This window comes from Dipodomys spectabilis, unplaced genomic scaffold, assembly GCF_019054845.1.
Source record: "Dipodomys spectabilis isolate Male_0828 unplaced genomic scaffold, ASM1905484v1 ptg000229l, whole genome shotgun sequence".
Lineage (NCBI taxonomy): Eukaryota > Metazoa > Chordata > Mammalia > Rodentia > Heteromyidae > Dipodomys > Dipodomys spectabilis.
The window spans coordinates 924,506-1,057,807 of record NW_024870906.1 but is presented as its reverse complement, the minus strand read 5'-3'; the positions used below and the strand labels follow the sequence as shown (position 1 = coordinate 1,057,807).

The following is a 133,302-nucleotide window of genomic DNA, read 5'->3' as shown; positions in this document are numbered from 1 at the left end:
TCACTTCTGGTTTTCTGGTCGTTTATTGGAGATCAGAGTTTCACAGACTTTCCTGCCTGGGCTGGCTTTGAACCATGATCCTCAGATCTCAGCCTCCTGAGTAGCTAGGATTGCAGGCGTGAGCCACTGGCGCCCAGCCAGTGTTGTATTTTTATGGGAAAAATCTTCATGTAACTGAGCACCATCTTGAATCATTAATAGTTTTCCAAGTTAGGTTTTACTCTGGTAATTTTTGCTACTAAAATGGGTGGATGTAAGTCCCTGTTTGGGAGTACTATTGAACTTCAAAAATCCCAAGGGAAATTTTTAATGACTTAAATTTGACTACTGAAAAAGTGAACCTGGTGTAGGAAAAAAAAATCAGATGGTACATTGGAAAAAGGCATGTCAACATGGATGACGGGAAGGTCACCTCCTCTGCCCAGCCAGCTGCCAGAAGCTACTGCGTTCAATACAATTCAGCTCACAAAATCCCTGCCAGAGCCTGCCTTTCAGACCCCAAGTCCCCAGGGGAGTGCCTGGCATCTCACTGCACCTGCAGTGAGAGGGAAGAGTTCTGCGTGCTGGTGCTTTGCTGCGGATTCTTGATCACCGCTCTTGCAGCTAATGGGACCTGCACTTGCGTAGTGACAGCTCTCTCAGAGTTTGCAAGTCTGGACTGCATTCGGGATTCCAGCTTGAATGGCCTCATCATAGCAGGGTCCTGCTGCCCTGTCCAGGCCCAGGGCCCGCACAGCAGGGGCCGAGACCGGAGGCCTGCTAGAAGCTTGACCTGGCTGACTCACCCAAGGGAGGGGCGTGCGCTAGAAAGCCACTCTCGTGATTCAGTTTTTCCACATGGAAATTGGGAGTGTGGACAGGGACTAGGTTAACTTTTCCTCAGGGTAGGTGCTGTCATAAATAGCCCATCTCACGTGGAGGCAGTCAGCTGTGGGTGGCACTGCCCTTTCTGGGGGCGTGGAGGAAGTCACAGAGATGAGCCAGGAAGCAACCTGGCTGGAAGGACAGCATTCCCAAAATCCAGGGAAGGAGGAAGTCTGGGCAGGTGTGACCAGCCCTTCCTGGAGAGACTCAGTGACCCCAGAGTTGCCTAGGAATACAGTGAGGGTCTGACCGTGGGCTGGCTGGAGAGGGTGATGCTTCTCTTTGGGCTGAATGTGGAGCTGTGATTTAGCCAGGTGTCTTCTGGGTAGGATGACAGCAGTCTTCTCACAAGCCAGGGTCAGCCCAGCCGGGGCCCACCTTGCTTCCTGTTCCGGTGACAGGTGCACGCTCCAAGCTTTGCATCTACATAGATGTGGAGCTGTGCCCCCGGGCCTCTGCTGCCCCTTCCTTAAGAGAATGAACACACTTATTTTTCTAGGCAAGCTATATGGGGGAAGCATTTTAACATGTTTCCATGGTGGTTGTCTCTTTTGGTGGGATGATTTGACTTTAAAAATTATGTGATTAAAAAATTTTAAATACATGCCAGTGGTGCATACCTATAATCCTAGCTAGTCAGGAGGCTGAGCTTAAGGATGCAGGTTCAAAGACAGCCCGGGCAGGAAAGTCAATGAGATGCTTTTTTCTCTAATTAACAAAGCAACAAAAAGCCAAAAGTGGAACTGTGACTCAAGCTCCAGGGCAGCACCCAGGCCAGGTCTTGAGTTCTAGCCCAAGGGTGGACACACACATACACACACACACACACACACACACACACACACACACACACACACAAGCAACAACAGTTGAGTGTGATGCTGTTGATAAGCCACCGGGCACAATCCATGGAGCAGAAATGCCAGTGTAGGGCATCACTACAGCCTGGCAGGGCTGGCATGTAGTGAGTGGGCCTCACGAGTCTCCCAGGAAGGAATTCCTTCTCTGAGCAGCCCCTGCGCTGCCTGCCGGGTACTGTCTGTCTGGTTACTCATGCAGGGTGGCAGCAGCTGTCCTCCCCAGGGACAGCTCAGAGGCCAGGATGACAGAACTAGGCAGGGCAGTATCTGTTGCACCAGGCCTGGACAGAGCCAGTCCCTCCTTGACTGGCTGCCAGCTGCCCTGAGGAGCCAGCCTGGCACCCAGGGATGGTCCCAGCTGTCTGGGAGTGATGTCCAATTCAGGATTTGCTCTTTCAGCAAATTTCATTCATTCATATGTCACCTGCCTGGTAATTTCACATACTTTTATTAAATACCTCTCCTATTTCTGGCACAGCGGTATATACACTTCAAGTGCAGTTAATGAAAAATTAATTAGGGGTGTGTCCCTCTGAGCCCCAGACACTGAGGAATATGAAGTGGGGGAGAAAGGAGTAGGAGAGGAAGGTACGGGAGATTGCAGGAAGCGTGGTGCTGGCACCAGCGTGCTGCTGAGGTGTGGAGTGGGGGGGGGGCGAGCGCGAGGGTGAACTCCATTGATTTGATGATGGATCTTGCCTGCCTAGTGTGGTTGTCATAGAAACATCAGACTACAACTCCAGAAGCACCAGGTCCAGCCCTTCTAATTAAAGCTGAAGAGACTCAAGGACAGATGGAAGAGAGGGCTGTTCTTTTTTTAAATTTAAATTGTAAAATACACATAACAAAAAATTTACCATTTACATTTTAACCTTTTGTTTTTGAATCAGAGTCTTGCTATGAAGCTCAGGCTGGTCTTGACCTCCAAATCCTCCTATCAAGTCTCCTAGATGCTAGGACTACAGATGTGCGTTACCACACACCACCACTTTATTTATTTTTTGTCAGACATGGGGCTTGAACTCTGGGCCTGGGCGCTGTCCCTCAGCTCTTCAGCTCAAGGCTAGCGCTCTACCACTTGAGTCACAGTGCCACTTCCGGTTTTCTGGTGGTTAATTGGAGATAAGAGTTTCACAGACTTTCCTGCCTGAGCTGGCTTTGAACCGAGATCCTCAGATGTCAGCCTCCTGAGTAGCTAGGATTACAGGCGTGAGCCACCGGTGCCTGGCCACCACTTTACTTTTTATATTTTATTTTTTATTTTCTTGGTTGGTCATGGGTCCTGAACTCGGCCTGGGCGCTGTCCCTCAGCTCTAGCTCAAGGCTAGTGCTCTACAGACACTTGAGCCAGAGTGCCACTTCCAGCTTTTTCTGCTTATGTGGTGCTGAGGAATCGAACCCAGGGCCTCATGCATGCAAGACAAGCACTCTACCAATGAGCCACCTTCCCAGGCCTATTTTTTATTTTTATTTATTTATCTTTTGTCTGTGGTGCGGCTTGAACTCAGAGCCTGGGTTCTGTTCTTGAGCTTTCACTGGAGGCTAGTGCTCTACCACTTTGAGCTACAGCAACACTTCTAGGTTTCTGGTGGTTAATTGGAGATAACAGTCTCATGGAGCCAGGCGCTGGCGGCTCATGCCTGTAATCCTAGCTACCACATTATTTCTTTTTTTTTTTTTTTTGTCGGTCATGGGGCTTGAACTCTGGGCCTGGGCGCTGTCCCTCAGCTCTTCAGCTCAAGGCGAGCGCTCTACCACTTGAGCTACAGCGCCACTTCCGGTTTTCTGGTGGTTTATTGGAGATAGGAGTCTCACGGTCTCTCCTGCCCGGGCTGGCTTTGAACCGCGATCCTCAGATCTCAGCCTCCTGAGTAGCTAGGATTACAGGCGTGAGCCACCAATGCCCGGCCACATTATTTCCTAAGTGGACAGTTGCGTGGCCTTACATATATTCACATGGTTGTGCGGTCATCACTGCTGTCTCCATAATGCTTTGCATCATTCACAAATAACCTCTAGACCAGTACTATTCATCCCCCAGCCCTTCTAACCCCACGGTAGGTACCTTTCATAAATAGAATCATAAAGGACTTGTTCTTTTGTGCCTGGCTTCTTTGATTTAACAAAATGATTCAAAGGTGCATCCATGTTTTAGCATGGGTGTCAGAATTTTCTTCCTTTTTGGCCAGGCATGGTGGCTTATGTCTGTAATCACAATATGCAAGAGGCTGAGGGGAGGATCACACTTTTTTTTTTCTTTTTGCTTATGTGGTGCTGAGGAATCGAACCCAGGGCCTCATGCATGCAAGGCAAGCGCTCTACCACTGCGCCATCTTCCCAGCCCCAGGAGGATCACACTTTTAAGGCTAGCCTGGGTTATGTAGTGTGACCCTATCTAAAAAACAAAGTCCTTTCTTTTTCCGGCTGCTCCACCTGTGGATGTTTGCTTAGCTAATCTCTGAGTGGACATTTGGGGTGTGTCTACCTTTTGGGGGTTGTGAGTGTGCTCCGTACTTAGCCAAGAACCCAGCTGTTTGACTTCAGGTGCCCTGAATCCCGCTTTTGCTGCAGAGCACTGGCTCCTTTCTTGGGCCCACAAATGAAGTGACAGCAGGAGGAAAATCTGACATCTCTGCCTCCATTTCCAATCTGTCTTAGCTCTGAGCCACTTTCCTGCAAGCCACCTTGGAAGGACAGGACTGATGGATGACATTGTTACCTTAAGGGATGAGAAGGAGGAAGCTGACCACTCCACAGGCAGGCATCTGCTTAGTCTGACCAGATTGCACCCCTCAAATGATAACTGCAAGGTAACCCTGAAAATATCAACCGGCCTTAACAGAACTGTGGAATCATTTCACATCTGCCTCTGGTCCTTTCTGTGTCTAAACATGGAACTCGAGTCTGTGGCCAAAGATGAGCTAAAAACGCCTTTTCCCTCCGTGTGCCCGTGGCTGTAACGAACTCCCGTCTCAGCCCTCCACCAGGATCATTCTTTCTTGTGGGTTGGGTGGGCGCCTGGGCCTGACACGTGGCAGTTCTGTAGCTGGGCCTGTGAATAGAACGCCAGTCTCGACATAGTTTGCATAAGAGGCCAGCTCATGCCTGTGATCCTAAGCTATTTAAGTGGTTGAGATTTGAGGGTTGTCATTCCAGGCCATCCAGTGAAGATACATTTGAGAGAGACTTATCTCTGCTGAGCCAGCAAAAAGCTGGAAATGGAGGCGTGTGGTTTTATGTGGTAGAGTGCCAGCTTTGAGTGGAAAAAATGCAGAAAGAGCTCAGAGCCCGAGTTCAAGCCTCATCATCACATGCATACACACACACACACACACACACACACACACACAAGTTGTGAACAGAGGAAAAGAGAATCAAGAGAAAAGAGTGCCAGAAGCAACCCGTGTGCTTTCCGCAGGATGCGTGCTTCTCCTGGGGGCCTCTCTGGGCCTCTGCCCCAAAGCTGGCTGCGGCCCTACCAGGTCTAGGAACCTTGGCTCCAGATGGCTGGAGTTGGCCTCTTTTATTAATTAGCCAGCATGCCCAGCTTGTCACCATAGAGGAGCTTGAGGTCTTGGCATTGACTGGACCCTGGTGTGGTCCAGGGGAAGAGGCGGGGCACATCACATGACTTTGGCTTGTCATTTGTCTTCCCTGTTTGCTGGTGGCTCAGGGGTGGCAATAGATGACATGTCCTGGAGCTGACCTCACCGATGGAGCCTCACATAATGAGCACGTGTCGCCGCAGCCCTGAGCCTGACCTCCATCTGTGACTAACCTACCCGTGCGTACCTGTCAGAGCAAGCAGGAAGTCCTACTTCCCACTGCCCAGGAGGCCCGAGATGGGCTTGTTCCTCCTTCTTCCTGCCCCTTTCCTGCCCTGTCTCCCTGCTTCCCTCCTGTGTGACCCTCATTTCCTCTGGCACAGCTACCATCTCGTGTGACAGTGCCAAACATTTGACTAGCTCTTGCTTCTGGACTTTTCTGCCCCATCTCACCAAGGCTACAGAAGACTCCCTAAAGTACAGCTGTGATACCCTCAAGCCCCAACTCAATAATGACTGATGGATGAGTGTCACGCGCCCCACACTGGTCTCTCCCACCTGGTACTGCCCGCTGCGCTCCTTCCCGCTGCCCACTGCTTACTAGCCAGCCAGAGTGTACACTGACCACATCTCTTGTCTCCTGCCTGCTGCTCCCTCTGCCTTTGACTTTTTACACACACACACACACACCCTTCTTCTGCCTTAAAACCCAGCTCTGAGCTACTTCTGTACTCAACAGGGCTCTTACTAGGAGCACCCAGGCTGGCTGAACTGAGGGGGAGGGGTATCTCTTGGCAGCAGGGGGCAGTTGCTGGTTGGGGTAGGGGGAACTTCTTGCTCCCCTATGAGGCCATCTCTGAGTCTCCTCCCACCTGGCACAGGTTGTACTCTCTGACCTGGCCAAAGAGCAGAATCTGGGGCTTATTTATCTATCTATCTGCACTAGGGATTGAACTGAGCTGCCCAGGGCAGGCCCTTGACCAGCTGAGCCACGCCCCTAGCCTTTTGGCTTCAGGTTCCTTTTCTTCATATAAGATTGTGAGCTAACTTTGCCTGGGGCTTGACTTAAGCTACCCTCCTCCTACCTCTGCCTCCTGCGTAGCTGAGCTTACAGGGGTGTACCACAGAGCCCATCCTGCTGCACTGTTGCCCAGTGCTAGACCTGGGGTAGGTCCATGCAGTGTTTGACGGTTACAAATGGTCGAGAACCCTGTTGCCTCTTTCTTGATCTGGGGGTGAGAGGACCTGACAACCCCCCCTTCTTCCCCTCCCACCCTCTGTGAATCACGGAGTCGGGGTAACAGCCGTGCTTCCTGTCCGAGATTCTTGGCTGCAGCTTGTTCCGTTGCTCAGACCTCAGAGGACGCCAAGGCAGAGCCCCTTCCCCCTCGGAGGCTGGCACTTGGTGCTTCTGAGGACACCAGCCAAGGCGTTTTCAGTTAGGAGACACACAGGCTCTGGGCTGCCTTGGCTTCCTGTTTAACAGCTCAGCTGTCTTGGCCGAGCTGGAGGTTGCGGCCGTCCCTGCTCATGGCTCTTTGTGGGTTGCTTCTATGGTTTCTGCCTGCTGTTCTGGAAACTGGTCAGCAGGGGGCGCTGCCCCACCCGCTTCGTGATGGAAAGCTGACATCTGCCAGGCCCACGGGCACCAGGCGCTCCCGGGACCGGCTCAGGCTTCTGGGATGTTGCTCACTGGACAGCTACGCGGTGTAAGGGTTGAATGTGACTTCAGAGCTGAAGGTTTGCCTTTAAAAAACCGTTCACAGACAGTTGTCCTTGTGTGTTTGGCCCGGGCGACTTGGGGAAAACCAGGAAGCAGGCAGGATGTGCTTGCTGGGAATATAATTTCCTGTTTCCCAGCAACGTCACGCAGTGGCTGCCACACCTCACCTGCTGTCACGAGTGCATGCGTGCGTGTGTGCGTGTGCGTGTGTGCGTGTGTGTGTGTGTGTGTGTGTCTTGCCTCACCGGGGTAAAGCAAATCCTGGGTACAGTTCACAACTTCGGCCTCCCTTCAGATCAAAGCGGGGTGATTCCTGGGGCCCTGTGATGGACGTGGCTGGTGGCTCTGAGTCTTTGTGCACAAGGTAAAGGTGTCATCTGTCTCCTCGGCTGTCTTCTTCATTTCTCTCTGGCCAAGTGTCAAGCCAGACACAGGCAGAGCTGATGGGCGCTGGGAGCAGAAGTGCAATCGAGTCACCCTAGAAAAGCCCTGAGGCCCCCGTAAACAGCACTCGGGGCGCTTTGCAACAGCCTTTCCTCATCTCTTTGTTTAGAAATGAGCTTTCTCCATTTCTTTCCCTCATATGGAATAGTGGAAGGACAGAGGTTGGATCCCGTAGCCTAGTGTGTTTTCCGGGAATCCTTCCTGCAAGAGGGGCCTCTCCTTCTCACGTCTCTGTCACAGTTCCCCCACACCGGGGGACCCTGACCTTCCTCCCTGAACCGGGGGTGGGCATGGGGACACTTCAGTGTGTGTTGGACTTACAAGTCCTGAGGCCACATGGGATCAGGGTAGGCAGCTGCCCGGCAGGGAGAAACAGATGTAAGGGCAAGAAGAGACCCCGGGGTCCGGCAAGGCGGGGTCCCTGGAAGGTGGGCAGGTGACCTTAGGAACCCAGGACCTAATACCATCTTCCAAGCTGCAATACCCTCCAGCAGCAGGTTGTCAGAGGACACAGGCAGTGCCCCAGGACGGAGAGATGGCATTGGCCACTGCAATAGTTCCTGCGTGGGGGACTGATGGGAATGCGGGGGTGGGGCGGCCAGGTCAGCCACGCACGTGTCCCACCCCGTTGTGCCGTCGTCACTGTCCACGCTGTAGGATGCCCCGATGTCCTGAGGAAACCCCCTCCTCGGCCCTGGCTCCATCCCATTTCCTTCTCTGACATGACAGATGCTTAACGCTCCAGCCTTTGTGGGCGGAGACCTATCAGACCCGTCTCCCGGGCCACAGGAGGTCTGTATTCTACATCCTGGGGAGGGGGTGGGGGGGGAAGCGGGTGGGCAGTGGGGACAGGACGTGAGGAGAAGGGAGGTGGATTTTCCGGCGTGAGGGCAGATGCTCTGCGTGCCCCTCATCTGCGGGCTCGCTCTTCAGGCGGCGTTGTCCCAGGAGCCCTGCTGGCTGCCTTCTGCATGCGCAGAACATGCGTCGTTTCCATGGGAACGCCTCAGAAGCAGGATGCCACACTCCAGGCTCTTGGTGGCCTTGGATAAACAATGGATGGGTTGCTTCTGAGAAGTCCAGAACCTTCTCTTTGCCTTCTCTAGCACAGTATATAAGCATTCCCTTGTACATACAAACAACAACAACAACAACAAAACAACAGCTGAAATGAAAAATTAGATCTATCCAGCTTTTAATATGTTAAAAAATCCTCTCATGTTTAATTAATAAGCTGTGTGTGTGTGTGTGTGTGTGTGTGTGTGTGTGTGTGTGTGTGTGTGTTTAAAAGTCCCATCTGGCAAACACAATTGATCATTTATGCTTCTTTAATTCTCTCTACATTTTCAATATTCTCCTTCCCTTTGGTCCTGCCCAGCACGAATTCAAGGCCCCAAGCCAGGCAAGGCCGGGGTGGGAAGGGAGGCTGCATGGAGCAAGAGATGTGGAGGAGCAAACAGCACTACCAGGGTGTGGTAAAGGGATGCTCTTCCCAGGGGCATGCTTGGGAGCTGGGCTCTGACATCCACCTCCCACACTCCCCCACGGCTTCGATGCGTGGCTTTATGAGCCCTTGGCTACAACAAAAATACACACTGTCTTAGATGCTGCCTCAAAGCCCCAAGTGCCTTGGATTTTCCTGAGTGACAGGTACATCTTTTGGCTCATGCTGAGTACCCCCCCCCCTTTTTTTTTTGGTCAGTTTGAACTCTGGGCCTGGTGTTATCTGTCCCTCAGCTCTTCAGCTCAAGGCTAGCGCTCTACCACTTGAGCCACAGAGCCACTTCCAGTTTTCTAGTGGTTTATTGGAGATATGAGTCTCATGGGCTTTCCTGCACGGGCTGGTTTTGAACCTCAATCCTTGATCTCAGCCTCCTGAGTAGCTAGGATGAAAGGTGTGACCCTACCTGAGCTTATGCTAACAAAGTGACTCAGGAGCCTTAGATGGTCTCTGGATGGGAACTAGGCACCAAAAAGCATCCGTGCGATGCGGCCGCACTGCCTGGGCTCCCTGGAAGGACGGGAGACGGGAGGCTGTGTTCAGTCACACGGCAATGGCTTCATCCATCAGGGTGGCCCAAGGAAACCTGGGTAAAGTCTTGAACAAGGGCTGGGACTGGAGCTCGCTCGGCGGCAGAGGCCATGCTTAGCAGGTACAAGGCCCCACATTCCAGCACTGCGGAAAAAATAAAAAATCACATTCCCGAAGAAACTGAATGAGAACGCTCCTACCAGGCCTAGGCCTTGGTCCTGGTATGCCTGGAGGGTGGGTTGGCCTACATTTGCCCACCAGAGGGGCCAAGCGAGGCTTTCTGGGGAAGTTTGGGGTTGGGGCGCAGAGGCATCGGAGAAGCCCAGAGGAGGGGTGGGGAGAGATGAGCTCAGTGGCTGATAACCCTCTTCCATACAGGCCTGCCTCTCTAGCTACCCTTTCCAGGTTTGGTTTGGTTTTAGCAGTACTGGGGTTTGAACTTGAGGCCTTGTGTTTGCTGTGCCTGGTGCTCTGCCACCTGAACCATACCTCTAGCCTAGCTTTTGGTTGGTTGTTGTTGTTTTTCCTCTGGTCTTGAAATCAGGGCCTGGGTATTATCCCTGAGCTCTTTTGCTCAAGGGTAGCTCTCCACCATTTGGAACCACAGTTTCACGTCTGGTTACCTGGTGGTTCATTGGAGATAAGAGTCTCATAGACTTCCCTGCCCAGGCTGGCTGAGAACTGTGATCCTCTGATCCCAGCCTTCTGAGTAGCTAGGATTACAGGTGTGAGTCATGGTGCCCGGCTTGCTGGTTATTTTAGTGATGGGATCTAGTAGACTTTTCTGCCCAGGTTGTCTTTAAATTGTGATACAACATACATACCTTGGCCTTCTGAGTAGCTGGGATTATAGGCATGAGCTACCAGCATTCGGCTTCGACTGTATTTGAATTGCAACATCTGGAACCCATGCCTTCCTTGGGGCAGTGATTTTTGTGTTTGAGGGCAGATGGTGTTAAAAACACTGTTTAGCGCTTGGTTGATGTATGAGCAAATGTCTAATCTGACATTATTACGCTGTCCTGGAGCTTGAACTCAGGGCCTTGTACTAGCTAGGCGGCCTTGCTGCCACGTGGGCCCTGCCCCCACACCAGGGCTTCTTCAAGCCTGAGCGCCTGTCCATGCCGCAGGCTGGCTTGTGCATTTCTCTCCTTCCCCTGTGTATTGGTCCCCATTCCCCACCGAGGTCGTTAGCACTCCGAGCTACAGTCGATGTGTACGGGAGCATGTCCTGGTATAGATGCTGTGACTTCCCATGGGCCCCTGCAGGTGCGAGGCCTGGTTAGGAGAGCCCTAGCTGGAGGGCTCTCTCTCGGGGACTGGGGGGGGGGAGGGGGGGGGGAGGGGGGAGGGTTGTGATAGATGAGCACTGGCTGTTCTCCCTGCCCCCATCTCCCGTCATTCATTGTTCATGTCACAAACTGAAGACAAAAGCAAGGCAGTGCCTGGCCAATCCTGGGATCCATTCCTGCCCCCTCGGGTGCAGACGGGCGTCTGACAGCGGGTTACCGTGGCAACGGCTTTCCTTTGCAGTAATATCTTGTTGGGTGGGCCAGACCCCCGCCTTCCCCTTCTTGGGTGTAACCTAATGTAACCGCCAGCATGGACAGTTAGACAAGGAGAGGGGAGTCACACAGCCAAGCCCGCGGGCCGCCCACCCGCTTCACCCGCTCAGGGGCAGAGCTCCAGGCTTGTCTCCTCAAGGCTACATGGTGCCCACCAAAGGGTTAAAATACACCCAGAGGAAGACTGCAAATGCTGGCAGCAGCACCCAGCAGGCGCTATTTCCAGACGCACGCTCTAATTTTGGAAAAGAGCCATGTTCGCACATTCTGAGCAACAGTGCGTGCCCTGGATGCGGCCGGCTTCCTTTTCCTCTTCTTTATCAGCCGGGACATGGGGCGAGTTTTTCCCCTGGGGGTGGGGGTCGCCCTGCCTTTTCTTGCTCCGCGGTGGGCAGCAGGTGGGTGGATTTCTGCCGTGGGCCACGCTGGGCTGTGGACACACAGTGACACCAGGGCTGAATCAGCACGAGGAAGCGCTGGTGCAGACAGAGGGAGAAGGTGGCTCTTAGTAAATTAGCTGGATTATAGACAACACACATTTCTTTCTTGACATCTAGAGGCTCCAAAGTCCAAGTGACTTTGCAGCCCAGTGCCAACAGACTGTTCACAAGGACGGGATTTCTGGCTCGTAGCTGATGGTTGTGGCTGTGTCTCAGATGGCAGTCGGGCTCAGGGAGCTCTCTGTGCTTTTATATTATTATTGTTATTATTGGGACTAATTCATGCAAGGGAGATCCACCTTTATGACCTCATGGCTTCCCCAAACGCCCACCTCCAGACCCCATTTCAGCAGGGATGAGCTTTCCGCCCATGTAGAGGGGTGCTGAGTCTGCAAGCAGGAGTGGAGACTGGCCTGAGGAGAAGCCAACCCTGCCGCCACCTGCTTCACGCTGTCCTGGGCTCTGGAATGGTGAGAGGTAAATCGCAGCAAGAGTCCTCCAGTCTTGGTAGATGCTGAACAGTGGGTCTGAAAATCATATGGGACTTTAGAAAACAACTTTTAAACAGAAGAACCATGATCATGGTTTATTCTATTACGGTGGCCATTCGTGGTATTGTAGGCAAAAAGATCCATGAGACAGAATACGGAACATGTGTGTGTGCATGCACACACACGTGCACGCACAAACATCCGTGCACGCACACGCACATGCGTGCAGGCACACAAACATGCATGCACACACACCCAGATGTGTAGTCAACCATAGTTAGTTTTTGAGAAAGATGAGAATCAGTGGAGAAATGATAGTGTCAACAAGTCATGCTGGAACACGGACATCTGTACCCAAAAGGAAACGAGAAAAACCCTTGCGCTGCGATCCTCAGCATCATGGACACACCTGCCCTCTGGGAACCTTTCCTTTAAGGAGGGGTGGGGGTGGGGCAGATATGGAACTGCCTCAGCTGCTGCTTAAAGCAGCCATAACAAGTGGGCGGGTCTAGCTGGCATGCCGAAGGAGGGGCTGAAATCCTACACCATTTTCCTTATGAGAAAATTGATCTTGGCCAACATGTCTTGAGTGTCATCTTAAGAAACTGTCCATCTGAGATGCTGAGGAGCAGGTGGGCATGCGGGGGGTGGGGGGGAAAGTGCCAAGCAGGGCTGAGCCAGGGCAACTCCCTGCCCTGGTCAGGTAGGAAGTCCTGCTTCTCACAAATCCACCATGCTTTTCTCTAAGGAAGCATCTCCAAGAGCCTACCGCTTCCCTGTGCAGACTCACTGTCAGACCAGCTGGGCCCTGCCCTGGAGCCCCAGTCATTAGATTGCCTTCAGATTCTGCAGATGATTGTGTATCTTCTATTTGTCCTGGATTCTCTCTCTTCACCTCTGTTTCATTTCAGGCTCTGTCAAACCCCCAGCTTCTAAACTCCTGTGTTCTCCCAGGCTGGCTGACTACCCTAGGATGTAGCTGATGTCCATTGTCTCTTCCTTTTGCTCTTCGGTGCTTTACATAACATCCAGTCTGGCCTAAGTGCTGGTTCTCTGCGTGAGCCTGCTTTGTCATTGCTCGGGGTGCTGTTCTTGTCCAGGCTTGGTAAGACCCCCTCCCCCCCAGTAAGAGGTGGAGCTAGCTGGGCAGTATCTGCATGCCAGCAAAGAACAAGTGCATTTGCACATGGAAACAGAATGGTGAGCCTCGTAAGCCAGGCACCAGGGGCTCATGCCTGTAATCCTGGCTACTCAGGAGTAATAAGGATCATGGTTTAAAGCCAGTCCAGGCACAAAAGTCTATGAGATGTTTATTTCCAATTAACCAGCAAAATGCTGAAAGGGGAGGTGTGGAAGAGCACTAGCCTTGAGCAAAATAACCAAGCAAGAACACAAGGCCCTGAGTTCAAGTCCCGGTACCAACACACACACACACACGAAATGCTTCTTCCTTCCTTTCTAAAGTGGAAGAGACAGAGTAGTGTCCTATGAAGAGGTTCCAAGGGCTGCACGACACCTGGAGTTCAGTGGAGGAGGAGGGGACCAGGCGCTCAGTCAAGACAGATAGTCCTGGCTGCTTTGCGAGCCTAGGAGATAGGCAACATCCCAAACTCCCTCTACCAGCCCAGCACTCCTCTGGAATGAGCTTCGGCAGAGGACCACCGACCATCTTACCTGGGCTGGAAGCCAACAGGATCAAGGGGGGAATGACCAGTGCAAGTGTGGATGTTGGTAACACAGAGGGCCTGCAGAGGCGGGAGGCTGATGGCCTGGCCTACCGTTTGCCCCAGAGCCTCCTAGAGGAAAGTCGTTGCCAGCAGTGGTTTGCACCTCTTGAAGAGCTGAGTCTCTGGGGGTCAGGAGACCCACAAAGTATACTTTCTGGGAGGGTTTTGCTCACAGGGCTGAGGGATGGGCCTGTGTATCCTCCAGGACGTTCAGCTCTAGCAGGCTGGTCTGCAGTACTGCCTGGCCCAGCGGGAAACACTCTCCACTGCTCTTTAAACAAGAGAAGAAGCACTTTCATGATGCAAGGGGAATTTCAAAAGGCCAGGGGAACTTTCTCCCTCCATATCTGTAGGAGAAAGTGTGGATCTTGTGAATATCTTGCAAGCGTGGCAGAATAGAGGCTGGGCAATACATGCAGTCGGCTACTTCTCTGAGAGAGTGAGCTGGTGGTCTCAGAGGGGCTGGCCTCCATCTGTCCCTGCAAAGGGAGGTCAGCCATGGGCGGAACAAGCTGCCATCCCGGGAGACATGACCCAGGACTTCTATGCTAGCTCCTGGCTCTCAAGTTTTCCAGCCTAGACCTTTTAGCTTTAGCTCGATTCCTACAAGGATCTCTCTCTCTGTCTCTCTTTTAATTTAGTGAAGCTTCTTCCAGCAACACCATCGTACAGAAAAACAAACCCAAAATAGTTCATTAGCATGGATTTATTTTATCACTTCACATCAGTAACATTTTATCTTGTAGATTTTAAATAAATGACAGCAATGGGGCCATGTCCACAAATACAAAAACCACACAGAATCACTGCAAAATATGTATGTAAATCTTGGTGAGTCACACCAGTCAAATATTGTTGAGTAATATTGAGAAACACACTTGAAGAGGATAAATGATCACAAATACCTTTTCTTTAAAAAACAAGTGCCTTTCTTACACTCTTGGGATAGTCTTCAGTTCAGTGAATCCACCATTGGAAAGAATAATTTACCAATTTCAAGTCAAGTCTCGAACAACTATCCACACTTGCTGGAATAGTTATCACAAATATAAAAGATGACAAACACATTTCTTTTCACGATGAGCGGAAGTGGCTGCGGTGCGAAGCTGTTCACCCTGCTTGTTTCTGTACAACTCCAAGAATAACAATGGCAGCATGCGCTAATCTGAAAATCAGCATCACAAAATTTGCAAGAGGCTCAGGGTAGGAAGGGTTTTCTAAATTCCACACATCACTTGAAGCGCTTAAAAGGCATTGTGTTATTTGATCCTAAGATAACCTATTTTCAGACGAGGAAACGGATATTTAAAGAAATGAAGCAACTTGTACGTGTGCCTATGCACACATCTACCAGAGGCTGGCTGCCAAGTGTATCAGCTGTTTGCCTAGCAGGAAACCAAATGATGTTCACTTGTGCTGTCCTCGTGCACTGACCTGGTGTACACAGGCCTATTTAGACACTCAAGATGCTCTACAGCTGTGCAGGTCTACACGCAGTGACAGCACATTTGGATATGAGCACAGACCCCAGCTGTGCTCCTACATGTGCCCCAAATGGGTCAATCTGCAAATACAAGAAAACCGTGGGTGAATGTCACCATGCTGAAATGTGTCATCAACACACCTGGTCCACTTGGTAGTTATTTATTACATAGAAGATGGAAAAGTTTGAAATACATTCTGAAGACGAGACTGTGGGAAAAGTTTCCACAAAATGGGGAACACAATCTGAAAGCCAAGATGGTAGAGCATGCATTCGGCTGGGTCGGAATTCCGGGCTTTGGGCTAGGATGTACCAACCACTTCGTTGTACTTTGATGTCTGAAGTTGTTTCTCTTTATGAAGCACAAAATGGAGTCCTCCGTAGTCGCACTGAGGGGATGTCTCTGAATGCCCTGTCTGACACAAGTATACCGTGAAGTGCTTTCCTCTTCTCTTCATGCTTGGTTGCCATGAAAAGCCTTTCTTTGGAACGAGTTCAGCCTATCTGGAACTCACGCATGCCTGTTCCTAGGCAGCATCTTTGAAAGTCCACCTTTTCTTTGAGCTTGTGGATCTCCAGAAAACAGGCTTTGAATGAGTCATGTGTGTCTTCAGGGCCCAACATGGCAGATGGTTCTGGAACCATCTACTAGGCGTCTAGCGGAAAAGTAGAAGGAGTACCCACTTCCTATTCCAGAGAAGAAAGAACCCTAACGGCAGAGATGGCTGATCAGTGTGCCCTCCTACTGGGGTATGAATTCATCTACATCCGGATATTCAGCTGACTTCTGTCCAGGCTGGCTGGAAACTCTCAGATGACACGGCTCATTTGTTGTAAGATGCTTAACTGGAGATGGGGGGCAGCTGGGGACCCAAGGCCCCTCCCACATCCCCGCCATGCACAGGACTCATCGGATGTCCATTTGAGACAGGACCCCCTCCCCTCAATACACACAAGCTGAGCCATGTCATCTTCCAACCTAATCCCAAATGCTGGCGTTCCCCCCCACCCAACCCCCAAGTCAATTCTTCCCCTAGGTCCAGGTAAACTTAGTTGAATTGGGGAAATTAAAAGAAACTGGAGGTACGGTTGTTTTGTATGTCTTTGGGCTCATACTTCCTATCTGGGATTTAATCTTTTATTTATTAACAATCTATTAGGATCTTTCTCCCACAACTGGGGATGCACGGAGTATGTCGGCGTCGCGCCCTAGGACCTACACCCTGGCATCTGTTTGTATTTTGTTCCTTGGTATTCACAATCCTCCCGATTCTGCCTCTCGAGTAGCTGGGATTACAGGCGTGTAGCCTGTACTGGCTTTTGTGATGATGCCTACACAGAATCTCAGCACTCAGGAGACCGAGGCGGGAGGATTGTGGAGTTGGAGGCTGGCCTGGGCTCTGGGGTGAGACCTTGTTTCACCTTGTTTAAAAATAAAAAAGAAGACTAGCTCTAACGCCTTGCTTTCAACCCTTCGTATGGTCGAGGCCTGGTCAAGTCCGCCTGACCCGCTGCTGCCTGGTCAGGATTCTCAGTGGTCCACCTTGTTCTCCCAGCGGCCGCGTCCATCCCTCTCCTCCCGCTCCGGCGGAGGCGCGTTCTCACTCTCAAAGGTGGCCTCCTCCTCCTCCTCCTCCCGGATCACCTTCACCAGCTGCAGGAAGCTGGGCGGGGGCCCCTGCTCCTGCAGCTCCCGGAGCCGGCACCACAGGGCCCCGCTCAGGCTGGCGCCGGCCATCACCTGCTCCAGGCGCACCTGGTCCACGATGCTCCGGGAGATGGCCCGCTTCTCCACCGCCCTCCGGAGCAGGGTCTCCAGCCGGAGCACGTAGGCCGAGACCTTCTCCCCTTCCTCCTGATAGGTCTTCAGGTACCTCACCTGCGAGGTGCGGCGGCTCTCCAGGCTGCCGAACACCTGCTTGAAGGCCTCCAGGCACTCCTCCACGCCACCGGCCGGGCTGTCGGCCTGCAGGATGCGCATGAGGTCCAGCGCCGGCCCGCGCAGGCTCTCCATCAACCACCTCTTCTTCTCCGCCTCGGCCACCGGCCACTCCTTGACGATCTCCGTGGCCTGCTCCAGCCACACCTCGAAGGGCTCCTCCTCCGGCGCGGGCGCCGGGCTGCCCGAGAACACCCGCAGCTTGCGGTACCTCATGGGCAGCAGGGGCTGCGGGGCGTGGGCCACCGCCTGCCCCACCAGATGCGCCAGCAGCTCGGGCGAGATGCAGGGCACGGTGGCCGGCGACAGCCCTTCCTGTCCCAGGGCCCGGAACATGCCGGACACCGTCTGTCCCTCCTTCTCCAGAAACAGGTTCAGTCTCTCCAGAAACTCCGTGTCCTGGTTGGGGGTCTTGAAGATCACCTTCCAGACACCCCCCTTGGCCTGCACCTCGGTGGGGATGGCGGACACATCGGTGGGCTCCAGCAGCTCCAACAGGACGGCGTTGGCGTTCTCCTGCTTGCGGAAGATCTTGCCCAGCAGTCGGTACCCGCCCAGTGCCTTGAAGGCCTCCTGCAGCACGCCCTGGACCTCGGCCTCCTCACAGTCCACGGGCACGCCCGTCACCATCAGCGCCTTCTGGTCATCCACGTTCATGATCCTGCACCAGCCCTCCAGCAGCGCCACGGCCATCGCCCCCGAATCCCGGCTCCCCTGCACGCTACAAGGATCACGGGTGTCAGTGGTTCAATCCCTGCGAAACATAGAGGAACCCAGCCCCAGCATCTCCTAGACCTTCCCCAAGGCAGGGTGTCAGGGCCGGAGCCCTGCAGTCCGCTTGTTCTGGGGCTGGTTTGTCCACTCCACTTGACAGACTGGCCTTGTTTGCTTACTATGACCCGTTTTCTCCCACGAACCCCACTGCCACGTAGTTTCCATACCACAGGCTCATCAGACACTTGACTAATGTCTTTAATCCCCAGTTGCGGGAAAGAAGAAATCAGAGCCAAATACCTCTTTATATGTTCCAGAATGCTCTGTGAGAGCCAAGGAGCTTCCGTTCAGCTTCTAGCTCAGGAAGAGGTCCCCCACCTCCACACAGGGGGTGTGTGTGGTCTAAACTCAGCCACGCCACGCAGTCCTGCTGTGTATAAATAAGAAAACACATTTTCATGCTCAACTATCACCCAGCATTGCAAACCGACTTATTCAAAAGTATGTCTAACCTGGGTACTGGTGGCTTATGCCTGTAATCCTATCTACTCAAGGCTGAGATCTGAGGATTGTGGTCTGAAGCCAGCCGGGGCAGGAAAGTCCATGAGACTCATTATGTCCAGTAAACTACTCAGAAAAGGCTGGGAGTGTCACTGTGGCTCAGGTGGTAGAGCACTAAGCCTTGAGCACAAAGAAGCTTAGGAACAGGGCCCAGGCCCACAATTCAAGCCCCAGAACTGGCAAAAAACAAAAATAAAAGACATCTGGAATCTGGCTCACATCTATAATCTTAGCTACTCAGGAGGTTGAGGTCTGTGGATCATGGCTCAAAGCCTGCTCAGGCAGGAAAGTCTGTGAGACTCTTACCTCCAATTAACCACAAAAAAAAGTCAGGAGTGAACTGGTGGCTCAAGTAATAGAGTGGCTAGCCTTGAGCTAAAAAGCTCAGGGACAGTGCCCAGGCCTTGAGTTCAAGTCCCAGGACCAACACATATTAAAAAGACAAAAAACTGAGCCAGGTCCAGCCCTTGGGAGGCTGAAGCAGGAAGACTGAGCTCAATGGAAGCCTAGCCTACAAAGGGAGACCCTGTCTCACACAAAAATATAATCAAAGACAAAGATTCAACTGAGAATCACTCAAACATTTAATATAGGCAAGAGGAAAAATAAAATCACTAGTGCTGATGGCTCACACCTGTAATCCTAACTATTCAGGAACTGAGATCTGGGATTGTGTTTCAAAGCCAGCATGGGCAGGAAAGTCTGTGAGTCTCTTATCTCCAATTAATCACCAGAAAACCAGAATTGGTGCTGTGGCTCAAAGTGGTAGAGCACTAGCCTTGAGCAAAGAGCTCAGGGACAGTGCCCAGGTCCTGAGTTCAAGCCCTACAACCAACACACACAAAAATAATGAAAGTAAAAAAAAATCTTGGGACTAGATGAGTTAAATTTGGTGTTTTAAGTCCAGTCTCTTCTGTTTAGTGAGATTTTTGTAAGTGGCATGTTTCTTTGGTGAAGAAGGAAAGGTACTTTTTCCCTGGCACCTGACTGAGCAGAGGTCATGGGAGGAGGAAAAAGGCAGAACTCCTGGTTCTGGAGTGGTTGGGAGACGGGAGGATGTAGATGCAGATCCCCGGTAGAGCATGGTCTGCCCCAGGTGACTTCCTCATCCTGAAACATCACTGTGCGGGACAGGAAGCTCGGATGGCTAGGACTGACAGAACCACACTAGGTCCTCCTGGGGGACCCATGTGGAATGCAGGCCATGCTGTTGACTGGAATGTCATGGGTCGGTGTGATCATCCCTCCCAGTGACTTTTGTGCTGGGTGTGTTAGGAGACTACAATGATCTTCTCCTTGGTCTGACCATCTCCATCCATGTGAAAGAACCTAATGCCACAGATGCCACCCTGTGGCCACCACAACAGTTGCTCCTGCTGTGGGTGCAGCTCCAAAGTCTTTCTGGGAGTCACTGACAGCCACAGCCCTCTGTGAAAGCAAGTAGAGGAAAATGCTGCCCGACCCCCCATCCCTGCCACTTCTCTAGTTCTCCTTCCACCATATGGGGGTGACTTCCCCCTCCATTAGGGTACTTAGATAGATTGAATGTCCAGGAAGAGCGAGGTGCAGAGGCTGCTCTTCTGCAGCGAGGCTGGCTTTCCAGGGCTCTTTCCCAAAGGCAATCTTACCTGTTAACGCCACTCTCACACACAGAGTCACAGAGGAAAAGCACCTTGATGTACTACAGGGCCGCCTTGGAAATATTTGGATATGGAGAAATAGAAGGACTTTTTTCACACAGAGGATAGTCTGGCCGTGAAGCTGAAGACGGCGCTGGGACGGCTGGAGGCATCAGCCTTGGGCACAGGGTCCCCATTCTCTCTAACCCATATCCCATCCAAGAAGGCACTTGGCTCTCTGTCTAGGAGCTGCTGTGATTCACAAGGAAGCACTTTATTCACAGAGAACACACCGGTGCTAGGTCCCCAAAGCCCTACTCAGGTTCTCTTCCCAGCGCAGGTGTCCCCTCTGGCGCCTTCTCCTCCTGGGCTCCGTCCTGTGCGCACCCCGGGCGCACCCCGGAGCGGAGGGGGCCCGTGCCACCTCCCTGCGGCTGAGGGCCTCTCCAGCCCACGCCCACCCCGACTTACTGAGCATGCCCAGTAAGCAGCCGGAAGATGGACACCATTTCTGCCGGTTTCTGCCACTGTGGGAAGACAGGCGGGGCAGAAAGCGACCCGATGCAGCAGAGGACGCGACGTGGAACAGGCCAGGAGCCTGGAATCAGCAGGGAAGGGCCCCCGCAGAGGGTTTTACGCCCGCCCAGATTGCCACTAACCCAGGCCCTGGCCAGACGATCCCTGCGTACGCCCCAAATCTTCACACAATTCGGGGTCCTCTCCCCACCCCTCGCCCCCAATCTCGACCTACCTCCTGCCTCGCTCGCCCGGGGGCTGCCCGCTCCCTCTGCGCGCCAGGCCGGCACCGCAGTGCGCAATGCGGGCGGGGGGCCTGGGCGGGGCGCCGCGGGGCCGGGCGGGCTGGAGGCTTCGGGAGGGGGCTTCGGCCGGGTTCTTCCAATGTGCGTGCGTGTGCGTGTGCGTGTACGTGTGCGTGCGGTGCAGAAAGATACCAGCTTGCGGCCTTGCTTGGCGCAGTGGCGCAGCTGCGGGGCGTGGAGTCCGCAGGCAGCCCGGCGGGTCTGCGCCTGAACGGTCGTAGGGGCCTGGAATCCGCACTCCGTGCTGCACCCCCGTCGTCCAGAGGGGCTCCCCGCCCTCCCCTCTCTCCCACCCGCCGCGCCCCTCCGCATCTCTCCCCGCCATGCTGTGCGTCCCCCCCCCCCCACGGTGATGCACGAACCTCGACGGCCCTCCGAGGCGCTCCCCAGGGCCCCGCGGACCCCCGCAGCACGCCGCGCCCTCCCCCGCCCTCCGCCGGGGGTCCGCGGGGCCCGGGACTCGATCCCCTGTGCCGCCGTCGGCTGACACCCGAGCTGAGCGACCCGGCGCCCCTCGCACGGGGCGACCTCACCCCGGGGCCGCAATGCGGCGGGAGAGGCGCCGGGGCGCAGAGTCAGGGGCCGGTGCCCCGGGCTCCTCGCGCCCCGCGCCGGCCCCACACTCACCCTGGCCCCGAGGTCGGTCCGCAGACCCGCGGCGCGCATCCGTGAGCAGGGGGTCCGGCCGCTTCACTTCCGGAGCGCGGGCTCCGGGCACGCGGCGCTCGGCTCGCTCCCCTCCGCCCGCCGCGCCCCTCCCCCGCCCGCCGCGCCGCGCCCCGCCCCGCCGCGCCCCGCCCCGCGCTGCCGGGAACCGCCGTCCTCCGCTCGCTCGCGCTGCCGCAGCGGCCGTGCGCCCGGACCCAACTTTGCCGCTCGCCGCCGGAGCTCGCGCGGGGCGGCGCGGGGGGCGTGGGCAGGGCGGGCGGGCGCGGGTCAGGGGGAGGGACCGGGCGGGTCGCCGGCTCGCCTGCTCGCCTTCTTCTCTGCACACCTTGCGCCAGGCAGGGAGCGGCGAGGGGCTGGTGCGCGCCGCGGACGGACGGACGGACGGACGAGAGGACCCTCCCCGAGCCCCCCGCGCACCATGGCCGAGCGGAAGCCGTCCGGGAAGGCGGCCGAGGACGAGGAGGTCCCTGCCTTTTTTAAGAACCTGGGCTCGGGCAGCCCCAAGCCCCGGCAGAAATTCTGCGGCATGTTCTGCCCGGTGGAGGGGTCCTCGGAGAACAAGACCATCGACTTCGACTCGCTGTCGGTGGGCCGGGGCTCGGGGCAGGTGGTGGCCCAGCAGCGGGACGTCGCCCACTTGGGCCCCGACCCGCAGACGCCGTTCTCCCGGCAGGGCCGGCGCGCCGGCGGGGAGCCATCTGTTGAATCCGGCCGGAAGGTGGAGATCCGGCGGGCCTCGGGCAAGGAAGCCCTGCAGAACGTCTACGACCAGGTTGGTGCGGGGCGGGGGGGGGGGAGGGCGTGGGGAGGTGGGATGCAGCGCGGGGCCGGGCGCGGGGGGCCGCCCCTCCCCGGGTCCCCTTCGTTCCGGGTCGGCGGAGCCCCGAGCCCCTCCCCGGCGCACCGGCCCGCACGCCCCGCCTCGCGCGCGCCCCCTCCACGCATCTGCACGCGCGCCCCGCCCTGCGCCCCTTCCCCGCGCGGGGTGCGGCGGGCGGCGGCGGCGGGGCGCCCACAAAGACGGCCCCGGGGCGCGGGGCGCGGGCGGGCCGGAGCCGCGGAGCCCGCACCGCAGGCGTGGCGTGGCGCGGCGCGTGCGGGGCGCACGGCGGCTCCATTCTTCTTCCCTCGCAGCTGCGGCCGGCTGCCCCACCCTTTTTTTCTTGGAGGCGGCGTGGCGGCCTCCGGGGGTCGGGAGGGGCCGCGGGGGTCGCACCCCTCCCTCCCACCTTCCTTCGCCGGGCGGGCGCTTTCCTGGCGCCGGGTCCTGAGCGCCCGGGTCAGGACCACGGCCAGCGCCTCCCCGGGCGCTCACCGCCCTCCACCCTGCTTCACTCCGCCCAGCGCCGGGCTGTGGAGTCACCCCGGGGAGACCCAGGCTCCTAAACGACCCGGGTAGGGGGCAGAGTTCCACTAAGTGTCTCAGCCGGGGCGTCCCCAAGCGCCCCCCTCTGCCCTGTGGGGGTGCCCTGGGGAGCCGGGTCTGAGTGGATTCCGTCCAAAGAGTAAAAAAAAAAAAAAAGGAAAGAAAGGGGGAAAACGGCTCACATCTGAAACCCAGGCTCCTCACGCTGTGGCGGTGGGAGACAAAGAAAGCCGGTTTGATTAACCTTGATGTGGAAGCCGCTGAACGCTGGTGGATGGGGGCCCCTGTGCCCAAGAAGCACCTCCTGTTTCCACACACACTTGGGTCTTTATTGGGGTGACCTTTAGGCCTGTGAGATGTTTTCCCCACAGCTTTAATTTCTCAACTGATCATTGGCAGTACAAAAATGTTTTAATGCCTTCCCCCCCCCCCTTTTTTGCTGTTTCTCTCCCATGCCTTCGGTGAAGATGAGAAATAAATCAATGAGTGATTCTTTATTGAGTGTCTGGAGAAAGGATGGAGAGTCATAGGGAACTCGAGAGGCTTGCTTTCAGAGGGCTTCTGGAGGAGTTGGGGAGGGATGCACATGCTCATTGAAGGATCCACCAGCCTTCCCTGCACACTGGGTGTGGGCTTAGGGGCAGCGTTGGAGGAAGCTGCTGACCCTACTGTCTCCTGATATGACAGAGAGGTCTGAAGCTTTGGACTTACATTGGATCAATCCTAGCAGCAGTAGACTGTTGGCTGTCTTTTCCTGAAGGTGAGGTGACTACTCACTTAACCCATCTCCACTCCCCACCCATCTTCTGATTTATTCACATAGAGCAGTGTATCTCCTGTCCATGGTCCCTCGGACACCCAGAACATTCTTAAGTCCAACCAGCCTTATGTTGCAAGGGATCAATCAGACAATTACAGAGTCTCAAGCTGACTGGGTGGGAAAGACTTCTTTCTCTGGAGAAGCCCTGTGAGGGTCAAGGCCATGTGTGTCTATGGCTATGTGAACAGTCTCAAGCAAGACAAGCTGTGCTGGTAATTACAGAAAAGTGAACCTGAGAATAAAGAAATTGTTTAGGAATCTCAGAGCATAGCAGGCACCAGTGGGTCAGACCTGTAGGCCTAGCTGCTGTAGGGGCTGAGATCTGATGCTGGTTGTTCGAAGCCAGCCTAGGCAGGAAAGTCCATGAGACTTATCTCCAATTAACCACCCAAATCCAGAAGTGAAGCTATAGCTCAAAGTGGTGGAGTGCTAGCCTTGAGCAAAAAAAGCTCAGGAATGGTACTCAGGCCCTGAGTTCCAGCCCCATAACCAAAAACACAAACAAACAAAAACCCAAACAAACCCCAAAGTCCCCAAAACAAAAAGCAGATCAGTTGACAGGGTTTGATAGTGTCCACCTATAAGGATGGCAGCAGAGAATTAAAACATGAGTTTGAGTAGGATGCAGGTACCTTATACCTATAGTCCTAGCTATTCAGGAGGCTGAGATCTGAGAATTAAGGATCAAAGTTAGCTCAGGCAGAAAAGCCTGAGAAACTCTTTATTTCCAATTAGCCAGAAAAAAAAATCTGGAAGTAGAGATGTGGTTCAAGCGATAGAGCACCAGCTTTGAACAAAAAAAGCCAAGTAAAAAGCCCTGGGTTCAAGTCCCCGAACTGGTATGCACATACACACATGCATACACACACAAACGAACTAAACAACAGCCATGAAACACTTGAATATGAAAGACATAGTTCTACTGGGTTGAATAACACAGCCACTTTCCTGTTCTTTTTTTTTTTTTTTTGGGTCCGGTTGTGGGGCCTGAACTCAGGGCCTGGGCGCTGTCCCTCAGCTCTTCAGCTCAAAGCTAGCACTCTACCACTTGAGCCACAGCGCCACTTCCGGCTTATTGCTTATGTGGTGCTGAGGAATCGAACCCAGGGCCTCATGCATGCAAGGCAAGCACTCTACCACTGAGCCACCTTCCCAGCCCCACTTTCCTGTTCATATAGGTAAGTTTACACGTTTGATCACCAGGACCACTTGTTATAACACTCTACATTTAATAGAAAGTCTAAATCGTAAACCCCGGGCACATGGAGCAAAGGAGCTGATGCAAAACCGAAGCCATTTTAGTCTGTGCGACACGCCCCCGGCCTTGCTTCAGTGGCCTGGGTTTTAGTAGCAGGGTATCCTGGCTCGCCCTCTGCAGCCCTAGCCCAGCCCAGCACTGGGTCATAATGGAGGTTTCTGAGGGATGGTGTCATTCAGGTCTAGGAACCTCCATCTTGCCTGGTACCTTACAAAGGTTTGGAGTTTTCATTTCTACATAAAAGGTATTAGGTGTGCATGTGAGCACATGAGTGTATATTCACATGTGTGTGTGTGTTACATGAATAGCAACGGTGATTTCTGAAGGCCCCATTGGCCCGCCATCTTGGCTGCATTGGGTGGTCATTCCTTGGTTTTCATCTGCGAGCAGGCTGGATGCTGGCTTCTCAGTATTCCTCCCGGATGCCCTGGCCGTGGGGGAGGTAGACTGAGTGGATCTGGGGCTCCTGCCCTCTCTCACCCTGGGGAAGCTGTATTTGGGGGCACTAAGTGTGGACGGAAGGGGCTTTGCTCACCTGCCACACAGTGGACCTGCCATCCCTTCCCAAGCCACAGGCATCATTAGCTTCAGTAGAGACGCTGAGTGAGTACATCTGGAGAGAGCATGTGAAGTAAGCGGCACAGTGTAGCAGCTCAGCCCCAGAAAGGATGGGTAGAGTTTCCCACACCCACCAGTCAGGTATTGGTGAAAGGAAGGAGCCATTAGAGGTACGTGAAGGAGAAAAATTATCCATCTACCTATCATCTATCAATTATCTACCATCCAATCAATTATCTATAACTTATCAGTCATTCATCAATTAACTGTCTATCTACTTAGCTCCCTGTGGCCAGCAGTGAGGTCACACTGGTTACCATCTTGGAAGGATTGAGGCTCTGGGAGAAGATCGCAGAGGGCAGTTTGGTTGGTGTGGATTTTTTTCCCCCCTTGAATCACTGTAACAAAATACCCAAGGCAGGTGACTTCTGAAGTGACCAGAGGTTTGTTTTGGCTCATGGCTCTGGCCCAAGGTTGTCCAGGATGGGATGGCTCCTTGGGTTTGGTCAGAGCTGGAGATACAGCTGAGCACATCCTATCCAGGAAGGAGAGAGGTACGGCAGGGCGTGGTGGGGGAAGCAGGGGAGACACATCCGTCTTGAGTGCCCACAATGCCCTAGGAGCCTTGTATGAGGCCCACACCACCTTCTGGTCCTGCCGCCCAGGAGACCACGCCTTAGCAATATGAAACTTCCATCATCCAGACCATGGCTTCTCCCTCAGCAGTGCCCAGAGCCCTGAGCACCGCCCTTCCTCCAGGAGTCCGCTCCTTCCCACTGCAGGAACGGTGTGTCCAGGACAGCGGCACATCCAGGGAGCCGGCATAGGGGGCTTCCGGTCCTGTTCTTAGCTGGGCATCCCATGGCAGGCTGGAGTGGCAGGAGCTCATTCTCGTCTTGTTCAGGGCAAGTGCCAGATGAGTGGACTAAGCAGAGTTCTACTGAACTCAGCCGCATTGCTGCTGTGGTTTGACTTTGTCCCCAACATGTTGGAGCATTAGCACCCTGGGCCGCGGTGCTGGGAGGTTGGGCCTCATGAGAGGGCTCCACCCACCTGCCACAGGCTGTGGGTTCCAGCTCCGTCCTCACTGGTGTGATGCCTTCTGCCATGTTCTGGTGCAGCAAGAAGGCCCTCAAACGTGCGGCCCTTCGATAGGGAGGCTCCTCAGCCTCCAGAGCCATGAACCAGACTTCTCTTTGTTATAAATCACCCAGACTCAGGCATACTGTTACACAGTCAGCAAGTCTGTGCTGTGCCCTTCCATTGTGTGCCCTTCACCCCCAGAGCCCTGTCCTGGGTTCTGCTGCTCCTGCACGAGTCTCAGCGGGGAAATCCTCTTTTGTGAATGGGAATACTCCAGTTGTCTCCAGAGACTTATTTGATCATGCACAAACCTGTGAACTGGTAGATGTCTCCTTAGGTGAGTGTGTGGTAGAGATTTGGCTGGGTGCCTACAACAATGGCAGTAATTTGATACTCGGCAGGCTCCATTGGTTCAAAAGGAGAGGTACAGGTATGAACCAACTCCTGAAATGCACCTGGGGAGGTATCAGAGGACAAAGGCACTGGGTTAGAATCATAATTACTAGTTGTCTTGATTCCTTACTCATCATCTACCAATTATTACTACTTGCATTGATTATTAATTACTATGATCATTCCTTGACTTACATTGACATTTGTGATAAAGTAACATGGCATGATTGCCATCGTAACCATTCCGTGCTGAGTCTTTGGTTCAGCAAAGCTCCTGATGTCCACTCTGTAGGAAGTTGATCTGCAGAACTTTTCCATCTTGCCACACTGTAACTCTGTCCCCGCCGGCCATTCCCCCGTGCCCCTCTGTCAGTCCTCTGACTGTCCTGGGGGTTGGTGTTCTGGTACCTCCTGAGTGTTTGTCTCTTGTGACTCACTGGCTTATTTTACTTAGCATGCTGTCTATGGTTATCCACGCTGTAGCGTGTGATGGAATTTCTTCCTTTTTCTTTTAAGGCTGACTGATACTCCTATAATGATTTAAAGCATAATGAGTCACTGATGACTTGAAAACACTATTGCTCCATGAACAGGTTTGCAGTTAACTAATGGTAGGAAGAACTAGGAAGGACAAAGGGTGGGCAGATGCAGATACTACATTGAAAATGAACTCTACAAACTGTGTTTGGGGTGAGAGGGAAAGACTAGGAGAGAGCGAGGGAAGGGGTGACATTGTCCAAAAAGAAATGCACTTACTACCTGACGTGTGTAACCGTAACTCTCTGTATATCACCTTTATAATAATGTAAAAAATTAGGTACCAGCTTAAAAAAATATATATAAATAAGAAATAGGAAGGATAGTTTGGGATGGTGCGTAAGGCCTGAGTGGAGGGAAATTCTCCCATCTGTCTATTTCTTCCCCCTTCAAGAGGAGGAGCATTGTCACTGATAGCCTCTGACCCTGACTTTGTATGTATGTCCATGCTGGTCCTGGGTCTTGAACTCAGGGCCTAGGCACTGCCATTCAGATTTTTTGCTGGAGCTCTACCGCTTAAGCCACAGCTCCACATCTGGCTTTTTCTTTTGTTTTGTTGATTGTGGTGCTTGAATTCTGGGCCTGAGTACTGTCCAAGGCAAGTGCTCTACCACTTGAGCCACAGTGCCATTTCTGGTTTGCTGGTGGTTATTGGAGATAAGAGTCTCACGGATGGGCTGGGAAGGTGGCTCAGTGGTAGAGCGCTTGCCTTGCATGCATCAGGCCCCAGGTTCGATTCCTCAGCACCACAAAAGCAAAAAGAAAAAAAGCCGGAAGTGGCGCTGTGGCTCAAGTGGTAGAGCGCTAGCCTTGAGCTGAAGAGCTGAGGAAAGCGCCCCGGCCCAGAGTTCAGGCCCCACGACAGGACCAAAAAAAAAAAAAAAAAAAGAGTCTCACGGACTTTCCTGCCCAGGCTGGCTTTGAATCTCAGTCCTTAGCTCTCAGCCTCCTGATTAGCGAGGATTGGAGGCATGAGTCACAGGTGCCAGGCCCTTTTCTTTTCTTTCTTTCTTTCTTCTTTTTTCCTGTGGCTAATTGGAGATAGGAGTCTTTGGATTTTTCTGCTTGGGCTGGCTTCGAACTGTGAACCTCAGATCTTAGCCTCCTGAGTAGCTAGGATGACAGGCATGAGCCACCTTCCCCAGTGGCCCTGACTTTTTTTTTTTTTGTCGGTCATGGGCCTGAACTCTGGGCCTGGGTGCTGTCCCTCAGCTCTTCAGCTCAAGGCTAGCACTCTACCACTTGAGCCACAGCACCACTTCTGGCTTTTTCTGCTTATGTGGTGCTGAGGAATTGAACCCAGGACCTCATTCATGCAAGGCAAGCGCTCTACCACTGAGCCACCTTCCCAGCCTGACCCTGACTTTTGAACATTGTATCCTTCAGAAACTCATGACCTCACACTGTGGTAATCAGGCCTGGGATGGGCCTATTTTTCAGTAAAGGTTTTTTTCCCTTTTTAGCAGAACTTGGGTTTGAACTCAAGGCCTTACACTTGCTAGGGGAGGGTTCCACTACCTGAGCCACTCACTCCCCCAGACCTTTTCACTTTGGTTTATATTTTAGATTGGGTCTCCTGCTTTTGCCCAGGCTGCCTCTCAGTGTAATCCTCCTATCTTCAGGTAGCCGAAGATAACAGGCATGAACATCATGCACAGCCCTAGACCGGCCTGGTCTGTTGGTATGCATGTCCCTCTCTACTTCCTGGAGAAAGGAGGGAACATTGGAGTTGATCACTCACTTCTTGAATGGCAGAGGTCCAAGGAGGCCTGTTGCCTAACTCCACCATTGTGGATGTAGAGAAAGTGGTTCTTGAGTATTTACTTCCTTTCTCTGGCCTCAGGTGATTAGATTAGGATGAGGGCCTCTGCACTGAAGCCCTACTTCTGACACCCTCCTTACTGATGTAGCCGCACCCAGCTCTGGGAATGTGCTTGTCCACTCTACTTGAGATAGGCTTTGCATTTCCTTGGCTGGGGCTGGGGATGGAACGCGGGGCCTTGTGCCTGCTAGGCACAAGCATTGCACTGCGGAGCTCCACCTCAGCCCTGGGTTCTACATGCTAGAGCTTGTAGGGTGTAGCAGGTTACCCTCGCCCTTACAACCTTTGAGAGAGGGATCCAGTCTATTGCTCTAATTCCTAAACCCTTGCAGTGTGTGACCCTGTCCCATGGCTTCCCTCACCTGCCAGGGCTGGGTGGTGAACTTCCCGGGGCGGGTCAGTTCTGTGGGTGGGTATGGGTGGTAGACCCTTGCTGAGTGCTTGGTAGGAACTGCCTCATTGCTCCGATGGTGGTGACCAAGTGGGTGCCACCGCTGTCCTTGTTTTGTAAGAGAAGTGTACCTGAAATGTAAGAAGCAGGATTTGAACCTGGGTCGGTATGACCCTAGAGCTTATTTTGTTTTTAACACTGAGGTTTGAATTCAGGGCTTTTCATTTCCTAGGCTGGTATTCTGCCACCTGAGCAATGCTCCCCCTCTCCCCAGTTCTTTTTGCTTTTATTTTTCAGATAGGGTCTCAACATTTTTGTCTGGCTGTTCTGGACTCTAGTATTCCTATTTACATCTTCAGGCATGTGCTACCATGCTTGGCTTTTATTGTTAAAATGAGTTCGTTCGTTTGCTCCTTCCTTCCTTTTCTTTTTTTTGTCACTCGTGGGGCTTGAACTCAGGGCCTGGGCACTCTGCTTGAGCTCTCTGACTCAAGGCTAGTGCTCTACCGCTTTCAGCCCCAGCTCTACTTCCAGTTTTCTGGTGGATCATTGGAGATAAGAGTCTCAACTTTCCTGTCTGGGCTGGCTTTGAACTGTGATCCTCAGATCTCAGCCTCCAGAGTAGCTAGGATTACAGGCGTGAGCCACCAACACCAGGCAGAGAGTTCCTTTAACTTTCATCCAAATTAGCTTCCAACTGTGATCCCCCAGATCTCTGCCTCCCAAGTAGTTAGGATTACAGGCATGAGCCACTGTGCGTATATGGAGAGATTTTAATCCTTGTTGCCTTTTGTATGCATCATGTATTCATTTTTATCTCCAAAGGATTGCTGCAAAAAAGTTCTGAGTGCCTGATTTTTTTTTTTTGCAGTGTGTCTTATAAGGTCATTTATAAAATGGACTGTTGATTAGTCATTGTGAATATGTCCTAAGCTGCTGATATTCTGTCCATCAAAGGCGAAAGAAGTCCCCCAATACTACTGGGATGCAGGCCAACTCTGAACAGTAGGAATGACAGCCCCTTCTAAGATTAGAACGCTGTGCTGACAATGTGATTTTGTTTGATGTAAATCATTGTCTAAGTCAATCTGGGCTGTTATCACCAATTACCGCAGCCTGGGGGCTGGAGCGGCAGATGCTCACCCCTCATTGCCCTCCTCCCCACCAGTCCCAGAGCAAGATCTGGCCGCTGTGCTGACTGGGGGTGGCTGTCACCACCCTGTGCCCTGGAGGGGGGCAGAAGGAGAAGGCAGGCTCCTCTTCCTCCTCCTCTTGTTCATCTTTTCTTCTCTCTTTTTGAGGAAACTGGGACCTGTGCTGCCAGACCGGGGCACTCTTCCCAGGGCCCATTCCCAGGCATTTCTTTTTGGCTTTGGTTGTTTTGGGGGTCCGGTCTTCCTTTTTGCCTGGGCCAGCCTTGGATGTTGAGCCTCTGCCTGGCTCGGCCTCTTTCTCTCTTTAGTGAGACCCACAGTCCCCCAGCGAGGCTCTGAGCCGCTGGCCTGGTCTCCTTCCAGGGCCTTGCCTCCCCGTCCTGTTGGGGTTCAACGTCAGCGTGTCTGTGCTGTGACATCCGAGAACGCTGTGAGGGTGGTGAGGAAGGGCGGGGCAGGAGCGGCTCTGGGCCCCGGGTTTAGTTCATTATGGTCTGTGGTGGCCCCGACAGGAAGCTGCACGCAGGTCCTGTCCTGGAAGGTAAGAGCGCTCGGACTGGAAGCGCACTGGTTGTGGAGTTGGGAAGCCTGCTGCCCCTCAGCTCTGCTCTTTGCCAGCTGTGCAGACACTAGGCTGTCACCCGACCCTGTCTACCCCTGGGTGGAGATCTCTAATCCTTCCTCCCCAGGCCCTTAATCTCTGAATAAAAGCTATGCTGTCCCTGGCTGTTTGTGCTCTTTTCGTGTGTGTGTGTGTGTGTGTGTGTGTGTGTGTGTGTGTGTGTGTGTTAGTTTTATAATTGAGGGAACCGTTTGTGTTAAATTCTCACTTTAGTCCATTCTTGTTTTAACTGTGTAGCACCTGCTTAATTCTAGAACAATTTTTTAATCATTCTCAAAAGAAACCTCATGGTCTCTAAGCAGACATCTTCCCTTGCCTGCCTCCCTGCGCCTCTAGCCTGTCAATCTTCCTTCCTCTGTGGGTGGGCTTGTTCTGAAGGTTTCATAGCCACAGAGAGCCCTGCTTCGGTTTCCTGCACCCAGTGTAACGTGTTCAAGGTTCATCCAGGTTGTAGCCTTTTTACGGCCAAGCAATCTTCTTTGTTTGTGTATTCCATACTTTGTGTTTCCTTTATGTTTTTTCTTTTTTTTCTGTTTATGTATGTGGTACTGAGGAATGGAACCCAGGGCTTCATGCATGCTAGGCAAGCACTCTACCACTAACCACATTCCCAAGCCTGTGTCTCACTTCTACTGATGTACTAATTGTTCAGAACAAATCCTTGACTCTTTTTAATTTCTTTCCTTTCCATTTTTTTTTTTTTTCCCAGTCGTGGGGCTTGAACTCTGGGCTTGGGTGCTGTCCCTCAGCTCTTCAGCTCAAGGCTAGTGCTCTACCGCTTGAGCTACAGCTTCACTTCTGGCTTTTTTCTGCTTATGTGGTGCTGAGGAATCAAGCCCAGGGCCTCATGATGCAAGGCAAGCGCTCTACCACTGAGCCACCTTCCCAGCCCCGCTTTTGTTTTTCTTTTCCTCAACAGATAGACATTTGGCTATTTGACAAACTTGTACAAATTTTTGTTTAAACAAATGTTTTCCACTGTTCTTGGATTCTACCTGGGGATGGGATCCCCGGGCCATATGGTGAGTTTATGTTGAGCTTTTTTGAGGAACTGCCTAAATGTTTCTGTAAAGTCTATCATTTTATATTCCTGCAAGAATGTATGAAGGCCTGATTTCTGCAGTGTTCCCTGGTACTGGTTTTTTCTCTTTCTGATTATCATCGTCTGTATAGGGATGGATTGGCATCTCATGGTGGTCCTAATTTGTATTCCTAATAACGAATGATGTTGTGCATGTTTTCCTGTGCTTGCTGGACAGTGGTAGATGTTCTTTCAAGATGTATCTATGTTATGGCCTACTTCTTAGACCAATCACTTTGTTGTTGTTGAATTTATATATATAATACAGAAATATATATACTATATATAGCTTCTTTATATATTCTGGACACTATACCTTCATTGCATATAAAGGGTTTTTTTTTGGTTGGTCGAGGGGCTTGAACTCAGCCTGGGCACTGTCCCTGCGCTCTTCAGATCAAGGTGAGTGCTCTACCACTTGAGCCACAGTGCTACTTCCTGTTTTCTAGTGGTTTATTGGAGATAAGAGTCTCATGGACTTCCTACTTGGGCTGGCTTTGAACCGTGATCCTCAGATCTCAGCCTCCTGCGTAGCTAGGATGACAGGCGTGAGCCACTGGTGCCTGGCTCCAATAATATTTTTTTTTTAAGAAAAGCTTCATGGTGGGGTTCAAAACAGGCTGGCTTTGAACCACAATCCTCAGATCTCAGGCTCCAGAGTTCTAGAAACATCAGTGTGAACCAACAGTGCCCAGTGGTGGAGGTGATTCTTGAGATAGGATCTTTGTGCCGAGGCTGCCTGGACTCCAGTCCTCCTGTTTGTACTTCCCTGTGTTGCGGGGATTATGGGTGTGAACCACTGCACCCAGCCATCGGTTGAGGTGGAATCTCTCAAACTTTTTCCTTTGGGCTGGCTGTGAACTGTGAATTGATCTTCATCTCCGAAGTAGCTAGGATTACAGCCATGAGCCACTACACCCAGCCTCTGGCTGTTCTTAAAACTACTAAATTAACTGAAATCTAACAAGGAAGTTCTAGGACTTAATTTCTTGGAGCCATTTTCATAAAAACAAATTCTTGGAGAGCTTTGAAATTCACGTAGAATAGTATTTAAGCAGCTTAGTGTCCTCAAGTGTTTTATGCACCACAGAAGCCTGATCCTTCTGCCTGCATGTACAAGGAAAATTTCTTTGTTGTATGTGCATATATGGATATACATAGACATGCATTTTTATAGAAATAGTACAAGTGAACATTTGGTTTTAGAGCGGCAGGTTGATGGCGAGGGAGGAAGGAACCAATGGTGGAATTGAAAACAAAATGCTTTGGAAATGGAGCACCGGTGGCTCCAACCTCTAATCCCAGCTCTCAGGAGGCTGAAATCTGAGGATTGTGGTTCAAAGCCAGCCTCCTAGGCAGGAAGTTCTGTGAGCCTCTTATCTCCAATTAGTTCCCCCAAAAGCCAGGAGTGGCGCTGTCCCTCAAAGTGGTAGAGTGCTAGCCTTGAGCTAAAGAAGCCCAAGGACAGCACCCAGGCCCTGAGTTCAAGCCTCAGGACTGGCACAAAAAAAAGGAAAGAAAGAGAGGGAGGAAAGGAGGAAGGAAGGAAGGAAGGAAAGGAAGAAAAAGAGAAAAGAAAGGAAAGAAGGGAGGAAGGAAGGAAAGAAGGAAGAAAGAAAGAAAGAAAAAGAAAAAGATACAAAACCATTTAGGAAGTGAATTGAATTCCAGTTAGAATTTTTTTCCGATTGTGGTATATTTTACATCAAATTTACTATCTTAATGATTTTAGGTGTGCACTTAGTGTATTTGTGTTGTTGTGTAACCATCAGAATTTTTTTCAATTTGCACAACCAAAGCTTCATGCCATTAAACATTAACTTTATCTCCTCCCCTTCCCAACCCTGGCCACCCCTGTATACTGGTGAGATCTTGTCTGGTTTTGATAGGAGTGAGTAGGAACTTAGAGCCTTGTGCTTATTTTTGAGTTGGTGAGTCCTTCCGCCTTATGTTCCTATTATGTCTTGCTTATATTCAGGTAACTTATTTTCTGTGACATTTCCTGTGAGATTTATTTTCCCCAGATATGTGTGTGTGTGTGTGTGTTTGTGCACGTGCGCGCGTGCACGCGCGCCCGGGACTTGAACTCAGAGCCTGGGCTCTGTCTCTAATCTTTTTTGCTCAAGGCTAGCACTCTACCACTTGAACCACAGCTTCACTTCTGACTTTTGGTGGTTAATTGGAGATAAGAGTTTCATGGACTTTCCTGCCCAGGCTAGCTTTGAACTGTGATCCTTATATCCCAGCCTCCTGAGTAGCTACTAGTTCAGGTTGAGCCACCAATACCTAGTGACTTTTTTTTTTTGTCAGTCGTGGGGCTTGAACTCTGGCCTGGGCGCTGTCCCTCAGCTCTTCAGCTCAAGATGAGTGCTCTACCACTTGAGCTATAGCGCCACTTCTAGTTTTCTGGTGGTTAATTGGAGATAAGAGTCTCACGGACTTTTCCTGCCTGGGCTGGCTTTGAACAATGTGATCCTCAGATCTCAGTTACCTGAAAAGCTAGGATTACAGGCGTGAGCCACCAGTGCCCACATCACCTGGCGACTTTTGAGATTTTGTTGACTGGTAGGAGGTCACTGTCACGAGCTCACTTTTGGTCCTAATCATTTTCCATTGGTTTTCTTTGGGTGGCTTTCTGGTCTGTGGCTAATCTTCTTGATTATGTTGATAGCTCTTGGAGAGCCCTGGGGCTGCTTGATTTCTGACTTTAATGCAAGGCCTTCTGCTCCTTCTCTGATGTTAGAGAGACTTTCATGGTGCTCATCTTTTCATTGCTGCTTGAGGTCATCATCTCAGCCCTGGACGGTGAGGAACAAGCTGTGGGTGAACCATTTGTTTCTTGCTCACTGCACTGAGTGGGAACTAGGGGCTAGGCGAGGGTGGGGTGGGGGGTCTCTGTGATGCAGACACTGGGGCTTCAGATGAGCGATTTTGGCCAGGTGCCCTTGGCTCACGCTTGTAATCCTAGCTACTCAGGAGGCTGAGATCTGAGGATTGCAGTTCAAAGCCAGCCGTGGCAGGAAAGTCTGTGAGACACTTATCTCTAATAAACCACTCAGAAAACCAGAAGTTGAGCTGTGGCTCAAGTGGTAGAGCACTCGCCTTGAGCTGAAGAGCGCAGGGACAGTGCCCAAGCCCAGAGTTCAAGCCCCACGACTGACAAAAAAACAAAAACAAAAACAAACAAAAACCAGATGAGTGACTTTGGTAAGGGCTGAGTCGGTTCTGTGACTGGGTATTTCCTGCCTCTGAACAAAGACAGCTTGGTGTGAGGTCAGGGTGTCTTGGCTAGAGAATCGGCGGTTATTCATGGTTGATAGGCTAGGGAAAGTTTGGCATTTTGTGATGGGAACAGCATTCTTATTTTATTACACGTCTGCGGGGTGGTCCTGCTTTTGTCTTGGTTCATCCTGGATAAGAGGCCAGGATGGAGCATGTCTCTTGTTATTGTTCTATGAAGTTATTTATGCTATTTAATAAGATGGGCAAGGCTTTTTACTATAATGGACAGCAGTTTTGAGCGTGTCCCCGTATTCCTTATGGATCTGCTTCCTCCTTGCGGCGAACGGTGAGCATCTGTAAAATGCTCAGCCTGGGGTGGGGCTCAGGAGCCTCCGCTGAGACTCTGCGTGATGAGCAGGAGGTGGGCACAGGTAAAAAGAACTAGACGTGTATAAATCGAGTCCCGTCTGCGGAGGCAGACCCAAAGTATGACAGCATTGCCCTGAGAGTCTGAAGAGGAAAAGGTTCTTTTCATTTGTGCCTATAAACTACAAATTCAACCTTGCTATGGTCTGGAGTGAGTGAGTGAGTGTGTGTGTGTGTGTGTGTGTGTGTGTGTGTGTGTGTGTGTGTCCGTCCCACGGTTGATTGGTGCTGGAACCTTAAGAGGCAGGGCCTAACGAGAGGTAGTTAGATCCTTGGGAGAAGCTGAGGAATTTCTCCTACCATCTCAGTTAATTCCTCAGAAAATAAGTTGTAGCGAAGACCAAGGTTGACTCTGGTTGCTTTGATTTCTTGTCTCACACTTAACTACTGTGACATCTTCATCATGAGCTCTTCATGAGAAGCTGAACAATCTTGGACTCTCAGCCTCAAAAACTATGAGCTAAATAAATCTCTTATATACTGTCTCAACTCAAGTGCTTTGTTTTAGCAACAGATAGTGCACCCACTTTCATATAAGGCACATAACTCCTCCCTTCCCCCTCCCCTCCCCCCCACCCCTGCCCCCCCCCCCACACAGCCGAAGAACCCACATTCCTTTCAGAGGCAGGTGGGACAGTCACCGCATACCTTGCATAGCAGATCATGAAATAAGACCTTAAGAAGTTCAGAAGAGGGAAGGAGTGAGTGACATTGTCCAAAAAGAAATGTACTCGAGTGCCCAGGGCTGGGTACCCATGGCTTACACCTGTAATCCTAGCTATTCAGGAGGCTGAGATCTGGAGGATCACAGTTTGCAGCCAGCCTGGGCAGAAAAATCAATGAGACCCCATCTCCAAAATAAACAGTTAAACCATGGCTGGAGTTGTGGTTCCGATAGTAGAGTTCTAGCTGCGGAAGCAAGTCAAGTGAAAATGAGGCCCTAAATTCAAGCCTCAGTACCAAAGAATGTAATCTAGGGGTGAGGGTAAGATGGTATCGGGGCTACACTGTGTCATTGTTCCACTTATATGACATTCTGGAAAAGTCAGAGAAAACATTGTTTGCCAGGGGGTGGGTTGTGTGGAAGGGAGGACCAGTAGGGGAGGAAGGGGATTTCAAGGTGTGAAAGAATTCTTTAGGACCCTGGAGTGGTGGCACACAGGGTTACCGTCCCAACACCCACCGAATGCACACTCACCACCAGCCTCCTGTGAACTTGTGCTCTAGGGTGGCCTGCTGTGACAATGTAGTACGCTAGTGAAGGTGTGTTGGTTTTAAAGTGAGTGAGTACACACAAAGGATTAGGATGCTGTCAGGATAGAGAGGCGGCTATTGCTGATGGCCCAAGCACAGGGAGTTGGTTTCCATGTCATAGAATAGTTCAAGGTGGGTGTCGTGGTCAGCTGGTTGCACATGGTTACCTGGTGACTCAGCTTCCAATGGTTGCCCATCAGCTCCGCTCAGGAAGTGTGAAGAGGAGAACACGGATTTTGAAAGGTGTGGGGCAGGAAGAAAGGCACAGGACGAAAGACCTGTTGCTGTCTTGAATAAATCTGTAAGCAAGATGGCAAGGCTCTGGAGGGTGGGGCTTTGTAGCTCCTAGATCTGGAAAGTGATGGGGACAGATGGCCTGAGAAGGAGTCAGACTAGTCTGGGTTTGAATGCCAGGTATGGTAATTTCCAGTCTTTCAATCCTACTTTCAACGCAGGCACGCTAACGCTCGAGCTCCACAACCCGCCGCCCCCCCCCCCCCCCCATTACTGACCTTACTTGACTTCTCTAGCCTTAGTCTCTTCATTTGTAAAGTGAGACTGGAAGCCATTTAGCTTGCAGAAGATAATTTCCGAGAACATTCTTGGTGAACAGCAGCTGTTTCATAAATGATTTTTTTTCTTCTTCTCCTTATCTAAGGATCTTCAAGGTCATAAACAGAAGGAAAGCACTGTCCACGAAGTTGGGGGGTAACTGGCTATAGAATGCCTGGCCTCCAGAACACCTGGAGGCGGTGGTGGACGTGTGACGATTACCCTGTCAATTGTCACATCGTGGGCCAGCCGCTCTGAAACTCTCACTGGGAGGGGACAACGGTGCGGAGAGCAGGCCCCTCCTCTGCGGCCGGCGCTGCCCCTGCCCCACACGCCTGCTGTCCCCGGAGGAACGGACATCAGGGTTGCCTCGAGCTTCTGATTTTTCTAGAAGCCACAGAAGTGGCATTTTCACCTGAACTATGTGTTAAATGTTGGCTATACATTAACAACGAATTAAAAGCCGCATGTTGGTGGCTCACACCTAGCTACTAAGAGGCTAAGATCTGAGAATCACTGTTGAGAGTCACTGTTCAAAGAAAGTCCATGAGACTCTTATCTCCACTTACCCACCCAAAAGCCAGCAGTGGAGTGGTGACTCAAGCGGTAGAGTGCCCAGGCCCTGGGTGCAAAAGCTGAAGGACAGCTCCCAAGTCCTGAGTTCAGGCCCCACGCAGCGCGCGCGCACGCACGCGCACGCGCGCGCACACACACACACACACATTTAAATCACCGTATGGGTCAAACGAAAAGTGCCTCTGGGCTGACAGACTTGGTCCGCCAGTCTGATGGCACATAAGTGCGGCACCTCCGCATCTGTGCCCTTCGGAGCAGCCGCAGCCACACTGGCTGAATTTACATGACATAAAATAAAGAATTCTGTTCTGCAATTGCACTAGTCTTGTCTCAAGTGCCCTGTAGCCACATGGGGCCAATGACAACTTGTGTTGGACAGCACAAGTATAACATATTTCCCTCCTACTTGTGTGGGTGAGAGAGACACAGAGAGACACACACAGAGAGAGAGACAGAGACAGACAGACAGACAGACAGACAGACACACACACACACACACACACACACACACACACACAGACTGACCTTCAGGGCTTGAACTCAGAGCCTGTTCTGGGTACTGTCCCTGAGGTTTTTTGCTCAAGGCTAAGCACTCATCATTTGAGCTACGGCTCTACTTTTGGCTTTTTGCTGGCTAATTGGAGGCAAGATTCTCACAGACTTTCCTGCCTGGGCTGGCTTTGAACTGTGATCCTCAGATCTCAGGCTCCTGAACTAGGATCACAGGCGTGAGGCGCTGGCATCTGGCCAGGAAGAGCTTTTGCACAGCATTGCTCCCTGGATGCATCGGGATGAGAGGCGGGATGTGGCCACAGAGACTTCTTCCTTCCTTAGACACAGGCACTTTGTGGTGTTCTGTATGGGTTGGCTGATGAAGGGTTGTTACACCGTCCATTTATTGGGGGGGGCGGTCATAGGAACAACCTGTATAGTTTTCTCCAGTTTGGGATGCAGGTGGCTGAGATGTCTGGGCAATAATTCTGGTAAGTTGTGGAGATTTCAGTGTTGGACCAGCCTGGTTTGGTCTCTTGTATTCTGTGTGTGCAGGTGGAGTGTTCCATCGTAATGCTTTTGAGGCAGTGCTTTTGATCCTGACAGGACACGGTCTATCTTCAGCTCATCATTCTGCACCAGGACAGATACACAAGGAAGTTGGCTCTGCTGCAGATAGAGGGCTGGCACTTCAAACCACTTAGCTCTCTTCAGCCACAGGTCAGGCAGCGGGGGGCACTGGTGCTGGCTGGCTACGGGTGTGGGAACCCTCCCAGGGAACAGTTTTGGTACAGTCCTGGGATGAGAGTCCCAGAGTGGGCCATTCCAAGAAGCCCAAGTGGCCAGGCAGAGGTCAGGACTTGGTGCCAGCCCCACCAGCCCACGGGAGGCCTGCCTCTCTGTGGGAGGCCCATCCGTGCATGAGATCCCAGACCCTGGAATCAGAACCAGATGTCAGAGCCAGGGTTCCCACTCCCAAGAGGAAAGCTGGCAGCAGGAGCCGGGCAGAACCTGAGCTTTTTTTTTTTTAAATCAGTTGTGGGGCTTGAACTCAGGGCCTGGGCACTGTCCCTGAGCTCTTTTGTTCAAGGCTAGTGTGCAACCACTTTGACCCACAGTACCACTTCCGGAAAGTCTCACGGATTTTCCTTTCCAGGCCGGCTTTGAACCACATCCTCAGATCTCAGTCTCCTGAATAGGTAGGTTTATAGGTGTGAGCCACCAGCACTTAGTTGTTTTTTTTTTTTTTAATTTTTGCCAGTGCTGGGCCTTGAACTCAGGGCCTGGGCACTGTCCTGAGCTCTTTTGTTTAAGGCTAGCACTCTACCACTTGAGCCACATCTCCACTTCCTCAGTGATTCTCTACTTTTTCAGTGTCCCATGGACTTCCCTGCCTGAGCTGGCTTTGAACCGTGATCCTCAAATCTCAGCCTTCTGAGTAGGTAGAATGACACCCTTGAGCCACTAGCATCTGGCTCTAATTTATTACTGCTTTAAATTTCACTTTACTATTTTATTTTGTTTCTGGCAGTCCTAAGCATCAAGGTAGGACCTTGTCCCTGCTAGGAAATGTTGTACAGGTGCTGGAGATGGAGATTTACAGTGCTTAGTGCTATGTTTGGATCACAGTAAGTGTTTTATGTAGGTGAGCTCCCTCCTCCTGACCACGCAGCGATGTTTTAGCAGACAGGACTGTTACTGGTAGCAGACCAGTCAAATGATAGTGATATTTACTTTTGTGTTGTTCCCGCTGGGTAAAGAGCTGGTGACTGCTGTGCTTTGGGGAGGAAGATCTGGGTACTAGAAACCAAAGCTGAAATAGGCCAGGCGATTCTGATGGACAGGCAGGTTTGGGAACATGGTGGGGGGGGGGGGGTCATTTGCCAAACCCCTCTCCTAGTCCAGTCCAGGGCCTGCATGCACATACCTCATTGGTCAGCAGAGGGCGCACCTGAGCCAGGCCACCCAGAGCAAGGAGCTGCAGCTGAGACAGACCCTGGTCATCTGTGGTCATTCAGAATGGACTTAAGGTGTTGAAATGCTGGGGTCCTTTGCGTGGCGTCAGTGCTAACTGGAGACCAGAGGAGAAATCCCTGGCCCACGGGCTTCTGTGAAGTACACGCTTTGGGACAGGTGAGCCTCTTGTCTTCCCACACTGGGGACCTGATCTTCAGGATGCTTTCTCAGCGCTGATGGAGTGGTCTCTAGTCTGCCCCGTTCTCGCAAAGAAAGGCAGGTGCCTGGCTCAGAGGGCAGCAGTGCCAACTCTCTCTGGTCACCGCCCAAAGTGGGCAGGTGCCATTCTACCTGCCCGTCTGCCCCTCTGCAGTCTGTGCCCTTCGGGGTCACACTCACAAGAACACCACGATTACTGCTCAGATCCAGCCGCAGTGCCCTTTGTTCTTGGCAATGCAGAAGGGTTCTGGCCCCTCCTCCATGACCGCATTTGTCTCCCTCAGCTCTGGAGGCTGCAGCAGCCACGGACCTGCGGCCTTCTCTTCCTGGCCACGTCTCAGTTGGTCTGCCTGTCAGCACTTTCTGTGTTGGAGTTCCCCCCTTTCTGAGAGCAGAGCGCTTCCACAGAGCTCTGGGGCACCACAGAGCAGAACTGGTGACTCCAGGGGGAAGGGGAAACCGGGAACTGAGGTGCTAGGCTGAGGCAGAACTCATACTGGGCATTGCTGGGGAACTGAAAGTAGCCAGTCACCCCAGCGCCCCTCCTGCCCCAGCGCCCCTCCTGCCCCGTCACCTCCACTTCCCCGCAGGCTACATGAGGCAGACATCTTCAACTCCTGGCTGGTGTTAGCTCCTCCATCCACCTATGCATACAGCTTTTATTTATTTATTTGGTCAGTCGTGGGACTTGAACTCTGGGCCTTGGTGCTGATCCTGAGCTATTTTGCTCAAGGCTAGCAATCTACCTCTTTGAGCCACAGAGCCACTTCCAGTTTTTTGGTGGTTAATTGGAGAGGAGAATCTCACAGACTTTCCTGCCTGGCTGGCTTTGAACTGAGATTCTCAGATCTCAGCCTTCTGAGTAGCTAGGATTATAGGTGCGAGCCACTGGCACCTGGCTCACTTCTGGCTTTTTGATGTTTAGGTGGAGATAAGAGTCTCATGGACTTTCCTGTCCAGGTGGGCTTTGAACATGATGTTCAAGTCTCAGCTTCCTGAGTAGCTAGGGTTATAGGCATAAGACGTCGGTGCCTTGCCATACGCATCCTTTGTGACGCCCCCAGTCCTGCAGGGCTGTGTATAAGGATGAGAGATGAGTAGGCCTTTTTTTTTTTTTTTTTTTGTCCAGCATGGGGCTTGAACTCTGGGCCTGGGCGCTGTCCCTCAGCTCATCAGCTCAAGGCTAGCGCTCTACCACTTGAGCCACAGTGCCACTTGCGGTTTTCTGGTGATTTATTGGAGATAAGTGTCTCATAGACTTTCTTGCTTGGGCTTGCTTTGAACTGGGATCCTCAGATCTCCGCCTCCTGAGTAGCTAGGATTATAGGTGTGAGCCACCAGCGCCTAGCTGAGTAGGACTTTTGAGCGTTGTTATTCTCTGTGAGTTCAAGCCTTGAAAGGAAGGAAAACGGTGCTCAGTTAGCACAGCTGAGTGTGCGCTGTACAGGAGGGGGTACATGAGGGCAAATGAGACAGTATAGGCACACAGGAAGAATGGAACGAGAGTGGGAAGAGCACTGCTTCTGAGGCCGGTAGAGCCTTTGCATAGCATGCCCTGGGCTCAGCCCCACAGACCGATTTCAGAAATTAGTGCCAAGAAAGCACTCTAGGGACACATCGTGTGATTCTGGGGTCCATCTTGGGACTGGCTCTGTCAGTCACAACAGTTTTGTTAATGGAGGCAACCACACCCCGCACAGAAGACTAAGCCATATTACCACCAAGTCACAGAACTTCCCTACTGTTCTAAGGACTTAAGGCAGAGGAGTTGAGCTGTTCTGAAGGACACCACAGCCAGATGACAGTGTCAGTCTCTGAGTTGGGGATTTTTATTTTATTTTTCCATCAAAAGTCATGATGGGGCCAGGCATGGCTTATGGCTGTAATCCCAGCTACTCAGGAGGTGGAGGTAGGAGGATCACTACCCAAAGCTGGCCCAAGACCCTATCTGAAAAACCAACTGAAAGCAACAGGTTTTAGGGGCGTGGCTCAAGTTGGTAGAACACTTGCCTATTGAGCTGAGGCCTAGAGCTCAATCCGTAGGACTGCCAACAAAAGGAAACAACTGACCACGGTGGCAGTGCTGAGAGCCTTTTGTCCCTGTCATCTCAGTGCACAGACAACACCTGTTTGCACGTGTGGAGGACACCTGCTGTGGACCGGAGAGGGTATGGGCTACTGGAAGAAGAGGATTGGGAATCGCTCAGATATTAGGCATCACAATCTTGATGGAAAGGATCAGAAGCCATCAGGAGGAGTGTCACAACAAAGGGCAATGCGGAAAGGGGTGCTCAAGGAGTTAGAGGGGAGACTTTATGGACAGGTGATGTTTGCAAGGAAGTACCCTGGGGAAAGGAAGGGAGGGGAACAGAGCACACAGGAGAAGGTATGCTCTGAGGACCATGGAGGTTGGCTCTGAGGCCTTCTGTGTTTATACCAAAGGCACTGGGTGGGGACATGAAGCCACTTGACGGGCAGCCTGTGCCCGCACTGGTTCCACACTCCAAATGGCTGGGGAGTTGCTATCACCTTAACGTTCACACTTCAGACACCCGGCCTTGCCCTCTGCTGGCTGAAAAGTGTGGAGGCAGGGGCTTGGGAAGGGGTGTTCACAGCGCACAATCAGCCATCTTATTGCTATGGGCAGACAATTTCTTTTTAACACTCAGAAGTCACCCTGGAGAAGAGTCTGAATGTGTAATTTCACAGGAAATCTTCATTGAACGCTTTTCCCCCAGAGTGTAAAGAAAGATGTAGGGTAGACTGGGTGTACAGTTCTTGCCAAGCCCCTTGGAATTTTCTGCTTTGCATAGTTTGGTAAGTAGGGTAAGAAATGATGCAGATCACAAGCCAGGCACTGGTGGCTCACGCCTATAATCTTAGCTACTCAGGGGACTGAGATCTGAGGATCTAGGTTCAAAGCCAGTACAGGCTGAAAAACTCTGTGAGTCTCTTATCTCTAAATAACTAGCAAAAGGGGCTGGGAAGGTGGCTCAGTGGTAGAGTACAGTGCTTGCCTTGCATGCATGAGGCCCTGGGTTCGATTCCTCAGCACCATATAAGCAGAAAAAAAAATAACTAGCAAAAAACCAGAAGTGGAGCTGTAGCTCATGTGAAAGAGGACAGTGCCCAGGCTCTGAATTCAAGGCCCAGGACTGCACAAATATATACATACACACACAAATGCAGATCAGTGTTATTTCCTGGGGTTGACTGAAGTATATGGGCTCTTCCGTGTTGCAAGTGTTGTCTTAGGCTCCAGATCAGAAAAATCAACGTAAACCTAGCATTTCTGGACATTAATGTTAATTATCGTGGACTAAGAACCTCACATTAATGGCTGTAGAATTAAGATGATACAAATAAGACTTCTAAGAGCTCCTTGGAGCTTTTATTACAAAAGATGCCATGGCAAATTGGTAAATAACAGGATATATTTAAACTCATTAAGATCAAATGAATCAGGAACAGGAAAGTATAATAGACACAAATAATATAACTGTAGGCCATTTTGAACCTCATTACTTACCTGCCAAGGTGTTCTTTTCTTTTGATTGCATAGGATCTTCTCCCCTATACCCCCAGACTGCTGCCTGAAACCTGCAGCTGCTTTTCTCAGGTAGGAAAGCCAAGTATATGCTGAGACTTGAGAATCTAGTCATTGCTGGCAGACACCAAAAGCCAAGAACGTCAGCCCAGCTGTTCAGGGTGTCAGATGGTTTTGGGGGGGGGGCGGACACCCTTGATTTCTTTTTAAGATTCACAGCTAAGTGGAATACATTTACCAGGGAAGCTTGCTGTAAGCCCCACAGTCCTCTTCTGGGACTTCAGAATGAGAAATAGGAATGAAAGGTGAGGTGTGCACCTGTCCTGACTCTAGAACCAACAAGGGCCACCGTGGCCTGGTGCAAGAAAAGATGCTGTGATATAAAACCCAGGCGGCTGCAGGATGAGCTCTGTTTATCTGGCTTCTATTTGCTGAGTAGGTGCGAGCCGGTTAAACGCAGTTTTCCCCTCTCCAAGGCTGCCTGACGGCCTAGAGGACACAGGGGTTTGTAGGGACGTCTGGGAGCTCCACAAGCCCAGCTGCACCTGTCCAGATGTTCCCTCTCCGGGAGGGGAGGTCAGCCAGGCCAAAGCCGAGGGCGGCTCTGCTCGGGCCCAGAGGCTAGGCCCTAGGGGCTCTGGAAGAGTGGGTGTCCGGGGGGCTTCCTCTGACTTAGTTTCCCCTTCCGTGGGGGTCTTAGCTCTCCTTCCCCTGACAGCCCCTTTCTGCCCTTCCAGCCCCGCAGGGCCTCGGCGCTGGGGTTCCAGCAGCTTCCCCGGCAGATCGGCAAGTGCGGGCGGCTGCGCCCCCAGCCCCCCCGGTGGGCGTGGCCGCCCCGGACCCCAAGTTCCCGGTGGCCGGCAGGCACAAAGGCGGCGTCAGGGCGGGGCCCGCTGCGAGGGCTGCGGCCTGCCCGACTGCGCCCTGCCCTCCGCCTGGGCGGCCTTGGCCCGGGGACCAGCTGCGGGGCCCCGGCCGCGGGCCCCGCCCTTGCAGCCTCGCCCGGGGCCCGCATCCGCCCCGCCGCGAGAGCCCCGGAGCCCGCAGCCGCCCGCGTGCAGCTCCAGGGTCGGGCTGGGGGTGGGCGTGGCCCGCGAGGCCCCGCCCCCGCCCCTCCACGCGCCCCCCGCCCGGGCCGCGCGGCGCCGGCCGGCGGTGCGGTCGCGCGCTCGCCGCCAGCGAAGCCATTGGCTCGGCGGAGTCACCCCACGCGGGGCCGCCGCGGCGGCTTCCTCGGATTGGCGCGCGCGCGCGCGGGCGGGCGGGCGTGTGCGGGCCGCCCGGCCTTGAACCGAAGCCCCTCCGTCTCGGGCTGCGCCCCCTCCCCACGCCCCGAACGACGACCCCGCCATTGTCCTTGTGTTGCGCATGCTGCCTCCGGGACGCCGCTCCCAATTCCCCCCTTTCCCGTCCCCCCCTCCCGCAGTCTCGGCCCAAAGAAAGGGCGCGAAAGGCGCGCGCCCCGCGCGGGCGCACGCACCGACCGCCGCCCTCCGCCGCACACTGCAGCATTTCGCGCTCTGGCGCCGCGCCCGCCCCTCCGGCCTCATTTGCATATCCCACGATCGTGGCCAATCAGGGAGCGTCTCTCCCGAAGCGGATGGCTTTTGCCTGAGAGGAAAGGGAGTGGCTGGCGGCGCATGCGCCGCGGTGGCAGCCTGGAACCGAGGCTTTTATTGCTGTAGTTTATTTCCACCCCCTTCCCTCCCGTTCTCTCTCTCCCTCCCTCTCTCTCTTTTTCCGCCCTAGCTAGGGCTGTGTTGGAGGAGAGGAAGAAAGGGAGCCCGCGGGCTGCGTTTGTCCCTGACGCTCTGAGCTCTGCGAGCCGCCAGGCCGGCCCTGCACACACACAATCCGAGCCTCTCCGGCAATCGCGTTTGCTCCTTGAGGCTGCCCTCTGCAAATTAATTTTTTTTTCCCAGGAGAGACATGTCTTATCAGGGGAAGAAAAACATCCCACGCATCACGGTGAGTTCCGGGGCGCGGGGAGCCCGCGCGGGCCCGCAGCCTTGCGGGGCTCCGGACAGCTAACGATCTTGCCTTTTGTGATTTTTGGGAACCCGACTTTCGTTTCATCTTCCTCCTTTCCTTTTCTATTCTGTGCGTTGCCAAGGAAGCCGGTGAGGGCGGCGGCAGCGCCCCCCCCCCCCCGCGGGGCGCCGGTGTGCGGGGAGCGGGGCTCGGGGCTGGGGGCGGCCGCATCCGCGCGCCCGGCCCGCGGCGCCCTTTCATTGTGGCGGGCGCGGGGGATGCTGCGCCCAGGCCAATGGATGCCCGCTGGAGCGTGCGCGGCGCGGGCTCCGACCCCGGGCCGACGGGGAGGACGGGGTCCTGCGCCCGGTCTTCCGCCCCCACCCGGCAGGGCTTCCCGGAGCCGCCTCCCCGCGGCTGCAGAGTCTGGAAGGCGCCGTTTCAGCCCGAGGCGCCGTGACAGCCGAGGGATGCTGGGCCGGGCCGGGCCGGGCCGGGGGGCGCGGGGATGTGCGGGGGGGGGGCGGCCCGCGCCGGGGGGGGGGTTGTGGACCGAGGACAGGTTATTTTTCGGGGGGCGGGGTGGGGAGCCCCGGGTTTTTCCGGCGCAGAGCCGGCGTCTCCCGCGAGGCGATGGTGCGTGTGGCGCATACAAAGCGGGCTGGGAGGTGGCGCTGGGCACCGGCGCGCCGGCCCCGGGTAATGGCGCAGGGCGACGCGCCGAGCAGATGGCTTCGGCCGGCCCCGGGAAGACAATGATCGCCGCGGCCCGAGGTGCGGGGCGCCGCGCCGGGGCCTGCGGTCGGTCAGTCGCTGGCTCGTCATCCCTGGAAAACATCCGAGAGAGGGGGGCATTGGCGGATGCTCTTGGAGATGGGGGCCGGTCCCCGCGCCCACCCCCTCTCCATCTTTCCTCGGAAAACAAAACAACCCTCCCCTTGGCTCCACATCTCCGCACCCTCGACGGGAATCCCTGGGCGGGCGGCCGCCGGGGGCCTGCATTGTTATGTAATCCGTGCGGATCCCGGGTGGCTCCGCGGCCGCGCGGGGCTGGGCGCCGGGGGCGCGCGCCCGGGGTTCTGCCGGTGTCTCCGGGCACCCGGGCTTCCCCTCGGCGCCCGAGGACACACCCATCCGCAGGGAGCTGCGGGAACTCACGCGCGGGGGAGGGGGCGTGTGCGCCGCGTCTCCGGCCCCGATCCGGGCGCGGGGGGGGGGGGCGGGGTAGCTGGCTTCCCTTTTTTCCCCTCTTATGGCTGTGAGATGTTTAACCGCGTATTTATTAGCCTCGGTTTGGTTGGACCAAGGGTTTCGTTTTGATGTGTCCATATATGCATACCGTGTATCCCAGCTCTGTCTCCAGGTCCCCAAGGACCGGGTCCCCTGCGGGAGAGCCATCCTGCTGTGTCCCCTGGAGGGGAGAAGGAGACCGGGGAGGGGGGGTTGGGGTGGGGGTCAGGTGCTGTTGGGATCCTCGGATGATTTGCTGTCCTCCTGGATAAGCCAGGCAGTTTCATTTTGACAGGGTGGGGAGAAAAAAAAAATAGGCAAACAATGATCAACAAGCCCACTTTTTACAACAGCGCCCCCTCCACTCAAAAACCAAATCCGGTTGCATTATCCTAGGTCCTGTAGTCTGCCTTTCCTCCCTCCCTTCTTCCCTCCCTCCCTCTCCCTCTCCCTCTCTCCATCACCACGGGCAGCCTCTTATGTAAGAAGCCTTCTAGAAGGTACTAACTAGAGGGATCCAGCTCTGATGTTTTGTTTTTGTCTTGCATCCTGAAGCCGGAGGGGATTCAGGGTGATGGCAGGGCAGGGAACCACAGTGAGGGAGGGTGCTGGTGGGGAAGGGCAGGGCAGGGCAGGGCATCTCCTTGTTCAACCTCTCTCAGCCTCAGTTTTCCTACAGGTCAAGGGAGTAGAATCTTGCCCACCCCCACAAATCACCCCCCCCCCCATCTCCAAATAGTGTGGTGAGTGGGAATCATTAAGGATTTTTACATTTATTCTGGTGCAGGAATTGTTGAATTTGCATCTAGCCATTTCAAGATGAAAGATCCCCCCCTCCGTATATGAAATGAATATGGTCGTATACTTTTTAGTTTATCAGAGAATAATAAATACTTTCCAAACCTAGGTGCGTGTGCATTTATGTGCAAGTGTATCTTCTTTTTCTTTGTAGTAGCGTGCATGTGTGTATATATATATGTATATATATATATATATATATATATCTGGAAGATTTTCTGATTTTTCTGGGTAACTGCTAAATTTAAAAAGCCCTTGCTGAGAATATTAGTAAGCTCTTCATTCACCACTGTTCAGATGAATGACACCCTTTCAAAGGTTTTTGTAGAGTAAAAGTAAAATAAAGTAAGGTTCCCCATGTGAAGATTAAATCTGGTCTGACATAATGTAGGCACAAGTTCACCGACACCGGCTATTCACATTCCATTCCATCAGAGTGTTGGGATAGCCACAAGTCATGATAGCATTTCAGTGGCATTCTTGGCCCTCCCTCCCTCAAAAGCTGCCTGTCCTTTATTTATTTATTTTTCTTACACCAATATGAAGTTAAAATAGAAGAGCATCAACAGTCTATAACCATGTTAAGTTGTAAAGTTTGCCAGCTCATGTATCACAGAACCTGATTAACTGCTTAGTTAAAATGGTCTATTTCTTGTACACTTGGGCTGATTTACCCCAAGAGTAAATGCAAATGTAACAGGACATAGTGAATCGAAGCCTTGTTATGGTTGAGCCAATGTGTTTGTGTGGGATATGCCATGACAACAGACTTTGGTCAGTTTCCCCCACACAGACAGTGCCAGGATATGACTTGCCTTCATGTGGGTGGAATTTTTGTTTTTTTTAAATGAGATGTAGCCAAAAGTCATTTAAGGGGTATATTGTCTTTTTCTTTTTTTCTTTGACTTTCAGGTCTGAGGTGTCATTGAAAGAAGTGGTTCATTTATCTAGGATGAGTTTGGCCCATTGACGAGCAGTTGGCTGCTTACAGGTTCACTGGGTAGAACAACCTTTCTGAAACTGATTTTGAGCATCACGTTTGAATGAGGTGCCCGAGCTCACTTAGAGCTTGTGTTTCTCCTGGGCCATTTATGTGTGGTGACCTTACTGCCTGTTTATTTTCAGAGTGATCGTCTTCTGATCAAGGGAGGGAAGATAGTGAATGATGACCAGTCCTTCTATGCAGACATATACATGGAAGATGGGCTGATCAAGTAAGTAACACAGTAGTGCACGGTTCTGCACACGTTCCAGTGTTCCCATGCGCACCTCACACATGTAGTCTCAAGCTTACTGGGGTAACCAGAGTCAATAACTTTGGGCTGGAGACATGGATTCATTGAAAAATCTCTGTGTTGGATCCTTAGCACATATCCTGTGCAGAGAGTTCGCACGTGCATGTGAGTGACACACACACACACACACACACACACACACACACACACACACACACACACACACACACACACACGGTGATCTTCTTAGTACCGGGGCTTGAACTCAGGTTTGTCTCTGGCACTCTTCCAGTTGGGCCGTACCTTTACTTCTGGCTTTTTTGGGTGATTACTTTGGAGATCAGGATCCTCATGGATTTTTTTCCAGGAGACTGGAACCCTGATCTTCTAATCTCAAACCTCTGAGTAGCTAGGATTATAGGTATGAGCAGCTCGCCTTAGTATCTGTTTTAAGCCCACTTTGATTGGTGGTTATTAGTGAGTTTGGTAATTCAGGCTTAGGGGATTCAAAGTCACAGTTACCTCTATACCCATGCATTATGTGTTTAGCTGTTTTTATGAGGTGACATGTTACCTTTTGTTGCCAGCTCAGATACTTGGTGTGTGATATGCTGAGTGTCTGGAAAGTTTTCCTAGAATGGAGTTGCTTGGGAGAGATTGCCCAATCAAAGGACCCAAACATAGCAGGCAGCATCTCTGGTGAAGACACCCATCTGCCTCCTTTATTAGGAATCTAAGTTGGAAGGGCCACAGAAGGACACTGAGTTAATTACCAAGTAACACAAATTGCTGCCTAATCTCAGGGGATTTTAGGTTCCATTCTTCTAAGTGGCAATTGGCACAAATAAGGCTGCTCTGGTGTTGCTTGTGTATTAGGTTATAAAGGAGAGAGGGCAGTTAGGAGTATTTGGGGACTTAAGAGGGTTAAATGAACCAGTTGTATTTTTGTGCTCTTTCCACTGGGCCAGGCTATGGAGAAAGGGCACATCTGCTTAAAGACAAACACTGCAGCGAATGACATCTTTTAAGTGAACAGCATTCATGAAGTGTTTGCAGCACACCAATTCTGAGGAGTGGAAAACTGGAGTGGCTCTCGGTTGCCTGGAAGCTCACACCCTGATTTATGAAGCTAAAATAGGACTTAGCATTCCCACATTGAATGTTTTCTCCATGTGGCTTTGCTTGTGACGGGTCTCAGCTGTAGGCTTTCAAACGCCATGACTGTCTTCTTCCATTTCCTCTGCCAGCTACAGGACAGCATGGTCTAGCTGGCAAAGGGACACTGACCTGGAAGGAAGGGGTCAGGACTACGCTGTTGTTCAGAGTCATTTGCCTTAGGACTTCTCCAACTCCTTCTTAGCTCATTTTCTCTTTTTGGTGCTGGTACTTGGGCTTGAACTCAGGGCCTAGTGCTTTTGCTTGGCTTTTTTTTTTTTTTTGCCGGTCATGGGGCCTGAACTCTGGGCCTGGACACTGTCCCTCAGCAATTCAGCTCAAGACTAGTACTCTTCCATTTGAGCCACAGCGCCACTTCCAGCTTTTTCTGCTTAATTCGTGCTGAGGAATCCAACCCAGGGCCTCATGCATGCAAGGCAAGCACTCTACCACTGAGCCAACTTCCTAGCCTTGCTTGGCTTTTTTGCTTAAGGCTGGTGCGCTACCACTTGAGCCACAGCTCCACTTCTATAGCTTTTTTTTCCCCCAGAGCTAAGGACCAAACTCAGGACCTTGGCACTCGCCAGACAGGCACTCTTCCGCTGAGCTAAATCCCCAGCCCAAATAGCTCCATTTTTAGTGTTTTGCTGTTTAATTAGAGGTAAAAGTCTCATGGGCTTTTCTGCCTGGGCTGGCTTCAAACTGTGATCCTCAGATCTCAGCCTTTTGAGTAGCTAGGATTACAAATGTGAGCCACCAGAACCCAGCTTTCATAAAAGTTGATAGAAATATGTCAGAAAATTAATATTATTATTTTTTGGGGGCGGGCTTGAACTCAGGGCCTGGGCACTGTCCCTGAATTTTTTTTGCTCAAGGCTAGCACTCTACTACTTGAGCCACAGTGGCTTTTTCTGTGTATGTGGTACTGAGAAAGTGAACCCAGAGTTTCATGCATGCTAAGCAAGCACTCTGCCACTAAGCTACATTCCCAGTCCAGAAAATTATTTTTAAACTTTGGAAATGAGCCAGATACTGGTGGCTCACACCTAGCTACTCAGGAGGCTGAGATCTGAGGATCACAGTTTGAAGCCAGCCTGAACAGGAAAGTCTGTGAGACCTTTATCTCAGGTAAACTACTCAGAAAAATCCAGAAGTGGCATTGTGACTCAAGTGGTATAGCGCTAGCCTTGAGCACAGAGAGGCTTAGGGACAGCTCCCAGGCCTGGAGTTCAAGTCCCAGGACTGGCAAAAAAAAAAAAAAAAAAATGGAGCTGGGCGCCGGTGGCTCACGCCTGTAATCCTAGCTATTCAGAAGGCTGAGATATGAGTATCCCGGTTCAAAGCCAGCCCGGGCAGGAAAGACCGTGAGACTCCTGTCTCCAATAAACCACTAGAAAACCGGAAGTGGCGCTGTAGCTCAAGTGGTAGAGTGCTCACCTTGAGCTGAAGAGCTGAGGGGCAGCGCCCAGGCCCAGAGTTCAAGCCCCATGACCGACAAAAAAAAAGATCTTGTTCAACACATGATGATTATTTATTTTTCTGCCTTTATTGTTGGAATTGTATAGCACCTGCTTCTAAGCTTTGAAATCATTACAATATAGTGCTTACTTTTGTGTGTGTGTGTGTGTGTGTGTGTGTGTGTGTGTATATGTATGTTTCTTCCCTCCGCCCTTCCACATGTCTTTCCCTCTGTTGAAAAGAATTTGGTAAAACCCATGTTGGGAAAGTGCAGTTAGGTCTGATGTAGATTGCTGTTGGAAAGTTAGTTCAGTGGTTTGTGTTTTAAGATGGTGTAGTGGCATTTTATAGCAATATCTTGGGGCCTGGATATCATTTGATTTGGGGGGCTGCTGATAGCTAATCTTCAATTGGTCGCCTGATTCCTTATGTAGATTGTGCTTTCTGCACACCCTCTTACTTGGTGAGGAGCAGATAAAGTATAGCAATGATCCAGAAAGTTTGCTGCCTGCCCTGGAGGACAGTTTGTAGCTTAGGGAAAATAGCTGTTAGATGGCATCCAATTCCACATTTCACTCACTGTCTGTCTGACTCATTCTGTCTATTTAGGCAAATAGGAGAAAACCTGATCGTGCCAGGAGGGGTGAAGACCATCGAAGCCCACTCCAGAATGGTGATCCCTGGGGGAATCGACGTGCACACTCGTTTCCAGATGCCTGAGCAGGGGATGACATCTGCCGATGACTTCTTCCAGGGGACCAAGGCTGCCCTGGCTGGAGGAACCACCATGATCAGTAAGAGGCTCGGAACCATTCCTGTGGTACCAGGGACCCATGCCTGTGGTAGTGAACGTGGGTGATTGGGTTGGACCTGCCAAACAAGGGGTCTGGCTCGGGAAGGTATTTCTCTTATCTCCTGATCCCTGTTTGCTGTCAGATTTGGGATTTTTTTTCCCACCTGAACTTGAGAACATGGTTCTCGGGCATTTTGGAAGGATAAAAGGAATGGTTTTTTGCTTTCTCTGCTTGAGGACTCTGGTTTTACTTTGACCTTGAAATTGTTCCAGTGTGAAAACACTGTCATCTTCGGAGTCAATTTTGAGCCTTCCTTCGTTAACTATTTTCCTTAGGGTGCTTCTTAGAATGAGGATGGGGGCACCAAATGAAATTTTGAGCCATTATTAATCTGTAATCTGGTGAGAGGAAAATCACAGCCTTGGTTGGACACTGAGAAGAACCAGACATCTTGGAGGCTTCCTCCACCTCCCCCCACCATGTAAAATTTGACACCCTTCACCTATTGCCCCAAGGAATTTGTGTTGTTTGGGCACATCGAAAGGCTATTCACTGGATTCAGGTCCGAGGATGCCTTGTGACAACTGCCATTTTTGTTCAGAAGAGTGGTCTAGCTACGTAGTGGCCCTGTAGGTACGTATATTGGAAAGCAGATTCTGTCTAAGAGTGAAGGTCAGCATAGCAGCTGACAAATCTAATGAGCTTGCGGTGGCTCAGAAGAGGGTCTGAGGAGGAACCTGGCGGTTTCTGCCTCAGAGAAGATTGCATCACTAGGTGATTCTCCATGACAGTCTGTGTCCTCTTGCTTCGGGGTCTGTCTGGATGTTTCTTTCCTGTCTTCCATGGGGAACATTGCTGTCTCCACACCCTCCCTGGCATTGTCCTCGTCTGGTCTTAGGGGTTGAAGTATCTAAGCCGGCTTCACTGTCACTTCCACACAGATCCCCAGGTTGGAGCCTTCCCTCCTCTGTCTTGCTCCAGGCATTGCTTTCCAGCCTGGTCTGTACAGTTTTCAAGGGATCCTTTCTGTACCCCCGGGCATTCCTACTGCTTGACCTGTTGCTCTGGACTAGGCCCAAGTGTGCATTTCCTCTCTGCCTCCAGGGCAAGCCACCAAGTAGTATCTGAGCTAGCAAGGCACACACTGCTCACTGGTAGATGGCAGGCCAAGTCAGGTGGTCAGAGCCTCAGCTCTGCATGCAGGCAGATGCCCACAGAGCCATGCATTGGTCCCCGAGGGTCAGTGTGCCACGAACAATGTGACATCTATCTATTGTTGGAGGGATACCCTAGAGGGAACCCTCCAGTGGGGAATACCTTTACCTAAAAGTTAGGAGACTGGAGAGAGCTCAGGTACCTTCCAGTACCATCTTGCTGTCTGGCCTTGGCCAGGTCACCTCGCTTCTCGGGGCCTTAGTGGCTCATCCGCATGGTGAAGGAATCTCTAGCTGACAGGAAGTTTTTCTAGGCTTCCCAGCTTCCTCTGCTTTGAGCTCCAAGAGAGAGAGAGATTGCCTCTAGTCACATGGTCTTTGCTCAGCCCCTGTGGGCAGAAGTGTGTCCTCTTACACTTACTCAAGGGGCTTCTGCTGGCATTTTCTCCCATCGTGCCTTTCTGCCAGGCATCCTGTCTCCCTGTGTACGTCCTGGGCTTTAATGCCTTGCTCTATTTCTTGCCTCTTCCTGCCCTCCCCTGCCGTGGGACTGTATCCCTTCTTGCTGCTTGGTTTCCCTTTGGCCTTCTCCCTCGGAGGCCAGGGGCTTCCCTCTGTTCACCACAGTGGTCCCCCAGGAGGGTCAGTGGATGGTCAGTGGGCAGATGGTCAGGGACGAGGACTGAGGGCCCAGTGGCCCACTTGGCCTCTTGAGCAAGAGTACGGCAACGTTCACCAATGGCACCATCCTTTTTTTAAATTTTTTTTGTGCCAGTAGCAGGGCCTCGCACCGTCACTTGGAATTTTTAGCTCAAGGCTGGCACTGTACCACTTGAACCACACCTTCACTTCCCAGTTGGTTTGGCCAAAGGGGTTGATGAGCAAAACTCAAAGAAAGGAAGTAAGCAGGTAGCAGTGCATGCTCACCCCAACCTCCATGGCTCTGGCAGCCTGAGAAAAATGCTAAATGCTTCCAAACACCTGACTGGGTGCTGAGCTGAGCCGAGCACGGTTTCCACCAGCTTGCCTTTTCTTTTCCTTCAGATGACCACGAAATTAGGATTTTTTTTCTTTATTTCTATTCCCCCCCCTTCCCCGCTGCTTGCCGGTCATAACATATTGTGCAATACTTCAAATGTGCTTGTGGCTGAGGCTTGCTTTACCACGAAGGGGCCTTGTTGAAGAGGAATAGCTTCCTGTGAATCCCTGGGTGCCCACGACCTGCTTCTTTAGTGACATTGCAGCTTGAATGAATATCGAGGCCGCCAAAGGAATGTGCTGAGCATTTTGAGCACATTGAAGTCCAAGCTTGAGTGGCCATGCCTGTGGCTGAGACAAGCAATCAAGTAAATTGACGCGTAGACTGCCTAGCCCTTGTCCTCCATCTTCTCTTCTCCACGCTGGCTCACCTGTACCCGCAGGGCCGTCTCCACCTGTTAGGCCTTCCTGTGTCATGGGCCCTGGAGGGCCCGTTTCTGTGTGACATTGCTCCGCATGCCGTACGCTTCCAGTTTAAGGAAGATGGCATGCCAGCCAGAGAAAATGATATTGCCATCCCACAGAACCTGCTGTTGACAATCGCACAATGGGATCTTTGTGACAGGACCCCGCCGCAGGCAGGGGGATGCCCTTTGCCCTTTCCAGCCAGGGACGGGTGGGCAGAGCCTCTGACAAGCCGACTGGGCTCATCTAGACTAGCCGAGGGCTCCTTGGGAAAACACTGGCCTCCGGGACCCTGGGGTTATCAGAACTGCTAGGCTTCCACAGTGTCCGGGAAGTGGGTAGAAGAGTTACCTGGTTTTACAAAGGGGGACACAGAAGCCGGAAGGAAGGACACAGCCTGCCGCATTCAGTCTGTTGGTGTGGCCCCGGCCCTACCCCCTCCTCCCTGTGCCACGTTGGCCGCCTCTGTTCTCTGGGACAAGTTGTCCCAGAGGTGGGCTTGCTGCTTTAGCATCCCACTCCCCGCTGCCCTGTTACAGAATATTCTGGAGCTCCGCTGTATCTGCAGGACCAGACAGGAGGCTACCCTGTGCAGGTCCCTGCCTGAGCAGGTGTGCCAGGGTGCCACCTGGGTGTGCGCATGCACACTTTTGCTCCCTGGGTCCCAGCCAGCCTGTGGAAGGAGGGAGTCTTCTGGAAGGGCTGGTGTTGTGTGTATGTGTTGTACTCAGGAGCTTGCCTCGAGCCCTGGAGGCTGATGGAAGGGTGACCATCCCTTGCTGAGGACAGAGACTCCTCTCTTCTTCCCTGGAGTCTAAGCCTGCAGCGGAACAATTTTGCGATGTAGCTGAGGGAGCCCATGTCTGGTCCTTCCATGACATGGCATTTAGCCCAGTGATACGCTGACTGATTTTGAGTCCCTGCTGTGAGGCAGATCCTGTAGGACCCTGGGTGTCGGTTGGGGTTGGTTCCAGGATCACCAAGGATTGTAGAAGCATACATGCTTAAGTCCCTCATGTAAAATGGCAGGTCATTTGCATATAGCCCACGCATCCCCTCCCATCCATATACTTTAAATTACCTCTTGATTATTCATGTCTAATACAATGTAAATGCTATGCAAATAGTTGTTCCCTATATTGTTTAGGGAATCACGACGAGGAAAAGGATCCAGACATGTATTGTGCAATTAAAAATGTTATGTATTTGGCAGTACTCAGAGCCTTGTGCTAGCTATGCAAGTTGCTCTACGAATCACATCTAAAGCCCTTTTTGGCTTTAGTTATTTGTTGACTAAAGTTTCCTGTTTTTGCCTGGGGTGGGCCTCTGACAGTAATCCTTCTACTCAGGCCTCTTAAGTAGTTGGGTTAACAGGTGTATGCAACTACACTTGGCTTGTTTGTTGAGATGGGGCTCTAGGCAGAAATGCCACACTCTTGCTAGTCCTTGCAGTCAAGGAGCTTGCCCTCAGGGTAGCGGCTATTGCTGGAGAAGTCACGTGGTCTCAGCTCTCTGGCGAACTCAGCCACCCTTCCCAGAAACCCTTGGGTGTTGCCCAGCTCTCGGTGATCCTTGCCAGTGGAGGCAAGAGGTTTGGGAGAAAAGAGGAGGCTTCCTGAGGGGATGTGGCTCAGGAAGGCCGCTGTGGGACATCCGCTGCTTGTCATTTTTTCAACCATGTGGCATGTGGGTTTGCTCCCTGCTGGTGACGAGCACACATGTGTGAACACACACGCAGCGTAATATGAACATGTCTGTAATTGATACTTTGATTATTCCCTTCACAGCACTCATTGGACTAGGGTTAGAAAGTATTCACAAAAACACTCGGCCACATCAGACTGAAGTTCCAAAGTCCGGGATGGGAGCCGTCGCCACGACTCTGCCTGTGGTCTGGCGATGGGAAGCCGCGTTCTCCGCTGGGCTTTGGAGCGGGTGCCTTGCGCTCCGCCCCTGTCTCCCCAGACCCTTCATGGGGGAGATCACACGCGTCACGCAAGGACAGGATGCCTTCGGAAAGCTGATGCCACGAGGCGGGGCCTGCTCAGGTGTCACTGTGCACATCTCAGCCCTGAGTGCTGGGCTGGCAGCTGCTGGGTACTCCCTGGCGGGGTTTTTGGGCAGGTTACCTGATCCTTGGTGCTGAGCAGAGTAGAGAAGAGGTTAAAGAAGGACACATCCAGCCAGGCATCAGTGACTCACGCCTGTAATCCTAGCTACTCAGGAGCCCGAGATCTGAGGATCACGGTTTGAAGTCAGTCTGGGTAGGAAAATGTGAGACTCTTATCTCCAATGAACCACCAAGGGTTGCAAAAAAAGGGCTCAGGGACAGCCCCCAGGCCCTGATTCAATTCCCAGGATGGGCACCAGAAAGCAAGAAGGAAGCGTCCTGAGAATAGCACAGCTCTGCGCAGCTCAGCACCTGCTGCACACGGTGCTTACTCCAGAAAGGATTGTAGTGTTGGGCTTGGCCAGCCTACTGGTAGGGTGGTGGGATCAGTCTTCCAGAACTTTCCAGAAGCAAGGGCATTCCTGGGTGGGTCTCTAGACCTACGACACAGACATGTGGCAGATACCTTAGTGTTCGAGTAGATACCTTAGTGTTCGAGTGTGTCTTGCGAGGCCCCTGGTCCTGAGGGATGCTACTGACAAGCCTTGGCAATGAGAACAGCTCACGAGGTGGGGCGGAGCCCAGGCCCCACTCTGCTAGTGGACGTTGCACGTAGAGCTCGGGCAGTCTCCGTCCTCTGCTTCCAAAATCTCCCTGAAAAGTCTCCAGAATTTCCCTAGAGAGTGCTCAGGCTGGGTCCGTGGAAACTTCCCAGCAGTCCTGTTGGCCAGGATGGCTGCTCTCGTTCAGGAGTGGAGGTGGTGGACTTGTTAGGCTGTCATCAGGCCTTTCTAACCTAGTCTCAGTTACTACCCAGGGGTTTCCATGACAGCCTTATCCGTCCCCACTCCCCCACCAAGGAGTCCTTGTCTTGTTTTCCAGCCGAAGAACTGGGCACAAGCCGGTCACCGGTGGCTCACGCCTATAATCCTAGCTACTCAGGAGGCTGCGATCTGAGGATCACAGGATCAAAGCCAGCCTGGTCAGGAAAGTCTATGAGACTCTGATCTCCAGTAAACCACCAGAAAACTGGAAGTGGTGCTGTGGCTCAATAGGTAGAGCACTTGCCTTGAGCTGAAGAGCTGAGGGGGACAGGCCCAGAGTTTAAGCCCTATGACTGACAAAAAAAAAAGCACTGGGCACAGACTTCTGCGGGACAGAGATGGTACCCTGTCCACTTTCCTGTGGTGCCCACTTGTGTGGGAGCTGCCATGTTGGCTGCCCGGCAGGCGGCTGAGTGAGTCACACAGGAGCCTGGCCCATTGCTGCTGCTGTCCTTGCCAGCTTTACGGGGGTCATGGGGCTGCGGGGGCTGTGGGCAGCCCCCTCTTGCCAGGAAGCCCACATGGCGCCCTCCGTGTGACACTAAGACAGCAGAGCTGCTCTGGTTGGCATGGGGGGGGTGTGGGTGGGCTGTAGGAGACCCGAGTTCTTACCACTTTTCTCCCCATCTTCCGCCTCTTGGAAGCCCTCTCTCCATGACTCTGGAGACTGCTAGGGTTTGGGGAAGTCCTTCATTACCTCCCGCCAAGTGTGGCAGTGTGGCTGGTCCTGGCTGGCTTCCATGCTGGGTCACGGGGCAGGCCAGACCCTCTTAGTCACCTCTGAGCACTCCTCACTACTCTAAATGGTTGTGGTTCTGCTGACTAATTCCTGCGCTCAGGACCATCCTCGAGGATGGGGGCTCTGCGCCATAGGTGTGAGCCTTCTTTTTGGAAAAGAAAGGTCCATAATGTTCAAAAGGCAACTCTAGCCTGTTAGGAGTAGATGGCCTGAAGGGCTTCGTGCTTCCTCCGGATTCCCATCCAAGGCTTTGGTCCTAAGTCACTGTGAAGGGCTCTCTCTCCTCTCTCTCTCTCTCTCTCTCTCTCCCTCTCTCTCTCTCTCTCTCTCTCTCTCTCTCTCTCTCGCCTCTTCCCTTCTATCTTTTCTGTTGGTTGTAGGGCTAGAACTCAGGACCTGGCCACTGTCCCTGAGCTGTTGTGCTCAGGGTTAGTGCTCTACCATTTTGAATCACAGCCCACTTGCAGGTTTTTGGTGGTCAGTTGAAGGTAAGAGTCTCAGGGGGACTTTCCTGCCCAGGCTGGCTTTGGACTGTGATCCTCAGATCTCAGCCTCTTGAGTAGCTAGGATTGTAGGCGTGAGCCACCGGTACCAGCTTTCTACGTTTCTTTTTTGAGTAGCCCTTTCCATCTCTTCCCCAGTGGTGATCACTTATTTGAGATTTGCAGTTCCTGTCTGTGACGTGCTCTTGTGTGACGCCATCACTACCACGAGTAATGAGAAAGGAGCATGACAGTGAGTGGCGATTGCAGTGGGCGCTCTGGGGCTCGCCCGTTTGGGAGGCAGCTTTCTTTGAGTGTGGTGGTAGCGAGGGTGCAGGCCGTTCTGCGGGGGAGGGAGTTATGCAGTGAGCTGGGGCGGTCATTAAACACTGCTCATTAGGAATCGACAGAACGCAGGCAGCAGGACTTCTCCTTGCGCTAGGTGGGTCTGGCATTGGCCAGTCTGGCTTCCAGTTACTGCCAGGGAGGGGAGTCTCCTGATGCAACCTGGGAGAGGGGGGCCTGCAGCCAGACGCCCTCCAGAAGTTCATGAAGCTGAACGGGGAACACCTCCCTCTTTCGCTTGCTTTCTTTGGTGGCCCAGGAGGTTTTGCTAGGCCAGTTCCCTAAGGGGCACTTGGGTGGGCATGGAGCGCTCTGGGTACAGGGAGGGCTGGAGGAGGTGGTGTGTGAAGGGCCGAGTGAAGTGACTGGACCGTGGACTCTTCCCCAGGCCCGGAGGCCACCGGTGTGCTGGCTCCCTGGGAGCCCCTCTGTCTTTTGTTGAATTCATAGTGTTTATGACTGAATCTCCCTGTACTAACAGGGCAGGGCTGTTCGCCCTCCTTGTGGGGAGCCTGTGAGGAAGAAATCAAAAGCTCCGAGTAATAACAGAATGGTGAACTCGGGGCCATCCAGACCCTGCATGCTAGCCGCTCTGCAGCTGGGTGACACTCATCGAACCACACTGGAGAGGATGAGATTCAAACCATAGGATTGACCAGGAGAGCTCCAAGAAGCAGACCTAGGTTTAATTTCCCTTTCTGGAGCATTCCATCTACTCCCTCTTATTTATTTCTGGATGGCAATTTCCACATCCATGCAAGGGAGACAGCAGACTTTTATCTCTTGGTGATGGTCAAAGTGAGGTTTTTTGGTACCATACTATTTTTAAATGATACTTCTTGTATCTGTGAGAATCACTCTTCTATCTGTCTATCTATCAGTCATCTGTCTGGGGGCTGGGAGGGTGGCGTAGAGCGCTTGCCTTGCATGCATGAGGCCCTGGGTTCGATTCCTCAGCACCACATAAGCAGAAGGAAAAAAAAGCCGGAAGTGGTGCTGTGGCTCAAGTGGTAGAGCGCTAACCTTGAGCTGAAGCGTTGAGGGACAGCGCCCAGGCCTAGGGATCAGGCCCCATGACCGGACCCAAAAAATTAAAAAAGAAAAAATCATCTATCCATCTATTTTTTTATTTATCTAATCATCTAATGTCTTGCAACCTAATCTGTATTTTGCATCTGATATGTATATGTATATATATGTTGTCTATCTGGCCTTGTAAGTCCCCTGTCTCATTATCTCTTCATCACCATGGCTCTGTCTATGTCTCTAGTCACCTTCTTTGTACTAAGGATGCAGTGGCCCAGGCTCTGATTCCAGGTCTGTCTCTTGAGACCAGGAAGAGAGTTCAAAGCTGGCTTTATTTCCAAGCCCATGTCAAAGAATTCCTGTCTTAAATGCAGCAGGAAAAAAAAAATAACTGCAGATGTGAAGCAATGCTATCATGAAGCAGTTCACTGGATTCAAACTTACAGTGGATACAAATTCAGAGACTGGTGGAATTCCATTGAGGCCAGCATCATACTGTAACACTCATTCTGTTTCCCAAGCCAGTGCCACCAAGCCCTCCCCCGTTTTTTTTTTTTTTGGGGTCCGGTCGTGGGGCCTGATCCCTGGGCCTGGGCGCTGCCCCTCAGCTCTTCAGTTCAAGGCTAGTGCTCTAGCACTTGAGCCACAGCACCACTTCCGGTTTTTTTCTTTTCGCTTACATGGTGCTGAGGAATCGAACCCAGGGCCTAATGCATACAAGGCAAGCGCTCTACCACTGAGCCGCCTTCCCAGCCCCATCTCCCTGGGCTTTTTTGCTCAAGGCTAGTATTCTACCTCTTGAGCCATACCTCCATTTCTGGCTTTTTTGGTAGTTGATTGGAGATAAGACTCTCACAGACTTTCTTGCCCCAGCTGACTTTGAACCAGGATCCTAGATCTCAGCTACCCGAGTTGCTAGGGTTATAGGTGTATAGCCACCTGTAACTGTCTCCCATTCTTGGTGACTAATTCTACCTCAGTCTTGGGGCTAGCACAATGTAGGACCTAGAGCATGGGCTTGGGAGAGCACTGGAGGAGGGCAGCACGCTCCTCCATCTTCTTACCATGCCTGGGGGAAGACAGTAGTCTCCTCCATCTCCTCGCCAAGCCTTCCTGTTCCATTGCATGGAATCCGGGGACAAAGCAGAGGTAGGTCCATCCTGTTTTCCTTTAGCTGGGAGCTGCCATTATTAGTGTTTACCTCTTTTGCGCCTTGTCTCATTAGGGACACAAGTCCCAGGGGCTGGGAGATCAGGTGGGAGGGAGCAGTGGTTATTAAAGTGGCGAGATGAATTGTGGTTAAGAAACATGTCCCTAAGGGGCTGGCAGGTGTTCCTGAGCGACTGTGGGTGCAGTGACAGGGAAGCTTCAACACGCAACTAATGCTTCAAACCCGAACAGTTACAGCTCAGGCAAAGTACTGGCGGCCTCTGTGTCATTTTACATAGTGAGGTGGCCCTGCTGGTAGGATGAATAGTGCAGCCTCTTCCAGATGGATTGTACTTATGCATCCTCCAATAATGGCACTGAGACAGTGTTGCAAACCAGCTTGTTCCAGGAGAACCCAGACACCGCTCACTCTATCTCCAAAGGCTTACACTGAAGTCTTGCTCCTCTGATGAGCTCTGAAAGGAAATGACCTAACAGTTGCTCTCTGGGTCCTTCTGCCTACCAGGCGGGAGTGGAGGGCCCAAGAGGGAAGCTGGGTAACTTGGAGGGGGCAGGCAGTAGCATTCGTTGGGACTCTGGCCCGAGGCCAGGCTATGCACATTGTTTCCAATCCTTATAGTCCTCCCTGAAAACCAGGGCTGATCCTCGTGCTGGACATGAAGGCATGGGAGGCTGACAGATGCCACAGGACTCCCAGTCATGGGAGCTTGCATGTGGAAGATCCGGGGCTCTGATCTCTGTGCTGATGGCTCGTGTAGGTCAGTCAGAGTAATGTTGACTGTTGACTATTCAAGTGTCGGCACTGTGCTGCATGCTGTACGGAACTCCCCGCCAGCCCCCCTGTGATGGTGAGAGGACCGTCTGCCCCAGCGAGAGCAAGATTCTGGGATTCTAGCTTTATCCTGCCCTTCCATCACTTTCTGTAATGTGGAAGAGAAAGTGATCAGGTCCCACCTGTCTTCATTTATGCCAAGGCTGTGCCCTTGGGAAAGGCCCACTGTCTAATGGTGTCACTTGAGTCTTTGGTCTCCCAACAGAAGCTCTGGCTTGGCCTACGTTTCCCTTGCACCCCACAAGGGCACTTGGGGAACAGTCAGTAGGAGTCATGGCTGTGCATTCATCAGCTGATCGTCACTCTTCTGGAAGGCCTGGGGCAGATGAGCCAATGGCTGTAAAGGGCTCTTCCCACATCCCTTTCCCGTGTGTCTCCGTGTTACTTTGGCATGGCTCAAGGTTTATTCGCTCAGCCCTTCCCTCTTTCAACTGGCATATGGTCCGTGCACGCGCGCACGTGTGTGTGTGTGTGTTTGTGTGTATGCGTATGCATGCGCGTGTGCGCGCACGTGCGTGCATGTGTGCGTGCTTATTCTGGGGCTCAAACTCAGGCAGGGCCTCAGCACTGTTCCTGAGCTTTGCTATTCAGACTAGTGCTCTAACTCTTGAAGTCACAGCTCTACCTCTGGCTTTCTATTTTTTAATTTTTGGTGACTAATTAGAAATAGGAGTCTTATGGACTTCCCTGCGCAGGCTGGCTTTGAGCTGAGATCCTTAGATTGCAGCTTCCTGAGCACGATTACAGGAATGAGCTACTAGTGCCTGGCTTATATGGCAGTTTTTGAGGGGGGGTGGGGACAAGGAGAAAAATCAAACAGTGTGTCAGGGTTGGAACTGCTTTTCTGGGCATTGTTTTTTCCTTTGTGGAGATAGTCCAAGGATTCTCTGAGGAAATGGGAGGTGGAATGGAAAGAATTTGAGGCCTTGCTTTCTTGAGGACACATCTTTGTAGATCTTAATTCCAGGCTTGATTTTCGTAGCTTATTAGCTCAGGCAAGTCTCTCCCTGTCTGCCTTGGTTTTCTCTTTTGCCAGAAGCACCTTGCCGCATAGGGTTGGGGTTGCAGGAGGATGTAGGGAGACGGTGGGTGTGATGGATGGAGCTCTGGCAGGTTACAGAGGTCAGAAGGTGGCTCATCAGTGTTGTTCCTGACATTATTAGCTGGTTTTTTTTTTGCTTGTTCATTTGCTTTTGTTTTTGTGTCAGTCATGGGGCTTGAACTCAGGGCCTGGGTGCTGTCCCTGAGCTTTTTCCCTCAAGCTCTTTACCTCTAGCTAGCTCTTTACCACTTTGAGCCACAGCACTGGTTTTCTGGTGGTTAAATGGAGATATGAGTCTCACAGACTTTTTTTGTGCCAGTACTGGGGCTTGAACTCAGGGCCTGGGTGTTGTCTGTAGTCACTCAAGGCTGGCACTGTACCAATTAAGCCAAGCTTTTTGGGGATGAGTTGGAGATAGAGTCTCACAGGGGCTGGGATGTAGCTCAGTGGCACAGGGCTTGCCTGGCAAGTGCAGTGACCTGGGTTCCATCCCCAGTACCAACAAAGAAAAGACCAAAACCAAAGCTACAGCTAAAAAATAAAGGAGTCTCATGGGCTCTCCTTTCTGAGCTGGCTTCGAATCATGATCCTCAGCTCTCAGCCCTTTAAGTAGCTAGGATTACAGGCATGAGCCACCAGTGCTTGTCTTATTGTTAGCTGTTTCTAATGTAATCTGGCTCCTGAGCTATTTGTAGGGCTAGTAGTTGGTTTGGGGGGTGAATGACTGTAGCAGCCCGGTGGTTTCATTGTCCACTTCCTCTTCTTGTTCTGATGTCCTCATGCTGGAAATTAATTGAAATTAAAATGGTTGGCATTGCTCAGAAATCGTTGTCAATTCCAAAGATAACCTTTTCCCCCTTACCTGGTTCTCACCTTTCAATAAAATACTAGGTTTTAATTATCTTTGAGTAGTTGTGCAAAGGGTTTGCCATTCAGCATGTCAGTTTGAAGAGAGCATCTCGCTCAGCACCCCCCCCTTTCTTTGTTCTCCCTCATCCCTCCCACTCCACTCATCTCTGCAACTTTCCTAATTTCATAGGATATGCATTGAGTAGTATGGCTATATTCTGCCCTCATCTCCCTTCCTCTCTTTGTTTCCTGTTAAGAGAACACAGCTCTGGATATTAGAGAGTTCTTGTCTTGGTCTGGTTTTGGTTGCTATAATAATACTATCCACATATCTACCCCATGTATGCATCCCTGCATCCATCACCCACCCATGCATGCATGCACGCATTCATCCATGCATTCATTCACCCACTCACCCATCCATGCATCCACCCACCCCTGCATGCATGCACCCATCCACCCCATCCATCCATGCATCCATCCAGCCACCCATCCGTCATCCATCCACCCCATCCATCCACCCATGTACGCATGCATCCATCCACCCATGCATGCATGCATCCATCCACACCATGCAGGCATGCACCCACTCCCACACATCCACCCATCCACACATGTACACATCCATCCATCCATCTGCCCATCCCTTGATGTTTCTCAGGCAGCAGGGCATTTCTTAGGGCTTGGTCTGGGCATTAGAAGTACACATAAATACTCTATGTGCAGAGAACCTGCTGTGTGCTGGGCAGTCTGACAGGGGAAGGGGTATTGTGAACTGCAGTGTTTGTTGTTCTAGGGTTTGGGAAATGAGAAGCAGAATTCTAAAAGCTGCTTGAGGCAGGGAGCCTCCTGCAGTAGATTGGGGCTGAGAGGCTTCCCAAAGGCTGGATTTTATTCTTCCCTGGGGTCTGATTATGGGGTGGCAGGAGGATATGGGGGGGGGGGAGGAACAGGGGTGGAGAGAGGGGGAGGGGACGGGAAGGAGTGTCTTGCGGATGCTTCTGTAAGGGAGGTGAGGACCTCAATGGCAGATCTGGGAGATCGTGAATTTCAGAATTCAAAAGCAAAGCAATCTCCCTCTCCTCCTTCCTCTTCTCAGCTTGCGTGGATTGGGTATGAGTGTGGGGAGAGGTGAGGTGGGTGGGGCAGCGGGTCGTGATCCTCCTACCTCAGCCTTCAGAGTGCTTGCCACCGCCCCGGCTTCTGTCATCAGAATTACAGCCCCTCCCCCTCCCCAAGTCAATGCTTCTTCTCAGAAGTAATAACAAGTTGGAGTTGAGATCCCATCTGGACAGAGGAGTGGAGGACTTCCGGCTGCCCTGTTCCTGGAGGGCAGGATGGGGACTGTTGTGTAAGGGCCAAGACACCGGATGTGAGCCTGAGTGTGGGGAGAAGGGAGGGGAAGGGGAGAAAGGGGAGGGGAGGGAAGGAAAGGATGACTCCAACACCCTCCTGGTCCTGTCAGTTCCAGCCCTGTGCTCACCTGCACAGCTGGCTTTGGTGGCCTCAGCCCTCCCTCTCACACTCCTGTACTCCTGGTGAGGTTGTGGGCTGCCACCTCGACCTTCCTTCTTCAAGTCTCCTGCAGCACAGGAGCGGGAGTGGAGCGGAGGGAAATTTGGTGACTGTTTCCAGGAATGAAGGTTCTTGGGGGCAGTCATGTGGATACTGGGTTAGGAGTCAGATTTGGAGGGTGACACGTTGTTCGTTCCTAGAAAATCATAGCAGGGATGAGGTGAGGATATCTAGTGGCCAATTCTATCTGGGCGGTTCTGGAAAGCTTCCTGGAGAAGCGGGGGAGAGGGTCATAGGTTCAACTGGGAAAGGAGGTGATGTGGAATCCAAGAAAAAAGTAAACGAAAAGAAACATTATGTTAGTGAATAAGCTTTTATACATTCAAGAAACAAATTAGGCTGGGAGCTGGTGGCTCACGCCTGTGATCCTAGTTACTCAGGAGGCTGAGACCTGAGGATCAAGGTTAAAACCAGCCAGGGCAGGAAAGTCCATGGGACTTATCTCCAATTAGCAACCAGAAAATCAGAAGTGGCACTGTGGCTCAAGTGGTAGAGTATTAGCCTTGAGCAAAAGAGTTCAGAGGCAGCACCCAGACCCTGAGTTCAAGCCCCAGGACCAGAAAAAAAAAAGCTGGAAGGGTATTATGGCTCAAGTGGTGTAGTGCCAGCCAGGCAAACCAAGCTTTAATACATATGAGGCCCCAATTTTAAACCCTACTACTAGGGGCTGGGAAGATGGCTCAGTGGTAGAGCGCTTGCCTTGCATGCTGAGGCCCTGGGTTCGATTCCCCAGCACCACATAAGCAAAAAGAAAAAAGCCGGGAGTGGCGCTATGGTTCAAGTGGTAGAGTGCTAGCCTTGAGCTGAAGAGCTGAGGGACAGCGCCCAGGCTCAGAGTTCAGGCCCCACGACTGGACCCCCCCCCCCCCAAAAAAAAATAAACCCCGCTACTAGTAAAGATGTTTAGATAGATACATAGATCAGATTTGTGAACAACAACAAAAATTCATACCCTGGGATACAGAATAATTGATTTGCCTGACATATAGTTCTAATGATTGTCATTGACAATCATTATATAATTATAATGAATAAGAATTAGGGGCTGGGAAGATGGCTCAGTGGTAGAGCGCTTGCCTTGCATGCTGAGGCCCTGGGTTCGATTCCCCAGCACCACATAAGCAAAAAAGAAAAAAGCCGGAAGTGGCGCTGTGGCTCAAGTGGTAGAGCGCTAGCCTTGAGCTGAAGAGCTGAGGGACAGCGCCCAGGCCCAGAGTTCAGGCCCCACGACCGGACCCCCCTCCCCCCCCAAAAAATAATGAATAAGAATTAGAAGCCACTTAAATGACCAAAACCTGTGATTAGCCAAATAAAGTATGTATGTTCTCCTTTAGGAAAAATAAGGTAATCATCAAAAACCGTTGTGAAAAACAGCTACTATTACAGACATGTTCACAGTGTGTTGATGGGAGAAGACAGTCCATGGTGACTATGTCAGATCAAATAGTATCTCTTTTTAACTTTTTCTTTTTTTTTTTTTTGATCAAACCCAGGGCCTAAAAATATGTTCTGCAACTGAACTTCTTTTTCATGAACTTTAATTAATTTTCTTGGGACAGAAGTCTCGTTGTGCTATCCAAGCTGCTCTTGGTGTCCCCGAACATCCTCACATCTGTCCTTTCTCCTCCTGGGGGTACCCCTACTCTAAACAGTCCTGCCTCTCTCTCCCCGTCACCACCCCCTCTCTTTCTTAGGACTTAACCTATGGAAGGGAAAGCGTGTGATCCTGGTCTTTTTGAGCCTGGCTGACTTCCCTTAAGATGAGGATCAAGGCATTTTCTAGAATTTTCTGTACAGACTAGTTCCTTTGGAGTTGCGCTTTACATCTGCGTTATTGTCTTCTGGCCCTGTTCTTCCTGAGAAGGAAGAGAACATATTGTAAGCGGGCGTTTTAGTTTATAGAGGGTGGGGAGGGGTGACAGCTAGTGTCTGGGTGTCACCTATAGTTGGAACCATCCCGGGTCGTAAAGAGTAATTACAGGCTCTCAAACAACAGGTGCCTTGTCTGCAGGGCTTTTCCCTCATTGTTCAGATACATTGGCCTTTATTCTGTCTTGCTAATCAGCTGCACACAAGAAGGACCCATTGAGCCCTCAGCCCTCAGCGGGAGAAGGGAGGCACAGGACCGGGTACGTTCAGGCATGCGTGACGTCATGCTATGGTTCTTTTCTTTCCGTGTGTTTGGATTCAGTCCAACTTCTGAGGAGGAGAACACCATCAGATTATGTTGGCTGTGGACAGAGCCCAGTCAACAAATGACATCACTGCCCTTCCTTCCACACTGGACTTCATTTGTTGGGGATGCGGGAGGAATTGCACAAGTGTTAGAAATGGAGGCCCGCTCTGTTCTCAGAGCTGTGTGCCGACTCCAGCAGCCTTTGTACAGGACGGGCCGTGTGAGCCTCTTGTCCACATTAGTTATTTGAACCCGGTGCTCTTCGTTACAGTTACGTATCGTCTGTCGGCGATGATGTCCTCCAACATAGGTGTGCACCAACCACCTCCTGTGTTTTCATGGACATTTTCAGGTCATAGGGTCAACAGCAAGAAAATGTAGACTTGACCTCTTGGTGGCTCTGTTCATTGTTCTTTCCTCTTACTGCCTAGGGCTGTGGGCTTTCCAGAACATTCTCACCTAGTTCTGCCTAATGGGAGGTTGTGGGTCCTCAAGCTACTGTTGGGTTCTCTTCTCCACGAGGCCAATAGGAAGGAAAAACGGAGTCGGCGGCAGCCCTTGGCACGCGGAAGCCTGTGTTGTGACTCTTATTTTGTTCTGATCTTCCGCACGGCCCTGTAATCTCTTATTTTTGGCAAGCCAACACCGAGTCTGCGGTCCTGTAGTCCAGGGCAACCACAAGCTGAGACAAACAGAGGAAGTGTCATTACTCACATATTTCTCCCGCCACCTCATCTGGCCAGTCCAGCCGTGGCCGCCCCTCCGTGGGGGAGGAGCTCCTCAGAGCTGTGGGCTGGGAGGGGCCAATCTGCCTCCCCCCGCCCCCCCCATCTCTAGGCTTCCTGTCACTCTTTACATCTCTCCATTCTTTCTGAAATTTATAGTCTGAGATTTATTTCTGGCAGACTTTGGGGTGAAAACTGGGAAGTAGCCTCTGTTTCCTTCAAGCAACCCCAAGCCTCAGGAAGTAGGGGAGAGAGCTCGCCTCCACCCACTCTCCCTGGCCTGCTCACATAGACATGCGCGAATATCCACTCACGTAAGTGCATACACCCATGCAGACACGCTTGCAGACACACAACATGCACACCAACATGCAGACACATCATGCAACCCACATACATGCAGAAGCACCCATATGTATAGAAACACGTGTATCCATATCATCACATGCACATAAACACCCGTGTGTGACACTGATACATGTACACAGATGTGCACAGACATACCCACAGGCATGCATACATATCAGTATGCAGACACATAACATGCACACAGGCACATGCACATACAGGTATCTGTACACACACGCACACAGATCCACACAAATATGCACACACAGCCATGTGCACATATGCATACCTGTATATACACACCCATCCATATGCATGTGCTTATATACACAACACATGTGTACACACATATGCACACATATGCACACGCACACATATCCACATCCCCATGGGCACACTGCTCACACCTGTACACGGGCAGATCTGTTGCAGGTAGATCCCTGTGCCCACACACGGAGCACCGGGGCAGGTAAGAGCCAGTGAAGCCTGGCCTCGTGTGTCCCCTGGGGCTCCAGCACGGTCCAAGCCTGTTGGAGATTGAACTGATGTCGTAGGAGTCCTCAGGATCCTGTTACTTTGCTTTTCATTGGAATGACAGGCACTCTGTTAATGAGGGTAGTTTGTGTTATCTGCTCCAGTTGGCGGCCTTGCTTGCATTTGATGCCTAATAAAACAGGGAGTGAATTTGCCTGTTCCTAAGAGGTTCTGTTTGGTGGGAAGGCCGTGTCCATCATAGTGTCTGGGGGCAGGGGGACCCCAGGGTGAGATCTATGTTTATGACTGCCGACAGAGGGTCTCTGTGAGATTTATGGGCCGTGCTGCCTTGACTGTGTAAACAGGACAGATTTGTTTTGTTCCCTGGGTCTTAATCAGTTTTCTACAGAAGCCTGCTCCTCTGAATGAATGCCTCACAGTTCCAGGCCTTTCTGGTGGTGCTGTCTGTCTGGTGGCTTCTTCCTCTCAATAGCCCCTTCACCCGGGCCCTTCCCCTCACCCTTTTCTTCCTCCCTGGGACTCTCGGCCTGAGCCCGCCTCACCCTTCCCCTGCCTCTGAGTAGCACCTGGGGGTGCTCTAATGTTTGGAGAAGCAGCCCTGGGCTGGAAGTTGGGTCAGTCAGCTTTGTGTCCCGTGGTTCCTTCCATTTGTGTGACACAGGCTCTTGCTGGATACCAGGCCCTGAAAGCCCCAGAGGTAGGCCCAGTGAGGCACAAAGGATCCTGAGAAGACCCAGCTAATGGGGGTAGCAAAGCTGGGTACCAGAATTCATGCCTTGGAAGCCCATGCTCTAAAGTAGGCATTGTTGCTTTTCCTCTTTTGCACAAGGGGAAACTGAGGCCCTGGGGGGTTAATGAACTTACCCACTGCCTCGTCTGCAGCAGCACACGCACACGCAGCGTTTGAGCTGCAGCCCCCAGCCCCTTGCCCAGTGGCTGGCTCTCCAGCCAGCTCAAGGCTGGACGGTTATGGCTTTGGGGCTGTTTCCACATAGCTTTTCTGGGTCCTTTAACATACCTTAACTTGATGAACAAGTGAATGTTTCAGCCTAGCTTTTCAGAGGGTGCAGGGGAGGCCCTGCTGTCTCTGCTGGCATGGGGGTGGGGGAAGGGTCTGGGGTGTCCCCTGAGAGGTGGAGGGGTCACTTCTCAGGACCGCGGGGCACCGGAGGAATTCCAGGCTGGAAGCTCCGGGTTGCTGTCACTACTCAAGGGACAGGCTCTGCTGTCGACGTGGCTTTTGTTCAGCTCTGCCCGAGAATGCCCGTCTCAGTACAGGAAGCAGAAACTTCGCCCCACACTTGAGCATTTGCAACATCTCCCAGGAAAATTCTCCCTGGGCCTGGAATTGGAAGTTTGCATTTGGATGGATTTGGCTGGCACTGTTCACCTTTGCCTCTCCTGGCCTCCTCCCACAGGGCACAGCTTGGTCATCCAGCTTTAGGGCTGGCATTTCCTATTGAGCGTCTGTCCTTGAGCAGGAGCAGGGAGCAGGGACAAAGCACAGCTTGTCTCTGTACCGAGTTGGGAGACTCAGAGCCCTGGGAGGCGGGAGGCTTGGGCTGATTCCAAATCTGCTGCCATGCTGGACAAGGAGGCCTCATCTGGGCCTCCTCCCAGCGCTAAGGTTGACAAGGCGGGAGGAGGAGGGCTCAGTGAGGGCCGGGACTGTGGAAGTGGCCACTAGACTGTGATCTTGCTGGGCTGTCCGTCCTTCAGCACAGCTGGCAGGTCTGATCCCTCCTGCGTTCCTCGGTCTCCAAACTGGGAGACTTGGAAAGAGGCCATTTATCTGGAACAGAGGCAGCCGGATGGCTGAAAAGAGCTTTGTATTTTACCCACTCTCTTAGTAAGCAAGTAAAATGGGGAACACAAGTAGCTGGGTGTCAGCCTGATGCGTTGTTGGTGGCAGAGTAAAGAGCTGATATTTTTGGAACTCAGAATGACCACTGCCTGTATTAAGACCCATTGTCTGCCCATGTGCCAGTCTGTGACCATCTCCAACAGCGGACCAGCCACTAGCGTGAAATGCCCATAAGAACATTATAATAGTGACAGCTAGAAGAAGCTTACAGATTATTATAATAGGGACAACTAGAAGAAACTTACAGATTTTTCCATAGGAAAAATCCTTAAGAAAATGACGGATTCCCCCGAGGCTAGCTCTGATTAGAAACTGAATTATGAAAACGTAAAGAAACTATGCTATTAGAGTCAGAAAGAAACCCCACATGCTTATGAGAGCATGCCCTGTGAGGCACCCCATGAGATAGGTTCCCACAACGGGCCCGGAAGGTGACAGAGAAGGGATGAGGGTTACTAAGGCGGTGGGGTCAGAGGACCCAGTGTTAATGGAAAAGAAACAGCAAGAGTTTTGAGATTCAGGCCTGGCTTTAATTCAGCTTGAAATCTGATTCTGCATCTCTTGGATACTTTGCTGGAATTCAGCATCTTCATCAGCAAAGAGAAGTGGTTACTCTGTGTGTGTGTGTGTGTGTGTGCATGCACGTATGTGCGTACGCACACGCACACGTGCCTGTACTGGAGCTTTTTTACTCAAGGCTGGTGTTTTATCATTTGAGCTATATAGCTCTGCTTCTGGCTTTCTTTGGGATATAAAATTTCCTGCCCGGGCTGGCTTTGAACCATGGATTACAAGGAGTGAGCCACCAGCACCTAGTGTGAAACATTCTTTTCTTGAACTTGGGGCCTGGGCACTGTCCCTGAGCTTTTTTGCTCAAGGCTAGTGCTCTACTCCTTTGAGCCATAGCACCCAGTTTTCTGGTGGTTAATTAGAGAAAAGAGTCTCATAGATTTTCCTGCCTGGGAAGACTTCAGGCCACTATCCACAGATCTCAGCCTCTTGAGTAGCTAGGATTACAAGTGTGATCTACTAGTGCCAGCAAAAAGCAAGAGTGAAGGCATGGCTCATGTGGGAGAGCATTAACAGAGCAAGATTCTGAGTTCAAACCATTAGTGCTATAAAACACATACAGCAGTAACAACAGAACCATTATGAGGGTCTGTGATGATCTTTAAAAGTTAAAAAACATGTTGGGTCTTAAATTCGACCAACTTGTAAGTTCCAACAAGGTCCCATATTTGGACTTTCACATAGCAACTTCTTGTTGTCTTAACTCAGTGCCAATGTCCAATAAACATTTAAAAAAAAAAAAAAAAAGATCACAAGCTGTGAACAGGAACACAGGCCTGACTTGTGTTACAGCAAGGATGAGCCTGGGAGACATTATGCTAAGTCTCAGAAGCCAGACACAAGACCACATATTATATGATTCTGTTTAAGTGAAATGTCTGGGAGAAGAAAATCCACAGAGACAGCGAGTGGATTAGTGGCTGCTTAGGGTTCCCAGCCCAGAGAGGGGAGGAGGAAGGGACCAGGGAGGGGTGGCTAACTGGTACAGGGTTTCTTTTTAGGCTCTGCTCTAAAATTAGCTTGTGGTGATGGCTGTCCCAATCTGTGAATATACTAGAAACCATTGAATTGTACCCTTCCGTGGGTGAATTTCATAACATGTGAATTATATCTCAATCAAACTGTTAAAAATATGCCTCGTCCTTTGGCAACAGCATTGCAAGTAATACAGGCTGAATATCCCCTATCCAAAATGGTGGCCACCAGGAGTTTCAGATTTCACAGTGTTTCACATCTTAGGAGAATGTACTGCCTTGGGTTGGGACCCGAGCCTAAACATGAAATTCATTTTGTGTTTCATATAAACCTTATAAGAAGCAAGCCGCAGGCAATCTTATGCAGTATTTTTAGCGCGCCTGAATCTTGACTTGCGACGTGTCATCTCAGGTCACGCGTGGAGTTTCCCACTCACGGCAGGTGATGGCAAACTTTGATTGGATGGAGAAGCACCTTGGGGATGAGTAAAGCAAACCTCTGGGTGTTGGCAAGGGTGAACTAAAGGCTCCTAACCTGCCCCGAAGGTCGGCTTCTGGTCTAGATAGGAGAGGATAAAGACTAAAATAGTGTGACCCTCCGCTCCCCCCCCCCCCCCCCCTTTCTCTCTGCTTCCTGGCTGCCATGCTGTGAGCCACTGTTTGGCCACGCCCTCCTCATTGAACTCAGGCAAATCCTCCTTTAGGTGTTTCTGTTCGGTATTTCATTACTGTGAGAATGTCTAACATGTGGCACCTTGTTTCACATTTGGGGGCATTTTGGATTTAGGACTTTTGCAGTTGTGGATGGCGGGCCTGTGGCAGTGCTGGTAGTGGGTGGTGTTGATGTGCACAGACTTCCAGATGCTGCTTCCAAGCAGGCCTCCTACCTGCAGGCCGCTGTCTCGTGTTTCTTGGTGGTGGGGATTGAACTCAGCGCTCCCAGCACTGGGCGGCAGTCTACACTTCTTCAGCCGCACCCAGTCCTTGTGCTTTTTTAGCGCCACCTCCCCTGTAGGTAAGTTTTTGTGTTTTCAGCTGAGTGGGCCTTGGATTCTTGGATTGTAGTCCTCCTACTTCAGCCTCCTGAGTAGCTGGGATCACAGGGGTACACTGCCATGCCCAGCTGCCAGGCCGTGTTCTTAGCATCCCATAATGCCACTGATTGCACATGTCTGACTGCCCTCGGTGGTGTGTGTGTGTGTGCACATCAAGCGTGTGCCAGGCACCTTTCAGGTGTTTCCTGTATGGCCTCTACCTGCTCCAGGTGAAGAAGCGGAAGCCCCAGGAAGGACAGCCCCTGGGGCCCTGTAGTAGGAGTCACACCGGGTCTTGGCACAGTGATGCCCGTGGCCCTCTCTGCTCCATGGCTGCTGGCTGAGCTTCCTGCCTTGCAGGGACAGACGGCTTAGGGCGCGGCCACCGAAGAGCCGTGAGCGCTCAGGGCTGTGCTCTCTCCGGAAGCGAGTGTGACCTCTGCCCTGTTCCCTTGGAGCTGGGGTTCCCCCGGGAGCCCAAGGGACGGAGGGCCGTGGGAAAGCACGCGCCGGCTTCCCGGGAGCACGGTTTGGGTGTCTTTTGCTCGTGGAGGGATGTGTCTGTCCCCCACAGAGCTTGCCAGCGTCCCCAGGGCCAGGCTGGCATGGCAGTGGAGGAGAGCGGGCACGGCGGCCTGTCGGCCCTGGGAAAGACGTGGAAGAGAAGGACCGCACAGGAGGACAGGAGACACTCCAGAGAGAATTTTTTTCCTTAGAAAAGTTAAAGGCCGGGGTGAGGCCCATGGCCGGCACGGGCCACGCCCTGCGTGTGATCCCCAGCTCTGAAAACAAACACAAACAGCACACAAAACAGGAGTACCGGTAACAAAAGGATCCCCTCACTGCCAGATGCTGGGATGGAGCAAGAAGTTATATTTAGCCCTGACAGGGGTGGACGGAACAATGGAAAAGCAGCCCAGCCCTGGCCCTCCTCTCCTCTCGATGTCCTGTGTGTGTGTAAACTCAAAGCATTTGAGAGCACTTGATCTAATACTAAACTATTTAAAAATAATGTCCATGACCCAGGAGGGAGGGGAAGGGTTATTTACTAATTAACTGCATCCTGGGGCTTGGAGGTGGCAGAAACGGCTGGCTAGTAGCTGCTCCTTTAATTCCAAACGAAGTTGAAGTTGCTCTGCTGGACAGAGAGCAAGTGCTTCCTTGTTTATGTTGGCTGTGTTTAGCCATTCGCAATCCAGCCAGGGATGAGGCTGAGTTGTATTTATCCACTGGAGTACACAACACAAGTAAATACAAATGCAAGCATTTTAAACATGTAAACATACATGTAAAACACAATAAACATGCATACAATGTATTCGTGTGTGTGTGTGTGTGTGTCTGTCTGTCTGTCTTGAGGCTTGAACTCAAGGCCTGGGTGTTGTCTTAGCTTATTCACTCAAGGATGGCACTCTACCACTTGAGCCACAGCTCCATGTCTGGCTTTTTGGTGGTTAATGGCTGGCTCTGAACGCATCTCCTCAGTTAGCTAGTATTACAGGCATGAGCCTGTATCCTTGGCTTTCAGTTTTGTTGGAATCTATTTTAAGTATCTTTTTTGTGTTTTTGTCAATATTGTTATATCCATTTAATTACAGAGACTGATACTTCTTTTTTATACTAATACATCTGAAAAAGTGAATTCTGTCAAAAGAACTTTTAACTTAGATGGTCAGATGGTTTAACTGCATTTAACACATGATTTAAATCGACATGGTGACAGTATCTACTTACAGCCTTAGCAATGTGTTCAGTTTGTAAGGATCAGGTCTGTATAATTGGTATAGCTGATGGATTTTTTTTTTTTTTTAATTTTTTGAGGCAGGCTCTCAGCAGCTCGGGCTGGCCTTGAACTCACAGCCTTCCTACCTCAGCCTCCTAGGTGCAGGGATTAGGGCTGGTGATGTCTCCCTTGACATGCAAAAAGCCAAGGTCACTTGGGGGTCACGATTTAGCAACATCTGCCAGATTTGATCTGTTTCAGAAATCAGACCTCATGAGCATCGCCTTGGCCTGCATTTTCTCAGCTCAGAACTGCCTACTTGGGACTTGGGTGTAAGGAATGGAATACTTCATTTTGGAAGGATGGCTCATTACTTTAGGCATTTGGATCCTGACCTTGGAGGGGTTGTTTCGGTTTGTATTTCAGGGCTTTCTGAGCTGAAGATGGGTAAGATCAGGGTTGACATAGCGGCAGTTGGGTAAGAGCTCTCCAGATAACCCAGGAGAGAGAGATGCAAAGGCCCTGTGGTATGAGATTGATGTAGCACCTGACAGTCTCTGTAGCTGCAAAACAGAGTGTGAGGCATAGATGACCCAGGGTCACGTGGTAGAAGCCGGCCAGGACTAAGCCGGGCAGGATCTTCCAGAGCTAGGAGAGGACAGTAATCTTTTTGTGTGCTGTAAGGAGGGAAAGCCACAGGAGGATTAAGTTGGGAGCAATATGAGGTTGGTAGATGCGTGCCTCATCTCACAAGTCTGGGGAAGGTAACATTACCCGCATTCTAAACCAGCACAGACGTGGAAGGCAGTGGAGATTAAGTAGTTTACCCAGCCAGGAGCACCTTGCAGATAAGCTGTGGAGCCAAGGAACCGACTCCCAGCAACCTGAGTGCAGGTCTCTTTGTCCAGCCTCTCAGGCTATCTCTGAGTAGCAGAACAACAGTCTTGAAATGCTTTGTCCTCTTAAGATGATACCCTTCAGTTCCAGGGTGGGATTATGCCACAGAAACCCGAGCGGTCGGGAGAGAGTGCAGCTGCGTGGTGCTCAGGAAAGGCCCAGGGTGCTTGGCGCAGCCCCGGCCCCTCCAGGGGGCTGGGCTGGGGTCTCCCAGCGGGCCGGTGACACGGACAGGCTCCTGGCCGGCCATTTGACACTGCCTTTGTCCACAGGGACTCATTGTCCACGAAATGTGCCCCAGGCTTTCAGGACTTTGGGTTGGGCAATCAGATCTGGGAGTTCATGAGTGCTTTCACCCCAACATCGCATGGGCCAAGGCCAAGTTTCTGGTCCCCCCCTCCCCTCCCCGCCCTAGGGCCCTCTTACTGGCTCTACAGATCAGTCATGATTCCTGGGGACAACCTGAGAAGCCGAATTCCCAGCTCAGTGGGGACATACCTGCTGGCTCCAGCCACCGCGTTCTTGCGGGTAACAAACGTCTCTTCTTTCCCAGTTGACCACGTCGTCCCTGAGCCCGGCACCAGCCTGCTGGCCGCCTTCGACCAGTGGCGGGAGTGGGCGGACAGCAAGTCCTGCTGCGACTACTCCCTGCACGTGGACATCACCGAGTGGCACAAGGGCATCCAGGAGGAGATGGAGGCGCTGGTGAAGGACCACGGTGGGTGCCACCAACCCCCCCCGGGCCCGGCGGGGGCTCCCTCTCACTCCATGGGGGCACAGCTCTGGGAGCCGACGCTCTGAATGGTTCCTGTACATCCCGGGCCTGCCTTGGCCTTGTCTGTCTTGGGCAGGGGGTACTGGGAGAGAGCAGATGGGGACCCCCATCTACGGGAACTTCTGGTGGTTCAGGAAGCAGAGCCAAATGGTGCGTCTTCCTGGGTCTGTTGGAATTTGGATTCAGTCCCTTGACCTCAGAGACCCTCAGTGAAGCACTTGGTAGTTTGGGGTTCTGTGGGAGCGCTCCTGGGGTGGATACAGGTGTGGGAGGGAACCCATGAGCCCTTCCCAGAATGCCTCAGAGAGGAAGCCAGCCTCTCAGGCTATTTCTCTCCCCTACCTCAGTCTTCACTGTATGTGACCTTAGGCAATTTACTTAAATTCTTTGGATCCCAATTTTTTTTTTAAATCTGTCATGTGAGGATATTGGTCTAAGATGTCTCCTGAGATCCTTTCCAGCATGACTATTTCACAAAGAAGAAATTAGGTTGCCTTTGACCTTTTCTCAGTTTTGAGAATACCCAGACTCCCATGGATTTACGTCTGGCCAAGGGAGAGGCATCCGGGGAGGGTTGCCATGGTGACCGCTGCCTGCCTGGGGCAGAGGAGCCGCGTCCTGGGGCAGGCAGTGCGGGCAGCGCAGGCAGCCTCCAGCACCCCCAGGTGGCTTGAATTAAGCTCCAAGGCTGCCAGGTTGTCAAGACGATTGTTTAAAATTCTGCTAGACGTCGGGCAGGGCTGCTTGGCCTGGTGCCTAGGCCAGGCAAAAAGTCTTGAGATGAACATTATGACATCTGCTTGTCCAATTAACGGACCTTAAGGAGAAAAAAACCCAACAACACATTTGAAAAAAGTCAGCATGGAGGCCAGTCAGCTTGCCAAAGAACAGACACGAATCCCTGAGCTGCAGAGACAGAAATCTCTGACTCACTTTGTTGTTAAAAGTCACAGAAGCTGGGTACTGGTGGCTCACGCCTGTCATCCTAGCTACTCAGGAAGCTGAGATCTGAGGATCGTGGTTCAAAACCAGTCCGGGCAGGGACGTCTGTGAGACTCTTATCTCCAATAAACTGCTCAGAAAAAGCTAGAAGTGGTGCCGGGGCTCAAGGGGTAGAGCACTAGCCTTGAGCACAGAGAGGCTCAGGGACAGCGCCCAGGCCCTGAGTGGTAAAACATGCGTAAGACTTGGTCATTTTAACCAGTGGCATCCAGTACAGTCAGTGTGTGGCACTATCACCGCTGTGATAGTCTCCGGAACTCTTGCCCCATTAGAGAACAATTCTTCACCTTCAGCTCTCAGTAACCGTAAGTCTGCTTTCTGTCTCTGAAACCCACTGCTCCAAGTTCCTCATTGAAGTGGAATCACCCAGGATTTTGTTTTTAGTGATTGGTTTATTTCATTGACCAAAAAAAAAAAAGTCCTCAGGACTCATCCATGTTCTAGCATCCTTCCTTTTTATGGCTGAGTAATAATTCCATTTATATACTGACCGCAGTTTGTTTATGTCTTCATCCATTGATGGTTGCTTGGGTTGTGATGACTAATTCTGCCTTGAGCATGGGTGGATTCCTACTGCAGCCGCTTTTAATTTTGGTCTTGTTTTAAACTTAGGGGAAAGTTGTAAGAGCACTAATAAAGAGCCCTCAGATACACTGGTTATTTGTATTTTTACCATGTTTGCTTTATCTTTCTAACTGCATCTCTGTTTCTCCCTTCATCCCTCTCTTTACCAGCTCGGGCGCACACACAGACACATATGATACTATCACGCTCTTTCCTTCCCAGGTTATTTGAGTTTGGTGTTCTTCTTAAAAGTCACCCCCTCACCTCTGTTTTCTGTCACCAGGTGTAAACTCTTTCCTCGTCTACATGGCTTTCAAAGATCGCTTCCAGCTCACTGATTCCCAGGTGAGACACGGGGCTCTGTCCCTGCTGTTGGGTGTGGCCGGGCCACTGCTGCTGTCTGGGGGGGTTCCTCGCTTGGTGGATGTGGCTGCTGGCCTTACTGCCAGGTGAGCCAGGTTCCCTGGCCCCCGAGGCTCTGGCTCTGAGCCTTGGAACTGGAAAGCTGAGCACGCTGTGGCCACAGGAGGCCCTCAGAGCCCCTTGGCACGTGCGTGGGTGCCCTGTCACCGGACTGGGTTATGTGGGGGGGGGTACAGGGAGGCCGGGGTGGCAGTGTCGGGGGGGAGAGGCTTCCTATGACAGAAGCAGCTAGGAGCATTACCTTGGAGCATGGGATTTCTAGAGGTGGTGGGTGAGGGGTTACTTCCCCCTGGAGGGGTAACGGGCCTCACGGCCCCTACGGACACGTGCTGAGCGTGTCCTGAGCCGGCCCGAGGAGGTGGGCAGCAGGAATGGGATGTGTGACTCAGTGTCCCCCAGATGTCTGGAAATGTGGCTGCCAGGGAGAGGCATTCCTTGGGAACAAGAAGACAGGGGTCGTCGGTTCTGATCCCACACTCCTCTTCTTCAGATCTATGAAGTCTTGAGCGTGATCCGGGATATCGGTGCCATTGCCCAAGTCCATGCGGAGAACGGCGACATCATTGCAGAGGTAGGGGCCTTCCAGGCAGGCCAGGGAAATCATGGTGGGGGCAGGAGCTGCTGCCGCCGCCAAGGGAGAGCGCAGGCCTGCTTGCCTGGGCCTGGCGGGTGGTGCCAGACCCCGGGGGGGGGAGGGGCGGGGGCTGTCCCATCCCCACACCACCGTGCCTCCTCCGCCCCAGTGGGGCTCAGGGCTCCCCAGGCCGGGTCTTACACCAAGACCACAGGACAGGACACCTGCTCCAGGATGCTGAGTGGTCTCGGGGCTATGGATCCATCCGGCTCAGGCAGGACTGCAGCAGGGCAGGGACCCCTTTTTTGTCTGGTGTCTTGGGATGTGGCTGAGCGGTCAGCAGTGACAAGTTTGTTTCCTGCCTGGGGATCCTGATCCCCTGATTGTCTCCTTTCTTCAGGAGCAGCAGCGGATCCTGGATCTGGGCATCACAGGCCCCGAGGGACACGTGCTGAGCCGGCCTGAGGAGGTGAGCAGCGGAAGTGGGATGTGTGACTCAGTGTCCCCCAGGCGCTGGACAGAGCACAGGAGTCACTTTGAACCTGCTTCTCGGAGGCAGCAGCCGTGTGTGTGTGTGTGGGGGGGGTTGGTTGGGGGCTGAGTCCTCGGTGGCTTGTTTTAGCCTTGTGGGTTTTCTCTGAACCTTTCCTTGGGTGATCTGCAGCCCTCCCTTAGCCTTCTAATGTGAAGGGGATACAGAAGCAGCTGTGCCACATCTGGGCACAGATGCGCGGGAGGAGTGGCAGGTTTTCCACCATAAACCCATGCAGGCTGTGGCATAATTTTGTCAACATCAGTCTGCGACCTTTAAAATTACAGAAGGGAAAATCTGAGCAGGGCTCTGGGTGGTGCAGAGATTTCCAGTCCCGGCCGCTTAGAGCGTGAAGCCTGCTCTTCTGGAAAAGCTTGTAGCTTCCAGAACTTTCTAGAAGTTCCCTCCTAACTGAAAGGCTCAGGATCAGACCTTGTGGAAGTCATGGCCAAGAAATGTGTGGCGGTCCTGAGTTGAAGGGATGACGGGGAAGGCTGGACCCTCCCCCCTGCCAAGGGGAAGGGGTGAGGAGAGGAGAGCAGATCCTCAAGGCCCGGAAGGACTGGCATGGGGGGGGGCGGTCCCTCAGGGGGCCCTGAGCCCACAGGACACAGAGGGCATTGGGATGTGGCTCCCAGGCTCCAGCCCCGGCCTCTCCCCTGGCTCCTGCCGGCTCTCTTTCCAGTTTGCCAAGAGGTATCTGTTGTGTGTTAGAGTCTGAGGGGGCGATAAAGAGAATACAATATGGATGCACTCTGAGTGGACTCCAGCCAGCAACTACAGAGGAGCCACCAACACAGGAAGCAGCCTCGAGAACAAACGAAGAAACATGGCCCCCGGGCTCTCCTTCTCAGCCTCCTGATGCTTCCCTTGTGTTGGAACTCCATCTTCCCGTGCTGCTGCGTTCCTTCTCAGCCTCCCACCTGGTGGGATTTCCCCTGGCTTTTAGCCAGTGGCAAAGGAGATGGCAGAGGCAGGGAGCCCTGTGGTTCATGCCTGTAATCCTGGCTACTCAGATTTGAGGATTGTGGTTTGAAGCCAGACTGGGCCAGAAAGGCTGGGAGACTCTTACGTCCGATTAACAAACAACAACAAAAAAGCCAGAAGTCGAGCTGGGAAGGTGGCTCAGTGGTAGAGCGCTTGCCTTGCATGCATGAGGCCCTGGGTTCGATTCCTCAGCACCACATAAGCAGAAAAAAAAAAAGCCGGAAGTGGTGCTGTGGCTCAAGCGGTAGAGCACTAGCCTTGAGCTGAAGAGCTGAGGGACAGGGCCCAGGCCCAGAGTTCAGGCCCCACGACCAGACCAAAAAAAACAAACAAACAAAAAGCCAGAAGTGGAGCTGTGGCTTAAGTGAGAGCAGCAACCTTAGGCTCCGAGTTCAAGTCCCAGCACCTCACAAAAAACCACAAAGACAGGATAGGATGCAGACTTGGAGAAAGGACACAGCAGGATGGATGGATGAGAAGCTACAGCCTGTGCTCTGAGCCAGACACAGCCAGGCCGTGGCTCAGCAGGACTCGAAAGAAATGGTTTCTTCTAGGTGCTAGGGAGGAAGAGGCAGACAGGAAGTAGGTGTTAGGGCAGGAGGGGGCGGGTCCTGGCAGGAAACAGCCATGAGAGCCTGGCATCCTGGAAGAGTAGGGACCAGCACATGGTAATGACGCTTTCCCAGAGAAGCAAACCTCCCACTGAGCTTCACAGAAGGGCTCGGCTGGGGTGGGCAGGAGGCCGAGGGGAGCTCTGGGCTCAGATGCCGTGCATCCCTAGAGAGGTAGTTGCTCTCTCTGGGCCTCCTCAGAAGGTGGGACTGGATGACCTTCCCAGTCTTTGAGAGCAAAGAGATATTACTTTAAACTGTCATGCTATGTTCACGATATTGTGGCGATCCCATTTCGGTCAGATCAGTATTGTGTAAAGCAGCGTGATTGTGTAGCTGAGGTGTGTGTATACACTCACAGGAGTGTCAGATGATCTGCGCAGAACTTGGGGTGTGGGGGTTTAAACGGCCACCTTTCCAGTGAGTTAAAGTTTTACTCTGGCATGTGGCTGGCCAGCTCTGGCCTCTCGTTGGCGGGGGGCCGGGAAGGGGGCTCGGCTTCTTCCTTGTGGATGGGTGGCTCCAGGTGCCCCCTGAGTCTCAGTTGATGCACACATGGTTAGAAGCAGTGCACAGCCCAGCTCAGCCCAGCACAGACCCTGGCTGCGCTTCTTACCCCTCTGGAGCTATTAATAGCTCTTCCTCCACTTCCTTCCTCACATCTGTGTTGGGGCATCCAGCCTAGGGGGTCCCGGGTCCCTGCGAGGTCCCAAGGCCTCTAGCCAGACCTCTTCACACTGACTCCGGGGTCCTTGGAAGGACCTTGGTCTGGAAGGCCCTGGAGAAGGAGGAGGGAGGAGGGAGGTGGCAGGAGGGAGGGCCACCCTCCAGCTATCCCAGGAATGAAAAACACTGGCCGTGTAGGGAGGTTTTCCTGAGCTGTGCCTCACCCATGGCTCTCAGATGTCTCTCGGCGGAGTTGCACTGTGAATGACGCTGTCTTGGCTTCTCTCTTCGCTCACCAGTTCAGGCCACCACAGACCTCAGTCCAGACAAACTTGTGGAGTTGGGGGTGGTGGCTATGTCAGCTTAGTGATTGTGTGGGAAAATAGCCTAGCTTCAAGCACCAGCAATAAGGTGAAGTCATTTATTTGTCCAGCAAATATTCCCTCCACCCCCTCACCCCCCCCCCCCCCCACCGGGTGGCACTGGGTTTGAACTCAGGGCCTCCTAACTTGCTAGGAGCCCTGGCCCCAGCCGAGCCCAGTGCACATCCGAGCACCTGCTATGTATCAGCCCCACATTTGGGCGGGACCTGGAGGGTCACACCACAGAATCTCAGGGGACCCTAGCCCGCCAGGGAATGGATTCAAGGCCTTGAGCCCCATAATTAGGGTCTCCACTTTTTGCCCGGGCCAGCCTTGGAGCTGGATCCTCCTACCTGTGCCTCTCGCATAGCTGGGGCCACAGGCACACACCACCACACCTGGCTTACTTTTGAGGTAGGGCTCTTACAAACTTTCCCCAGGTTGGCCTCAAATAACCCACGATCCTTCTATCTCTGTCACCTGATGAGCTGGGATTAGAGGCATGAGCCACCGTGCCCGGCTGCTAGTAGCCTTTTGAGATCTGTTCTCCCACAGTAAGTTACTGCCATCCATGGCAGTTCTGCAGTTTTCCGGGGCGTCTTGAAATTCTCTTCAGAGACACCAGCTTGGAGGAGGCATGGCTGAGGAGGGCAGTTCTTGCTCTTGTGCCGAGGTTGTGCCAGCCCGTGGCAGGTGGGCCACGCTCGAGTGTTGAGAGCAGGGCCCTTGGCATGCACACATGCAGCTGTCGGCCCTCCCGCGCTCCAGCTGGCTTTGTGTTGTGGGTGTCCCCGGCTTGGTTTGGGAACGTCTCACAGCGGCGCGGCATGGCATGACGTCACCCAGGCGCTGAGGTCGGGTCTCCCGGGCGTCACCGTGGCCTCCCGCACGCGGGCAGGTGTCGCGGTCAGGCTGGGTGCACCCTGCACCACGGGCCGGACCCTCACCCACGAGTCTGGTGCCGGGGGGGTGGGGGGGAATGTGTTTCTACACCCCGTGTGATGTGGCCCCTGCTTTGAGAAGGCTCAGGAAGGGATGAGCCCGCCATTGCCCAGCAACCGAGGGTGCAGCCGGGGTTGGCTGAGCCCTCGCTGTCATCTGGTGTCCCATAGGTCGAGGCGGAAGCCGTGAACCGGTCCATCACCATCGCCAACCAGACCAACTGCCCCCTGTACGTCACCAAGGTGATGAGCAAGAGCGCGGCCGAAGTCATCGCCCAGGCCCGGAAGAAGGGTGAGTTTCGCGGGCGGTGCTGGCAGGTTGTGTGTGTGTGTGTGTGGGCATGGAGAGGGTCGGCTCCTTTTCCAGTGCTCCTGCCAAGTGGGCCACTAGCTAGCAGCTCCTTCCAGCATTAACCTAATTACAGCCCAGTGGGGCGGCAGCTCCGGTTTCCTCCCTTTGTTCCTTACTACCTTGTTTCAATCTATTTAAAGGCAAGGTGGGCAGGCCTTCCTCCACTCTCCCCCCGCCCCCCACAGGGAAAAGTTGGGGTGCCCTGCTGGGAATCATCCCTCCGCAAAGCTGCTGACCTCTCCTCCCCATCCAACCATGATCACGCCAGCTAGGCCCTGCCAATCAGCTGTGCGCTGTTCCTGACAGGCTGCTTCTGCTCTGGCGATGGCTCATTGATAAGGGTCTTGGAAACTAATTTACTGAGTGCCGCTTGCTTTCCCTCGGGGCCCCGCTGGCCTGTCCTGTGCATGATCAATGCTGGGACTCCACCTGCCACTGCTGAGTGCATTTGGTTAATCACAAGCAGGTTTGATGTCTGGGATTGGCACCTGGGACAGGAAGTACACACACTTGGCCTTTAAGCCGCCATGAAATGAACATTGGGAAGGGGCCTTTTCTTTCTTGCTCCTCATTGTCCTCTCCCTGCCCCTTGGCCTCTGTATTTCTCCCTCTCTGAGTCTCCATAGTTTCTCCTTCCTCTCCTGAGTTCGGATCGCTTTTTGTCTTTCTTTGTGCTGGGCCTGGGGGCTCAATCAGGGCCTCAGGCTTGCTAGGGATGCGTTCTACCCTCTTTGCTTTTAGTTTTTTCAGATAGGGTTTCGAGCTTTTGTCTGGTCTGGTCTCAGACCTTGATTCTCCTACCTCTGTCTCCCAAATTGCTGGGATTATAGTAGTATACTACCCTATTGGCTTTTTTCTCTTGAGTTCTAATTTCTCTTTCTCTAAGATCAAGTCTTTTTATTTCCCTCTCATTCTTTTTTCTTTTCTTTTTCTCTGTCAGTAAGGGAGCAGTTGGGCCTCCATGGCTCTTTGTTTCTCCTGCTCTGGTATGCTGTTCCCAGGGCTCAAGGAGGGTAACTCAGGTGACTCACCTGAAGCCCCAGAGCAAAGTGCTCAACGGCCATGGGATTGGCTTGTCCCGAGACACGGTGGGAATGTCCAGTGGATGCCGTCACTCTGGCCCTGGTCTTTGGAGCTCTGGTGTCTGGGGCTCTACCTGAGACTCTCTCTATGCTCCGTATTCTTGGGAGCCTGCCCTCCCCTGGCTGTTCAAGGAATTACCTTTTGGAAGCAAGAATTGACTCACCTAACTAATGGGGTCTGCTCAGAGCCTGCTTTGAATTGTTTTTTCAAGGTGACTGTGGATGGTCAGGGCGGTGGCTTGGTGAGCCAGCCCTCCGCAGTGCACTTCCAGAGCCCTCCGGGGCGAGCAGGACTTCCCACTGGTGTGGGGCCGGAGGCTGGCGGCGTGGAGCTGAGTTCTGCCCCGGTGTTGCGCCGCACTGCATTATGATCGCACTGCATTATGAACGCCTGGACGGCAGCGAGTGCCCCTCCCTCGTCCTCAGAGCGTTTGGGGGGTGGGGGGAGAGGGAATTGTTTCAGGCTGTTCTGGAACTGAGCCTTCTGTGTGTGAGCCCACTGCGCCCACACAGCCATTCCCAGGGCGCCCCCCCTCCCCCCCCCCCACACACACTGCCGCCCTTTCGTCCTTGAAAGTGTAGTGTGGGACACACCTGAGTTGTGGGGAGGAATTCTAGCACATTTGTGCGCCAGTCCACAAACACAAGACCGCCTGTCCTCCTGCAGGCGGGGAGGCGCTTTCCATCTCAGAACTTCCGGCAGCTTCCGAGAGGGAGCCCAGGCAGACGCTGCCACAGTTCCCGCTTCCGCTGAAGCTCCGAGCTACGCCTGCGGGCGTTGACTGGCCGCTGGCCGCGCTGTAGGTGCTGTGCCGCAGGTCAGCACGTTCGCGTTGGATGGCCTACGCCATCCACGGCGTGGGAGATACTTGGGGGACCTCGTTTCTGGCAAACCTGCTAGAATCTGGAGCCTGAACCCCAGCAGAGGCCAGGGTGGCCATGCAGGGATTCCCAGCTTCACAGGGAGAGAGTAGAAGGCAGTGTTAGGGCTTGTTCCCCCGATGGGCAGAATGTCTCAGTTCAGTGCTGGCTTCTTGGGGCTCAGCATCGCCAGCCAGATGCTGGTCTGTTTTCTAGTCCCTGTCGGGGGAGGGATTTGACAGTGAGTCATGGGATAATGATGATGATGATGTGTGCGAGAATGAGGTGAGGATGGACGCAGACATGTGTGGTTTCCCTGGTGACTGGATAACCCAGGGCTGGTCCAGCCCGGAGCTTGTTGACAGCTGGCCTGTGCGGCGGGGTCCTGCTGAGGGTTGTATTTCTGCCTCCCGTGGCTCCTTCAGCCCCCGGGAGGCGCGAGTGAGCGCTGCTGTAGCCTTCTGCTGCTCCATTTCTTTATCCACACCCTTTTCCTTCGGGGTATTTCAGGCCCAAGGTGCTAGGAAGAAGAAACGGCCTTGTCCCTCGGCAGCTTCTGGAGGGTGCCGAGGTGGTTCATTCTGTGCAAGAGGCACAGCCATGCCGGATGAGAGCCTGGAGAATAGGGAGAGTGGACGTGTCGGGCTGTGGGGGAGGACTGGACATTTCTTTAGGAAGGAAGTTGTTAAGTCATAACCGAGCCGGCAGTAGCGGCTCCTTCTCAGCGAGGCCCGGCAGAGCTGCTGCTGCTGCTGCTCCTGGGTGTGAGAGGAGATTTTTCCAGCGAGCGAGGATGCGACAGGCCGTGAGACAAGCATCCGCGAGGGCTGTGTTCACGCGTGAGCTTGACCAGCAGCCTGTGTGTGCTTGGAGACCTGCTGCCACCTCCTTCAGCCCACGCGGCGCCATCCCAGCCTCGTCCTGCAGATACACTAAGAAAAACACAGCCAGGAACGAATACTTGGGGCAGCTTTCATTTTTTAATTTTTGGCGGTACTCGAGGTTGAACAAAGCAGGGCCTCATGTTTGCTAGGCAGGCGCTCTCCTGTTGAGTCACAGTTCCAGCCCCCCGCCCCCCTTTGGGTCTTCCTGCCTTGGTGCTTATCTGGGCTGAGATTGCCTATATTAGGCTCTCTGGCCATGGCTAGAATAACAGGTATGTGCCGCTGTGACTGGTCAAGAAAGGAGATGAACTTTTCCACCCCACAGGCCTTGAACTACAGTCTTCCTTATCTCAGTCTCCCATGGAGCTAGGATTGCAGGAATGAGCCACACGGACCCAGCCAGCTTATTGTTCTTGAGAAAACGTAGCCATTTGTCAGTTTAATCTGTTCATTTCATGGGAGCGAAATGGCAAGGTGGAAATGGAAGATCATCCTCTGTATTACTCAGCCTGTGGGAAGCAGAGCCAGGATTCAGACTCCAAGGTGACCCCTTTCTCTGAAGGCTAGGGTGGGGTTTCATCCTGAGAACGGCTTCATTCAGGTTGTATTTTGATCATGTGGGAGTCTGGTATGGCTGCCGATGCTTTCTGTGTGTGGGACACAGGGGGAGACAGCCCTGGGTAGTGGCTGGTTGACCTCATTTGAGGGTTGGACACCCCTCTTTACCCCCTTCTCTACCCCAGCCTCAGAACTGGAAGCAGAAGATTGAAACAGTTATGTTGGCTGAGGAACAGTCCACACCAGGAGCCCAAATCGTAGAGAGGACTCCTGATGCTGGACGGGATGGTCTGGGGTCTGGGTGCTGGGGCATCGTGGAGCACATGGAGTGCTGTGGTCAGTGGCCTGTGACGACCACTTGTCATGGGGCCCAGTCCTGAGGGTTAAGATAAGACACAGCATTGTAATCTGGAGTCTAAGAGTGGCGTCTGTTTTGGCAGGTAGACTCGGTTGTGGATGTTCTAAAATCCCAGCAGAATCTGTATTAGAAAAGTAGTCAGTGGGGGCCGGGAGGATGGAGACAGACAGATTTGTTCTAGGGAATTGGCTCATACAGTTCTGAGCTGGTAGGTCCGACACCCATGGGCAAAGCCATCAGGGTAGAATCCTGGGAGAGACAGGATGGGGCCATTTACACCCGAGGCTGCGTGGAGGTAGAACCCCCTCGCTCTGGTCAGTGCCCTCATGTGAACTGCCCAGGCCCTGAGAGGTGGGGAATCCGGTTTGCAGTGTGGTTTCAGCCACTGGGGGATGAGATCCTGAATCTCATTTTCAGCCATCTGAGCTCTGAATTTGTAAGACACAATGGGGTTCCTTCAACTTGAGTCATATTGGTGGTTCTTGACCGGGGATTTTGGAGTCCTGAATTCCTTCTCTTTGCCCGCTTTACCCAACACCATTAGGCACATTAATTTCATTAACAAAAGAAAAAGGTGTTGTACCTCATCAAGTATATGTCAGAACCTTGCATCTTATTAGGATTTGGTGTGGAGCATTCAGTTGTGATGTTTCTTGTGTCCACTGGCTCTGTGGCCGAGGTGGGCTTCTTTAGTGTAGATAGCACGATTGGTGCCTTTAGAGTGTGTTAGATTAGCAAGTCAGTTCCGGCAACCTCAGATTTCATTTCTTACCAGGCCACACTGAAGGTTCCATTTCTCACCAGGCGTGATGGTCCCAGCACTGGAGGGGTGGGGAGGGGGAGTTGGGGAGGAGAGCCAGGAGGATGTGAGGGGTGAGGCCAACCTGGACTACGTGGGTAACTGACTCCGAAGTGAAGAAGGATTTTCGTTTTATTCCTTGGTACCAGAGTCTGCCAGCACAGACTTGAGGCGGTGGAGCTATGGAGGGAGGGAGAGTGGGGAGGGGCAGGGGTGCGTCCTCCCCTCCCAACGGTCTTCTCACTCTGCTTTTGTGCCTTGATGGTTCCATTGTCCCCGCTTTGGGTTTGTCCTCGCGCCTCATGCTCATGGGACATGACTTAAGTCTAGGAGCCAGGAGCTGTCAAACAGTTCTAACGCCAGCCCTGCATTTCTTCTTCATGAATGCACTGGGGCCCAGGCTGGTTTGTGAATAAGCATCACTCGCCAGTCTGCTGCATTCCGGCTTTCTTAGCCAGCCTGCCAGAGGCTGACCGGGGTCACGCCCTTCAGTTTAGACTTTCCCTGGAGAAGGAAGTCATGAAGCTCCAGAGGCCGCCAAGCGAGCGCCAGCGGTGTTCAGAGACGCGCGGAAAGGCCAATGAAGCCTGTGTTTGGAGTGTCATGATTAGGGCAGTCGTTTCCGGCGCGCAGCTCTCTGCCGTCTGTGACCCCTCTGGGCTGTGGCCGCCCCCTGTGTGGAGCTGGGGTTGGGAGAGGAGCTCATGAGGAGACCCCAGGGCGACAGGAAAAGTGGGGGACACAGCCCCAGTGTGCAGACCCACTCTGCCCACCCTTGGACTGGTGGGGCCCTGTGGTCTGCCCTTTGGGACTGAAGAACAGTGGCCAAATCAAGAGGCAGCAAGGCTCTCTGAACCTCTCGAGCAAGGAGAAAGGAGCCACAGTCACTCTCCGCCCCACCTGCCCCTACTTCCCCTCCCCCCTCCCCCTCCTCCCTCCCCCCCCATCTTGGCTTTGCCTGGGTGCAGAAGTCCTTGCTCAGCTCTGCTCACAGGAGGCAGGTTCTGGTCAGCGGTGGCCTTGGACGAACTGACCCGGTTCTGAGTTTCCCCAGGCTGAAGGCCGGGGGTCCAGCCCTTTGTCCAGATGTTCCTCGACACTCCCCCTCTCCCCCACTGTGGGCAGCAGCCCCTCCTCTGCCTCGGGGTGGGGGGGGACGCCGCTCCAAGCTTCAGCTGACCGTCAGGCCATCTTTCCTCCAACTCTCAGGAATCTCTTTAAGGTGAAGAAACCAGGAAACCTTGCAGCCCTTTCTTACTTGTACAAACTTGACCTCTCTGCCTCTGGACCTGACTGGGTCAGAAATGAAGCCCTCTCCAGACTGAGTTGGATTTCACCAGCTCTTAAAGCGGGAGGACCTGTGAGCGCGCCGGGCCCCGCGTGTCAGGAAGACCCGACGGCTCCAGGCTTTGCCATTCTGCTGCGTTTTTCCCACTTTAAGGGGAAGCCGATGCTGGTGCAGGCTTCTCTTTGTACCAGCTTCTCCCTGGGAAGATCAGGACGCATCCTGGTGCTTGCTGCCCAGGCCTCTTTCTGGCCAAGGGCCTTGTGATTTCTGGAGCCCTCCCTTCTGCTTGGGGATCGCTTCTGCTTGTCTGGTGAATGGAGTGAGCTGCCAGACCTTCATCGGGGCCTCCAGCTAGGGCTGGCTGAGTGTCCGGCCACTCCTTCGTGAAATTCCTGCGGCAGGAGGGGGCAGCTCTGAGCAGCCAGCTGTCCTCAGAGCTGGGCAGAGAGGGGCCGCCGAATATTATCAAGTGATAAGCCCTAGTGAAGACTGTGTAGAGGAAGGAAAGCGCATTCCTGCCTGAGTTGGCGTTCGCCTCGATCGCCTCGAGGGCCCTGGGTTTGGAAGCCTTGACCCGGTGGGGGAGGAGAGGAGGAGAATTTAGATGATCCCAGATCAAGTTCCAGCTCTGGCACCTTTAATGAATAAAGTATTAGGCCATTGAATCGACTTGACACGCATGTATTGAGTACCTCGTCCGTACAGGCAGATAAACTACCTTCAGGGTGTACAGTCAGAAAATTAAAAATGGGGAGATCACTGGACACGAGGACGGGTTCTCAGGCAGGTGGCCCGAGGCCTGAGTTTGGTCCGTATGTTGGGAAAGAGGCATTGGTGGCTCACACCTGTCATTCTACTTGGGAGGCTGAGATCTGAGGACTGTGGTTCAAAGCCAGCCTGGATAGACAGATGCAGGAGACTCTTTATCTCCAGTTAACCAGTAAAGGGCTGGAAGTGGAGGTGTGACTCAAGTGGTTGAGCACCGGTCTTGTGCGAGAAAGCCAAGTGAGAATAACTTAGTCCTCAAGGGGAGACAGGCTCCTCGTGTAAGAGACATCAGGGGAGGCTCATGTTTACGACGATCATTCTGGAAGTGTGCTGGAGAGATGGGAAGGCACTGGGAACACGATCATTCTGGAAGTGTGCTGGAGAGATGGGAAGGCACTGGGAACACGCACTCATGTCCTGTGGGAACAAGCCGGGCATGGTGGCGGTGACGCCTGGCTGTGGGGAGAAGGCAGTGAGCTCTGCCACTTGGCCTGGTGAGTCGTTGCCAGCTTCTGGCTCACTGAAAGGCCGGCAGAGAATGTGGCTGCGCCTCTGGAGCTGAGGTTCTTTCTGGAACAATGTATTAAGGGGCCTGGCTTCCAGAGACAGGAACCCGGATAGTGTAACTGAAACATTTCGACTCTCATTTTACCAAGTTGCCTGGGGATCTGGTGTCTCCATGGGCAGTGCCCCCAAGGTGGGGATGAGGAGAGGTGGAGGGGGTGGGAGGTGGGAGAGGGGACTGGGAGCAGAAAGGGCTTCTGGTCCCTGAGAAGGTTATGTCCCAAAAGAAGAGTGTGGACTGGTTCTTGGAAGTTGGGTGTGGTGTGCACAGCTGGGCCCCAGTGGAGTGGGAGGCGGAGGGGTGCAGGGCATTGGACCGTCACCCTGGATGAGCAGGGCTGCAGGGAGAGCCCCCTGAGCGCATGCGTGGAGTGTGGCTTCGGCCAGCCAAGCCCTTCGACTTGTGTCGTCCACGTCCTCACGTTTGGGACAGGGATGGTGAGTGCGGGCGTGCTCGCAGACAGGAGGTGAGGCCTGGGAGGGCCGGTCTGGGCCTGAGCCTCGTGTGTTCTGCCCATCAGGAACTGTGGTTTACGGCGAACCCATCACGGCCAGCTTGGGGACCGACGGCTCCCACTACTGGAGCAAGAACTGGGCCAAGGCCGCTGCCTTCGTCACCTCCCCGCCACTGAGCCCCGATCCCACCACTCCAGACTTCCTCAGCTCCCTGCTGTCCTGGTAAGTTGAGGCAGGGGACAGGTTCACAACCTGTGTTCTCAGTCTCTTCACACCACGCTGACCCAGTGGATGGTAGCAGCATGGCAGCCGGGAGCAGGCGTGTGTGTGTGTGTGTGTGTGTGTGTGTGTGTGTGTGTGTGTGTGTGTGCCGGGAGCAAGCGTGTGTGTGTGTGTGTGTGTGTGTGTGTGTGTGTGTGTGTGTGTCGGGAGCAGGCGTGTGTGTATGTGGGGGGGGGTCCTCTGAATGAGTTGAGGGGGAGGATTCCATCACCCTACATCAGGGAGTCTCTGCCAGGCAGCCAAAGGGGCTGAGGTGGGATCAGGACCCCAGCATGACTGGTGGACAGACAGAGCGTCATGTGACATCCCGGCCGAGCTTTATGTCCCGTGTCTCCACAGTGGGGACCTGCAGGTCACCGGCAGTGCCCACTGTACCTTCAACACCGCCCAGAAGGCTGTGGGAAAGGACAACTTCACGCTGATTCCCGAGGGCACGAATGGCACGGAGGAGCGGATGTCCGTCATCTGGGACAAGGCTGTGGTAAGGAGCCAGTGCCCGCCTTGTTACCCGCCTGGAGCAGACTCTGACTTTTGGGGGAGGTGGGATATGTAGGCTTTTCTATTGGAATGCTTTAAAATAGAAGCACAGGTTTTGTTTCCTAATACACTTTTGCTGTCAGTAAAAATCACCTTGTTTTAACTCTAGCACCAGTGAACACTTGGGTGCTATCCTGGGACTTGAACTCAGTGCTTGGGTGCTTTTATCCCCGACCTTTTTTGCTTAAGGCTAACTCGTTACCACCTGAGACACAGCTCCAGCTTATTGGGTAGTTGATTGGAGAGTCTCACAGATTTTCTTGGCAGGGTTGGCGCTAAATAGCAATTCTCATATCTCAACTCCCTGAGTATCCAGGATTGCAGGTGTGAACCACTGGCACCTAGCGTTGTGACTTCCATTTTTTGCTGGTGTACAAGTGTATGGTAGGCTGGTATACAAGTGTGTGGTAGGCTTGAGTGTGTAAATAACATTACATCATACATGTCTTTAAAAAATATATAATATGGAAAAGGGCCATCTTTTAAAAACCCTTGAAAAACCATCCAGTGCTACATAGTAATTACTTGCAAGGTTTTGGTGGAATGTTTCTGTTGTTCCTGATTTTACTTTTTTTTGTTTGTTTGTGCTGGTCCTGGGGCTTGAACTCAAGGCCTGGGCAGTGTCCCTGAACTGTTTGGCTTGAGGCTAGTGCTCTACCATTTGAGCCATAGTTCCACTTGGGGCTTTTTGAAGGTTATTTGGAAATAAGAGTCTCATGGACTTTCCTGCCTTGGGCAGGCTTTGAACGGTGATCCTAGGATTACAGGCAAGAGTCACCACTGCCTAGCTTGTTTCTGAATTATTTATACTCACACGAGAATCCTTGTGGGCATGTTATTTGGGCACATTCTTATTTTATCAGCAGAAGAAATTTCTTTAAGTGCCATTGCCTGTCAAAGGGTGTGTACAGATTTTTTTTTTTTTGGGGTCCGGTAGTGGTGCCTGAATTCTGGGCCTAAGCGCTGTCCCTCAGCTCTTCAGATCAAGGCTAGCGCTCTACCACTTGAGCCACAGCGCCACTTCCGGCTTTTGTCTTTTTGCTTATGTGGTGCTGAGGAATCGAACCCAGGGCCTCATGCATGCAAGGCAAGTGCTCTACTACTGAGCTACCTTCCCAGCCCATGTGCGTACAGATTTTTAAGGGTGTAAATAGGTAAGGTTGCAGTTCCTTCCGGAGAGATTAAACCACTTCATACACAGTCTTTTCCGAATGGCCATTGTGAACTAAGAATGAAATCACTGCTGGTTTGACGAGGGGAATTTTGAGTGTCTCTGTGAGAGCGAGTGTTTTTTGCTAGCATATTGGCCATTTTTTTTCCCTCTCCCTTGCAACTATTGCTCAGTCACCCTCACCCATTGGTCTTGGAGTGGGTTTGGGAATGGAAACATCTGAAATGTGATTGGTCCCTACCGTCTACCTTGGGAAGCCAGACACAGGACTGAGACTCGGGCTGGGGGTCTAGATTCGTGCCTGTGCTCTGATGAGGAGGACATCTCAGCGGTGGTGTCAGTGTGGAAGCATCACACTGCCAACTCTCCGACGTACCCTCGGTGTGTGTGTGTGTCCCTCAGGTCACTGGAAAGATGGACGAGAACCAGTTTGTGGCTGTGACCAGCACCAATGCGGCCAAAGTCTTCAACCTTTACCCCCGGAAAGGCCGTATCGCGGTGGGATCTGATGCCGACCTGGTCATCTGGGACCCCGACAGCGTGAAGACCATCTCTGCCAAGACACACAACAGTGTAAGTCTGGTCCCCGCGCAGGTAGACCCGGGAAAGCAGAGTCCCAGAGGAAATGTCCTGGCATCTCTTCTAATTTGTGATTTGCTGAGAGACAAAAACATTTTTCTTTGGTCAGAGGTCAGGAAGATTGTCCCCCTCATTCTGTGTCTGAGTGCTTCAGTAGCAACTCGGGGTCCCCACAGTGATGCCAGATATTGGTAGCTTGTAGAAGCCGGGCATCGTTCGGTCTTGAGTAGCCGGTCCTCTTGCCAGGGGCGTGGCCTCGGGGGGGCGTGGCCCCAGGTATGGCTTATGCTCCTCCCATCTTTGGGTGATTTTGGAAGGCTGGACAGCAGGCAGCTGCCGTCACTGAACTTCTGGGAACCTTCGGTCAGCTTCCATCTCTCCCTGCGAGTCTGTCAGGGTGAGGGTGGCTGTCCTGGGGAGTTCTTGCCTCTCCGTCTGGAGCCTGGGCACGTGCTACCCTGTTCCCATCTCAGCTGCCTCTGCTGAGTTTGAGAGGTTCAACAAGACTCATGGGTGTCCCGTGGCTCCATGGGTGTCCCGTGGCCCTATGGGAGTCCCGTGGCTCTATGGGAGTCCCGTGGCTCCATGGGAGTCTCGTGGCTCCATGGGAGTCCCGTGGCTCTATGGGTGTCCCGTGGCTCTATGGGAGCCTTGGGCACAAGGTTAAGGTGTGAGATCTAACGGACAAAATTGTGTATGTACAGCATGAAAAGAATGCGTGCCCCAGAGAGATCTAAGGGGCTTCAGCTGAGGTGCTCTGTAGAGTGGGACCTCTATTTGAAGGGCTTTTTTTTTCTGGTGGTACTGGTGATTGAATGCCAGACAGGTGCTCTACTACTTGAGCCACACCTCTAGACCCTTTTTTTTTTGTTGGTTGTGGAGCTTCAACTCTGGGCATGGGCGCTGTCCCTCAGCTCTTCAGATCAAGGCTAGTGCTCTACCACTTGAGCCACAGCGCCACTTCCGGTTTTCTAGTGGCTTATTGGAGATAAGAGTCTCATGGACTTTTCTTGCCCAGGCTGGCTTTGAACTGTGACCCTTCAGATCTCAGCCTCCTGAGTAGTTAGGATTACAGGCGTGAGCCACCAGCGCCGGTTTCTAGACCCTTTTTATGTCAGTTGTTTTTAAGGTAGGCCCTTGTTTTATGGGCCGGGCGTCCCCATGTTGCTGAGGATGACAGGCATGCCCCACTGTGCCTAGCCAGTGGTTGAGATGGGTTTTGTGAATGCTCATGCCCGGCTGGCCTTAAACCGTGATTTCCCCCCATCACCCTCCCACGTAGCTGGGATCGCAGCTTGAGCCCCTGGGCTTGGCTTGAGGTGGGCCCTTCGTGAAGAGGGTGCTCCAGCCACGTTCCCAAGGGAAAGCTGGAATTGGATTCGGGCTGCTGTCCCAGAGGACCCGGCCAGTGGGGATGGGCGCGTTCCCCAGGAATGCACAGCGCAGTGCCGCCATGGTGCCGGCCCTGTGCCAGGCACGAACCCTCTCACTCGGGCAGAGGTGTGGGTGTGGCCCTCTGGGCTCACGTCGTCGCTGGCCTCACATCCGAGTAGCGTTGCGGACGCTGCCCGTGCCCTGTCCCTGGACTCACGGGACGCTGCCCGTGCCCCGTCCCCTCAGTTCTTTCTCTCCGTGCTGGCGCGTTCGCCGTGGCAGCCGCAGCCGCACGCTCCTGCGGTGGTCTGAAGGCGCTGTCCTCCCCGCCCAGGCTCTGGAGTACAACATCTTCGAAGGCATGGAGTACCGCGGCTCGCCGCTGGTGGTCATCAGCCAGGGCAAGATCGTGCTGGAGGATGGCACCCTGCACGTCACCGAGGGCTCGGGCCGCTACATCCCCCGGAAGCCCTTCCCGGACTTCGTGTACAAGCGCATCAAGGCCAGGAGCCGGGTGAGTGTCACAGAGCAAGGCCAGCGCCGCAGGTATTCCTGACGCACCCTGGGGGTGAACGCCGACATAACTGTGTGTGTGCGTCGGGCGGGTGGGTGGGGGTACAGGAAAGAGGCGAACCTGATCCCGATTTCCAGACCTTAACACACTGGTGGAGGAGACCAGTGTGGCCACACTCACCCGCGGTAGAGGAAGATGGAGTCCCAGAGGACTGTGTTATGGGAGCGGGCATTTGGAGTTGGGTTTCAAAGGTTAAGTAAGAGTTTGCCAACCTAAAGATGGGAGACAGAAGAAGTGGGTAGGGGAATGCCAGGGGCGGAGGGCACAGGGTGCTGCGGGCGGGGCAGGGCCACAGCCGAGTCTGGGGACAGCGGGGCAGAGAAGAGACCGAGCTGTAAGGGATCTCAGGAAGAGTGAGATTGGAAAATCAGGAAGTGACATCACACCTCCTTCTAGAGGATTCTTCTCGGGGCTAAAGTTCCAGTGCCTTACAAGATGTGGGTTCTTACCATCATCCAGCCTGGGCCCAGAGACATGGGCTGTCCTCTACTTGTCTTGCTGTCCCTGTCCCTGAGGAGAGGCCCCATCCTGGGCATCTGGGATAGGAGGGAGCCATTCTCTGGTGGCCTGTGTCACGGGGCCCCCCATGTGTTGCAGCTGGCGGAGCTGCGAGGGGTCCCCCGTGGCCTTTACGACGGACCCGTGTGCGAGGTGTCGGTGACGCCCAAGGCCGTGACGCCCGCCTCCTCCGCCAAGACCTCGCCCGCCAAGCAGCAGGCCCCGCCCGTCCGGAACCTGCACCAGTCTGGCTTCAGCTTGTCTGGTAGGGCTGGGGGCCACGGGTGGGGGGGGGGGGTCTGGGTCACAGGCCGGGCTGGGCTCCAGCAGCTGGCACGGCTAGTCCTGTCTCCTCCCGTCTACTCGAGGGGCTGATACTGGGAAAATCCTATCTGCACATCAGCCCAGGCGGCCTCCATCTCCACCGATAGAGCTGGGGTGGGGGGGGGGGGGGTGGGGGGGGGGGGAGTGGCACGAGGAAGCCGCCATCCTAGCCACGGTGGAAAAACACGAATAGGAGGATCGTGTTCCAGGCTGGCCTGGCTATGTCAATCCACAGCCCATACCAGCCGGGCTGGAGGGCGTGGCTCCGGTGGGGGGCACTTGTCTAGCCCGTGCGAGGCTGAGAGTTCAGATCCCAGCGTGACAAGGAAGAAAAACAACTGGAACTTCATACGCGCTGTGTGGCGTGGGGTCCCCGTGGCCGGCCACTCACTGCGGCCTTTCTCCCCCTCTCCAGGTGCTCAGATCGATGACAACATCCCCCGCCGTACCACCCAGCGCATCGTGGCGCCCCCGGGTGGCCGCGCCAACATCACCAGCCTGGGCTAGAGCCGGGCCGCAGGCCGCGGGGCGGGGCGGGCAGCGGAGGACATTCCCAGACTTCCTTCTTCCTTTCAGTTCCCCCCACACCTCCCCTTTTTTTTTTTAAAAGAGCCTGTGATAGTTGCTGTGGGCAGCCAGTTCCTGGGGCTCCCGCTGGGCCCCCTCTTACTCCATCTCTTCCTTGGAGTTTCTGAATTTACTCTCCACTTCCCTCCACATCCACCACCACCACACCCAGGCCAGGCCACGCCTCCCACGCGGCCGCACCCCCCCTCCCCAGCGGCCCCGGCCGCGCGGTGCCCACAGCGCCCTCTGCCGGACACCTCCCTTGTCACGGGAAGCAGTGAATTGCCCAGAGCTGCCTTTTTGGTTTGTTTGTTTTGTAATTCTTTTTTTTTTAAAGGTTTTCTTTGTGGGGCTGGGGAGGGCTAGGGCTGGAGGAGGGTTTTTTTTTTTAAATACTAAATTGGAAAGTCTAATTCAATATTAATCCACGGGGCTTGAACTGGACATCCTAATGATGCAATTATATAACCATGGGCCGATCCAGGGGGCTTGGCAAACTCTTGTCCCTCCGGAGAGGCTCCCCATGTCTCCACCGCATCCCTGTCGTCTTCTGGGTCAGCTGCTGAGAAAGGACAGGTTTTCATCTTTGGCCTAGATTTTGCAGCCAATTAGACCTTTTGAGGGTTTTGCTTTGCCGTTCCCCCTCCCCCGCCCTCTCCTCTCTCCCTGGCTCGTCATCGTGACTGTCTTCAGATCCCCGGCTCTCTCTGCGTCTGTTCCAGCCTCACCCTCCTGCCCATAGTCCTGTGTTGTCATGATCCCTAGGTGACTGGTGCTAACTGCCTGTCTGCCGCCAGGGGGGGTGTGAGTTGGAGACTGGTCTCCAGGTGCAGACATGGCCTGGCTGCACACCCCCTGTGGGCTTAGAATGGGGCCATGCGCAGTGCAGACTGGGAACAGGTGAAGGTCCTGTGTGTTGCTGGTTGGCTAAAGATGGTGAACCCTGTGAACACGGCCCTGTAACTCACACAGACACCCTGACCACAGCTGCCCCAAGCCTCAGCCAGGGCGTGCGGTGACCCGGGCCACTTTCCCTCTGAGAAAGTATCTTAGGGAGAAAACAGCAAATACCTTCTTTTCTTGTCCCATTATTTCAAAGGTATAACATGATAGAGGGAAGTCTTTATCAACGTAGAAAAACCTTGGAAAAATTTGACCCCCATATATTTTATTGACTGATGCCTATTATCCTAGCTACTCAGGAAGCTGAGATCCAAGAAATGAGGATCAAAGCTAGTCTGGGCAGACAGATTTGGGAGACTCTTGTTTCCAATGAAACCTCCCCCCCCCAAAAAAAAAAAAAAAAGCAGAAAACAGGTGGTAACTCAAGTGGTAGAGCGCCAGCCTTGAGTGAAAAAGTCATCGTGCTCAGAGCCTGAGTTCAAGCCGTAGGCCTGTGTGTGTATGCCCAAACACACACGCGCGCGCGCGCGCACACACACACACACACACACACACAGGGTGAGCAGACGCTCACCGTGGGGCTGCCGTGAAGACAGTGGGACAAGTGGGCCCCGTGGCCCCCTGGAGGGCCGCAGGTGTGGCTTCTCGGTGTCGTGGTGACACTTTTTTTAGTAGCTGACTCCTTTTTATCCTTGCTGATCTTGAATTTCTTTCCGAAGGTGTTACAAGTCCTCGGAGGCAAAGCTAGGTTTGCAGGCATTTCTGAAACCCAATGTGTGGTTCATCAAAAACAAGTTCATTCTACCCCCTCGCTCACACTCGATCTCATACATGTTTTGCCTTTAGGGTGCTGGGGGTGGGCTGGGGAGGGGCTGGTTTGTTTATTTGCTATTTTACTGGTAAATAGCACTTTGTTTTTTGAAAAAAAATTGGTTGACTTAATATATTTGCCTTTTGTTTTGTTTTGTTTTCTCTCACCTGCACTTCGAGGAAATGTGAGCAAGTTGGAAAATCAGTTTTTGTTTCAGCTCTCAGAAATACACGCAGCTCTGCAGTATTCACTGGGCTTCCTGTTTCCTCCTGTCCCGGGTTATTTGGTCGTGTTGATCGTGTTCTTGAGAAGTGATTTCAAACCTGAAGATTTCCGCAGGCCGTGTGCGCATGTTTACCTGTTGGCTTGCTTTCTGTCTGTTCAATGAATGTCCTGTGTAAATGCTAAAATAAACCGACAGCGACTCAGAACTGAGCGAGTGCAGCGACTTGATGCTCTCAATCCGTGTAGTTAACGCTAGATGGCTTCCATCCTTGCCTGTGGTTGTGAGTCAGTGGAACACCTTTCCCGGCTAGAGCTAACCTCGTGTGCAGCCGGAAAGGTACCTTTGGTTTTTGTTTTTGTAACCACTGTCTTAATGGCAAAATAATTATGGTAAAGAACCAGTCTCGTGTTTATTATTCCCCGAGGACTCTGTGTTATATGACCGGAACGTCTAATAAAGCAAACTGTGTTCATTTCAGGGCTGTGTCTGTATTGAGGTGCCCGCCAGGCACCGGAGGCGTGTCCAGAAGGTTCTGGGCCTGCACGGCTTGCAGTGTCCTGGTCCCAGGGAGGATCTGGCCTCAGTCCAGGCTCACCCAGCTCCCGGCCTGTGGGGTGCGCAGAACCTGAGGGTCAGAAACCTCCAGAATCCATCCCCGAGAGGCCCTGGGCCTCCCTCTAGAAGGGCTGCAAACCTGTTTGCCACAGTCCTGGCTGGGACAGTGCTGGGCATGGAGGAGGGGGGTTCCCAGGCCGGGCCCTGGGCTTGTCCCGCTGGTTTACAGCCTGGAGGGGCCCCAAGGGCTGTGGGCATGAGCCACGCCCACCAGAGGCCTGTCACCCCAAGCCACGCCCATCCCAGGCCTGAGGGTGAGCCACACCCACCAGAGGCCTGTCACCACAAGCCACGCCCATCCCAGGCCTGAGGGTGTGAGGCACACCCACCAGAGGCCTGTCACCACAAGCCACACCCACCCCTGGCCTGGTGGGCAGGAGCCACGCCCACCCCAGGCTTGTGGGCTCGAGCCATGCCTACCTGGAAAGGCCTCTAGGCACAAGCCACGCCCAACCCAAGGCCTGAGGATGCGAGCCACGCCCACCCCATCTGCAGGCACAAGCCACGCCCACCCCACCTGCAGGCACAAGCCACGCCCACCCGAGGCCTGCAGGCACAAGCCACGCCCACCCGAGGCCTGCAGGCACCAGCCACACCAGCCCCAAAAGGTCTGCGGGCTGGAGCGCCGCCCGCCCCCGAGGCTGGCAGTCCGGCACGGTCCGGTCTCTGTTGCCCGGGTCTCCGTTGCCCGCGGTCACCTTTCTCAAACTGAAAGCTCAGCAAGGTCCTGCCCTTTGGGCTCCCTGGGCCCCTCAGTGCCAAATGATTTCCGTTCCTTTTCCTTTGTTTCCCCTGTACATAGTATACTATCACAAGATGGCATCTGCCATAACACATGCAAAATCCTACAATTTTGTGAATTACAACAAGGATCTGAGAAAATATATATATATATTATATAAGTGAATATGAGAATGGCGCATATATACAGACATACTGTGTATGAATGCCTCAACATGCAATTTGACAGTGTCTCACTGTATAGGGTACAATCCCTGGTCCTGCCTTGCTTTTTGAGGGCTGGTATTAATCACGCCATTACGTCCAGCCCACATGTTATTTTGTTATTTTACAAAAAAGCAAATGACTTCCTAAGTGTCCAGAAATGATAGAAATCATTGTAATTAGATAATTAAGATACTGTAAAATACATAAAATCGATGATGGAAGAGACTCAAGACTTCAGAAGAGATCCAGAAATAGGTCCCAGAGATCTTCCTCCATCTCTCCACGTAGCTGCCTACCTGCCGCTTCAGTAGGAAAGCGATGAGACTACTTAATGAGTACACTGGTTGAGTTGGAAATGCATATTCTCCACAATCACTTCTGAAAAGGCTCTTGCTCAGGAGGTGTGGGTAAAATACTAGAAAAGAAGGCTGCAGGTAGCTGTGGTCAGGAAGGAGAGCATGAGCAGATCTGAGCCTTGCAGAACTTGCAGAAGGGGCTGTGTTCTGGTTACAACACAGACGAAGGGATAGATCTGCATTCCTGTAATCAGGAAAGCTGAGAGCCTTCACACCACACACACACACAAATATCAAGGGAAATGAATGATTTCAATGCATTCTATAGACTCTGGGACAATTGTATTGACTTGGTAACAAAAATGAGTGCATATACACAAGTCTATGTAATGAGTTCCTTCTGAAGACCTCAAAGGAATACGTATAAAGTTAGGTCAATGAAAATGCTTTGAACAGGGCCAGGAGGGAGATGCCCATATGTCATCATCCGATTAAGATTTGCTGCCCCCGGGGTGGGGGGGGCGGTCAAGGCCCACAGGACGGTGCCAGGTGCTGGGGTGGGTGTCCTGAGCTGAAGCTGAGAATCTGGCTTCTGCTCGGTCCAAGGAAGGAACATCTGGAAGTGTCAGAGATGATCCAACTCTGGGGCTTAGGAAGTTTCAGGATTAAATAATATACCAGCACTCACGTGATTGGCTGGTGGCCGAGCCTGCGTGCGCTGGACGCACACAGTCCCTGTCCTAAGGACTCGCTCCTTCCCAGGCCCCGGCCACCTGTAATGGCGTGTCACTCTTCAACCCTCTGAATACATCATCATTTCCCCTTGTGCCTTTTTTTTTTTCTTTTTCCAATCCAGAGACCCTGGCTAGGGGAGGGTGGCAAGCGAGGTCAGGGAGGGGGAGAAGAGCACCATTGCGGGGCCAGCTCCTCAGGGAAGGCTGGGCGGGCAGTGCCTTCCTTTGACCGCCATAGCCACAATGCAGAGGCGCAGGCCCGGCTCATTGGTGGTGTTGAGTGCCCTCTGCTGGAGGAAGATGCAGCTGGATGTCCTCCGGGGATGCCTTGGGCCCCACCTTCTGCAGGGATTTAGGGAGCGTGCTGGCCAGATGGAAGTTGGGGTGGTGGTGGCGGCAGGTAGGGCTTTTGGATCTGCCACGTCCTGCCACGTCCTCACCATTTTTTCATGGAAACAATATTGGGACCCGCCTGGTTCTCTTGGTTTCCGGATAAGATTTTATCCCCTTTGAGTGACGCGTTTGCGGCCGCTGATGCTGATGGACACAATTCAGTGTTCTCGAAGCGTATTCCAATGGCAGACTTACAGCGAATCCTCATCCTCACTTCCCAGCAGCCAGCCCCGGAACGGCCTTGGGGTTCCTAGGAAAACAGGCCTTTGCAAGGCTGCTTTTTTTTTTTTGTCAGTTGTGGGGTTTGAGCTCTGGGCCTGGGCGCTGTCCCTCAGCTCTTCAGCTCAAGGCAAGCGCTCTACCACTTAAGCACGTTTCTCGTGGTTAATTAGAGATAAGAATCTCCTGCCTGCGCTGGCTTTGAACCAGGGTCCTTAGATCTCAGCCTCCTGAGTAGCTAGGATGACAGATGTAAGCCACCGGTGCCTGGCTGCCATGTTGCTTTTAAATGCTTGATTCCGTTGTTCAGAAAGGCCTTGTCTTCCCTGGGCATTCTCACTCAGATAATCAGAGTAACACCTGAGCATGGTTTTCTTTGACCAAAGAATTTGCAGGGAACCCAGTGAGTGACTCATCAGGAGCAGGGTCTGCAGCTGCTGCTGCTGTCCACTGGAGGGCAGCAGTGTCCAGGCTGTGAAAGTTAATTCCTGCCGCAAGTCCATCTGCATCAGGCCGGGCCTGGGGGGGGGGGGGGGGGGGGGGGATCTCTGCCTGAACCAGCCGGCCTGGATGTGGATTTACATCCAGTCGGTGGAGACCAGAGGGCTCCAGTCTACAGTTTGTGGAGATTTATGGAGTCCAAATGTCCGGTATTCCCCAGTAAGGTCTTCCCGTTAGATACGGCTCAGAAACCATTTTCTGAGAGCGTAGTTGAGCACCATTCATGTCATTTTGCCAGTATGACTCCATTTTTCTTTCTCGAGTTTTATTTTTCTTAGAGGTGTCACTTCCCCAATTATTCCAGCCAGGGAAGTCCACGTTGTCTATTGTGTATGCTCATGTGTCAACTTCCTCTATCAGAAACAGATGAACTACAAGCCCACACCTAAGTGTTTTAAAAAGTTGTCAGAGCATCCGTGACAATTCTTCAAAACCCAGACACTTGATAGTGCAGCACCTTTTAGAATTAATGGACATCTATTGAGTGTTGGGCATGGCTCTGAGTGTTGAACATATATTTACCCAGTTAATGGTCACAACATGGTTTGACATACTTCATACATTAGGAAATTGATGCCCAGGGAGTTTAAATAATTTGCCTAAGTGTAGACAACTAGCAGATGGCTTTGCTGGGAGTCACGCCAGGATGTCATTAAATTCTACATTTCTAGCCACCATGGTGTCTCTCTGTACTGTTGCACCCAACTTACCAATCCATTTTGGAAAAGAGGAGACTATATTTTATTACAGTTATTGGATGGGTTTGTTTGTTAAATAAACAAAAACACCAAACCCGAGGGTTTAGTAGTTTTGCCAAGGCATTCAAGAGGCAACGTTCCCTTCTTCCAGTAGAGGGCGCTCCCGGCACAAAATCACAGCTTCCCTCATGTGGATCAATTCTGCACTGACAGCCAACCTCACCCCTGCAGCCTTTGACATAAGTCAAAGGGGGCTCCAATAATGCAGGAAGAGTCAGCACTTCCAAATGCCCACAGAAGCCAGAGAAAGGAGTCCTGTCCTTTCTCAAGGACAGGAAACTGGACAGGACAGGGAAGATAGTCTGTGTCTGGTGTGTGTGTGTGTGTGTGTGTGTGTGTGTGTGTGTGTGTGTGTGTGTGTGTGTGTGTGTGTGTGTGTGTGTGTGTGTGGTGTCCCAGTACCAGTGGGGCATAGTCTGACACCCCTCGGGTGGAAATAGATGAAACTCACCCCCGATGGCAGCAACTCAGAAGGAAGAAGAAAGAACGGGATTGGAAGGCATGCTATGTGGAAGATGTGGAGGGAAGCTCAGGATAACAGCTTTTTCTGCCTTCCTCTTGTGCATACATGGGCATGCATGTGTATGTGGGTGTGTGTGTACGTGTGTGTGCACGGTGTGAGCTTGTGATCTGCGGGAAATCTACTCCACTGTCAACTGAGAAACGTAACACTACAAACCCAACCAGAGAGACACACAGAGAGAGACAGAAAGACAGAGACAGAGAAAGAGAGGGAGGGAGGGAGGGAAAGATCTGGTGTGGAGAGCAGTAATCCCATTAGATCAGGCTCCACACAGTAGACCTCATTTAACCCAATTCCACCGCAGCCACCTGCACACAGCCCCTGGGAGTTAGGCGTTGACACAGGGGTTTCGGAGGCGTCTGTGTCAGCGGGCAGACTGGAAGGCCCACGTTCGTTCTGAGATGGGAGCCGTAGGGAGCGAGTTTGCTTTCTTCTGAACAAGAGTTCAGCATAGTGAACAGCCCTGCCCTTCCCTCCACGCCGCTCTCCCGCCCCTTCCTCAGTTTCCCACAATCCAAGGCTGGCTTCCCTCGGCCCTGAGATGAGCGTCCGCCGCGTCCAGCCCCATTCACTCGGAGCAGGAGAGCTGATAAAGACTTTGGGGAAATAGCCTGATCTAGAAGGAAATACTCATTTTCGGGGGCAGGAGTGTGGCGGGAAGGGCTGTTGGCTAAAGTAATGAAGGCTTCAGTGAATTCGGGTGCTAGGCCTGGCGTGCCAAAGAGAGCCACAAGAAACAAACCACGCACAGGCCGCCAACTTTATCAGCAGCAATGTCCTTTCAGAGATGCCATTTCAACAGAAAAGCCCAGCTCTGGAGGGAAGACCTGGAGATCAGGTGTTGGCAGTGTGACTCTCTGACTCCTTCTGGCATGTTCTCCTGAGTCTTCACGTGATCTCTCTTCGGAGGAGAGAGATTTCCTCTCACGACAGAGCTTATTCCAGGGTCAAGGCCCTCCCCACCACAGCAGCCTGCTTCCTCCTCAGCATCATGACCAGCAGGGGGCGCTGGCGCTCTACTAGGAGAAGGACGGGTCAGCTCAGCAGGCCTTGCTCCTCCTGGGTGTACCCCAGTTTACTTGTGTACCCCATCTATTTCCAAATGGCAGGGGAAGAAAGAGACAGCACTTTTGGCACCATAAAACATTCCTCTCCTTCGACCTCTGCAGGGTTTTCCTGCTGGTGGAACCTCTCCCCGCGCTGGAGAACAGCTCTCAGTGTTCTGTTTGCGTTGTTTGTCTTTGCACTCACTTTCTGGGCCCTCCCACCTGGCAGCAGTTAGCAGCGGAGTTACATAAACTGGTCTCCGTACCTCTCTTGACACTGGAACGTGCGGTCCTCTGCAGAGGGCAAAGGCTCACGAAACCACGGGTGACCGGGGAGCACTGCTGGCTGGACTTTGCATGGACGAAGGTGTCAAGGGGTTTGGGGGTGGGGGGAGGGAACCTGCGGCCTCTTGCTCCTGTGATCATTTGCTCTCCATTCCTTGAAAACCCTGGGAATCGGGCTGGGAAGGTGGCTCAGTGGTAGAGCGCTTGCCCTGCATGCATGAGGCCCTGGGTTCGATTCCTCAGCAACACATAAGCAAAAAGAAAAAAGCTGGAAGTGGTGCTGTGGCTCAAGTGGTAGAGTGCTAGCCTTGAGCTGAAGAGCTGAGGGACAGTGCCCAGGCCCAAAGTTCAGGCCCCATGACCGGACCCCCCCCCCAAAAAAAAAAGAAAACCCCAGGAACCAAAGCCTAGACACTCTGTGAGCATGTCACTCCCTAGACGGTGGAAGAGCAATTTGCAAGAAAAGGACAGGAAAGCCCAGTTCGACTGTAAAGTTGCCTTTGGTGAGCCACAAAATGAACACAGAGAAGGCCGGTCTGGATGTAGGGCACCAGCAGGAAGAGGGGTCTAGGACTTTCTACTTTCCTTGCCAGGGAATCCAGTCTTTCTTGACACCGAGTTTGAAGGGTGTTCACGCACAGGAATTGTGTGGCTCGCTGGACACACCAAGGCCTGCACAGGCTCGGCCCCGCCCCGGCCTCCCTTGCACAGGATCATGGGAAAGCTGCTCTGAACGCTCACCACCCCCGGACTGAGAGAGAGGTACGACCCTCCGCTGCGTCCCACTGTCTGCGTATTAAGGAGGCTGAAGAGTGGCTCTTGGCTTTGTGGAGGCCCAGAACTTCTGAGGAGACCGTGGATTCAGGTCCTGTGACTGAGTACGTGTGCAAGTCAGACTCTAAGTGAAGAGCGTCGCCATTTTGAACAGTGGTTGCTGCAGGCCTTGGGTTGTTCTGGGTCCCCCCCGCTGGAATATGTCTCTCCAGGCTTCAGGAAGGTCTGGATATCCAGGCCTCCCCAGTTTCTGTGCTTGGGGACACAGCACTGGCCATGGCCAGTGCTCACCGGTGAGGAGCAGCCTTGTGCAGCACGTCTCCATGTTGGCTGGTGGCGCCGGAGCTCACAGCGGGCCTGTGTCCTCTCCCCACGCCGGAGGTCAGAGTGGGCCTGTGTCCTCTCCCCACGGTGAGCGCTGGTCGGCGTGAAATTCTCTCCTGGGCTGCTTCCCTGCATGTTCAGGGAAGGTCTTGGGTGACAGCTATGACCTTGACCTATGACCTTTCTGAGAGAAGCAGGTGCATGTTCTCACAGAGACTGTGTCTATAGACAGCCAGGGAAGGGCAGCGTGGCTGCGTGTGAAAATCTAGCCAAGTTTTAGGCTCACTGAGTCATGTGACCTTTGTCCTGAAATCTGCACAGCAGCTGAAAGGAAGAGAGGGAGGGAAGGAGGTAGGAAGGAAGGAAGGGAGGGAGGGAGGGAGGGAGGGAGGGAGGGAGAAAGGAGGGAAGGATCTGCCCCCTCAGTTGAGAGCAGAGGCAACTGAGTGGTACTTTACGTTCTACATTCTCAATAGTCTTGGGCCGTCAAGACTGTTTTTTTCCTTCTCTGAGAACTCATTCAATTTGTTTCAAGTCCCCTCCTTGTAAACAAATTAGAATCCTGATTGTGAGATTTACACTGACCCCATAAAGTACTCCTTATTCATTTGAAAGCAATTTAGCTATAGCTGTACTGGGAATGGCAGAGACTGTGGAATGTCCAGTCTGAGAGTTTGCTCACGTTTGGAACATGCCAAGGGGCCACACCATCGCTCATGGTTTGCTGTTTTTTGCTTTTTTTTTTGCCATCCTGGGGCTTGAACTCTGGGCCTGGGCGCGGTCCCTGTGCTCCTTTTGCTCAAGGCCAGTGCTCTACCACTTGAGCCATAGCACCACTTCAGGCTTTTCTGAGTAGTTTATTGGAGATCAGAGTCTCACAGAGTTTTCTGCTCAGGGTGGCTTTAAACTATGACCCTCAGGTCTCAGCCTCCTGAGTAGCTAGGATTACAGTTGTGAGTCCCTGGTGCCTGGCTTAAATTTTACTTTTAAAAGTCTTACAGAACAGGGTGCTAGTGACTCACACCTGTAATCCTAGTTACTTAGGAGGCTGAGATCTGAGGATTGCAATTCAAAGCCAGCCCAGGCAGGAGAGTTCATCAGACTCTGATCTGTAAGAAAATATCAAAAATCTAGTAATGGAGCTCTGGCTCAAGTGGTTTAGTGCTCAAATTGGGCAAAAAAAGGTTAGGGACAGCGCCTAGGCCCTGAGTTCAAGCTCCTAGCCCAGCACCATTAAACAAACAAACAAATAAATACCACGTGGAGCAATGCTATTTCCCTGAGCTGAAGGAAGAAAATGGAACTGAGAGTCCTTGTGATGACATTGCTTAGCTTTTCTGAAATGGAGGGACCAAGGGTGAACAAGTGTAGCAGTGATCCTCACTAGACACGATGCAGAAAATGAGCTATACAACTTGTGGGTGGGACAGGAGGGAAAACCTGAGAGAGAGCGCGGGAAGGGGTGACACTGTCCCCACAGAAATGTCCTCTGCCTGACATGTAACTGTAACCCCTCTGTACATCACCTCTATCATAGCAATAAAAGACCCTAAATAAAAAAGATGGGTGTTGATGGAAACATCCAGCCGTTACGAGTGGTGTCTCGCAGGTGACATGAATCAGGCACACCTGGCAGCGGGTTCTTCTGGAAGCCCGAGGAATCTGCAACGGAATCTCTCGCCATGTTTATTTCCTGGGATTGAAGCCCCAGCAGCGTGTGGGCCTAGAGCCAGGGAAACAGGATCCACAGTTCCCGCCACACATTACCCACGGGTCTTTAGTTCTTGCCCAACTTCAAGGTTTCTGTGTGAAATTCCAGGTGGATGCAGCGCTGCGCTGGCTCTGCGTGGGTAAAGGTGAGCCGGAAGGCAGCTAACGCAGCCCCACCGAGCAGACACACACCGCACCAGATTCCTCTGTGTATCGTTATCGAACCAACACTGTTTCCTCATTGAAAAGTCGCAGATAAACCTGAACTTGCGCCATGTCGTTCACAGCAGGTGGAAGAAAAGGTATGAGCAAGTGAGGTTTTGGAAATCATGTACTTACGTTCTACCTAAGGTTTTAGGAATCCCTGAGAAAAATAATGGTGAGTCTAACCACAATTTTCTACACTGGCATTGTATCAATTATATATATATCTCACCAGATTGGTATAAAATGGTAATGGAATGTAATATTGATGTACATCTTTTGAACATCATGCTATTGAAGACCTATACTGGCTCCGTGATTCCTCTTTCAAGTGATAAAGCTCAGGGTCAAAGGGACTGCACACTGGGGTGCAGCTCAAGCGTTAGAGCACCTGCCTGGCAGGCGGGAGTGGGAGGAGGTCTCCCTGCCCCCATTACACAGTCTATGTGGAGGCAGAGACTAAATGAACTCCACAGCGCTCCATTTGGGGAGCTGAACTTTTCTAGCTGCTGCATTTGTTCACGGTAGCAGAGCGCTAGGTACTGCAAATCAAATTTGATTACAGCTCAGCGAAACAGACTCACATCGGATAAAAGCTTCCTAGACGTGGAAATGGATCCCAGAGCCGAAGACATCAATTCTCTTGTTGCGTATTCGAAAACAAAACGCAGCCAGTACCTTTGTGGAGTGAGTTCAGGACCAAGGTCAGAACACACACCTTGAATTTTAGTCAGCACCCAGTCTAGGTGAGTACCTCCTCTTCGCTGAATAAATCAGTAGAAAACAGTTGGTGATGGGCTGATGAGGCTGCACGGGGGAGAGGAGGGACGGCGTCTTCCCACAGGTTCAGATGGAGAGGTCGGTGGGAAAAACCCACTGAAGGAGCAGAGAACGGGCAGGGGGTTGTTTGCAAAGCAGCTGGGGGAGACAGCTTCGGGGCGAAAGGATGAAATGTACAGAGGGCAGTGTAAGCAGAGCGAGGCCTGAGGGCGGCCGGTTTCAGGAACCTTCTGGCTTGTGAGCCACAGGGAAGGAGGGAGCTGCAGGGTGGACGGGCGAACAATGGGTGAACTGGAGGACACATGCTGTCCTCCCTCCTGGACTGCAGAGGCACCGCATGGAGACTTTTAGCCTGGATGTGGCGTAGGCGGGTAACTAACTACCAAGGGCAGCTGGGATCGCCAAACGCAGACTTGCAGAGAATCCCAGGCAGGAAGAGAATAAGAGAAATGGAAGCAGTGGTCAAGCAATGAGCCGAAGGTCATTTCTGAGTTTGTTTCCAAGAGCTCTATTTACTAGGTCCCAGGAAGGTCCAGCGAAGGGACTTCTTCCCTCTCCTGACTGCTGTCCACCTTGGGGGCAGAGAACCAGAAACCAGGGCAAAGTGAGGTCTCCTGTGCTGAAGTTTGGAGGAGGTGTCTTGGGCACGGAGGTGCGTAGCAGTGGACTGGTGTGAGTCTAACCATGTTCTTTTCTAGAAAAGTCCAGGTCAGTGGTTTCTTATTACCTTTAAGATGCTAGAAGAATTGAATTTTAAGAGATGTATATTAGCCAGAGGAACACAACCAATCTTTGTGTGTGTGTGTGTGTGTGTGTGCGCGTGTGTGTGTGTGTGTGTGTGTGTGTGTGTGTTTTATTATTGTAAGAGTTTGGCTCAAGCAATTAAGGAGGTGGATGGATCTGTAGGGAGAGTCAACCAGCTGGGCACCCAGGAGAGCTGGGAGTTGGGAGGAGGGAGGAGGACTTCAGAGTACGTTCTTTCCTGAAGACTGCAGCTGGAAACATGGAAAGAGGCCATTCTTCTTATGCCACTCAGATCTCCAACAGTGTGGACCAGGTCACTCACCCTGTGGACAGTAATCTGATTTAAATGTTCATCCCATCCTCAAAATACTGTGATGGCTTCATAGACCCAGCCAGAGTAGTGTCTGGGAGCACTGTAGCCCCATCTAGTTGATGCATACTGTGAGCTGGCGCACAGCTCTTCCTTCTCTCTGATCGCCACTGCTAGGTCTTTATCTGCTACTTTCAGTGGCTTGGGATGAGCAGTCACCATGGACTTGGAATTTTCCAGAGATAGGGGTTTCCAAGTCCCTTCTGTGTCTCCCAGGTCTACTTCCGGGTAGCAGCCCCAGAGGCAGAACTCTATACTGGCCATAAGGCAGCACATCATTTTGGAGAATCAAGGCCCCAAATCAAGAGTTGACAGAATTTGATGGGCAGCTATTTGACAAAATAACTTCTATGGCAAACCTTATTCACTTGGTCTCTGATTCTGAGTTTCTCTGGAGACTCGGGGGACATTTAAAAAAAATCACGAATAGTTGGCTCTCACTCGGAAATTCTGAGTTAATTAGTTTAGATATGGCCCAGACATTTGAAATTACAACGAAGTCCACGATGTCAGCACAAGCATAAATTCTCTGAAACCCACCACAAATAAGATAGAGAGCAATTCCGCCAGCCCAAAGGGTCGCAAGGTGCTGGCCACCTTGTCATTGTAGGTAACAGCTGGGGAGACTCTTACCCTCTCAGCTGCGGGAGAAACAACGTTGAACAGAAACCCAAGGACTTTCCAACAGAAGACCAGAGAGGCAAACCCAGTGCCCAAGGGAGATAAATGATTTTTCTTTACAAAAAGAAGAAAAAGGGAAACAGGTGATGCAGATGATCGGAAAGCTAGTCCAGATAGAAAATATCCTAAAATGGGATTGTTCTAAGAGCTTAAAAATAGGGAACAGGACTTTCTTGGCAAAGAGCAGCATCAGATGACACGTGAGAGCCTCTAATGGCCATACTTGAGGGTTTGCGCACAGGGGAGGAAAGAAGACACCATTCATTCAGTCCAAATGAGTTAAATTATGATTACTGCCAGATGTCCCCAGGCAAAGAAAAAAGATTTCAAGCCAATGAGGAAGGCTGTTTCTGTGTGTGTGTGTGTGTGTGTGTGTGTGTGTGTGTGTGTGTGTGTCTTGTTCTGCAAGGTCATTGTTGCACTAGGCCTATTACAACAACGAGATTCTAATTAAAGTATCTCTAGCCATGGGGCCGGCTCCCCCGGGGAGACCATCAGAAAGCTTTGAGGATAACACTGGTCTTTGTCGAGAGGGTAGGAAGTATCTCCCTGGAGAAATGGCAGCCTTGTCTCCTTTTATGAACTGATTTTGAGGGCAGGATTGTTTTTCTGCCTTCCCAAGTCCTCTCTTTTGCACCTCCTTAGTGGATGCTCCCTTCTTGCTGTCCACCTCTTTCTAGGCAGCAGGGATAGCATTGAGACTCAGACACAGGTGGAAGGTAATGGTATGAGGCATGTCTGGGAGTTTATCCGTGTGCCAGAACCTCGGGCAAGGCAGCTGGGGCCACGCGGCTCTGCTGAGCGCGCGCTAATGGAAGCAGAGCACTTCGAGGAATGCTAGGAGGCTAGGAGAACAAAAATGAGGCTTCATAATTGAATTTCACAGACTCCTTTCGGGTTTGCAGAGAGCAGCAGGGGACGTGGAAATAACTACAGTTCTGGCTTCACCTAAAAATAGTCAAGACTGCAGACTTCAGGCTGCAGCAGGAGCCCTTCTGCTGCAGGGACCCTGACCGATGGATAGAAAGGACTCGTGCACACTGTTCCATTGAAAAATTGGTGGTTGGTTCCAAGAGGTTTCAAGACTCCAATGGGTTTCAAGAGCCCATTCTCTCTGGAGAGGCCCTGACTTCCTGTCCTAAAACACTCCATTTGGAGTTAAAGGGCAATTGTGGTATTATTCTCCACTCCATTAGGAAATACATTCTCTCTCTCTGTCTCTGTCTCTCTCTCTCTCACTCTGGACCTGGACACTGTCCCTGAGCTCTTCAGCACAAGGCAAGTGCTCTACCACTTGAGCCACAATAACACTTCCGGTTTTCTGCTAGTTAATTGGAGATAAGAGTCTCACCAAGTTTCCTGCCCAGCTGGTTTGAACTGCGATCCTCAGATCTCCACCTCCTGAGTAGCTACCATTACAGGTGTGAGTCACTGGCGCCCGGCTTCTCTTCCACTGGACTGAAGTTCAGGCTGGATGAGTTTTGACTCACTTCTCACTCCTCACAGGACACGAGTGTTGGGCGATGATTCAATGACTGAGTGGGTTGAGTCATCAGATTGCTGTCACAGGAGCTACTCCCGTGCTCCAGCCACACAAGGAGCTTCTCAGTTCCGAGGCATTGCATGGCCTGCGGTCAGATGTGACAGTCCCGCCGTTGGAGATGTGTTGTTTCCATTCTCTGAAGTTGTCAGCTTGCATCTCAAGGAGCAACTCCAGGCTGCAGCTCCAGGCACGGTGGCTGGTGACGGTTTGACACAGAGACCCAAGGAACAGATCCAATGTTTGAAAATGGGTTCAGAGTTTCCCAGGACACATTCTTCGGCCTTCCATTGCTGGATTCAAGGCATTAGCATACTTAGCCCCACCTACCAAATCACAGTAGCCTCCTCCCAGTCATTTTTGACCCCACAAAACCAGTAGCCCAAACAACTACTTTGTCAACAACCTACCATCTGGTTAACCAACCAACCAACCAACCAACTAACCAATACCAACAGACAAATCTTGCTCAAATACATTTCTAAAATACCTCCATTGGAAAGTGCTGAGCAGTAGGGAGAATTTCCTTATAGGGAACATCTCAAAGCAATCAAAGCTATGAGCAAAGTGCAAGTATCTTTTTTCAAGCAATTAACCCTTCTCTTTTTGTTGTAAAAGTTGTATGTTCAGTGCAGAAGTTTACACAATGCAGGTGAGCCAGAATTTAAAAAAAATCCATCATGCCACCAACAGACTCATTTGTAGCCACAAACAGATAAATATACATTTGTACTTGGACAAATGTCTCTTCAAGAAATAGGTTCTTTAGAAATCCTGCCAGTATTATGTAAAGACACGCAGAGGAGCCTTGGTTGAAGATTGTCTTGTGCTATCAAAACCGGGTGAGCAATCAAAGTACCCACTTATGTGGGACCTGTTGAGGAAGCACATGGATTGGAACATAGTTAGCTATTTAATGAGACAACTATAGACCTCAAAGTCTGATATAAAACTTACCCAGTTATAGTGTTAGCTTAAAAAGGCTACGTGCATATTGTTTTCCACAGTAGGACTCACCTTTTACCTTAGAATGTGTGTAAAATGGTCATATAATATTTCACAGATGCATGTTCCAACATTTCTTTGACTAGCTCTCTGTCAATGGATTGAAGGTTGTCTAGATCTCAACAGAGTGCTGTAAGCAAGGCTGCAGTAAGCAAGGCTGCAGGCAGAGCTTAGGGGAATAGTATGGTGTTGGATGCAGAACGAATGTACAGAAGCTGACTTTTGGGATCTGAGAGAATACATTTTAAATTTGGACATAGATTGGCTAACTTATTGTCCAAAGTAGTTATACAAATTGACATCCTGCAACAATGATTATATACCGATCTATTCCTCGACTTACATGTCAATTCTGTTACAACACTCTGTTGAGAAATAGGAGTAGGACCAGCAGGAAACATTCACCTGGCCGCATCCAACCGATCCATCAAGGCCTTCAGAGCCCATCTCCACCTTCAAGAATGACTCAGAACACATCTCTGCCTATTACTTGGCCAACATGGGAAGCTTCAGCCCTGTGTCAACACAGAGAAGGCAATGTAGCAGTCAGCACGGACATGGCTGCCCTCTCCATGTCTGACAGATGTGTTTATGCAACGTTTGCTTAGTCATCCTGGAACTCTGAATTTGCAGCTTGAGATGATACACTGTCCCGTGGGATGGAGCGTGGGGGATTACTAGTGTGGGCCACAGATAGTAATCCACCAGCAATTGTGACGGCCAGCAGCAGAGGAACTGGATCAAGAACAGTATCCTTGTGTGGCAGATGCATCACGACCTCAGCCATGTTCCTCCATGGACCCACTTGACAGACCCCGATGTTTTTGTAGAAGCTTCTTTAGCCTTCCTGCCAGGTCCATGAGCTTGTTGAGATCCCTTTAATGTATTTCAGGTTAGTTGAGAGGTGGTTGCTGTTGCTTGCTGTCAAGAATCTCATCTACTACACTGGGCCTTGTCTGACTGTACTTGCACCTGTGCAGATGAGCCAGCCTTCTGCTGGGCTCTCAACTGAATGTCCAGTGGTTAGAACCACAGAACAACGATCAAGTGAATAGTGAGAGACAAGCAATGGATTCGCTGAAGTTTCTCAGTTGTTTGAAATGGGTTGTTTCTAATGGATGGCACACAGGGCATGTGTAGGCACAGGCTAGTGAGAGCCTTTGAACCAGATTCCTCCTCTCAAGAGACCTGCCCAGCTGTGGCTGGGGCAGGAACAACTTAGCTTCAGGAAGTGTCACTGTGTGTTTCACTATGAAGTTTGGACTTGGAAGGCTGGGGTCTACTGCTTGAGGCTGCTCAAAGTCAGGCCAAGGACTGGATTTCTCTGCTTTATAAGCTACAAAGTTAGTCTGGGAACATTTCAGGGACGCTGCTATGGTCTGGTTTAGAGTCTACTGATTTCACAGAAGACTCCTGGGTCAGAGAAAAATGAATGTATGACTCCTGGCACGTACTTGTACTAAAATTTATTTACTGTTTATCTGAAAGTCAAATTAAGTTGCATATATTGTAGCTTATTTTTTAAAAAATAAACCTGACCAGTTCAGGCATATTTGTGTTCATTGGAGGTCAGTCCTAGGTATCCAGAAAGGCAGACAGGAACAGGGGAAGCTGCTGGCAGGTGGCTGAGGGGTTTTGGGCATTAGTGGGTTCTAGACACAGCTGTCCAGACAGTGTGTGAGCCCCTGGTTGTCCTGTCCACAGCCAGCAGCAGATACCCAGTAGCAGATCACTGCCATGACTAGATCTGTACCCAGGGAGCCAAGGGGTCTCAGGCAGGAGTAAAAGCAGATTCCTGAAGTTTGGGTGAAAATTCTCCTCTTTCTTTTGCTTCCCTACCTCCTTCTTTCTTCTAGCCATGACTGTGCAATTGAGTGCAATCGTCTGTATTCTAGGCTCATCTGGTTATTTAGAGTGATGTGCGTTTACCTGGCAAGACACTGACAAATACAGGCACAACGGCACATTCTTGATTTATAAGCCCGTGAATTGCAGTTCACAGCTCAGCATATAATGGATGAGTAAGAAATGAATTACATGGTCGCTGAAGATTCATAGGTATAGGCACAGGATGAATTTATCCCAAAATAATGGGAGCCAAAGACACTGGGGGATGTCACGGGAAAACTTTTTTGATCCAAGTATAAATAATGTGGTGTTAGATAAGACGTTTTGCAGAGCTCCAAGGAGGAGGGAGTGGAAGACTGATCATTGTGCTGATAAAGTTTTTTTTTTAAATGTTCATTGCACTTCCATTCACAGCATTGATCATAGTATCTAGGTATTATTCTCTTCTATAAATCTCATATGATGCAGCATAATAAAACACTCAAAGGAGATGAGTATTTTAGCAGTGTGAGCATAAAAGTAAAAATGGATGTTCTGCAGGCATTCATTCAGCATTCATTTATTATATGTTATATGCAAAGATAGCATAGGGTTTAGGTCTGAATCACTAGAGCTAAAGCTATTCTCCAGATTCTCCAGTATACCAGCACAGATGTTTGATTCTCAGAGCATTCCTTTTGGAATCCGTGAGCTGATTTCCCAGTCTCCGTTAGGCATAGATTGTCAGAGCCTGTTGCATCGAGGATGTGGGTTGAGAAGATAAGAGGCCGACTACTATTCCGTTGTTAACTTGGTTTGGTAATGAACATTGCTCCATCTGATTGCTCCCATTTCAGGAGCTGCTAGAGGAAGAGTAATATTCCCACCCATCACCAAGAAGGATTCTGGGAAAGTAACTTGCTTCAGTCATAGCTAGAATAAATATGTTAGAAGACTCAGGTTCAAAGTTTCCCAGTCTCTTGTTTTCAGGATTGGATTATTCATTAGATTTGGGACCAAATACTAGCCCTGTGGTCTTCTCTGTGATGGCTAATTTTATGTACCACTTGCCTGGGCCATGGGGTGCCCAAATATTTGGTCAAGTATTATTCTGGGCAGAGATTAGAGTGTTGCAGCTTCAAGCTAGGAAATGGCAAGGATTCTAGGTGTGTGTCAGGATCTGGTACGGAGCAGACTGGTTTTATTTTATCAGAGACTATCCAGTTTCCCTTTGTCAATTTCTTTTTTTTTTTTATTTTTTTATTTTTTTTTATTGTAAAGCTACTATACAGAGGGTTACAGTTACATGAGTGTGGTTATGAGTACACTTCCTCTTGAACATTGTTACCCCCTCCATTGTTTTCCCCCTACCATCCCCTCCCTCCCTCCCTTCCCCGAGGTTCTTTTTTTTTTTTTTTTTTTTTGATTGTGATTAAATGATTACATAATTTCCAAGTCACAAGTTCATTCTAACTTCCCTGGAGCAAATTGTCTACCACAGTCTGTAATATATAACAGTGTTCACATGTTATATACCATATTTGTGATCAGCAGCATGGGGATATTTAGTAGTGGTTCAACCAGATGAGTGGGAGTTCTTTGTTTCTTAAGTCCTGTTAGTTTTATCGTATCACCTAACCTTTTGGATTTAGCATCCACTTATCAGGGAGACCATGTACCGTTTGTCTCTTCGTTCTTGGCTTACCTCGCTCAACATGATTCCTTCTAGCTCCATCCATTTCCCTGCAAATGCCATTATTTTGTCATTTCTAATGGCTGCATAATATTCCATTGTGTATAGATACCACAATTTTTGGATCCATTCATCTGTGGTGGGGCATCTAGGTTGTTTCCATATCCTGGCTATTGCGAACAGTGCTGCAATAAACATGGAGGTGCACGTGTCCTTGTATATTGGTTCCTGTTGTTCAGGGTAGATGCCTAGAAGTGATATGACTGGGTCGTAAGGGAGGTCAATCTTTAGCTTTCTAAGGACCCACCAGACTGCTTTCCAAAGTGGTTGTATAAGTGTACATTCCCACCAGCAGTGTAACAGGGTTCCTCTTTCTCCACATCCCCTCCAGCATTTGTCGTTGGCTGATTTGTGGATGTGGGACATTCTGACTGGGGTAAGGTGGTATCTCAGGGTTGTCTTTATTTGCATTTCCTTCACCACCAGGGATGATGAACATTTCCTCATGTGTTTCTTTGCCATTTTTATTTCTTCATTTGAGAAGTCCCTCTTTAGTTCCCTTGCCCATTTAGTAATTGGTTTGTTAGGTTTGGGAGGGATTAGTTTCTTGAGTTCCCTGTATATACAGGATGTTAACCCCTTGTCTGATATATTGCTGGTAAATATTTTTTCCCAATTAGTTGGTTGTCTTTCTAGCTTAGTTGCGATAGATTTAGCTGTGCAGAAGCTTTTTATTTTAAGGTAGTCCCATTTGTCGAGTCTCTCTCCAACTTGTTGTGACCCTGGGACTCTGTTCAGGAAGTTCCTTCCTGTGCCTATTAGTTCAAGTGTCTCTCCTACTCTGTCCTGCAGTAGTTTCAGAGATTCAGGTTTAATGTTAAGGTCTTTAATCCATTTTGAGTTGATGTTGGTGCATGGTGATAGGCTGGGGTCCACTTTTAGTTTTCTGCATGTGGCTGCCCAGTTTTCCCAGCACCAGCGGTTGAAGAGGCTGTGTTTCTTCCATTGTATGTCTTTGGCTCCTTTGTCGAATATCAGCTGGCTGTAGGCCTGTGGATTTATATCTGGATCTTCTATTCTGTTCCATTGGTCTTCGGGTCTGTTTTTGTGCCAGTACCATGCTGTCTTTGTGATTATAGCTCTGTAGTAGAGTTTGAAGTTCGGCATGGATAGCCCTCCCATATTGTCTTTATCCCCTAGAATTGTTTTGGCTATTCTAGGTCTTTTGTTGTTCCATATAAATTTTTGGACTGTTTTCTGTATTTCAGTGATGTACGTCATTGGGATTTTAATAGGAATTGCATTGAATTTGTATATTAGTTTTGGAAGTATCACCATCTTTACTATATTAAGTCGGCCTATCCAGGAGCATGGGAGGTCTTTCCATTTCCTAGTGTCTTCTGCAATTTCTTTCTTTAACTTTTTATAGTTCTCATTAAATAGTTCTTTTACATCTTTGGTTAGGTTAATTCCTAAATATTTTATTTTTTGGGAGGTTATTGTGAATGGGGTTGCTCCCTTTATTTCCCTCTCTTCCTGTGCATTATCAGTGTATAGGAAGGCAACTGATTTTTGTGGGTTTATTTTGTATCCTGCTATTTTGCCGAAGTGACTTATGATTTCTAAAAGTTTGGGGATGGAGTTTTTGGGATCGTGGAGGTATAGTATCATGTCGTCTGCAAAAAGGGATAGTTTCACTTCTTCTTTCCCTATGCGGATCCCTTTAATGTCTTTTTCTTGCCTTATTGCCCTGGCTAAGGGTTCTAGGACTATGTTGAAGAGGAGTGGAGACAGTGGACATCCTTGCCTTGTTCCTGTTTTTAGGAGGATTGGTTGTAGCTTTTCCCCATTAAGTATAATATTGGCTATTGGTCTGTCATAAATGGCTTTTATTGTTTTTAGAAATGTTCCTTCTATTCCTATTTTCTCCAGAGCTTTTAGCATGAATGAATGTTGAATTTTATCAAAGGCCTTTTCTGCATCTGTGGCGATAATCATGTGATTCTTGACCTTGGCTCTGTTGATATGCTGGATTACATTTATTGACTTACGTATGTTAAACCATCCCTGTGTCTCTGGGATGAAGCCTACCTGATCATAGTGTATTATTTTTTTAATGTGTTTCTGGATTCTGTTAGCTAGAATCTTGTTAAGGATCTTTGCATCTGTGTTCATCAAGGAGATTGGCCTGTAATTCTCCTTTTTGGTTGGGTCTTTGCCTGGTTTGGGGATGAGTGTGATATTGGCTTCGTAGAATGAGTTTGGGATAGCTCCCTCCTTCTCTGTTTCTCTGAAGAGCTTGAGGAGTATGGGTATTAGTTCTTCTTTAAAGGTCTTGTAGAATTCTGCTGTGAATCCATCTGGTCCTGGGCTTTTTTTTGTTGGAAGACTTTTGATAGCTTCCTGTATCTCATTATAGGATATTGGCTTATTTAATTGGTTAACTTCTTCTTTGCTCAGTTTGGGTAACTTGTATTTCTCTAAAAATGCATCCATTTCCGCCAGATTTTCTTCCTTTAGAGAGTATAGCTTTTGAAAGTAGTCTGTTAGAATTGTTTGGATATCTTGGGTACGTGTTGTGATGTTTCCCGTGGCATCCCTAATCCTATTAATATGGGTTTCCTCTCTTCTTTTTTTAATTAATCTTGCCAATGGGCCATCAATTTTGTTTATTTTTTCAAAGAACCAGCTTTTTGTTTGGTTTATTTTGGTTATGGTTTTCTGATTTTCTAATTGGTTAATCTCTGCTCTCAATTTGGTTATCTGGCTTCGTCTAGTAGCTTTAGGTCCCATTTTTTCTTGTTTTTCTAGCTGTTTTAGTTGCAACATGAGATTATTTACTTGGTCTGTCTCCATTCTCTTGATGTGGGCACTGAGGGCAATAAATTTGCCCCTCAGGACTGCTTTTGCTGTGTCCCACAAGTTTCTTTGTGAGGTGTTTTCATTTTCATTGAGTTGTAGGAAGTGCTTTATTTCTTCTCTGATCTCTTCTGTTACCCAGGCCTTGTTAAGGAGTGTGCTGTTCAATTTCCATGTATTAGAGAAATTTCTGCGGTATGCTTTGTTATTGAGAGCTAGCTTGATTCCACTGTGGTCAGATAGGATACAGGGGATTATGTCGATCCCTTTGTATTTGCTTAAGTTCCTTGCATGAACTATGATATGGTCTATTTTGGAGAAAGTTCCATGAGCTGCTGAGAAGAATGTGTACTGTGTTGTTTTAGGGTGAAATACTCGGTAGATGTCAGTTAATTCTGCTTGAAGTATGGCCTCACTTAATTCGATAGCTTCTTTGCCAATCCTCTGGTTGGTAGACCTGTCCTTTGGTGAGAGTGGCGTGTTAAAGTCTCCTAGTATTATCGTATTGGGATCTATTTTATTCTGTAAGTTTGAGAGCATTTGTTTAACATATCTGGGTGCACCGATATTTGGGGCATATAAGTTGATGATGGTTATATCCTCCTCTTGGATTGTTCCCTTTATTAATATGTAGTGTCCGTCCTTGTCTTTCTGTACTGATTTTAATGAAAAGTTTATTTTGTCAGATATCAGGATAGCTACACCTGCTTTCTTATTGGGGGCATTTGATTGGTAGATCCTTTTCCACCCCTTCACTCTGAGTTTGTTTGTATGTTTGGCTGAGAGGTGGGTCTCCTGAAGGCAACAGATGGATGGGTCTTGTTTTCTGATCCAGTCCTCCGTTTGTTTTCTTTTAATTGGCGAATTCAGCCCATTTATATTAAGAGAAAGTATAGAGAGATGCATTGTTGTCCCTGCCATTCCGTTTTCCTAAGTTTTTCTTTTTTCCTTTCCTCCTGTGCTTGCTCAGTTAGACTTTGAGTAATGCCTGTTTGGGGCAGGTCCCAGTTCCTGGTTGCTTTCTTCAGGTTGTGTCCCCCCTCTTAGAATTCTTTGTAATGCTGGCTTAATGTTTATGTATTCATTTAGTTTTTCTTTGCTATTAAAAGTTTTCAGTTCTCCATCGAATGTGAATGCTAGCTTTGCCGGGTATATCAGTCTGGGTTGGCAGTTATTGGCTCTCAGGGCTCGTATGGTGCTTTCCCAGGCTTTTCTTGCATTCATTGTTTGTGTGGAGAGATCTGCAGTGATTCTAATTTTTTTCCCGTTGTAGTATAGCTCCTTCTTCATTTTTGCTGCATGCAGGATTGTTTCCTTATTATTCAGATCCATCATTGTTACTATAATGTGCCTAGAAGTGTTTCTCCTGGGATCTTGCTTGTTGGGTGTTCGATAAGCTTTTGTGATGTAGTTAAGATGGTCGTTTTTGAGGTGGGGAAAATTTTCATTGACTATCTTGTTAAATAGGTGTTGCATTCCCTTGCTCTGGAATTCCTCACCTTCGTCCACTCCGATTATGCGAAGGTTAAATTTTTTAGCATTATCTGCTTGCTCTTGAATTTCCCTTTGGTTTAATTTGAGTGATTTTTCCATATCTGTCACTTTTTGGTCCAGTTGGTGTATTCTGTCTTCTGTATCTGACACTCTACCTTCCATTTCATTCACTCTGTTGACCGTGGCTTCTATTGTGGTTTGCATGGTGGAAATGGATCCCTTTATGGATTCAATGTTGGTTCTCAGAGTACTGATCTCACCTCTCAATGAGGTGAGATCAGTATGCATTACCTCTAATTTGGCGTTTATCTCACTTCTTACTGAGGTTTGTGCAGCTTCTATTTTTGCATCCAACTTTTGTTTGATGTCCTGTATATCTTTTGATAGTTCATCCTTGTGCTCTTTCAATTTCTGATCCATTTCTCGCTTTATTTCTTGAGTCATTGCCTCCAGCAACCCTTGGATGTAGTTTTTGTCTTCCATTCCTGCTTTGCTCCCACTGGGGCTCTCCCCTGCGTGGCTGCTGGCTTTTGAGGTGAGCTTGCTGTCCTGGGTAGTGGTAAACCTTGTGATTTTTCTCTGTGATTTTCGCATGGGGGTTCAGGAGACTGCTCTTCAATCTTGTTTTGGTGTGTCTGTCTTTGCTTGGTTGCTGATTCTGTATTGGTAGAGAGAGTCTGTGCCTGATCTGGATTCTGTTGGGAGCCTATTTCCAGCTGCTATTCTGACTTACTTAGGATTCTCAGCTCTCTGCTGTAGCAATTCCCGCCTTTGGAAGGGTTGAGCAGCCTAGACTGCTTGTGTTTGCTCCTGCGGGTGCTCTTGGGAAGATCAGATGCTCTGGATGCACTCTCCCAAATACTGGAGTCTGCTATGGGCTCCTGATGTGTTTTTGTTTGTTTGTTTTGGGCTGGTTGTGGGCTTGAACTTTAGGTTTGTGTGCTGTCCCTCAGCTCTTCAGCTCAAGGCTGGCACCCTACCATTTGAGTCACAGCCCCACTTCTGACCCTTTTTGCTTTGTTCAGGTGCCGGTCCCCAGGCCTGGTTCCGGCCCCAGCCTGGAGCGCACTCGTTAGGCCTGTGCTAATGTGTATACCACCTAGGTTATGCAGCCTGGAGGACACAGTTCAAATTTCTTCTACTGTTGGTAGTCTTGACCCAGGGGTGCTGTTCCTGGCTTGGGCATTTAAGCTCCCTTCCAGGGGCGCTCTTGCTCTGGCCTGGCCAGCAGAGTGTGCTCCACCGGCTGGTGGAGCTCTCGAACAGTTCCCAGTTTTAGTGGGTCCTGTGGTCCGGGTGTTGGGGTAGGGAGTCTAGGTCAGGGTCTGGGGATTCCCTCCAGCTCTGGTCTCCCTTGAGGGATTCACTGTCCCCTGTTGGGTACTCACCCTGTAGGTCGTCAGTTGTTGTTGCAATCCGAGTTCAGTTGGGGTGGTTGCTGGCTGGGTTGGGCGGCCCCCCGCCGGGTCGTTGCGATCGCGATTGGGCGGGTGGTCTGCCGACAGGTCCCTTTGTCGGGCTGCTGGTGCCGGGCGGCTTTGGCGGGATGGAGCCTCTCCGCTCCGGTGGAGAGTGATGGGTGGGGGTGGGATCCTCGTGGAGACTCCCGGCTGGTAGGTTTCTCTGTTCCTGGCGATCCGCTGTTCTGCAATCCGGTACCTGGTGATCTGCAAGCAGCCCCCTGTGTCTCTGTGGCTCCGGCAGCCCCCGCCGGGCCGGCTGGCCGGCGGCTTGGCGCACTGCCGCGCGGCCAGTAAAGGTTGGGGGAGGGGTCTTCGCTCTTCTCTGTTCTGAAATTCTTCTTTTCCTCTCTTTCTTTTTTTGTTATTTTCCACCTCTGGTTTTTCTCTGAGTGTTCGTCTTTTTGTTGTTGTCAGTCTCTTGGGGAGATTAAACGTTGGAACTCGAACTCTCTTTTTGGTTGGAGAGAGCTGTGGCGTTTCCCTACTGCCCCGTCGCCATCTTGGTCCCCCCTCAATTTCTTTTTTTTTAAACATAGACATCTGCATTTTGTTTTAAAAACTTGGACTAGTGTTTCATGATCTTCCTCATTTAAAGTGGAGACAAGCACACACCGTTATGCTCAGTTGAGATGGGGTCTTTTTAGTAGGGCTGGCCTCAAATGGTGATCCCGATCTCTGTGACCCAGGTGTGAGTCACCATGCTCCATGCACCCGTGCTGACTTCTCATACAGTCCATCTCTATGGCATGAACACTTCTTTGATCTGAATACCCTATCAAAACTCTTTCTGAAGTTTAATCCCCACTTGTGAGACATTAAGAAGTACAGCCAGGTGGGACCTTTCAGATGGGACTGTGGTCTAATGGGTCAGCTGGAGAGCAGGTCTGTTACAAAAGCCAGCTGACCGGTCACTTGTACCCCCTTCCCCCTCTCTCTGTGACACCCCGTGTCACTATTAAAGCCATCACCAAATCCATCCCCTTAATCTCAATCCTACTAGCCTCCAAAACCTTGAGATAAATAAGCCTAAATTCTTTATAAATTACCCCGTCAGAGGTATTCAGTGATAGCAAAGGAAAACCAATTAAAACAAACACCACTGATAGAAAAAAAATCAGATTTTAATGTGAAGTTCAAATCGTCATAGAAAATTTAGAAGATATGACTATTTGTTATTACTTACAAATACATTGTATGATGACATTCAGTGAGACTATTTCTTTGATTGAATGAATCCTTACAGACCTGCTCAACAAATCAGCATGATTTGCTCTGTCCTTCCCCCTGAGTGCAGGAATCTGATGATCGAAGAAGGATCCTATGTGGAGTGGGGCATGAGATCTGGTTCTATGAGCAACCCAAGGACACCACAGCAACTGCCTTGTACAGGGCTGGAGTGTTGCAAACGCCTATGGAGGTTTCCATTTCACTGTATCCCTGAGTGCCCTTGCGAGGAGCATTGCCAGCTCCCTGGTTACACGGAGCCACACCTGGCTTCGATTGATGAAAGGACTGCTTGGGGTCACAGCTGGTAAACCTTCTCCCAGAATTTGAATGCAAGTTTGTCTAAGTCCAGATCCTTAGCTAAGTCTTCATTGCTACCCATGTCTCTCTCCTTTGTGGGTCGCCATGAAGCCGCAGGGCTGCAGAGTTAATGTGGCAAATGCTAACTGGGAGCATGCAGTTTGGTGAGGCTTGAGGTTTTTCCAGGCTTTCCCCAGGAAGATGTGTGCTGTGGTGCATCAGCTTGGCAAAGGCAAAGGTGGTGTGCTACAAGGAGGATTTAAGTGCTTTCCGTTTTCTTTTGATTCTACCTCACCCCAGTTAGAATGGCTAGAATCAAGAACTCTAATAACAACGGATGCTGGAGGGGATGTGGCCAGAAGGGAACCCTACTGCATTGTTGGTGGGAGTGTAAACTTGTTCAACCATTTTGGAAAGTAGTGTGGAGGTTCCTCAACAGACTCCACATAGAGCTCCCCTATGACCCAGCAATCCTACTTTTGAGCATTTACCCAAATGATCAAAACAAGACCACACTAAAGCTACCAGCACAACTATATTTATTGCAGCATTATTTATCATAGCTAAGATATGGAACCAACCCAGATGCCCCTCAGTAGATGACTGGATCAAGAAAATGTAGTATATATACACAATGGAATTCTATGCCTCCATCAGAATGACATTGCCCCATTTGTTAGGAAATGGAAAGACTCAAAGTAAAGAGCTTTCTAGGAAAAACAGCGGCATTCCAAAGGTCAAAGCTGGTGGCTAGTGGGAAGAGAGGGAGAGTTGATTTATGGGACAGGAGGAGAAAACACGGCATGGGAATGACAATGAGAGATGTGGAGGGATGGGGCTTGGCTGACTGATGCTGGTTTGTGTGGTGCTGGCTAGGGAGGGCTTAACAGAGTGACCAAACCACGTAGGAGGGCTGAGACCAGCATTCACAGGAGGAAGAGGAAAATGTGAAGCCAGCATGGGCCGAGAAACAGGAGTTCTTTGCTTAATATGAAGACCAAAACTCCATTGAACTTACTTTCCCCATCAGCAGACACTTTGAAGCTCTCGCTGTGTGCCTGGCATTGTGTCACACCCGGAATTCCCACAGACAGTCAGCACCGCACCACACAAAGCTTACCTTCTGGTCAAGGAAAGATGGTGGCCACATGCAGCTGATGATCTGCTCTTGAACATTCCACCAACCGTGGATCAAAAACATTTGGGGGAAAATTGTGTCAGCCATCTTTTCTTGTAATTGTGCCTTGAACAATGCGCTGAACAATGATCTATATTACACTTACACTGTACCAGGTATTACAAACTATCCCAGTATATAAGAGCACATGTCTGTGTTTTCTAGAAATCAATACTAGGGCATGGCATAGAAGAGCTCTGAGCATCCATGGAGTTTGGTGTCTGTAGAGCGGAGAGTCCTAGAAGTGGAATTTTAATGATAACTTATTTAACTGTAATTTAATAAGTACTACAAAGAAGCAGAAGATGCGGTAGGAAATGTTCAAAGAGGATCTGCTCCGGCCTTGGGGCCTCCATCAGATGGAAGGGGCTGGCGATGTTCCCCCTAAGGTAAGAGTAGAAAGGGGCTGGGCAGATGTGGAGAGTGGAGGAACTTTCCAGACAGAAGCAGGAAGAGCAGTTGAAGGAGTGGAAGGACAGAGGTCTGGGAGCTCAAGGGATGGGGAAGGAGGCCATTCAACCAGGGGCTTGTTAATCTGGATTTTATCCTGGGAGTAATGAGGAGTCATTGGAGAGTTTTAAGCAGAGAGGGGCATGGTTGATTTGGCAGGAGGCCAGGGAGGGAGTTGGTCCAATTTCTCATTAGTAATGATTATCCATCACTAGCTTGGATTCATCATTTTTGCTTAAATGGCCAAGAGATACAACAGGGACAACTGTGGACAAAGCTGACCGAAGTGTTCTGATTCTGACCCACAGAATCATCAGAACGGTCACCTATTGCTGGCTGTAGGGGTGTGTCCCCTCCCAGGGAGCCTGAAGGGTGCGGCAGAGCGCCTCCAGTGCCTGCCAGGGTGAACAGGTGCTCTCCTGTGACTCTCAGTTGTGGCAGGAGCCGTTCTCAGAGTTGGCTCTGCTATCGCTGGAGTAAGCAATCAATTCTAGGGCTAGAGCAGAGCCATCTGGGTAAATGGCTCACATGTAGGCACTTTCCCCAGCTCAGCAGGACGGATCTGCATTGAGCAAAAATGCAATTCAAAGGCCAGAGTGGATTCAGCTCAAGTAGAGAACCCTTCAGGTTTGGCTTTTAAGACCAGAAATGGTTTAGCGCTTATTACTCTTTATTCCTTTTACTCTGTTTCTTAATCCATTTAACCAGTGGTATGCCAAAAGAAATAGATTTAGGCTGGGATGGTGGCTCATACCTGTAATTCCAGCTATTAGGAAGCAATAGGTACAGGTCCTCCTCAAGCAAACACTTGAGACAGTATCTGACAGGATGTGGCTTAAGTGGTAGAGTGTGCAATTAGCAAGAGTGAGCCCTGAGTTCAAATTCCAGTGTCAAAGAAAGAAGAAAGAAAGAAAGACAGACAGACAGACAGAAAGACAGAAAGAAACACAAAAAAAGAGGAAAAAAGAAGGAAGTAGACTCAGCCAGTACTAGTGAGGCAAGCAAATGAAGAGGACTTGATGTCAGAGTGTATGGTGTGCTGAGGAGGGAAGACACAGGCCTGCGCTCTGCCACGGGCTGGAAGCCCCAAGAGAACACAGCAATAGTTGAGAGAGCCTGGGATCTTTCATCTACTTAGAGACAGGACGAGAATGACTGCTGATCCTCCTGAGAGTGGTTGTCAGGCCACTGCGTGTCTAAGCCCTGCAGCGGGGCTTCCCCTTGGGTCCCCCCGCATGAGCGTGTTGTGGGGTGTCCTGACACACGGGCAGTACATGCCTGTTTCTGAAGCTGCCACAGGGGTCGCATCTGTTCCTGGAATACAGAAGTTTGATGTCTGCAGTGTGGGGAGTCCTAGAACCAGAGTTTGGAAAGTGTGATTATGGGTATCTAGGGCTGGCCAAGTCCACTTTGGGGGCACAGTCATAGGGCATGCCATAGGGCAGGAGCTTCTAGACCCAGTACTTGCAGGGTCTCTACAGGATTGAGCAATGTTTGAGCCAGGCATGGGAGCTCTTCAGAACCATCTGTGTGGCCCATATGAAAAGGATGCTGGGAGATTTGGTCAGTAGTGCCTTGGTTTCTCCAGGAGAAGAAGCTGTTGAATTGGTAGAAAATAAAAAGTGAGAAACTTTCCATGATGATGAGCTATTGCCTATTGGAACATATTAAATTAATTTTTCTGTTGAGTTGAGATGGAGGAGAGAATGAAGTATAATTGGAAACAGAAAATAAATGAATGACTTCTTGACTTGGTATTTATTGTGACATTGGGATAAATTTAATTTGAAGATCTCTGGGGATAATGGAAAATACATCTATAAAAGTTCATTCCAAGTGGAATTGTAGCAGCAATGACAAGAGTTGAAAGCCAGCTACCTGATTTTGCTGGAACAATTCAATATTAAAAAAAATAAAAATACAGAAACCTAGAGAGGTTTATCCTCACATTGTGCATTAAAGCAGATTCCAGATTGAAGGAAAGCATTCACAATAACTCACAGATACTTAACAACTGAGAAAATAATACAGGTGTAATATGGGGGGGTGAGGTGAACGGGAGAGTGCACGTACATGCACAAGTTCCCCATGTATGTGGCCTATTGATGGATCACTGTGTTTTGTACATTAGTTGGAGATGCTGCTGCTCACAAGGACCGTCGCCGGCAGAGCTGAAGTGCTGTTGATAGTTTCTGAGTGCCGGAGGCTGTCACAGTCCTGGATGAGATTACAAGGCCTCTTGAGCTATTTTCATGACTGACGATGCTGCTGCTGAGCTCAATGTGAGTGCCGAGCAATGCATCGCAAATAAGCTTTCTCAAAGCCAAAACACACACGCCCCCAGCACAGTGGTGTTGAGGGAGGTCCTGTAAGAGGTGGCCAGGGCAGAAGGGCCTGACCATTCTGTCACGAGTGGGTTCCACCTGTTGGGAGCAGTGTGTTGACAAGGATGCCACTCTCTCTCTCTGTCTCTTTCCCACCTCTCTCCTGGTGTCGTGGGCAGGATATCAGGAAGCCAATTGCTGGCACCCCAATGTGGACTTTCTCAGCTTCCTGGACCATGTGTTTTCTGTATGTATGAATGACCTAGTCAGTGGTAATGTGCTATTAAAAAAAACAAAGCAAGGGTGACATTGTCCAAAAAGAACTGTACTCGTTACCTGACTTATCACTGTGACACCTTTGTACATCACCTTTAAAAGAATAATTAAAAAACCCCCAAAGCACACTAAGATTCACCAATTAACAATATCCCTGACCAGAGGCTGGCAAGAATAACCTAACCCTGTATTTTCCCTGGAGCAATGGCTGCATATTTACTTAGTTAGTATGTGCAGTAACTTCAGAGAACACTGTGAGTAATGAGAATCAACTAACTGTGTGTTTTCCTTCCTACCTGGACAAATAAACCCTGTGGCTGCCCTGGCAGGCAAGATTAAATTCCAGCCTGTGCTGGCCAGGCAGCTTCTGGCTCACACCACCCTTGCCTCAGTCTCCCTCCAGCTCAGTGTGTAGCTGCACCCGGACTCCCCGAGCTGCAAGGCCTTTTTGCCACTGGCTGGGTTTACATGAAGGGAGTAGGGAAGGGACTGGAACAAGCTCTAAAATCAATCCCAGGACCACCCAGGCTCTGAGACTGGTGGTCTTAGGAACATAATCCACAAGATGGTGGGGTGTCTCTCCGCTTGTCCCAGCTGAGGATTCTGTCTGCACAGAACTCAGTGCCAAGTAACTCAGAAACTAATGCTTGCCCACCAAGGTGATTTTTTTTCCTACTGTGTATGTCAGATAATTTCAGTCCAAAGAAGCTCATAGGGACCATGCCCCAAGATGTGAAGCACTTGTCTTTCGTTTTTCTAGTGTCTTCTCCTCAGCCTCACAGGTGAGCTGTCAACATGTAAATTTTCTCCCAACTCCATAGTTCTAACTCTCCACAGGGCCCTGAGCCCCATAAGGACTGTTCCTTTCTTCTTCTCTGATTAAACATTTGTCATGACGGGACATGATCCCTTGCATTGAGTAGCTGGCAGAGACTGAATCAGTACTCTCCAGTCGCTAGCTAATGCAGTGCATGAGTATTAACTCTGGGACTCATGCAGTAATTACAAAGAGTGTTGCAGACGTGGGTTCTGGGCAGAGATTTTTCCAGAAGCTATATGTATTATCTGGGGAATTCCATCTCAGAATCCTAAGAGCACTGTGAAGTGGCTGCAGAGGGAGCAGTAACTTTCAAGTCTGGGTGCTGGGGCTGGCCTTTGGTCAGCCTCTACCTAGGCAGTCTGGAAGTCAGATGCTATCAGCTCACTCCTGAGGCCTGGAATTAGTTCCATGGCTGCTTGATTTGGTTGAGAACAGGAAGAGTGTGAAGTTCTTGCCTGGGGAGCTGGAGACCAGCAGGCTGACTAAAGCCACCTGTCAGAGTTGCCCTAAGTCTAAATATCTTGTCACTTCTTAAAGCCACGTGATCCATTTCCAAGATGTGAGTATACTGTCAACTCTGAGTAGTATGTTTGGAGAAAGAAATCGTATTAGACATTTTATTAAGCGTTTTACTATATGCAGTGGAGACTTTAAAGACATCTACTGCTCTCAGGGCGACATTTGAATGCTTTACAATACAGCAAATTTCTCTGTCTTCTTTGCCATGCACTAGAACTATTCGAGGAAGAAGAGACTGATGCTGGCATCCGATAGCATAGAAACTGGAAGCATACTTCATGGCGAGACATCTCGGTTGCCTCGTTTATAAAAGGGACAGGCTGTGGACATTAAAAGCTGGCTGTGACAATTAAATAGGGTACAGTTGCATCTGAAGTATCTTCCAAAGGCCTGTAGGCTAAGGGCTTGGTCCCCTGGCCCGGGCACAATGGTAGATGGCCGGGCCTTTAAGAGACGCATCATGAGTTGACAAGGCCCCCTCGCCACGCGAGCCCAAACCTACCGTTCTTCCTGGCGAGCTCTCTCGGTGCTGACCACGCAGGCAGTGTGTCGCTTCCGGTCACCAGCGTCCTGGCTGCAGACCTCCCTAGCCCTGGCTTCACCCTGGCAGCGGAGGGAGGCCTCATCCCAGGATCTCTCCCGGATTTAGGCCATTTGCAAGGAACCAGCTTAGTCTGACTGTTGAATGTGGCAGGCTCAGCTCTCAGACAGACTCCTCTTATCCGTCTGAGCGGCTCCCAGGATGCAGCGCTTCCCTCCGGGCGGCTCCCAGGATGCAGCGCTCCCCTCCGGGCGGCTCCCAGGTGCAGCGAGTGCTGCTCCCAGGATGCAGCGCTTCCCTCCGGGCGGCTCCCAGGATGCATCACTCCCCTCCGGGAGTGCTGCTCCCAGGATGCATCGCTTCCCTCCGGGCGGCTCCCAGGTGCAGCGCTCCTCTCCGGGCGGCTCCCAGGATGCATCACTTCCCTCCGGGCGGCTCCCACGATGCAGCGCTCCCCTCCAGGCGGCTCCCAGGATGCAGCGCTCCCCTCCTGGCGGCTCCCACGATGCAGCGCTCCCCTCCAGGCGGCTCCCACGATGCAGCGCTCCCCTCCGGGCGGATCCCAGGTGCAGCGCTCCCCTCCGGGCGGCTCCCAGGATGCAGCGCTCCCCTCCGGGCGGCTCCCAGGATGCAGCGCTCCCCTCCGGGCGGCTCCCAGGATGCAGCGCTCCCCTCCGGGCGGCTCCCAGGATGCAGCGCTTCCCTCCGGGTGGATCCCTGGGTGCAGCGCTTCCCCCAGGCGCCTCCCGCGGCTGCTCCATGCTGGGA

The 133,302-nt window shown here is 51.6% G+C and overlaps 2 protein-coding genes across 3 annotated transcripts; one reads left to right on the top strand and one right to left on the bottom strand.

Annotated features, from left to right (window-relative positions):
* Positions 1 to 16,396: 16,396 nt before the first annotated feature.
* Pnma2 (PNMA family member 2) lies at positions 16,397 to 21,505 on the bottom strand. Its single transcript, XM_042697849.1, has 3 exons — positions 21,456 to 21,505; positions 18,128 to 18,254; positions 16,397 to 17,834 (listed from the first exon to the last, which is right to left on the bottom strand). Exon 3 carries the CDS (start codon positions 17,804 to 17,806, stop codon positions 16,706 to 16,708), a length of 1,101 nt encoding a protein of 366 aa, XP_042553783.1. The 5' UTR covers positions 17,807 to 17,834; positions 18,128 to 18,254; positions 21,456 to 21,505; the 3' UTR covers positions 16,397 to 16,705.
* Positions 21,506 to 21,915: 410 nt separating this feature from the next.
* On the top strand, positions 21,916 to 100,413 carry Dpysl2 (dihydropyrimidinase like 2). Of its 2 annotated transcripts, none has more exons than XM_042697839.1 (14): positions 21,916 to 22,269; positions 49,951 to 50,039; positions 53,283 to 53,467; positions 78,418 to 78,582; positions 80,489 to 80,550; positions 81,119 to 81,199; positions 81,603 to 81,671; positions 85,473 to 85,593; positions 93,337 to 93,493; positions 93,893 to 94,034; positions 95,664 to 95,834; positions 97,549 to 97,728; positions 98,386 to 98,551; positions 99,026 to 100,413. In XM_042697839.1, exons 1-14 carry the CDS (start codon positions 21,916 to 21,918, stop codon positions 99,115 to 99,117), a joined length of 2,034 nt encoding a protein of 677 aa, XP_042553773.1. In that variant the 3' UTR covers positions 99,118 to 100,413. The 2 variants fall into 2 exon arrangements, with proteins under 2 accessions (XP_042553773.1, XP_042553774.1); XM_042697840.1 differs by lacking the exon at positions 21,916 to 22,269 and adding an exon at positions 46,471 to 46,794.
* Positions 100,414 to 133,302: the final 32,889 nt, after the last annotated feature.

Bases quoted from the DNA above. Each gene is read 5' to 3' on its own strand.
- Pnma2 (XM_042697849.1), bottom strand. From the start codon at position 17,806: ATGGCCGTGGCGCTGCTGGAGGGCTGGTGCAGGATCATGAACGTGGAT.
- Dpysl2 (XM_042697839.1), top strand. From the start codon at position 21,916: ATGGCCGAGCGGAAGCCGTCCGGGAAGGCGGCCGAGGACGAGGAGGTC. The intron at 53,468-78,417 runs GTAAGAGGCTCG...CTTCTTTCCCAG, and splicing joins TGGAGGAACCACCATGATCA to TTGACCACGTCGTCCCTGAG. The intron at 85,594-93,336 runs GTGAGTTTCGCG...TCTGCCCATCAG, and splicing joins CGCCCAGGCCCGGAAGAAGG to GAACTGTGGTTTACGGCGAA.